The 144,179-nt window shown below is 35.2% G+C and overlaps 4 protein-coding genes and 1 long non-coding RNA gene across 6 annotated transcripts; 3 read left to right on the top strand and 2 right to left on the bottom strand.

Moving 5' to 3' along the window:
• The first annotated feature begins 20,745 nt into the window (after positions 1-20,745).
• LOC129256591 (uncharacterized) lies at positions 20,746-24,038 on the top strand. Its single transcript, XM_064096162.1, has 3 exons — positions 20,746-20,933; positions 21,758-21,862; positions 23,342-24,038. The coding sequence occupies exons 1-3, from the start codon at positions 20,778-20,780 to the stop codon at positions 23,861-23,863; spliced, it is 783 nt and encodes a 260-aa protein (XP_063952232.1). The 5' UTR covers positions 20,746-20,777; the 3' UTR covers positions 23,864-24,038.
• Positions 24,039-35,097: 11,059 nt separating this feature from the next.
• LOC129257962 (COMM domain-containing protein 7-like) lies at positions 35,098-54,547 on the bottom strand. The gene is made up of 8 exons (XM_054896411.2): positions 54,124-54,547; positions 50,339-50,392; positions 48,620-48,722; positions 47,593-47,649; positions 46,750-46,787; positions 45,008-45,098; positions 41,414-41,512; positions 35,098-39,124 (listed from the first exon to the last, which is right to left on the bottom strand). Exons 1-8 carry the CDS (start codon positions 54,208-54,210, stop codon positions 39,048-39,050), a joined length of 606 nt encoding a protein of 201 aa, XP_054752386.2. The 5' UTR covers positions 54,211-54,547; the 3' UTR covers positions 35,098-39,047.
• Positions 54,548-64,047: 9,500 nt separating this feature from the next.
• On the top strand, positions 64,048-92,173 carry LOC129257963 (sortilin-like). 2 transcript variants are annotated; one of them, XM_054896413.2, is made up of 21 exons: positions 64,048-64,455; positions 65,642-65,701; positions 69,138-69,202; positions 71,918-72,020; positions 74,347-74,520; positions 75,822-75,948; positions 76,722-76,772; positions 77,803-77,873; positions 78,360-78,455; positions 78,779-78,839; positions 79,288-79,361; positions 80,641-80,814; positions 81,110-81,215; positions 82,379-82,547; positions 83,153-83,337; positions 83,872-84,052; positions 84,647-84,763; positions 85,277-85,379; positions 85,938-86,044; positions 87,155-87,260; positions 87,693-92,173. In XM_054896413.2, exons 1-21 carry the CDS (start codon positions 64,135-64,137, stop codon positions 87,705-87,707), a joined length of 2,466 nt encoding a protein of 821 aa, XP_054752388.2. In that variant the 5' UTR covers positions 64,048-64,134; the 3' UTR covers positions 87,708-92,173. The 2 variants fall into 2 exon arrangements, with proteins under 2 accessions (XP_054752388.2, XP_063952231.1); XM_064096161.1 differs by having other exon boundaries at positions 64,059-64,455; positions 80,659-80,814.
• A 774-nt stretch (positions 92,174-92,947) lies between these two features.
• LOC129257964 (uncharacterized) lies at positions 92,948-110,839 on the bottom strand. Its single transcript, XR_008584212.2, has 4 exons — positions 110,691-110,839; positions 100,813-100,868; positions 98,603-98,690; positions 92,948-96,314 (listed from the first exon to the last, which is right to left on the bottom strand). It is a non-coding gene; the product is annotated as an uncharacterized LOC129257964 (long non-coding RNA).
• An 11,550-nt stretch (positions 110,840-122,389) lies between these two features.
• Positions 122,390-139,397, top strand: LOC129256023 (sarcoplasmic reticulum histidine-rich calcium-binding protein-like). Its single transcript, XM_064097826.1, has 12 exons — positions 122,390-123,340; positions 124,299-124,414; positions 128,976-129,074; positions 129,678-129,740; positions 130,285-130,362; positions 131,410-131,491; positions 133,062-133,277; positions 134,586-134,748; positions 136,012-136,268; positions 136,688-136,822; positions 138,665-138,863; positions 139,253-139,397. Exons 1-12 carry the CDS (start codon positions 123,163-123,165, stop codon positions 139,377-139,379), a joined length of 1,713 nt encoding a protein of 570 aa, XP_063953896.1. The 5' UTR covers positions 122,390-123,162; the 3' UTR covers positions 139,380-139,397.
• The last annotated feature ends 4,782 nt before the right edge of the window (positions 139,398-144,179 follow it).

The following is a 144,179-nucleotide window of genomic DNA, read 5'->3' as shown; positions in this document are numbered from 1 at the left end:
TCCCTTTAATTGCAGTAAAAATCACAGAGTGATCACTAAGTCCAGCTGACTGCACTCCTGACTTAATAATATTGTCAACAAGTGCATCAGAAATACATACCAAATCGATTACTGACTGGCTATGTGGTGAAATTCTAGTGGGTTCAGATATAACCTGTGTCATTTGCATTGTAGTAAGGAGACTGGAAACTTTTCTAGAAAGATTATTTATGGTTTGCATATTACAGTTAAAATCACCAAGAAGGATGACGTTGTTTGTAACTGTATACAATTTCTCAAGATTGCTTTCAAGACTGTCAAAAAAATCTAAATGATTATCCGGTTTTCTATACAATATACCAATAAATAATGAGCTACTATTGCTACGTTGCAACTCATACCAAATTATTTCTAAGGCAACAGATTCAAGATCCAATCTCCTTATATACGATAAATTTTCTGATATAAAACATCCCACTCCACCTCCATGAGTACATCTATCCTTCGTCTCAAACTTATAACCTTTAACAGAAATCAAGCTATCAGAATGTTCTTTTGTTAACCATGTTTATGACACTCCTTGTAGATCATAAGGGTTATTATTCAGCCAACATTGTAAATCAGCAACTTTATTAACAATACTTCTGACATTAAGATGAGCTAATTTTATACCTTTAATATCTTTTAGAGCAAAATCATTAGTTTCGGTTGACCTATCATCATGTGCGTCGACAGAAATATTATTACAGTTATACACGACTTCAGTAGATAGATCAGGATCATTCCAAAAAGGTAATACACTTTGGAGAATACATTTCGGGCACTGCCAATTTTCAAACAGTTCATCTGAATCATAGGTCTCTCTTGAGACCCCGCCACAAACTATATGCACCCACTGTGAACATACAGTGCATAACAAAGCCTTTTGATTTATTTTAACAGATTTATTACAAATTGAACATGGGTATTTAATCATTAAATCTTATGTTGAAATTAGGTTGAGATTTTACTTCCTCCACTCTAAGCAATTTATATACATTAATCATTTTAATTATCAAATATATATACATGAAAAACCCGAATATGTGCAAAATAGCAACAGCAACAATAACAATAAAATGTAAATTGTCACACTTCAAAACAAGTGAAAAGTATTACGTGTAAGTAATGAATGTAATTTTATTTTATACAAATATTCAATAAAATAAGAACCAAGTTCTAGTGATTAACGTTATTAAAAACAAATCGTATATTTAATAGTGCAATTTAAAGCAAATAGTAAACAGGAATTCGCCTGTGTGCTCAAGCAGACCAAGTATTACAGTTCAGTGAATTTGATTGATATTGTTGTCTCATTCCTTCAATTGATCAAGTTTTCCGAGGTCCTTTACACTTGAAAGAGCAACTCTTTTCCCACTCTTATTCATCGCTGTTACTCTTCCGTCTTGAGTCCAGACTTTGTGGACTTGCGGGAGGTTTCCCTATACAAAGTCACAGTCAAAGTCACAGTCTGTAATATTCAATACTTGCTACCATGCCAACGAGTTACCCGTAAGAATAGACAGTAATTATGCCGGGAGGGGGGGGGGGGCACTAACATTGACGAGTGGATACCATGCGCGACCCCAAAAACACAAAAAAAGGATGTCTTTTTCAAGATAGGGCACGTTACGTACGTAACGTGATAAGGGTGTCAAAAACACAAAAATAATGAAAAAAGGGTATCTATTTCGCGAGGAAAGCTACGTGTTTAGGGTCAAATTTGCGGGGATGATCAAACAAAATTAAAATGTTTTATAAAGGGTTTCCTTTTTGCCCCAACACTACGTGTTTAGAGTCCGATTTGCAAGAGGTTTGGAAGGTGGGGGCGTACTAAACCGGTGTGTAAAGGTAAAACCGACGACCGACGGAACCGTGACATAACAATAAAATATCGTTTGTTAACAAATTTTCGGCAGTACTCCTATTTGCTTAAGATCAGTATGATCGATCTGTAATGAAAATCATAAGATCAGTATGCTCGATCTGTAATGAAAATCATAAGATCATAAGTCAGAAAAAATTGGAACCAGTGGGATTCGAACCTGCCATCTACTGCTTTCCGGGCAGCGACTCAACCACCAGGCTATTCTGGTTCACGGCTAAGCCACGATGAACTAGAATTCAAATACCCTCGATCCTCTTCTTTCTGACTCATTAATATTCAAATGCCGTCCGCCGTGGACAATAGATAGTAAATTAAGAGGCTTTTTTATAGGAGGAAATTATAATTTGTTAACAAATTTTCGGCAGTACTCCTATTTGCTTAAGATCAGTATGATCGATCTGAAATGAAAATCATAAGATCAGTATGCTCGATATGTAATGAAAATCATAAGATCATAAGTCAGAAAAAATTGGAACCAGTGGGATTCGAACCTGCCATCTACTGCTTTCCGGGCAGCGACTCAACCACCAGGCTATTCTGGTTCACGGCTAAGCCACGATGAACTAGAATTCAAATACCCTCGATCCTCTTCTTTCTGACTCATTAATATTCAAATGCCGTCCGCCGTGGACAATAGATAGTAAATTAAGAGGCTTTTTATAGGAGGAAATTATAATTTGTTAACAAATTTTCGGCAGTACTCCTATTTGCTTAAGATCAGTATGATCGATCTGTAATGAAAATCATAAGATCAGTATGCTCGATCTGTAATGAAAATCATAAGATCATAAGTCAGAAAAAATTGGAACCAGTGGGATTCGAACCTGCCATCTACTGCTTTCCGGGCAGCGACTCAACCACCAGGCTATTCTGGTTCACGGCTAAGCCACGATGAACTAGAATTCAAATACCCTCGATCCTCTTCTTTCTGACTCATTAATATTCAAATGCCGTCCGCCGTGGACAATAGATAGTAAATTAAGAGGCTTCTTTATAGGAGGAAATTATAATTTGTTAACAAATTTTCGGCAGTACTCCTATTTGCTTAAGATCAGTATGATCGATCTGTAATGAAAATCATAAGATCAGTATGCTCGATCTGTAATGAAAATCATAACAGATCGAATCCCACTGGTTCCAATTTTTTCTGACTTATGATCTTATGATTTTCATTACAGATCGAGCATACTGATCTTATGATTTTCATTACAGATCGAGCATACTGATCTTATGATTTTCATTACAGATCGATCATACTGATCTTAAGCAAATAGGAGTACTGCCGAAAATTTGTTAACAAATTATAATTTCCTCCTATAAAGAAGCCTCTTAATTTACTATCTATTGTCCACGGCGGACGGCATTTGAATATTAATGAGTCAGAAAGAAGAGGATCGAGGGTATTTGAATTCTAGTTCATCGTGGCTTAGCCGTGAACCAGAATAGCCTGGTGGTTGAGTCGCTGCCCGGAAAGCAGTAATATGTTAAACACATGTTAAAACTTTAACTAAAACATTCTATAATTAAATTTCTTTCCTGACAATATCCCAAATTGTAGATCAAAGCTTACGTTTCAGTACATATGACGTATATCTTAATTTACATATTATTGATAAAATTAAAATAAGGTTTGAACGAAATCCCCTAATTTAGATAACACTATAAGGTTGTGTTACTGAATATCGTGTTACTGAAAAAACATATCTAACATTCCATCTATACCTCTTGATGACAAAACACATTCATATATTGTCTGCCAGTGGTCTGACCTTGCGTATGCATCCAACGTTATTGTTGCTAGATGTATTGGGGTATTTCTTATGGATAGAAGTCTACTAGCATCCTCTCGATGGATGTTACATTACATCATATTTTACATTTTTATTTCTAATATGCACCATCTACTTTAATATTGATTATACACTATTTTCGGAACACGTCTTGTAAATGTTTTTTTTTATAAATAATTCATTGTACTAGTATTAAGTCACAGGGCTACACTGTAAAGTAGCCCTTGTGTTGTGTCTTTGATGTGATTTTGTTTAATATACATGTATAATAATTTCAACATAATCGTTTACAGACAGAAAGCTGACAGAGAATACAGAGAAGAAGGAGGTGTACAATAGAAAGGAATGCGATCGTAATCTCAGGCGTGATTTTAAGGCAAGTGCACTTCACTTTATCCTTTTTTTTCACTGGCGTACAGATGGGGATGGGGCTTGGGGGCCATGGATCCTCCAAACATTTTCATAGATGAGACCAAAAAGGAGGAAAAAGAGAACAAAAGGAGAGACAAAATGATGAAATATATTGATTTCTGAGTGTTATGACAAAATGTATCACAAAATTTGACTTTTCTACACTCATAACATGTTGGGCAACATACTGTCCACACAGCAATTGGTTACAAAAATTATCAAACTCTGGGTAGTTTTCAACTAATACTGTGTAGTTTACACCCAAAGCACACAATATTGGTTTAAAACTACCCAGAATTGGGTAAAGCTTTAACCAATTGTTGTGTGGACAGTATGTTGCCCAACATTGTTAAGAGTGAATAGGCAGGTCAAAGTCTTTATAAAAAAAAATGCCGGTTACGCCATGCATGTCCGCCCCCTCATACCTTTTGCCTCATTATGTCACTATATTATTCGAATTATTTCACGGAAAATGTATCTAATTGAAACGATCGCTCTTAAGTCATGTAAGTATAATGACATGCACCAATATGGAATGAATTGTTTCTTCAAGACTAAATCATAAATACTTGACAGCTTGACAATACATCTAAAACACGTTGATGTGTTTCAAGTTGGTCTCAAATATCGGAAATATTCAGGTTTTTCTGAAGTTAATACTCTTTTGTGGTCATATCTTTTTTTATGACCAAGCCCATTGCCGAGTCAACTTAAACAGGACTGTCTATAAAGAGCAGAGTTATCTTTAATAGCTAATTCACTCATATCGACAATAACTAATAGCCAATAGGGATTGGTAAAAAAAAAATAATTCGATTATGTTCTGTCAATTCGATGGCCAATCACTAACCAGTAGAAATGGGAAAGAAATATATTGGTAAAGCAAGCTAATAAATCATTAATTTTCTTAACCATTTTTCCAAGTCAGTTCTCCACAACGTTCAATACAGACCATATAGTACCATTTATACAATTAATTACATCGTACATGGCAGTAAGTAATGTAGGTATAAGATAAAGGACTGTTAAGGTTAGGACTACACAAGTAGGACTTTGCACATTTCTTGACCTCGGTCATTTTTAACATATCCTGGACAAAGTAAGCATAGATTCTCGGTCAGACATGTACATTTTTTAATATTTTATTTCAGTTTCATCTGATCCATATTGAAAAAAAAATCCCCTTCATTTTCAACAATGTATGTTTAACAGTTTATTTCCACTGAATGCCATGAAACGGGTTTGTTTAACACGCACTGTAGAATCAAACGAAGTCAAGAATGCGCATTGTTCAATCGATATCAATATATTGACACATCTCTACGTAGAATCTATATATTTAGATATCTCTGTGGTTAAATGGATGGTCCGGGCTGGAGTTATATATATCTTAATAAATAGAGTAAAATTCACAGAGAAAAATGCTGAAAATTTGATCAAAATCGGATAACAAATAACGAAGTAATCAAATTTTAAAGATTTACATTATTCAAGTGAAACAGATCTAGGCATGTCTTCATGTATATACATTAGGTGGGCTGATGATGTCATATCCCCACTTGTTTTTTTTTTTATTATCATATGAAATTAGGTTTATTCAAATTTTTTTTGTACCACTAACTAAAACAATTGGATTGACAACTGATTAAGTGCATTAGTTATTTATTGCCGCAACTTATTTCATCATAATGGAGACACATCATTTACACATGTATGAAAAACTGAAACAATTATGATTTCATGTAATGACATAAGAAAAAGGAAAGTGGGGATATGACATCATCAGCCCACCTAATGAAAATTTATGACGATTTTTTTTTCACAAAATATTGATAAAATTTGAAATTCAATAACTTTGTTATTTGTTATTCGATTTTGATGAAATTTTCAACACATTGCTCTTTGAGTTTTATTCTATTTATTTAGATATAAATATTTTCAGCCCGGACCATCCCTTTAATATGTCACCGTCGTTACTCGCAAGCGCGTAAATGCACAAGTTGTCTAAAAAATATCGATTACATTTCGATTGTTACAATGTATCCGCAATCATCGCACAAGGCAATAACTGTAACGTAAACGGGATTCTAAGCAAAAATTTCCGTAATTAGGTGGGAACGGAAATTTTTCTTTCAACTATGCCCGTTGCCCTTGGGTAACAACCTATGTTGGGGGTTTTGCAGGAATGGATATACATGATCCCATTTTGACCACTCAGAGGACAGGGTTATCCGTTATTTTTCAAGAGAGGTTTCTAAATCCTTTTATTTTGACTGGGTATAATAACCTAAAATCATAACGATCGTAGTTCATTGATGATTCGTTGCAGCAACATTCTAAGAAGTCCAGATTTAGAGCATCATTCGGGAGTAGGCCTACCATGAAAATTTAAGATCCACATAAGATATTATGGATTTACTTTCATTATTATCACACGACCCGCCCTGTTTGAAGCGTTTACAAAAGTGAAAGTTGAAATGCCAACTGCTCAAAGCCTCCATGAATGTGGAATATTTAAAGCGTTTTTTTATTTTGTAAATCGAATACAAAAATTCCTTAATCTACCAAGGAAGCCAAAAAGTTGACTAATTTTCTGAAACGTTTAACGTATATGACATGTGAGATTTAAAAAAAAAAATTGACATCTCACGAATCTCCATTTAAAGAATAAAAATATGTCATGAAACGCATAATCATTATATATGAATAGAAAAAGTATCTTCTTCCAAATAATTTGATATCATATTTATGTGGTATGTGTTAACGCTTGGATGATCAGGGGGTATTCTTTGCAGCGATGTAAATTTTGATTTGCGCCCAAGTAAGGCATGACTGCAATGAATGAACTCAGATGTCATAATCCTACCAGAGTTGCATTAAAATCCATTTAAAAACACCTTTTCAGTAGTTTACACTGTAATTGTTCAATAAACACTTTTTAGTATCAATTCTCAAGTTAATTTCATTGAAAAGGGATTTGCAAATATGTTTACTAACTCAAGTAGGATTATGGCATCATTCGCATCTGGGGTTCATTCAATTGCCAGTGGCGTAACAGGCGGGGGGCGGGGGGGCATGCTGCCCCCTGGCGGATTTCACCGGGAAAATAAAAAAAAACGGGAAAAGGAAAACAAGGCAAAATCAATTTTGTGTCTCGCCCACTTATGAAAATAACCAGAAATATTGTGATTTGCGAGGGCACGCAACATAATTGTATCGAAACTTCATTGTGAAATGACTGGGATGGAATAACACTTGTCATAAGAGCCTTGCACGTAAACTTAATTGTTAACCTGAAAATGACCTTTGACCTTACCATGTGACCTCCGACAGCAGCATTACATGCAGGTCCCCCAAGTCCATCTACCATCAAAGTTTGGTTGAAAAGTGACTTACTGTTGCGGAGTAAGGTGTCATAAGAGAGTCTTGCATGTAAACTTTAACGTTGACTTAAAAATGACCTTTGACCTTCCCATGTTACCTCCGACTGCAGCATTACATGCAGGTCCCCCAAGTCCATCTACCATCCAAATTTGGTTGAAAAGTGACTTACGAATGTGGAGTTATGTGTCATTAGGTTTGTGACGGACGGACGACGGACGAGGGACGGACGACATTTGGATCCCTAAGTCTCGCCTTCAACTCTGGTGGGCGAGACAAAAAGGGGGGAGAAAGAAAGGGAAAGGGGGAGGAAAGGGGAAAAGGAAAGGAGGAAAAGGAAAGGAAGGGGAAAAGTGAAAAGAAAACGAAGATTTTTTTTAATGGAAAAGGAAAAAAAGCGGGAAAGGGTACGAAAGAAGAACGTTTGACAAAGAACAAATCATTCCGAAATAGGCTTATGTAATGCAATAGCATGATGGGCAATAAATTAAAAGATGACAAAATGGCAAACACTAGCGGGAAACGGAGGTAGAATGGAATTAGTCAAAAGCTAAATTAGAAAACAAAGAAAAGGGACAAGAAAAACAATTATAATAACACGACCGGGCTGCCGAGGATTGAAAATAAAGAGCGGGAAGAAAGATGAACTGCAAACAATATAAGCTTGCTAAATTGTATGCAAATCATAAGCTACCGGGCTTTGCCCCAGACCCCACGCAGTATAGGGGCTCTTCAGCTATAACCATCAAATGGCTCTATAACGCCCCCCGTTCACTGGCGTACAGGCGCGGGGGGGGGGGGGGGGGTCTTGGTTCCACACCCAAGAGGAAATAAAAGAAATCATAGGAGACAACGTATAATGAAATGAATGGAAACAATGAAATGTGTTATTTGCTGAATATAATGGAAAAATCTATCACATAATTAGAATTTATTTTTAATAGGCAATTGTTTTTTCCAGCTCGCTTTGCACGCTGGCAACTTTTAACAAAATTCAATTCAGTTCAATTCAATTAAATTAAATTCACTTCATTGACATCCCTTAAAAAGGTACAATATACAATATTATATGAAAAATAAAAAAACAATACATAAACAAATCAAAATAATGACAAATAGAAAGAGTAGAACCAACATGCAGTGGATGTAGGATGTAAATTTTCCCACTTTGCTATGTTTTGCCCCCTCAAATATATTTGGTTCATTACGCAACTGGGTTGAATAAATGTGTTGTGTAAAAGCTATATTCTGTATATACCCGCGATTTGATTAAAATAGCGGCAATCGGCGAGGTTTAAATGGCTCTGATATCAAGAAGTTCCGCGGGCTCCGCCCCGGATCCCAACCGCACAGCACTGCCGTATATGAGTATGGAAGGGTTGGGCCATTGGCCCCCAAAAGTTCTACAAACAAGAACAACAACAAAAAAGGAGGAAAGAAAGGCAAAGGAAAAGTGTAGGATATCATTTTATTTACTGAATATGATTTTCAAAATATCTCAAAGTTAGATTCTCATGAAAAGGTGATTTCTTTTCTCGCTCGCTTCGCTCTCTCGGGACTTATATTAAGCATCTTTTTAGCACATGTGTCATACTACGCCCCTCGTTATTTTTACTCTTCACGCTACTGCCGCAAAGAAATCTGTTAAGGATATGGAAAGAGAGAAGAGTGAAATCTATTATTTTCTGGATATCATGTCAAAATCTATCACAAAATTGTATTTTTTTATTAAAAAGGTCAAAAATTTTGCTACTTTAAAAAAAAAGATAATTTCTGCCCGATACGCAATATCTGGCCCTCTCAAAATAGTCGCCTCATTACACCATTATACGCCTGTTCATACCATGATATGACCGGGAATTTTTTTTTGTTCTTGCCCCCCCCCCCCCCCCCCCCCCCTGGCCACCGACCCCTGTTACGCCGCTGTCAATTGCATTCATGCCTTTGGCGCAAATCAAAATTTACATCACTGCAACGAATACCTTCTGATCATCCAAACGTATTATTTTGGACAAAATACTCTTTCCAGTCATATATAATGATAATGCGTTCGTGACATATTTTTTCTTAAATTGGGGCTTTGGGAGGTGTCAATTTTTTTTTCACTCACACGGTAAATGAGCATTTCTTGTAGAATCGTTGTCTTTATTGATGGCGAACTATCTATTTACATGAACGTCGTTAACCTTGACAATAAATACAGTCCAGAATGAATCACGGCGGGTACCAATGAACATATGTTTTTGGTGTAATTAATAAGTAACCCATTGCTAGACAAAGTTTTATATCTTACAATTCATTATCTAGATCAGACTTCTGGAGAACACTGGAACATATATAAGAAAAATACATGCACGTGACGAATATATGACTTAGGCATATCGTTTTTATCATGTCAATATAATAAAGGTTATTAAGAATAAAACCTTTGGTCGGAATATGCATAAAACTTGCACACTATACAAGCACAATCCATGATCACGGGAGACATTGGCATACAGGTGGAGGGGGGCATAGGCCATGCCCTCCACCCAAAAAAGTGTCAAGAACCTCCCCCCCCCAAAAAAAAAAAAAAAGGAGAAAAAATCAAATTGTCAAAAGTTTTGTTCGCTCGCAGCTTTTAGAAAATTTGTTTCACACGCCACGTCTGGCTTCCTCCTTTTTTTCCGGGGGGGGGGGGGCGGGGGCTCATTATGCTACTGGCAGGGAACATGAAAATTTTTCAAGAAAAATCATAAAATTTATTTATTATCCTTTTTAAAATTTCATTTCTATCTGGTTCTTAAAAGTCTGCTCTGTTTTTTTTTTTTTTTTTTTTTTTTTTGGGGGGGGGGGGGGCAATGCGTTTCATTCAAGATACATGCGTGCATGGTCTAGCAGGGGTAATAGTCCATGGTGCCGATAGACCGAGATGTAATGCACGCAGCAGGAAATTTGACACACATTCACTCACATACATGACATACATGTCTCGCAAGCAAATCAATAAAAAATGGATGCTGGTCTCCCCCATGGCCCTGGGAAGCCGGGGTGCTGAAGAACCCTAATATTTTTTCTGGGGTTGTAACACAATAAGCAGTACCCCCTGGAAATATATGCTAAAATGTAGAGATTTGACCCTAATTTCCTTCTCTTTGGGAGCGAACTCTCTGCTTTTTTGCTTATCAATTTTTATTTTCTGACCGAAGAAAGTTAGCTAGACATCGGTAGAAATATGTTTACTTTTCCCAATTTATCTCATTTCACCTCATTTTACACAAAGATATAATGGTATTATACCATTTTCTATATACACAAGGAAGAAAATCTCGGCGTAAGAGCAATGCATATTTCATTAACGATTGATTGGATACCCGTAGGTATTTGTCAGTTTGAGTATGGATTTCAGATGAATATCTATTGTTCAAAGCATGAGATCATGTACGTACCAGTACATTTTAGACTTTAGACCATCAACTCCAAATATATACTACAGCTATTTCCTCCTTTTTTTTAGTTTCAACTTCACATTGTGATTTGGTTTAGTTTGATATTTCCTGGTTTTGTTGCATGAGCAGATACGGGAAGGAAAAAGCAAAAACAAGAAGGAGGAGAAGAAGAAGAAGAGGAGAAGGAGGAGGAAGAAGAAAAAGGTGAATAGGAGGAAGAAGAAGGAGAAGGAAAAGAAGAAGAAGAAAAAGAAGAAGGAAAAGAAGAAGAAGAATAAGAAGGAGGAGGAGGAAGAGGAGGAGGAGGAGGAGAATAAAAAGTAGGAGAAGGAAAAGGAGGAGGAGAAGAAAAGGGCTAAGAAAGAGCTATTAAATGGTTTATTAAAACATGCCTGATCGCAGTCGAACGGCTGGATAAAAATACATGTATTCTTCACAATAATGAAGTGATACAAGTACAAACGTGAAACCACATAAGCGAAAGATTATTACTTCGTATATAATACAAGGAAGTTGTTGAAAATAAAAATCATACATTTTACAGAACAATATAAGTATGAAGTACGGAAATTATGATCGCTTCATTAAGGCACATTGTACATTGTTAAGGCACATTTTTTAAAGGAAAGTATTAGAATAGAGGAGACGAGGAAGGATAGAGTCAGAGATGGGCATAGGGTGACAGAATGGTAGAAAAAGGGTAAGTAAAGGATTTAGATAGAATCATGATTGTTGGACCAGAAAGCTAAAGAAAGACGTGACCAAATAAGAGTAAACAAGTGGAAAGCCTCTGGCAGTCTCGCTTGATTTACACAATTCGATATAGCAGCAGTGCTGTCTTTGAAAACAGCTATTGAATGATTATTCACCAAACAAAACATTCATATGATAATAATATGCTATGTCCATTGACCCAAAATGACATTTGACCATGATCATGTGACCTAAGATCAGTGTACAAAACAATCATCCCCTTCTCTCTCCATCTCCCTGTTGCTCCTTTCCCACTCTCTATTATGATCGCCATTATGTCATTTTATTTTATTTTTTTTTACACATAATTCTTATATTTGTAATCTGCAATTTATTGTTTACTTGTGGGTCTTTTTTTCCCTCTTTCTTTCCTTTTTTCCATCTTTCCTTTCCTTTATTTTTGCTACATCCCCCTCTCTATTCTCACCTTTTCACATGCTTACTCTTGCCATTCTTGCTCACCTTTCTTGCTCCTCACCGGCTCTTTTTTTAATATAAATTAAATCTGTCTTATTACATATACATCTGCTCATTCTATTTCTTTTATACTATTATTGCATTTTAAACATAATGTATTTCTTTCTTTTTTAATGGTCACTTGCATGTTATGTATTTATTTATTTCTCTGTTATGTATTTAAAAAAAATGTAAACTCACATTGTTAGTCTTCGGACTTTTTGATGAGTATTGTTTAATAAAACCGAATTGAATTTGAATTTGAAAAAATCTATACTTGATTACCCTTATATCTATATTTCATGAACTAGATCCATAAACTTTCTAAGTTATGATGCCAATACAACAAACACGGCCAGAGTTCATTGACCTAAATGACCTTTGATCTTGGTCATGTTCCTGAAACGCACACATGATATTTAGGGATACAAGGTTGCTCTTATGTCCAAATTTCATGAACTAGATCCATAAACTTTTAAAGTTATAATGACAATTCCACAAATACCCACAACATTACCAAAGTTCGTTGACCTTAAATGACCTTTGACCTTGATTATGTGACCTGAAACTCGCATAGGATATTCAATGGATACGTGGTTGCTCTTATGTCCAAGTTTCACGAACTAGATCCATAAACTTGTGAAGTTATGATGACAATTTCACAAATACCCCCAACATGGTCAAAGTTCGTTGAACCTAATTGACCTTTGACCTTGGTCATGTGACCTGATACTCAAGCATGTTCTTGAGTTATACACCATTACCCCTATGTCTAAGTTTCATGAACTAGGTCCATATATTTTCTAAGTTATGATTACATTTCAAAAACTTAACCTTTGTTAAGATTTCGAGATTGATTCCCCAACATGGTCTAAGTTCATTGACCCTAAATGACATTTGACCTTAATCATGTGATCTAGAACTCAGGCAGGATGTTTAGTAATACTTGAATGCCCCTATGTTTAAGTTTCATGAACTAGGTCAACATACTTTTTAAGTTATGATGACATTTCAAAAACTTAACTTTGCCTTAAGATTTCAATGTTGTCGCCGTCGCCTTTAGTCTCGCTATGCTATGCAGGCGAGACAGAAACAAAGAAAGCATTCATGTCTGACAATAAATTAAGTCGAGAGTAGACTGATTGGGGCTAGATGATATAAGATAAGATCCTCTGTCTCATTACACTTTTTAAAGAGATGTATGTATATCATATTCATTAAATTACATGACGCTTAATATGTCAATACACACAGAAATATTAGTTTGATAAAGCATCCTGTTGATATTTAAAAAAAAGTGCTTAAAATATCCTATTTCATGTCAGGATTATCAAGAAAACGTCATCATTTGTTTAGTAAAATAGTTAAATAGATGAAATTTGAAAGAAGAATTCTGATTTGTTCCTCGTCCATCTACTGAGCAAAATGCGCATCCGACGATGATCTTGATAGGTAAATTCATTTACCGATAAACCGCTAACCTTTGTGTTACGGGCCCAGGGGAGCTTTTCATCAATATTTTCATCCGACAAGTTGTCAGATCTGACATCTTTTCATGATTTTGATTGGCTGAGAGGCACTGTTCCTATGGTAACTGTCGGATAAAATGGGACTTGTCGGATAAAACGTCTGACAAGTCCTTTCATGAAACGCCCCCCTGGAGTCATTTTTGTCGGTGCATACGAGCAGCCACAGTGCATATCTGTATGACGATGGAAATACCATCTCATGTTACTTTTGTTATTGAAGACAATCAAGCATTAACATATCGAGTGAAAGATAACACAAAGCTCTTGAAAAAAAAGAACAAAAAAGAAACAGAACTGAAATAGATATAGGCCTACTTCAAAGGTTGAAAATTTCTAGACGTGAATTGTTCACAAAAGACTTACCTAAAAAGCATTTCTAAAGAATATTCAAAGAAGTAAAACTAAATAGATACGCAAAAAAGTAGTCCCCACCCTCCCAAAAAGGGTAAAATTTAGTGATAACAAGATTTTTAATAAACAATGGTAATTTGCTAAGCATTTCTATTATCAAAGAGCATGATAACTGCGAATTATCATTTTTTAATTATAATGAAATAAGATCTCATACGAAAACAAGAATTTGAATGAAATAGGCGTGCAAATTGTAAAAACAAAAGAAAATTGGAGCGGCTTTGACAGTCTCACCTGCATTACGCGGTTCAATATAGCAGCAGTGCTGACTTTGAAAAGTATTATAAAATAATTATTCACAAAAACATCATTCATATAATGATACAATACTACGTTCATTGACAATAAATGACATTTGACCATGATCATGCGACCTAAGACTTGTCAGTGATACTTGATTATCCCCTACATCCACATCTTATAAACTATATCTATAAACTTTGAAAGTTATGACAGCAATCTAATCATTTCTTCCAAAATGGCCAAAGTTCAATGACCTTAAATGACCATTGACTTTGGTCATGTGACCTGAAACTCGCATGAGATGTTCAGTGATACTTGATTACTCTTATGTCCAAGTTTTATGAACTAGACCAATATACTTACAGAGTTATGATGATTTCAACATATACCCCCAACATGGCCAAAGTTCATTGACCTTACATGACCTTTGACCTTGATCATGTGTCCTGAAACTCGCACAGGATGTTCAGTGATATTTGATTAGTCTTATGTCCAAGTTTCATGAATCAGATTCATAAACTTTTAAAGTTATGATGGTAATTCAACAGATACCCCCAATTTGGCCAAAGTTCATTGACCCTTAACGACCTTTGACCTTTGTCATGTGACCTGAAACTCCGGCAAGATGTTCAGTAATACTTGATTAATCTTATGTCCAGGTTTCATGAACTAGGATTATATATTTTTTAAGTTATGATGACATTTCAAAAACTTAACCTTAGGTTAAGATTTTGATGTTGATTCCCCCAACATGGTCAAGTTCATTGACCCTAAATGACTTTTGACCTCAATCATGTGACCTGAAACTCAGGCAGGATGTTTAGTAATACTTGATTAACATTATGCATAAGTTTCATGAACTAGGTCCATATACTTTTTAAGTTATGATGTCATTTAAAAAACTTAACCTTCGGTTAAGATTTGGTGTTGACGCCGCCACCGCCGCCGCCGTCGGAAAAGCGGCGCTTATAGTCTCACTCTGCTATGCAGGTGAGACAAAAATTATCGGCAACTTTCAGTAAAGTTATTATTTCATCATTAATTTTGACTCATGCCACATTTGATTATTTTTTAAATATTGATTTAATAATGATCGCTGCTAATTTAACAAGCAAAAGAGGATTAATTTGGTTGGTGCATGCATTTCTTATGGGCCACTTAGTCTATTGCAATAGTCTATTGTTTGGAGTACCAGACACTCAACTCAAACTCAGCTGCTAGGGTTGTTACCAGAACAAAATGATATGAATCTGTATCATTTGTATTAAGATCCTTTCATTGGTTGCCGGTCAGTTCACGTATTAAGTTCAAGATCTTACTACTCTCATTTCAGTGTTTTCGACAAATTGCTCCATCTTATCTGTCCGAGTTACTTGTAAATTAAAATATGAACCTGTTCGAAATCTTAGATCACTTCATAAGGATTTTTAAAATGTACCTGTTTTTAAGACAAATTTTAATGGCGAACGGAGGTTTGCGCACGCAGCGCTGGAACACTGGAATAGTATCCCTCACAATTTAAGGCAAGTTGATACCATTGCATTGAAAACATATTTATTTTGCTGTTTGATATCATCATTGCATTACCAGTAGATTTCCCTCATCTTTTCTTCTTTCTTTTTCCTAACGTGCAATGAGACATTTGTAAGGTGTAATGCGCTATACAAAAAAGTTATAATTTTATTATCATTACTATTATTTATTATCATTATTATTATTATTATCATTATTATTATTATTATTGTTGTTATTATTATTATTATTATTAATTTGGGACCTTATGAAAGCTGGGTATCTCTGTGGGATAATGCGAAATATAGATTTTTTCCTTCAAGAACATTTTCAATTGAATTTTGCATTTTATGTCCATCAATGTTTTTTGGAGTTAGTTTCTTTTCTTTAAAAATCATAAAGGAGTTACTAGATGTGAATCTCTTTTTTTCTTAAGCACTTTTCAAGAGAGGCCTACATTTTTGGTTGATGAAAAGGGTCTATGTTGTGACAATGGCCCGTATTCTGAAGTCGGGTTTAACTCAAACTCAGGTTTAAAGTTGTGGTTTAAATATGGATAGCCAATTGCTACAGAAATCACTAACGGTTGAGATATCTTATTTCAGCCCGTTTGGCTCTCAAATCATTCATAATTGTATAGGAAGTATAAATAGATGATTGTCCTCACCATCGATGAATCGGGAAAGAACACAGTAAACATAAGAAACATCCAACATAATAAAAAAAAAATTTACGTTTGGCTTCCCATACTTAAACCACAATTTAAACCCGACTTCAGAATACGGGCCAATGTGTGTATAAACTTGTGTACATAATGCAAGAGGGTTTAACTTTCGCATGAGATTTGGGCAGCAGGCTAGTAGCACGTGACCCTGTCCCAGGTCCCTGGTCAATCCGAGGTTATCAAACTGTACTGTCACAATCATATTATTTCATGTTATTTTCTGACCAGTTTCTGCATGACCACGGCTACTACACGTTACACAAATCATGTTCCCATCTTATCCATTTAATCATGTTGTTTAAGGGAAGAAAGTCCTGTCAGCAACCTTGGTACGGGATGCTTGAAACTTTCTGAGATGTAAATATTTGATTTGTCAATAAGGGAGAGGGCTTTTACCTTATAATGTTATGTTTTATATCATTTTGTTGCAAGCAGTGGCAAGAGGTTCATTTGCATAAATCTAGGTATATTAATAGCGCATTTTCGCAATCCCTATACGCAGACGCTTTCTACAACGCACCGAATTCTTTAAAAATGCAAGTCAAACCACTGTATGGAGAGTTGAGAGATTTTTATCGAAAGTTGGTGGACCGGGATAGCAGATCGTCCGAAGAGTCGAACTGGACAAGAAATTGATAATATGTCATTTGTCCAGGACAACACTGCTGTTTTGCGAGCGAGTGAAGCGAGCGAGCAAAAATTTTGACATTTTTATTTGATTTTGACATGATATCCAGAGAATGATATATTTTACCCTTCTCTCTTTCCGTTCCTTTTTTTTAAATATATATTTGATAATCAAGTTCTACTGTTAATAATAGTGGATTCACCGATTTCGACAAAGGTTGTTTTGTCATTGAAGTGCTGTTGACAAAAGATTCTCTGCGTTATTATAGACAGCATCTGTGTATTGATTGCGAAAACATAATCTTCAATATATAATAATAATAATATTATTATTATGTCTTCAATCAACTATCAACAGACCGCCGTCCTAACGGGGCTTTCACGATTGCTCGTGCGATCGTTTGCGATCATTTTGTCACAATATCATAATGTTGCACAGAATCGCAACGGTTGTAAGCAGTCGCACCACATTATTGTGAAAGGGGCTTATAACTCATCGAGTGTACATATGCTCACTCTCTTAGCATTGTAACTTGTAACTTTGTGAAGTGTTGAAGAACCTGAATAAATACTCAGTTGTACGTAGTAATGAGTTATTGTTGTGTTCGGGATCTTGAATTTTAGTTTGGAAGCTTATACCTCAGTCACATTTGCTCTACGGCGAGTCGAAAACAGCCGTTTTAACATTTTTTGTAATAGCTACTGGTTTGAATAAAAATGAATGAAACATCCGTTTAATCGACTCGTCGTACGGCCCCCGCAGAGAAAATGTGACAGGTATTAAATAAAGAACTCTTGAAAAACTTAATTGTTTGCAGTTCAAGTCATAAAAGTTCGAGCACAGTTGGGTAGATAGGAATGAAGCATTAACAAGCGATGGAAACAAAATTCAGAAGTATAATAGTTGATGTCTAAACCTATAAAGTCAGTAGATGTCTGTCTCTGGGTCTAAAGTCTGTGTATATGTCTAATCTATCTGTATGTCTGTCTCTCTCTAATTACCAGTAAAATGCTATTAACTACAGTGGCGTATCTGTGGAGGGGGGGGGGTGGGTTAGGGGGTTTAACCCCCTTGGGCTGCAAAGAAAAAATAATATGCATTAAAAATCGCTATATTCCTATAGAATGAACTGCCTTTTATGGTCTCCGTCCATTGCGTTAGTAGATGCCAGGAAAACATCACAAGGGGTTTTTAAAAAATCGGCTCGCCGTTTTGCGGGTGATGGACCTTCTGGTCAACCCCCCCCCCCCATCCCCAGGAAAAAAAGCTAGATCTTGCCCTTGACTGCATAATCAGACCACTTTCCTCAAACAATAACATGTATGTCATCATGGGAAACGTTCTTTCATATTTTCGAGTTTTGTTCAAGGTCCCTTTCTTCTTCTCCCTTGAATGCCTTTTCACTTCTGATAAACAATATAATCACCCATTATTTTGAAATAATTATGACCCTGCTCCTGTTTTCATCTTTATGTTCCTAGGGCCTTTTCACACGTGAATCTTAAATTATCATTGTAATGATGATTGCTATTGTTATCGTGACTGTGATTAGCGTTCGTGATTCTAATCACATTTATTTTGGTTTCACACGTGCTAAATATTCGTCATCAGCCGTATTTTTCACTGGAATCATCATTCAAATTACGATTTTGTTTTACCGTGTGAAAGGGCGATATGTAATATATCAAATATCTATTCAGCTTTAGTGTTCTTCGTGTTTAAAACGAAAGTCATATTTCGTTTGATTGTCCATTTGCGTTATGTACACAACTGTTGTAAAGCCATGATTCTTCAGAAATATTCCATTCAGTTGATGATTAGTTTCTGATATCATTTCACTTAGCTCTCACCTCCTCACTGACATTAAGTAATTTCTGTGTGTTAAATAAAATATGATTTTGTTTCTCGACCTAATGATTTCTATCACTATTTATCATGTTTATTATGAAGCTGGCAGAGAATTCTAACTAGATGCAGAAGGATCTCAAGGGGCTTAAGTGTGTAGGCCCTATCTATATTTCGTTTGTTGTTTTCAAATAAGTTTTTGTTCTCACCAATATCGATTTAATCGTACTCACAGTTTTACATATCATTTTATTTCATGCATTTTCTTTTTGATTTTGAGAGTAAGTCCACGCATCCCATTCTACATCGACACAATATCAGTGTAATTTTCTTCAATTTGCTTTGCAGTGCTGTCATATATATGTTTTATATAAAAACACTCTATTGCCTATATTCATTTTTAATAGGAAATTAATCCATCATGTCTATACCATGAGTGACCAAATATTATTCTTGGTAATTATGAACAAATAAATACAAATGAGAAGAGCTGCCCTCTGGCAGTTTCGCCTTATATGCAATCCAATATAGCAGTACAGCTCCGACTTTGAAAACAACTACACGTAGATTTTTTTTTTGAAAATGAAACAAGAAAATCCTAGTTCGTTGACCTTGCTTGAGAAACTTGTATTTCATTTCATATCATTTGTGATGTCCAATTATAAACATTATGTTTCATTTGATCTGAAATGACCTTTGTAACCATTTACAGGAATATTTTTTCGATATCTGTTAACCAAATTATGTTCAATAAAATTCACTGATAACCTGAATATTTTCTTCAAAAATTCAAAATCATAAAATTTGTTTAATTTGATCAAAGTTCATATAATAAATCTATTGATCTTTGAATAACATTTATTATTCGCCTAGTGACCTGGAATTGCATTCATCCATTTTTTGATAACTATGGAAATTTCATGAAACATGGATTACTTTGTCAAATTCATATTACAAACATCAAAATCTTAACCTTGGTTATGTTTTTTTTTTCTTATATTGATAGCACAACATGGTCAAAGTTAATTGATCTTCAATGAACTTTTACCTTAATCATGTGATCTGCACCCTCATATAAGATTATCAGTGATACTTGATCACCTTTATGTCCAAGTTAAAAAAAAATAGGTTCTTATACAAAGTTTTGAAGACATTTTGGAAAACTTAACATTGGTTAAGGAACATGAGCAAAGTTCATTGACCCTAATCGAGTTTTATGAACTAGGTATCCATTGTTAACATTCACTCATTCCAGTCTTTGACTGCTTGTGGTTGTATTTTGATAGTTTTTATTGCAATAAAATCCAATATATATATTATACTTAAACGTGACATTCCAAAAACTTAGCCTTGGTTAAGATTGCAATCTTGTTACTCCAACATGATCAAAGTTCATTGATCCGAAATGACCTTTAACCTTGATAATGTGACCTGAAACGAATGCAAGATGATTGGTGATACTAGAATATCACCATGAGTTACATGAACTAGGTCCATATACTTTCCAAGTTATGATGACATTTAACAAAATTAACCTTGGTTAAGATTTCAATGTTGACGGCGCCATCGCCGTCGCTGCTGTCGGAAAAGCGGCGCCAATAATGTAGTTTAGCTCTGTGATGCAGGCGAGACAAAAATGAATTGAATTTTGTGTAATAAATTGACATGACTGGGCTTCGTATAATATCCTCTGTTTTTGCTTTTTTTTTGTTCTACATGTACAGAATAAAGAAATTGATATTGATAAAAGGATACCTCCTATGGATGAATTGTACGAGAGGTTTAAGGTTGTGACGGCCATCTCTGAGAACCATTTTGAAGAGGTTAAACCATGGATAGGTAGTATTCAAGAGTTCATGCCAGGTCAAGAAATCATCCTTTATAACTTGGGACTAAGTAAGACATCTTTAGAGAAGGTAAGAGTACATTGAATTCTTGCTTAGAGGTATAAATTAGCATTAGAAGGTGCAAGGACACAATGCTCATCCACGGATTTTAAAATGGACCCAAAATGGACACAATCCTTCAATCTCACAGTCTTGCTCAGTTGGGCTCAGAGTATGGTACCCCCAAAACAAGTATTTTCACGTTTTCCCTACCCTAAATAATGCCTCAAATATCATATTTGCATGACTCTGAAAAAAAATACTAGTCCAAAATTTGTAATCAGATTCAAAGCCTCAATCGTCATTCCCACTGCCCCCTCGCGTCAGGTGCACAAGTACTGATGAAGAAAAAAAAACCGCTGCCCTGCCGTGAAAAACAGTGAACGCTTTCTACGTGGTTATAATTGATGAGTATGGTGCATTTCTTGTAATGGCAATGTGCATTACATGGGGAGGATGGATTAAGAAGCAAATCTTGTTACTGATTATATAAACGACTGATAGATATATTGTGCATGTATATAGTCCTAGTTCAACTGAATTATGATGACATTGAACGTGTACAAGGTGAAGAAAAAATGATTCTACGGACAGGCAATCCTATATGAATGAGAAAATAGTGTTCACATAGCGGTGGTTATTCCATTCTCAAACGTTCAAATCTGTTTTGCTAGTTTCGCCTCATTTTATTACATATAAATCCCATTTCACTATTAATTCACTTTTCAATTTCATTTACATTTTGAAACAATGTGCCAAATAACACGTAAATCTATAGAATACCCTTATTCTCGTTCAATTATAGTTGAAAAGATAGTTAATTATTATATAAATTATATTCATCCTTTATACAGGTCAACACTTTTTGTGATGTGCAGGTGCGAGAATTTCCTTTCAGCTCTTATCCTAATCATGTGAGAGATCTACATACGTACGCGTGGAAACCAATTATTATTGATGTAAGTGCACAATTTTCAACCAACACACTAATAAATAAGGGTTCAAATTTGAACCATCGGGGTCGGTACAATGAGTGCAATTTTGCTCATTTGTGCACCTTTAAGGGTACAATTTAGCTATATTAAACACATGAACCGTATAATAAGGGTTCAAATTTGAACCCTTTTTAATATCAAGTAACATACACATTAAAAGGTTCAATTTTGCACCTTTTAGGGTGCAAACGAGCATTTCTTGGTGCAAGATTACACCCCTAAAGGTTGGTACAAGCGTTTCATTTAGGCCTTAGGGTTCAAAAATTAGTGTGAATGCTGGATAACAAACTGTCCTCCCAACGTTGGTTAAAACTTTCCCAATTTCTGTTGGGTAGTCAGCTTGCTATGTAAGCTAGCAAATGTAAATGCCTATCAGATTTTACCCCAAAATCTACATTATTGCCCAAAAGTTGTTATATTTCAATCAATTGTTCCAGTACCCCTGAAGAAGACGTGGTGTTACGTCGAAAATTTGGAAGTCATTGGAATAAACATTTTGTTGGTTATCAATGCAATGCATTACCAAAAGGCATAATAAAGGCGCAGGCTGTCAATAAACGTAATTACAGCCTTTATTATGTTATATACTGTATATATATAATTTATATGTAAATACATTCAATTCAATTCAATTAAACATTTATTTTCCTAAGATTTCATCCATAGAATATACAAATCAATAATATCATGAATATAGTACAAAAAATGGATGCAAAATACAGTATGTAAATTATGTATCACGGAAGGTGTAAAAACACAGAAAGCAGGTGCTGTGTCGGAATACGCCTGTAAAACTAATATAACTAAACAACATAATACATACACACATACATTAACATGTTTAAGAAACCAGGGTAGACTAAGGGAGCGTTGTGGCCCAGTGGATTAGTCTTCGGACTTTGAAACAGAGGATCGTGGGTTCGAATCCCAGCCATGGCCTAATTTCCTTCGGCAAAAAACTGATCCACAATGTGCTGCACTCAACCCAGGTGAGGTAAATGGGTACCGGTAGGAAGTAATTCCTTAAAAAGCTGTGTGCGCTATGACCGCCTAGCTTAGCCGGGTAATATATGAGCGCCTTGAGCACCTAACAAGGTGGATATGTGCGCAATATAAATACCCTATATCATTATTATTATTATTAAATGCATGTATCTCCAAATACTAAATTTTAGTGCTCAAACGTCTTCTTCGTGTAACCCAAAATATGCTTTCATGTCGAAAATTTAATATTTATAGGAATGATGCTGGTGATAAATATGTATTACTTTCTCTATTTTTTTCCTGTATATATTGTTATATATAATAAGGGGTAAATAATAAACCCTTGCCGGGTTACTCCAAATCTAATTTTCCAACATGCACAATGAGAAAGTGGTAGGAATAGGCTCTGTATTTTGATATCGACCCTATTGCTATCTATCGTGATTCCTCTCGTCGCAGATTACTCTACGGGAGTTTGGCGCCATTTTCTGGGGAGATGCGTCTATCCGCCTGAAAGGCTCCTTGCGGAAACTTCTACCAGTCTCGATGAAACACCATGGGTTCATGAGTCACCTGCATGCGTTTGATCCTAAGAAGCAGGAAGAGATTAAACACCAGTACTTCTTCACGCATCCTCAACTGTACCAGAATCTGGGTGTGAATAGAACCGAGTACTACAATTCAGGCGGCATGGCGCCACACGCTTCTGCGAACCGTCAACTGTACGTTAACGGCTCGTACATCCAAAATGCTATCGTCCAACCGATGGTGAAATGTGCCCTCGAATTTCGCTGCATCTCGCCGGTGGGAGCGAAGGTGCCCGGCCACCGTTTTGACGCGTCCATCCTCGCTGTTTTGATCTATAAGAATATGAAAGGAGAATGGAATAGGACGTATAATGACAATCTTGCCTTTGATGACGTGGTGTATCTTAGAAAGAATACGATGGGAAAAGAGAAAGCTAAAACGTGCTTATGGTGAGACATAAAAGATGTTTATGTTGCCTTCATAAATCCAGAATTGGAAAACTGGGTCGGCCGATCAGTCGATTTAATATCATCATCATCCAGGGGCGGATACAGGATTTTCCAATTGGGGGTGGGGGCACATTTTTCCTAGGAAAAATTTGGCAAGCATAAAAAAAAGGTTTTCAACCAAAAATTATGGATATTTCGTCATCAACATCATTATCATCATCATTATTATTATTTATATTATTATTATTATCATCATTATTATTATTATCATCACCATCATCATCATCATCATCATCATCACCATCATCATCATCATTATCATCAGCAATATCATCATCATCACCATCATCATCATTATCATCATCATCATCATCATCATCACTATCATCATCATCATCACTATCATCATCATCATCATCATCACCATCATTATCATCATCACCATCATTATCATCAGCATCATTATTATTATCATCATCATTATTACTATTATAATCATCATCATCGTTATCATTATTATATTTTATGCCTTCGTTACTGCGCTGAACAAAGAAAACAACGTACGGGAAGATTTATTTATGCAGTCAAAAAGCATTTGAAATTCCACAATGCCATTATCTCATCCTATTCAGCTCAAATGCGCAAAACTCGAACGCAACAAAGTGTGCAATAAGCAATACAACAAGCAATGGCATTATAATGTACTTCGCATGTAATCCAATGATTAACATTATTTTTGTTTCTCTTTCTTTCTTTTCTTCTTCTTTATTCTTTCTTTTTTCTCTTCTTCTTTTTGAATACATTTATATTGACATGGAAAGTCCAGAGCAAGAAAACATGGATTATTTAACAATGCTCTTTTGTCAGAAAACATGAAGTCATTTACACACTAGCGGATCCAGGGGGGGGGGGGGCAGCCGGCCCGTGCCCCCTCCCCCTTTGAGAAGCTAAATTAAAATTTGTAATGTAAAAATGCCATTAAAACAGAAGTGTGCCCCTCCTTTTGAAAGTGAAGACCCTTTTTTTTGTTGCTTGGCAAATTTTTCGGGGACGAAATATCATTAAGTGTTGGTTAAAACCCTTTTCTTTTTTTCCTTTTGTAAATTCCTGGATCCGCCTCTGATTTACACACCATCGTTTGGTATTGATATTATCTATTACACATGTATTCACAGAGAAAATTATGATACAATCAGACAATGGAACAGATATATATGAAACTTTTTTTTTATGAACACATGAAGTTTAGCTGGGATGTGGAATTATTAAATGCACAAGCATAAAAAATACAGTAGTTGGCTAAATATATACAGTGCGTCCCAGAAAAAACCTACCAATGTAAGGCTTAGAATCTCCTCTTTCATCTGATATTACTTAGATTATTCCCCATTCACGCATGAGTGAGCAAATACAATTTGAAGAAAGAATACCAACAACTCATTTGGCGGGGGGTATCTGAATTTCAAAAAGAAAATCACATGCCTAAAAAGTTCTATATCTGCTCCTTTATTTGATACCTTAATCACAAAAAATGGTCAAGAAGTAAAAAAGTTATGTTCCATCGAAACAATGCTTGTATTTCCATAATTTAATTAAATAAACGTGTTTTCACCGGTTTCCCACAGAAGCTGTCGCATGGTTAACAAAAGACTTAATGCATTGCTGATCGTCAACAAAACGGAGTGTCAAGTGAGCCTGAACGCTGGCCTGTAGAACCCCTTCATTTTATGAAATTATTGAAATTCAAGCCTTATTTCAAATAACCAGAACTCTGTTATTTCTTGACCATTTTCTGTAATTGAGGTATCAAATGAAAGAGCAGATAATGAACTTTTTGAAAATGTGCTTTTCTTTCTGAAACCCAGATACAACCCGCAAACTGACTTTTTGGTATCTCCTCTTCAAAATGTTTTTGCTCACTCATGTGTGAATGAGAAATAATCTAAGTAATTTCAGATGAAAGAGGAGACTCTAAGCTTTACAATGGTAGGTAATTTGTATATTGTATTTGTGATTAAGTTATGATAAATCGTCGATAAATCTTGGTTTCGTTTTTTGTGGGACGCACTGTATGTATATTTTCTTCATCTAGTATATCAGGTATGTGTTTGTAAATGTTAGGTCTTGAAGTACATGAATATACAAGTTTATGTTGCCTATCATGTAATACATTATCTTTATCTAGGAAGATGTTTTTATTGTTGAAATAGGTTTGAATTTTGAAGAACAATTTATGTTTTTTATATCATAATAGTGACAATTTGCTATGTATTCAAGCATTAAGTGTGCTTTTTTGTGTGTAGTGTGTGGTTGTGCATCACTGGAATATAAAATACTTCTTATTCTTTGTACCCTCTTTCTAAATCTTACAATTTTTACTGAGGAGAGTTATAGAAAGTTCCAATCATATATGGTAAAATTATCTGATATGTGTTTTGTTTCGTAGAAAGATTTTCACTAATTTGTGGTTTGACATGATTACAAGTATGAAGGGACATGCAATAGTGTTTTTATAATGCGTTTTGTAAGGTTTGTGCCATACAAGTGTACTTGCATACTGAAATAAACTTCACAGGTTTCCTCTGAAACTATCAATTTGCTTGAAATTTTATAACGGATGTCAGTGATCCAAAGTAGATGAGGCGAGTTCCCTAATGGTCCTATACCACATCTGACAGAGTTGGTAGGCACAGGGTGACCAGATTTGCACAGTCAAATACAGTTCGAGGTCAGATCAGTGGCGTAATGAGCCAAACATTTTCAGGGGGCTAAACATGGCATAAGGGGCAAAAATTCTAAACATCTGTGAGCGAGCAAAGGGAGCAAGTAACAATTTTGACCTTTTTAATACAAAGATTTTGTGATAGATTTTGACACGATACTCAGATACTCGATATCAAGGAGCTGACCCTTGTACCTTTTTAATGGATGTGAATAAAGTGAATTGAAATCTGGGATTTCCGGTCACCCTGGCACTAGGTACATGTTCTCTCACACACAGACAGGACTATCCTCTTTTTACATTAAAAAATTGACCTTGTAAACTTGAAATAATATCAGGGGAACATTTCCTGAAGCAAATGAACACTTGGTGTCAGAAACTGAAAGGGGCACAGCACTAGCATACCTACGGGGGGGGGGGGCAGCACTCTGCCCCCCCCTGACGAGTCACAACCCATGCAAAAACGTATATTTGACCCTCCCTGACGGGCTTAAAAAACCTTTTCCCCCCCCCTGACGAGCTTTAAGACCTTTAATGCCCCCCTGACGAGCTTGAAGACCTTTTTTTTTTTTTTTTTTTTTTTTTTTTTTGCTTGTCAATTTTTTTTTGGTACGAAATCCTTTATTTGTGATCGAAGACCTTTTTTTTTTTTTTTTTTTTTTTTTTGCTTGTCAAATTTTTTGGCGGACGGTTTTGCCCCCCCTGTTGAGAATCCTAGGTACGCCACTGGGGCACAGCATTGGCTCTTTTAACCCAGATTGGCACTGCTTCCTTTATTGGACAGTTTGTCGTGTCAAGGATCATTCATTTCCAGAGCTCCAATCTATGAAAAAATAATGTCGCTTCTTAGAGAACATAATACTAAGTATATCAATAGTCTCTATATGTGTGGAAGATTTGTATTAATTTTGTATAGGGCTAATATAGTAGACCGGCCAAAACGATTTTTTATACTTTGGACGGCAAAATTTGTTAATGCTTGCTAATGCTTGGCATCCCAGCTAATAGTCTTGCAAAAATACCCAGGAATAGCGTATGGCCGGATGCCAAGCGCAATTTTGCGTGAAAGTGTCATTTTTAGCGTAAAATCTGAAAGAATGTCGAAAATCACGCATTTTGATATTTTGACGGATTATTTTAATATTTTTGATTATCTTTGATATGAAATTATTTTTATTCAGAGTTTCAAATTATAAGTCTCATAAATATCGTTTCAAATTTGAATATTACACACACACATATGGCACAGGGAAACATAAAACCGCGATTTCCTCAAAATAAAAGTTTGTGAAAACTATCAATAGTTAAAAGTTTTTTACGCAACTTAAATTCTTCGATTTAAATGCGTTTCTTAATCAAATGTATAGTAAATGACCTAATGTCACAAATATTAAAAGAATTTTCAAGTAAGATGGAAGATATCTCATTTTATGTTATCCGAAAGGAGACAATGTGCATTTTACCAGGTGCGCATTTTGAAAGAAAAATTGAAAATACCGTACATTATGTACATAATTACATGTATAAGTACTAGTAGACCGGCCAAATGTCAAAAAGTGCTCTAGATAAGGATTCGACGGCAAAATTTGTTAATGCTCGGCATCCAATCTAAAAGTCTTGCAAAAATACCCAGGAATAGCGTACGGCCGGATGCCAAGCGCAATTTTGCGTGAAAGTGTCATTTTTAGCGTAAAATCTGAAAGAATGTCGAAAATCACGCAGTTTGATATTTTGACGGATTATCATCATATTTGTGATTATCTTTGATATGGAATTACTTTTATTCAGAGTTTCAAATTATAAATCTCATAAATATGCATTTCAAATTTGAATATTACACACACACATATAGCACAGTGAAACATAAAACCGCGATTTTCTCAAAATAAAAGTTTGTGAAAATTATCAATAGTTTGAAGTTTTTTACGCAACTTAAATTTTTTTTATTTCAATTCGTTTATCCATCGAATGTAAAGTAAATGTCCTAATGCCACAAATATTAAAAGAATTTTCAAGTAAGATAGAAGATATCTCATTTTATGTTATCCGAAAGGAGACAATGTGCATTTTACCAGGTGCGCATTTTGAAAGAAAAATTGAAAATGCCGTACATTATGTACATAATTACATGTATAAGTACATACTAAAGCGAGTTTTTAATTACATGTATAAGTACGCACTAAAGCGAGTTTTTAATTGGATAGCACATTTTGTCAATTCTTTGCATCCCAGCTATAATCTTGAGGAAATACTGAGGAATAACGTATGGGCGGATGCCAAGTACACTTTTGCGTGAAAGTATCATTTTTAGCGTAAATTCTGAAAGACTTTCGAAAATCACGCATTTTGATATTTTGACGGGACTTGTAACATAATTTGATTTCCTTTGATATGCGATTATATATATTTGGAGTTTCAAATCATAAGTCTACTAAATATGCATTTCAATTTGGAATATAACACACACATATATGGCACTATGAGATATAAAATCGTGATTTACTCAAAATAAAAGTTTGTGAACACTATCAATAGTTCTAAGTTTTTTTACAACTTAAATTCTTCGATTTAAATGGGTTCATCTATATTGAATATCGATCGTTTCTAATGTCTCAAATATTAAAAGAATTTTCAAGTAAGATGGAAGATATATTTTCCGAAAGGGGACATTCAAAATTTATCGGGGAGGGAGGGGGCCATTTAGAATGTAAAATTGAAGATACCGTACATTATAAACATAATTACATGAATAAGTACATACTTAAAACGAGTTACAAAATTTCTGGCCACAACTGCCCCCGCAACTGCCCCCCCCCTGCCTAAAGTCATGTGTAGTCTCCGAAAAGGATTACATGGAGCTGAAAGTATCCCATTTTCAAGATAATATACCCAAAGTATTCTGCTCGCGATTCGAGCGTATATTTTATTGTGGTTTAGCGAGATAGGCACCCTACACGGGATTACAAAAAGATGGCAAATAAATTTTCGACTCAAGCTTCGCGCTGGCATTAATATATGAGATAAACAACTTGCTATCTGTTTTTAAAAAAAACTTGCTTGAAGTGTCAACTTTTCAGAATCCAGTCGCATCCAGTCCATTATTAAATAAATGTGAATACTGTATGTCCAATCTTTAGCTCTTAGTCTCTCCCAATTTTAGCTCGCGCTTTTGCGCTAGCGTTTTTGTTAAGTAAGATATTCATCTTTTTCTACATTAAAAACATGTTTAAAATCCTTGGTTTAATTCGACATTTTCAGTTCACGCTTCGCGCTTGCATCAAATGCTATAATTAAATACTGATCATTGTTCATGATTTGACGATTTTTTTTACCTCATTTGCTAAGAAAGTGTGAATGCTTCTAAGCAAGCAACCAGATGACCGATGGCTTAAGGTACTCTCCGAGGGACCTATAGGATTAAAATGCCTTACTACCATTTAAATGCCTTACTTGGTACTAGCGCGCCAAGTGGAAATCGAACCCAGGCCACCGGAATCCGAAACCCCCTCACTACCGATTGAGCTATCGCGCCTTAGAATGTTTCGTTTCTAATTATAAAAAAAAAAGCCAGCTCAGCTTGTGCTGGATTTTTTAAAAAACAGATACATAACATTCTTTATTTCAAAACGTCATCAAAATGTCCAGTTTACGGATTGGAATATAAAAATCAGATTGCGTTTCGCGCTCGCATCAATAGCCTATATATCATTTTTAAAAATATGTATTAAATGCTCCGTTTTCACGTCAGAATATTTAAAATTTCTGAAATTTTTAACATTACATTACATGTTCATGAATACACTTACGAATTGTGTAACTTTCTAACTTTCAGCTCTAAATTTCATGGCATATTATAAAAATGCTTGCGCTTCGCGCTCGCATTATTCAAATGGGCCTTGTCAGATACTTAATCGTGCTTGTGAGAATAAAGCTAATATGTACTTAATAATAAATACTTGATGAATCAATCTATTTTGGTACCCCCTGCAAAATACCAAGCCCCGCCCCCGTGCTCCTCTGCTGACAAAATCCTAGCTACGCTGCTGGTGAGTGAGCTGACTGACCAAGTCTTTTAAGCAAAAGCCTTAATTTAGGGAAGAATTTGTGTTTATTAATTTAAAAAAATTGTTAAAATTACAATATTTACATTCCATTGAGGTTATAATAAATTAATAAATATGTATAAATATATAAATAAAAGAATAAATAAATAAATAAATAAATAAATAAATAACCCCCTCCCCAACAACCTTTCTATTATTTTGCTTCTGTTGTTTTATGCCTTTTCTTGATTTTTTTTTTTTTTTGGGGGGGGGGGCAAGTTTCCCCTCCCCCTCACTTCCATGCATCTTCTATCAAAAGGCTTATGTCAGTGTCCGTAGCTCATTATCCCAATTTTAGAATGTAGAAGGCGTTGTTTCATGCAACTGCGGTCTCTTTGATCAGTTAATTGAACAGTTCATTAGACCAGAAATTAAAATAGATCGGTCAATAACCATTTGCATGAGCTAAAAAATTTTATCTGTGGAGAATGATGTTTGAAATACTAAAAGAGTAGGTTCTTTAAGTTCACATTTTAATTCTTAAAGTTCATTTCATCACATGTATTGCCATGTTGGGAAATGCAGTCGCACGACCATTATGACAAACAAATCTAAAGGCTAATGACCAGCGTCCAGCGCAGATATTGTAATATATAGATTGCATTTCCCAAATTGGCATTGGCAATACATACATGTATGTCCAGGGCTGCCCAAGGTCGGGCTGTCCGGCCCCCGTCTTAGACTACGATATATAACAGCATGGACCTATGATAAAAGCAAACGCGAAAACTGTAATGAAGCAAAATGAATTAAATGAAAATTATAACTTGCAATGCAAAAGACCAAATAACATTTATTATTCATATTTTCACATAATAACTATAGCAGCAGAACATTAGAAACAACTGAAACTAATAATTATTCACAAAAGCGCCATTCATGTGATAAAAAATAAAATAATAAGCTCATCGAACCTAAATGACGTATATAACCTTGATCATGTGAACTGAAATTTGTGCAAAATGATCCATGATACTTTAATACCCTTATATTCAAGTTTAATCATGAACTGGATCAATAAAATTCAAAAGTTATGATGACATTAAGAAAAAATACCCCCATATGGCCAAAGTTCAGTGACTCTAAATGACCTTTGACCTTAATCATGTGATCTAAAACTTGTGCAAGACGATCAGTAATACCTGAATACTGTTATAAGTGTCATACTTTTTTTCTATACGTTCAAAATTATAACGAAATTTCGAAAACGTAACCTTGGTTAAGATTTCAAGGTTGATATGACGCTGTTATATCAAAACTACCGTCGCCTCCGCCGGAAAAGTGGCTCCTTTAGTCCTGCTCTGCTATGCATGCAGGCGAGACAAAAATAGGTATTGAAATAGCAAGAAGATCGAACTCTACAAAGGTAAACATAATCCTATATAATATCATGATGAGTATCGCACTGATTAATATCAGTATGTGCAATATAGATGTAATATTGTGCGCTGTTTGTATTTTATCAGAAATGCGCATCCGATAAATGTGCATTGTTATCTTTCGCATATATAACATGAAATGATATATCTTGCATCTTATTTCAACATTTGTTTTCACTATATGTGCCATGACAACAATTATTATGTATTTATTCGGTTAGCGCTAAAATTGACGAAATTGAGATGCGGAACACAAACATTATACTATTGATAGTTTTCACAAACTATTATTTTTAGTAAATCACGATTTTATATTTCATATTGCCATATATGTGTGTGTAATATTCCAAATTGAAATGCATATTTATGAGACTTATAATTTAAAACTCTGAATAAAAATAATTCCATATCAAAGATAACCAAAAATATGATGATAATCCGTCAAAATATCAAAATGCGTGATTTTCAACAGTCTTTCAAATTTTACGCAAAAAATGATACTTTCACGCAAAAGTGCACTTGGCATCCGCCCGTACGTTATTCCTCAGGATTTCCGCAAGACTTTTAGCTGGGATGCAAAGAATTGACAAAGTGTGCTATCCAATTAAAAACTCGCTTTAGAATGCACTTAACATGTAATTAAAAACTCGCTTTAGTATGTACTTATACATGTAATTATGTACATAATGTACGGTATTTTCAATTTTTCTTTCAAAATGCGCACCTGGTAAAATGCACATTGTCTCCTTTCGGATAACATAAAGTGAGATATCTTCCATCTTACTTGAAAATTATTTTAATATTTGTGACATTAGGACATTTACTTTACATTTGATGGATAAACGCAGTTAAATCGAAGAATTTAAGCTGCGTAAAAAAACTTCAAACTATTGATAGTTTTCACAAACTTTTATTTTGAGGAAATCGCGGTTTTATGTTTCCCTGTGCCATATGTGTGTGTGTAATATTCAAATTTGAAATGCATATTTATGAGACTTATAATTTGAAACTCTGAATAAAAATAATTTCATATCAAAGATAATCAAAAATATGATGATAATCCGTCAAAATATCAAAATGCGTGATTTTTTACATTCTTTCAGTTTTTACGCTAAAAATGATACTTTCACGCAAAATTGCGCTTGGCATCCGGCCGTACGCTATTCCTGGGTATTTTTGCAAGACTTTTAGCTGGGATGCCAAGCATTAACAAATTTTGCCGTCGAATCCTTATCTAGAGCACTTTTTGACTTTTGGCCGGTCTACTAATACAAGTGTTTCTTTAAAAGGTATTTTTAACACATATTTGAACCTGTTGATTACGAGGCAGGTTGTTCTACAATTTTGGTGCCATTTTCCCCAATCTTTGTCAACAAAAGTCTTGGACTTAAAGGAGAATGAAACCCTTGAAACCAGCTGAAACCATATCAAAGAGAAAAATCAAAGAAACATATTGTTGAAAGTTTGAGGAAGATTGAATGAATAATAAGAAAGTTATGCGCATTTGAATATTGAGATCACTAATACCATGTAAATCCTCCCATTGGCAATGCGACCAAGATCTGTGATGTCACACACGTACAACTCCCTCATTACTTTAGTACTTATTTCACTTATATTCTCACTTTTATAGAGTCTATCACAAGGTGGGGTGTTCTCTTTATGAGAGGACAAGTAAAGAGGTTTCACAACATTATATCATTGATGAATCGTTTGTCATATGATTAGAATGAGCAAAAAGAAATATTTTGGGGTATATTTTCAGTGTCCAAAAGGGGAGAGTTGTTCATCTGTGACATCATTGATCTTGGTCGCATTGCCAATAGGAGGATCTCCATAGCATTAGTGATCTCGACATTCAAATGCTCATAACTCTTCTATTGCTAGTCCTATTTTACTCAAACTTTTGTTGATCTTATTCTTTGATTTTTCTGCTTTCACAAAAGCTAACTTGCTCCAAGTGTTTCATTCTCCTTTAACTCGTATTTCAGAGAGAAGATCCTTTGATTGTGAATGAAAATTTTGCGGACTGGGTTAACATTTTGACTAGATCACTGAGGTAGCAGGGGCATTCCCACTTATACACACGAGTGAGGACTACTGCTAAAGCTTCCTGTCCAATGTCCACTGACCTGGGGAGTGTTTCATCAACATTTTTGTCTGACAACAACTTTCCTCGATTTTGATTGGCTGAGGAGCGATGTTACTATAGAAACTGTCCGATAAAATGGGACTTGTCGGATAAAACGTCCGACAAGTCCTTTCATGAAACGCTCCCCTGTTCCAGAAAGAAGTTGCATTTGAATGCAACTCCAAAACACATGATTTTGATTGGTAGATAACCAATTGGCGTTTGGTTTTTTGGAGTTGAGTTTGAGTGCAACTCTTTCCACAATGGGTCCAAGCTCTCACAGTCATACAAGTGGGAATATCATAGGGGTGTGTTTCACAAAGATTTAAATTCATGCTTTATACCTTGGTCACATTTGCTCTACGGCGGCCCTACGGCGGCCCTACGGCGAGTCGAAAACAGCCGTTTTAATTTTTTTTGTACCAGCTGCATAAAGGTGGTTTGAATTAAAATTAAAAAAACCGGCTGTTTTCGACTCGCCGTACGGCCGCTGTAGAGCAAATGTGACCAAGGTAGAAGTGATATAAAATGTGTAATCTATTTGATTACTGTACAATGGGGTAGAGCATGTCCTTTGAGAATTCTCTGACCAATGAGAGTTGTGATTGATCCAATCAATCGTAACTCTATGGAAATCCATCAGTGTCATAAATTTTTCTACAGGAAATTTGCAAAATGTCCTTTGTAAACAAAGGAGAACACACCAAAATTTCAAGAAATCAATGAATTTATAGATATACATTCATATCTAGAATTGTTTTGAACAAACATGTATATTATATATTGACCCAAGGAGTGGCGAGTCCAGCTTAAATCTTTAAGAAACACCACCCAGGACACGGATTTTGCAATACCAATGTACAAAAATCAAAGAAAATCTTGAAAACTACCATATACATGATATTGTGTATATAAAATTTATTTGTATATGTACATAAAAATATTCTCAGAATCAGATACACGGACAATGCTCTTTATATAACAGTAAGCAAGCCAATGATCTTTAGAAAATTTATGGAATTTTAAAATATTAGACATGAAGGAAAAACCTACCAACAAGCCAAGTTGTTCTGAAAAAGGATGACTATTCAGAGGAGAATGGGTAAAATACAATGAGTAAAAAAATTCAGACAAACTTTTTCAAATAGCTATGGAATTTTTAAGGTACTAATCATATTTTTTGTACTTTCTTATATGAAATTACAAATTACATTCATTTTTCAATTTTGTCAACCCAAGAATGAAAAATAAATGGGTTGACAAGTGTGTAAGATAATTGTTGCTGCAACATATTTTGTTACAGACAATTCATAAGAAAATACCAAATAATAGTGACTTCATGAAACAACATGAGAAAAAGTGGGGACATGACCTCATCAGCCCACCTTGTGTATATTCAGGACGGTGTGAATATAAATATTTTCCCAAAATATGGCTAAATTTTAAAACTCAATGGCCCATATTCTCAAGTCAGGTTTAACTCTGTGCTAAAATTATAGGGAGCCCAAAAAAAAATCGAAATTATGTTTATATTGTATATTTCTCATGTTCACGATTTTGTTTCCTTTTGCTTTCATAATGAAGAAAAATACTTCAGTTATCATTCCCAGACAATTATGAACAATTTGAGTTAAACCACAACTTTAAACCAGGGTTTAATTTAAACCGAGTTCAGAATACTGGCCAATAACTTTATTTGTTATCACATTTTGATGACACTCTCAGTGTTTTGTTCTGTGAATTTTATTCAGGTGATATTTCAAATCAGAGTACACCTTAATATGTCCTTAATTAGCATTGTATGATGACAAATTGACACATTGCAGATTTATTTACATTACAATTGTTGTTTATTCATATCATGATATACAATGCTTTGGAATGCTCAATGCTCACAATTTAAATGCATTGGTGAAGAAATTAGGTAGTCTGCAATAGTGTGGTCTGAATGAAAACAGGTAAAATTTTGCATTTAAAGGACTCCAAATTAAGAGAATTAAAATATAACACAGAATGAGCGAATGTTTGGTTACCAAAGAAACCCCCAGTTGTGAAATCTGAAACTACACTGCATTTACTTAAACAAAATTACATTTATAATTGTTCTGATCTAATAGAGTACTGTGCCAATGGATTTAGTATCTCCATGGACTGATAAAAATGTTACTTTAAATCATCAGTTAAACATCAAATGTCTGGAAGAGAAGAGTCTAACGGCTGAAACCAAGGCAAAGACAATACTAAAACAACTATAATAATTATGTGTAATGTAGTTACCAGGTGTCAATGTTAATGTATTCACCAATATTCACAGAATGGATTTAGCTTGAAATAAATTGCAGCTCAATTGCATCTATGTGAATCATGGGATGCAAATTGGCAACTCTGGCATAAGAGATAAACATGGTTTATCTTAATCCATTAGGGGCAATGAATTATTTGAAGCCTTGCTCGATCTGTTCTTAACATTCAAATTGACAACTAAGTACTTTTTCTTTTATTGCTAGATTTTCCCCTTTGTACGTATGAGCAATATACAAGGTTAAGATTGATGAAGAATGTCTTTCAATAAAGTCTTAAATTTGTGAATGTGAAAAGGTAAACTAATTTTTCATTTATTTATTGCATTGCCAATTTAAGGAATTTAGTTAGTACTTTTCTATTTAACATTGATGCAATATACACAAGACAAATGGGCTCAATATAATTATGTCCCCCTACTTTCTTTTGACAACTTACCATTTGGAAGCAGGCAAGAGACAATGTGTGTGGAAAATGTAAGAAAGGACCAAGAGAGATGGAGGAACATTTTGGAAAGTTTTGAAAAAAAAGGCGAAAGAGTTCTCATAAGGGGGAGGGGTGGACAGGGTGTGTGTGAGTGGAGGGTGCAGGGAAGCTGTGAAAGCAAGGGCAAAATTAAGATGGGTGACGTTTAGGAAATGCAGAGAGTTGTTATATGGGGAAAAGGATTCCTCTGAGGATGAAAGTAATAGTTCTAGGAGTTGCATGAGATGGGCGATATTGTATGGGACGAAAAGTGGTGTTTTAGCGGAAATGAGATGGGGATTTTGAGAAGGACCGAGAGAGCAATGGTGTGGTGTGAAACTGACGGAAAGGAAGAAGAATGAGGTTTGGATGCAGATGTTGAGTTTGGAAGCGACGTTGGAGCAGATGGGGTGTATGTTGGTATGGGCATGTGTTGAGGAGGGAAACTGATCATGTTTTGAGAAGGGTGCCAGAGTTTCAGGTGGCTGATCAGAGGGAAACGGGCAACTGAAGAGAACATGGAAGAAGAAAGTAGTGAAGGAGAGTACAAGGGTTGGGTTGAGGGAAGAGGAGTAAAGTAGATGGAGGGGGTGACGGTGAGCTCTGTGACTGGAGGGGTGAGGGTGATCTCTGTGACTGCCTAGTCAATCTGGCCACCCTGGAGAATAAACCGATCTAAATCCTGGATGACTAAACAAAATGAGACTTCCAGTTGAGACTTTTGGAAAGCATTTCATCAACATTTTTCATCCAACAAGTTGTCAGAACTGACAACATGATTTTGATTGGCTGAGAAGCACTGTTACAATGGTCACTGATGGATAAAGCAGATTTTTTTTCAGATAAACATCCAAGAAGTCCATTCATGAAATGATCCCCAGATGTACTTAGTAGTACTCTGCACTAAAAGTTGTCGGGAAGACTCCCAAAATACCATATTTTGTATGGGATTACTTGTTATATAGACCATTGAGATTCATCACAGACTACTTACTTCCTGCATCATTTATGATTCATCCCTCAAATAATTATATAATATGGACTGGCCTTTAGGGGAGCATGAGATATATTGCATGCGAAACAATCATATTGGCCAGAGTCTTTAGACAAAAGCAATATGATTTTTTAAGGGCAATGTATTTTAATATTCCCAAAAGAAGAGCCAATCAATATTTTTATAAGTATCCAAATCAGAAATCTTGAGCAAAATAATGAAAATTGATATATTTTACCATTTAAAAATGGTATTCTATTTTGTCATGATAAGCAGGGTCTCTGAGTTTTACCACTGTGACGTAGAGGCCGTTCTCATTATGCTTTCTAAAACTAGTTTACTGGAAACCGATTCAGGAAACCAGTTTGGAAGATCGCTTTGCTAGCGTTCCCACTTGATCACACGACAGTGGTTTTCAAAATCACTTCATGTAAAGCAATGTTGTTGCTTTGGAAACGCTCTCAATGAGGAGACACGTTTCGCGCAAAATTTGAAACGGCAGCATAGGCATTCTACACCTGTCATGTGGAGTAACGCGCTCAAAATGAGCGAAGATTGCTTCCCGAAGAACGGTTGTGTCCTCACTTACGCTAAAACCAGCTTAACGAGGCAAAGCAATCTTGAAAACTACATCATAAGGTGGTTTTCTGAACCGGTTTGGAAGATCGCTTCGACCGTTCTCACTACACGTTAAACCAGTTTCCAGTAAACTAGTTTTAGCAAGCTAGTGAGAACGGTGTCGTAATAGAATGTCACCTCCCTGGCCTGGGTATCCAGCAGTGTCTCATCTTGATTAACATTGTGACATAACGGTATTTGTTTCTACATGGATCAATACGATGCATATCTCTTGCTATGCATCCTCAGATCCCGGATGTGAGACCGTGGAAAATATAAAGATATAGTTTGTGTCGTCTCTCCATGCAAAATCATTACGCGGAGAGAGACCTAGCAAAACACAAATCGCTTCAAGATAATCTAGGGCAATACAGTTTCGTAAATTACCAGCTCAGACTTCTGATAGAGGAAAATAATCAACCCTATCTTACACAAGATTTTTAAAATTACTTTGAGCTATGGATGATCTATCCTGCTAACTGAAGTACTCCAAGCTTGCTTTGGCTTTCTCCATTTCATGTAAGAATGAGTAGAACTCTGGCACTGATAGCTCTGTATGAAATAACAAGAAAATAAAAAAAAACATAATAAGTGGAAATGTCATGTCAAGCCAAAGAGAAAGTTAGTGCTGTAGGAAGAGCAAGTGCAACTAATTTTTTGTTATCAATATCCATTAAAGGTATTGTTTAACTTTGTGAGCAGCCGATTTAAAAAATTCTCAAACCAAGATGAAACATGTGTACAAGTGCATTTATTAGAACTAATAAACCCTGAAAACAACCATTATTGAGAATGAAAAGCTAAAACTACAAGGCAAACCCCGTTTTTGTAAATAGGCGTCTTATAGACGCCTAAATAGTACACATAAGTGTATGGGATGAAATTAAGATGGTGTTTTCGGTCACTTTATATTTCAATTTTTGAAGCACTAAATAATTATTTTCGAACGCATTTTTTTCTGGGCTTTATTTTTGTAACATACCACAGACACAGGTGACAAGTGTGACCTTCTAGCTCAGATTTTTTAAAAGTCAAACCAATGTTAACCAATCACTTTAATGTTTTTGAGGACCAGAGAGTAAAAACTGTGTATTCTTCTCCCAGTCAAGTGGTAGAAATCTGCCTCTTTTTTAGGAGCAGGGGCAATGCCTGGAGAGTTTTATAGGACAGGGAAGGGGAGGGGATGACTTAACATTTTTTTTCTCAGTTAAATAACAGGGGTTATATATAGTTACACAACCAAGAACTTTCTGATATTCGTATTTCTTCTTTCTTCTTATTCCATCTCCTTTTCTCTTAGTAATGGATTCTTATAAATCATCAGAAGATTTGCTGGTTGAAAACAAAGGTGTTGCAAACAAAGTCTGACAATGATTTTTTTTGTGAATTTGAATTGCACACAATTTGCAGCTCTGGTAAAGCAAGTAACATTCTGGAGGGGTTTGCTATCAAGTTTGTATGTTTTGAGTACAATAATAACTGCAACTAACTATTCTATTTGGCAACCTAAAAAATTATATATACAATGTAAATTTTCTTTCCACTACTTGACTTGTTTGGTCACATTTCCTGGTTGATCAAGGTTTGGAAATAATGTGAAGAAATTGATATATACATGTAGGAAAGGAAATACAGGCCTAAACATGGTTGATTATTTGTAGTATTTGGTGACACTGAATGTCATATGTATTTTATTTTATTTTAGCAGTGCACTGGTGTACCGCCCAATTAAACCCAGGCTTATTTCCTAGCACTCCTGCTTTTCAATAAAGATCAAAAGACCACCTTATTCTACACTGAAATTCACACTGTATTTTCATCTGATTGATGAAAGTAGTGACCCGCTGTCCCAAAACTAACAAATGTCTCTGGATTGATTGATTGATAAAAAATTAACGACACTATCAACACATGCGTGTCATATAAGTGTCGGACAGTTAATCTGGAAAGGTTACTATAATATAGTACAAATTACCCTAATGCAACTTTACAAAGGAACAGGATTATAAATTAGTAATTATCAGTAATAAATTAATTGGAATTTAGGTTTCACTGAGTAAAAAAGGGGAAATTATCTTATATCTCTTCTTCTCCATACTGTACAAAATTAAGATGCAATGTTAAATAAAAGACGAGATACAAGAGTTTCTTTGACCACATGTTTCCAGACTTCTTAGAATTTTCACTGAGATTGCATAGTGTGCACACCTTATGCTTGAGTGAGCGAATCCTAAACTTGTTTTCTCCTTATTCTCAAGTCAATTCGATTCCCTGAAGCTCTTACTAAATTTCTCCTACATACAGTCAATTACTTGTGTGGGTTATTGTTGATCGGTACTGACAAGTTATCAATCATTTTAAAGCTCAGAATGTGCCTTTTCAAGCCCAATCAAAATATTGGAATTCATTTTGGGAGAGTTAATGTTGGGTTTTGGGGGTGAAAGGTCACATATCATATGGATCAAGAGAACCCTATGTATATGGGTCTCTGATAGTAGACTGCTAGTTTCGTTAAGTTTAGTTCCCCTTCAAGGCCTGGTCCCACTGGCCGACGGACACAAAACATATTTATAACGGATACAGCAGACAAGCAACATTTTGGGGTGGCTCTATCCATTTTCATCCGTTCCAGACAATGGACAAAATGGGCGAACAATGAAATCACAGTGGACGGATGCTCGATGGAAATAGAGCGTATGAAACACATATACAAAGAGTACAAAACGGATATATAACATTTTCCAACGGATGGCAAGATTTTTTTCCGTTTTACATCCTCTCTGCATCCCTAAGTGCAATGGGACCAAGCCTGAATATCACACTCAATAACTTCTTCCTTACCCATGTAGACATTCTCCGTCTTGTTACCCTTGTTGACAACCAACTTCATCTGAATAAACGTGCTTCCAACTTGTTGAAGTTCACTGCTTGCTGCTGTCACTGTATGGGAACAAAATTCCAAGACATATGAAGAAGTAGTAAATATTGCCTTACAAGTAGGAGAAGATGTGAGTGAACATATACAATGTTTTACCGTTATCATTATCTAGTAAATATGAAGCCATAAGTCATGCTAGTACATATTCGCCTCTGTATAATGGCATAATTTGTACCATGATCAAACTCATTTGGTCATAGCAGCATTGCATAAATCATGATATATCAGGTTTATTGCCTGTCTAAAGGATTTCTATGGGCAAAGCCCGGGGAGGGCAACATGGCAAATGTTTACCTCGTTGGTCTCGGATTGAAAGTAGCGAGCGATATATGACTTTTATTTATCACCTAAAATGCCTTGTATAGGTAATAATGTGAATTATTATCCATATCAGACATTTGAGCTGGTAATTTACAAAACCTATTCACCTAGATTTTCTGAATATCGGGAAGGGATAGGTATATTGTTTGTATTTTGCTCGTCCTCTATGCACATGTTGACTTTGCATGCAGAGACGATGTAAAATATACCTTTGTATTTTCCCTCGTCTCACATCCGGGCATTTGAGGATGCTTAGAAGAGATACACTTCATAATGATTTGGGCAGCAACAATATACGTCATAATAAAGACAGCACTGGATCCGGGCACTACGGATATGCGTCCCCATATGCGCTCTTATAATTACAAGTATGTCATAATGGTAAAGTGCAGAGCCTGTCCCCTGATATAAACATGACACAGTAGAAACATATTCTTGAAAGAAATATCTCAATTTTCATGATTTTTGCTCTAGATGTCTGATTTGGATGATAATAAAAATATTGACTGGCCTTTCTTTTGGGGAACATATATATTGCCCTTGTCTAAAGACTTAGGCCAATATGAGTCTTTTGTGGGCAATGTATTTGATATTCCCTCAAGGCCAGTCAATATTATATAATCATACTCAATTATACAATGCCTACTTAGAAGACCAATGCTGATGCACGCATTTGTCACTTTGCGCTAAGTTGATGCTTATTGCCATGGTTGAGCACACAATTTTATTCATGAGTCCACTTTTCAAAATAGCGGACTCATAAAAATAGCATTCTCAACCATGGCAACAAGCGCAATGTAAAAAATGGGAGCATCGGCAATGGACATTTTTTAATTATGTGGTAATTTCAGTGTAGGGAAATCTGCATACACCAGTTACACCATGCATTCAGTGGAGCGTTGTGGCCCAGTGGATTAGTCTCCGGACTCTGAAACAGAGGGTCGTGGGTTCGAATCCCAGCCATGGCGTAATTTCCTTCAGCAAGAAACTGATCCACAATGTGCTGCACTCAACCCAGGTGAGGTAAATGGGTACCGGTAGGAAGTAATTCCTTTAAAAGCTGTGTGCGCTATGAACGCCTAGCTTAGCCGGGTAATATAGGAGCGCCTTGAGCACCTAACAAGGTGGATATGTGCGCAATATAAATACCCTATATTATTATATTATTCAACTGACGGTTTTAAAAATAATAATACTAACAATAAGCAGTTCTTATAGACGCATAATACCATATAAATAGTCTCTATGCATGTAGAAAAATTATTGTTTTCTATAGGGCTTATACATGAGTTTCTTAAAAAGATATGTTTTTAACACCGCCTTTGTGAATTCGGGCCTTTACGTTTAAATTTGATTCCCTACCAACACTCAGTCATGAATATGTTCATTATTCATTTGCTTCAAAAAGGCACTGAAAGGCATGGAACTATTAAGAATCAGAAAGGAATGGAACTATTAAGAATCAGAATAAACTCTTAAGATTGCATACATGCATTACTATGTTCTACTGGCTTATATCCACTTGGTATTACTAATGGATGGTCTATTTCTCAGATTGTCTAACGCCATCACAGCTACACCGAATGGGTCTACTAACAATTTGGTCTGATTACCAATTGGTCCAAACATAACTTGGTTTAACTGCCATTTAGTCTAATGCCCAGTTGGTCATATTTCCACCTCATCTAACTATTATCTTTCATTTTGTGAAATGAAAATTTGTTTCATGAACAACTCCCCTAACAACAGACAAACTGGATATTAGATAAAAGGTGTATAGCCTATAAACTGGAAATGAGAATAAAAAGGGCTGAATAGAAATTAGACAAGAATGGTATGATGGGGTGTCTAAACTTCGCGGACTTTTCAAAAATATTCATCAGGCTTAAATTTGTTCACAAAATATTCATAATTTATACAAAACCAATTCAAGAAATAGTTACCACATTGACGGCAAGATCGTAAACTAAAAAATCATGGACGAAAATGTAAAGTAGGTCAAAGGGTTTCGCCGATATCGCGATCTCAATCTTCTATTCCGATCGGCGAATGCGTGCTGTGCTGAAAAACCGTTCTGAAAGAGTGTGACCTAACTTCGCGGACCCAAGTTTTTGTGGAGATTATAACAAAAACTGAAGCTCAAAAAGTGAAATATTTATATCAGATTGACGGCAAAATGCTATAGAATCGGTTAGTACCACATAAACTCACGTTTTTGATGATTTCTGCTTGCAAAATGGTGATATCGTGATGCTTGTTGAGAATATCAGATTTCTTCAAAACGGGCGCTAATGGTGACAAATTTGCCGATCTTTTTGTAAATATTTTCATGAATACTGAACTCATCCTAAAGAAACTTACACCAAGAAGTAATTTTAGTTCGCTTTTCACGTTGATGTCAGATTTTAAGGATATTGGCTTGTTTTTTAGATGACCATCCGCGAAGTATGGACAAGCGCGAAGTTTGGACTCACTGCCATACATAGACAAACTGGCTGTAGACATTTCCAATTAGGCCCTGTGGGTTAAGAAGTGAGTCAGTGTAGAACAAGTGGCAACTTAAAGGACAAGTCCACCCCAACAAAAAGTTGATTTGAATAAAAAGAGAAAAATCCAACAAGCATAACACTGAAAATTTCATCAAAATCGGATGTAAAATAAGAAAGTTATTACATTTTAAACTTTTGCTTAATTTCACAAAACAGTTCTATGCTCATCATGGTCGGTATGCAAATGAACAGACTGATGATGTCATCCACTCACCATTTATTTTTTATTTTATTATATGAAATATTCAAATTTACTCCTCATTGTCAAGTGAAACAACGTTTAATTCCTCCCTGAACATGTGGAATTAGCATTGTTTAATACTATATAGCTCAGTCAAGTTGGTCCTTATAGTCAAATCTGCAAAAAATGAAATATTGTATAATTCAAACAATAAAAACAAAAGAAATAGTGAGTGAGGGGCATCACCGACTGTCACATTTGCATGTCACTTAGTTGTGCATATCACTGTTCTGTGAAAAATAGGAGAAAATTTAAAATGTCATAACTTTCTTATTTTGCATCCGATTTTGATGAAATTTTCAGCATTATGCTAGTTTGATTTTTCTCTATTGATACAAATCAAGATTTTTCTGGGGCGGACTTGACCTTTAACGTTCTATTCCTACCTCCAAACTTCCATTCCATGTCTACCAGCTGATTCACCATCAGAGTTTGACCAACTGCACTTCTTGATAATCCAACCAGGTTACGCTTCCACTGTTTGAAATGAAGAGATACCAATCAGTTCAAAGTATCGAGGAGGGACGGCCTAGGTTATGATCCCTTGGGGCCACGGAATTCTGTTCAATTTGGGGCAAAATATTTGACGCAGGAGAGGAAAATAAAATATGCTCTGCATAAACAGGGCCCAGTTTCATGAAGAGTCACAACTACAGGTGTATATGATCTTTGCCATTATGGTAACTACCATGGTAGCATAGCTAACAATTAAGTGTCTCATTATATGTCTCTTTATGAAACAGTGCCGGTATTCAATAAGCCAGAATTTATACTCAGTATTTGTCTTTACGTATTTGGTATTCATTTGCATTTTTGGCTAAGTATTTTGCTTGAATCCAAGTCATCCACCTAGCTGGCTTAAGTCTGGCTTGCATGCAATTTAAAAAAACATGATATGCGTAGCAGATGGATACATACACTGCGCATTATTTGTCTCAAACTTTATGACATCACAATGGTGACTTGGCTTGATAAAGTAAAATACTTAGATGTAATTTTTCTTTGTCTTCTTTATTTTTCTTACTCTAAATTTTTAAAGGAGAGTGGATGCAGATTAACAAATGAGACTGCACAAATCGTCTCTGACAGGCCTAAGTATTTATTGTTTGTAATCTGCCACACATGAACGATTCACTTTTTCTTACATGTACATCAAAGAGGATATATCGCTTTTCATAATTAAATACAAAATGTATACTTGATAATGGTTATATTTATCTCTAAAAATAGGTTTCCATTTTGGGGGATGCACTGTATAGTACTGTGCACCTTTTTTTTCAAATCTATAGACCATATTTTGAACTCTGGTTTGATCTTTAGCCACTGTCCCAAGTCTTTGCTAAAATTATTGGTGGCCAAAATTCTGTTTACGTATTTCTTTACCGGGCCATTTGTTATGCTCTTTGTGGCAAAAACTATTTTTCCTACAATCTGTGCCTAATGCGCTGGAAATCTACTGAACCATGGATTTTGGGGGCAAATTTGCACTTGCATGTAGTTAAAGGGGAATTCCAGGCTCAAAATAACATGATTTGTACATATATAGTAAAATCACACAAACAAAACACAAAAAATTTGGAAAATTGGACAAGGGATAACAAAGATATGTTGTTTAAAAAGTTTTGCATTATTTTGGTTTAATAAACAGTTATAAGCATGTCTTCATGAATATGAAAAGAGCAACTGATGATGTGATAGTTCCACTCATTATATTGTTTTTTTATGATATGAAATCTCATATATTCAAATTATGTCCTTGGGAATTAAAATGAAATTGGAATGACTACTGATTAAATGTGTAAGATAGTCATTGCTGCAACTTATTTTGTTACAAAAGAGACATAAAAAAATGTGAGTTAATTATCATTTCATGTAATGATGTAAGAAAAATGAAAGTGGGGACATTTGGATGTTCATAACAGCATGTATGCAACTGTTTTCACAGAATATTGCTGAACTTTAAAATTCAATACATTTTTTTAAATGTTGAATAGATGAAATTTTACTCTATTTAGATATGACTACTTTAAGCCTGGAGTACCCCTTTAAATCAGAGTGCAGAATATGGGCCAATGAGAATGACATGCTAAATATACAAATTATGAAAATATCTAAGTGCAACCCTCACCTCATTTGATACATAGCCCGCTTTTTCTTTGGACAGACCTAAAAAGAATGGTAAAAAAATTACAATTGAAACCTATAATGCACTGATGAACTGATTGCAATAAATATTACTGCCAAGACTAAACACTTATGAAATGATTAATGACCTATATTATATCTACACTTTTCCAATCCAATACTAAGATTTGTTATAAAATGATCCAGATTAAGGCTAATTACATACACAAAATTTGCGCTGAAATCCTTACTTATGTAGTAAAACATATTCAATAAATACTGCTGTCCTTTTGAAAATGTGACCACCCACTAAAACGCATAAGTCAGCCAAAGTGAATTTTGTATTCTATACAGCCCAAAAAGCAGATCCAAAGCTTCAAAATGAAAACTTGCTGAAGTTGAACAGCTATATATTATAACCCATATAACTATTTGATTCAATGTATAAAAAATTCAGGAAGAGATTTGCTGAATAAAACAGAAGGTAGGATATGGAGTCTGATATTCACTCAAGCATGGTTACTGTCAAAGACCTATTGGATCTTCCATCAGTGGCCCAAAATTGCCTGACAACCAAATTTTGTTTGTATCTTGACTTTGGTTTTTGTAGAGAATTGTTTTTTTTAATTATTACATGTATTTATTTTTTTTAAAGCTAAAATGTATATTTTGTCTCCCTACAGAGAACTTTCCTTGGCAACTTATTGTGAGTTTTTGAGCTGGGTAATCAAACGATTCTTGGGATTCTGAAAGGAAAATGTCCTGTAAGACATGCCTTGATGGACAGTGAAATCCAAACCATAGTGTAAACATAGAGATTTAGTTCATCAATCATAAAATTACTCACCAAGATTAACAAAGTCTTCTTTCAAGTCACTAGGGCTTAAGTTTTTTCTCACTGCACCTGTCAATAAAATTTGAAATGAAATGAAATCAAAGGGTACACATTGATGATGGATGGATTAAAGTGTGCATTATTAAAGGATAATTTGTAAGAGTAAAAACAACACATGAAATAGTGGCCAGCAATTATAGTAGAAAGTGTGATTTTTTTCAGATTTAAAAACTAATATAAACCTATAGTATACTATAAGTTTTATTGTGCATTGACTAAAAATGCAATCATTCCACATAATCGAGGGCTGATAAGAAGTGTCACTTTTAAAATTTACATTCCAAACTTATGTGCTTCATTGTTGAAAAACCCTTATTTTCTAAACAATTTCATTTCCTCTTTTTCTTCAAATGATTTCACTGATATCAATTATATCATTATCATTATTTTTTATGAAATGTCATCATACATACTATCATAAATTCTATAATTATCACCTTTGTGAATTTCATTATAATTACCATCATTACCAACATTAATTTTTTATTATTTTATAATAATTATCTTTTATAATTACAATTAACAATATCCTTATTGTTAATAGTATTACTATCATCATCATCACCATTACTATCATTATCATCATCATCATTATCCTTATAGCTGTTGCTATTATAATTATTACTATCATTATCATTATTTTCATCACCATCATCATCATCATCAATCATCATCATCACCATCAACAGCAGCAGTAATAATAATTATCATCACCTACATTATCATCATCATCATAATCATCACCATCACCACCATCATCATCAGCATCATCAGCATCATCATCAGCATCATCAGCATCATCATAACCATAACCATCACCATCACCACCATCATCATCATCTTCATCACCACCACCACCACCACCACCACCATCATCTTCATCATTATCATCATCATCATCGTCACTACAACAACCATCTTTACTTTCATTGTCATCTTCTACTGCAAGGAAATTGACATTTGTTGTGCGCTCACTTACTGTATGGTACAGCTAGAAGGCTTTTAACCACATTTCGAAGAGCTGGTCTGCTGACTCCTTGTTCATCTGAAAATTCATCCAGTTGACCTAATAATTTGCTGGACTACACAGAGCATCATGGGGGGGATTAGAAATTGAATATGTATCAATTTCACCATTTCTGAATTTTCACATATCGTTAAAATAACCAAACTTTCACTACTCCCCCTCCCCTTTTTTGTTTCTTTTTAAATCATAATCTTTTGGTATCATTACGCTGTAATTAAATGAAGATGAAAAAAATATTGATTTTATGTGTACTGAGCTTAGTCACTATATAAATACTCATCACTTTAACAAAAATAATAATATTGAAAATTGATAACATGCAATGATATAAAATAATTAGAAAATTCTACAATCAAAATTTTAAAAGGACACTACGTTAATAACAGAAATTACATTAAAAATAGAATAGCAAAGCATCTACTAAGTATACTATACAGTGCATATTAAAAAAATGGGACAGTCTATTAAAATTTTGTTTCAAATTATGATGTCTATATTTTGATGTTAATAGATGCTCTGATGTCTTATCTTTCTAATGCTTTAAAACAAAAATTAGTTTCGTTCATGCTTGAGTGAACACAAGACGTTTTTGTGAGGGGTTCAAAAAAAGGCTTGCGCCAAATGCCAGAAAATTAGAAAATATTGATCATCAGACCTCTTGCTAGATTTTATTCAATTTGCTCTCATTTCTTTATTTCTGCATCAATTATGTTCATACTTGGCACATATGATTCTTGGGTAATACTACATGAGTATCCATGAGGATGATGGGGTCAAAGGTCGTCTAGGGGTCAAAAGATTATATTGCATATTTTAATTATCGCGAAATCAGGCGACGGAGACTTATCGTTCGCAAACCACCTTGTTTCATTTAAATATGTTATCTTTTAGCATTGAATATTCTTTCATATTTAAGAAAAAAAACATGTCAACTTAAGCAAGGAGATATCCATTATTAATGGAAGAGCTTGTAATTTATTCATATCCATTTATTATGTGCAACAAAGGTTTTGAAAGACATGAATCCTATTGTCAAGGGGACATTCATTCTTTGAACAAATCAAATTGTGTGCTTGACAGTTGACAGGACAATATTAATTCTAACAGAAGGATTCATGTCTTTCAAAGGTACCAAAAATTTGCAGCCCACAATAAAAGGATTTGATCAAATTACAAGCTATCCCATTAACAATACGAGTCCCCTTTTTTGGGTTGACAATGTTTTCATTTGTTTGTACTTATAAAAAAACATTCAATGCTAAAAGATACCATATTTGAAAAACACCAACAAAACAATTTAAGTAAATGAATAGATTTGTAATTGGATTTTGACAGCATAAATCGAAAATTACGGCAGAGATAATGAAAAGATTAAAAGGAAATTCGCTGATTAGCAAGAAGTCTGATGATCAGTATTTTACAATTTTCTGCTGTTTGGTGCAAGCCTTTTTTTGAACCCCTCACAATAGTGTTCCGTGTTTGCTCAAGAATGAACGAAACTGATATTTTTTAATGGCATTTGAAAGATAAGACTTTAGATCATCTATGAACAACAAAATATAGACATCATAATTTGAAACAAAACTTTGATAGACTTTTCAAAACTGTCCCGGTTGTTTTAACACTGTATAAACTGACGGTTTAGTTATACTTTCGAACTAAGATTCATACCTTATTTGGCTCAAGAAGAAAGCTGATGACAACTGCAACAAGCTGTGTAAATTGCTAAAATAAAGAATAAAAAAAATTCCAAATCAAAATAATTGATCACATATATGTTCATAATATGACAAAATAGTACTAGTCTCAATTGTATGATGAATGATCAAATCCTCAGAGAAATAAGAAAGTATCTTGAAGAGAAATTTGTAATCATATTTTTCTTCTTCATATCCTGAGAACTAGCAGTCAGGTTAATGATATCAATTTCTTTACCAGAGGCTGAGATTTCTAGACAAGTGCTGTCATTGTAGCCATTATTCACAGCAGAACGTTGAGCTTTACTTTTGATATTTGGAGACTATCACATGCATGTAGGTAGCCAAGTATATTTCTAACCTTAATAGTGTGAGTGGTGGCATAGCCCCTTTGCTAATGCTCATCATAAATTATTTAATATCTACAATATCAGGATCAGGTAACTAGTGTGGTACAAACACAGTTTGGTCAGAGTTCTGATGCAAATGCGAAACGATCTCAATAGTCCATCTCGTGAATATTTATGAATTGACCTGCGATTTCCGCACTTGCGCAATTTGCAGTTGTGGTGTTTTGGATTTGGAATCAGCAGTGAATCAATATGTGTGAGGAACCCGATACTGGCTCTAAATCGCCAATTTTGAGACTAACTGGAGGATGGATATGGAGTGAAATTAGAATGAAAAGTAAGGAGATAAGTTTTATATTCATTTTAAGGTCGTTTTGGTGCATGATTTTCATATTCCCCCCCAATAAAATCCCACCTTGTCACACAGAGTATCAGAGCGAATTTTTATACCTTGATATTCGGGTAGGTGTAGCGTAGTATAGCAGTAGTGAAGTGGAGTCGAGCCTACACGAACATCACTTAGGTACTACTGTATTAGACCAAAAGCTTTGGTCTCTGTAGGTTGTTCCGTTGGCTCCACTCACCAATTACAGAGACCAAAGTTCTAACTTGATCTGTACAGGGACCCAATGACCATATGATTGTGTATTAAGTTCGGATAAACTAGGGAAGTGGGAGTTGCGCGACAGCCGAAGTAAGTCACTGGTTTTTTTTTACCTTTTAAGTTTATTTTTTCCTGTTTTGGTGCATTTCAGGACAAAATGGAATAATAATCTTTATTTTGGTCCAGTTCTTTTTATATATTTTTATGAAATAAAGACAAAAATCAATGAGCCCCGTCGTGGGGATTTTGCATTGTTAACCCCCTAATGACGGCTGCACAATCGGAAGCCGTCTGTGTACAGGAGAAATTTAAAAAAAAATTGAATGTTCAAAAACTCCTCAAAACATACGGCTGCCAGCTGTCTAGTACTGTACGTGCATCATTTGAGAGGATTTCTCCAAATCCAATATCTGTGTCTATAAAATCAGAGTCATATCTCCATTTGAGTTAGATCCTTCAGTTTCTTTTTGCATCAGATTCCTCTATATATTTCTCTATCTCTGCATCAGATTCTCTGCATCAGATTTGTCCATTTCAGCATCAGGTTTAAATAAAGACTTTATTTCTTCCTCCATTTCTGCATCAATTTTGTCAATTATTTTCTCTATTTCTGCATCAAATTTGACTAGATCTTTCTCAATTTCTGTGTGAGACTCCTCTATTTCTTTCTCAATTTCTATATCGGTTTCTATGTTTTTTTCTTTCTCCACTTATGCATCAGACTTCTTGATTTTTTTTTCTCAATATCTGCATCAGATTCCTCTATTTCTCCCTCAATTTCTGCTTCAGATTGCTTTATAATTTTATTTCTTTTAATGTTGTAACCCGCAAGTGAAAATCCGAACCGTACTGTCCCGTATAATCCAATAATTTGCAAGCGGGACCCGCTGACCCGTCGGGTTTTAACCCGCAAGTCAATTCATCTTTGAAAAATGAAAAATATTATTTCTGCAATCCCCACACTATACAGGCTCAAATCAGGAAAATATATGCCAACCTAGCCTAGAGTGAATTTACTTACAATTTGCAAATTCGCCTTGTTGTTTTTCAGTCGGTCGACACGGCGACTTACAACAATCATAATTACAATATTCAATTCTATGGGACCTCGTCTATAAAGTAATCAAAATTAAAATACATACCAGGATAATGATACAGTCAATTTTTTCTTCTTGTATATCTCCATATTATTTCCTTCTGTTTTTGTATTTCTTCCAATTCTTTGTAAACTAACACAAACGTGCACGAGGGCGCCCATGAACTTACGTAAACAGCTCGTGTTACTAGTGCTTAGCTAGGCTTTTATTTATTTTTTATCTCTCTCGAATCGGTCAAGAGAGAGGTATTTGCAAGAAACTTGCAATCCATTGCAATCCAATTTTACATCTTCAGAAATCTTAATTAAGACTTTCAATCAATTGTACATCAGAAAAATTAAGAGATCTGGGCATTCAGGGTGCGGGGGCTTCAGTTTTCATCAGAAAATGTATGAAACAATGAAAAGGACCAGCTTAGCATGTCTTCAAAAAAGGGCAGCTAACACTCTGACCTGACGGCACGCTCTATCAGGTCATGACCTAATTTGGTAATATAATCCAATAAGCAAACAACTGTCTCACTGCCGTGCACGTGCACCGCAAATCCCTCGAGCTCAAACAGCGAGCGTTGCCGTGGAAACAGGCTCGACTCGCCCCACTCCAAGTCATAAAACATTTCTTTCTCTGCCACGTGGCCTATCACTCGCTCCTTGACAGACATGATTACGCAATGTATTCTGGCTTCTGTTTACATTCTCCAAACACATCCCCTCTCTCTCTCTCTCTCCCCCTCTCCCAGTCGTAAAACATTCTTTCTCTAACTGCGCTGCACTGGCGCTCCTTTGAAAGAGCAACTCGATGTATTATGTCGAACTGTCTCAGTCCTGTTCATTGTTCACAAGACAAAAATACGCCAGCATATTTTTAAAGGAAATATCTACGTCTCTAAAAGAATCCGCCACGTGAGAAGCACATGATCCTAAATCAATTTTCATTGTTAATGTTTTTATTATGCGTTGTTACTTCTCCCTTTTTTTTGTATGACGGTCTGCGGGTTTGAGAATGAACTCGGCCCGGCCCGCAACCCGCGATCGGGGGCATACCGGCAGGTTAACCCATACCACAACGGGTGCGGGTTACAACATTAATTTCTTTCTCCCTTTAATGGCCTTGGATTTGTCAATTTCATTCTCAAATTCTGCGTTGGAATTGTCTATTTCTTTCTCTATTTCCATATCAGATTCACTCTTACTTTAGATCTATTTCTTCCTCCATTTCTGCATCAGAAGTTTAACTAGTCTAAGAAGAGTCTTAAAGTAAACGTTATTCTTTCTCCATTTTGGCATTGCCATTGGTTTTGTCTAGTCTTGAGGACTCCATGATGATGTCTTTTAAAACAAATTTGTTTTAAAAGACATCATCATGGAGTCCTCAAGACTAGGTTTTGTCCATTTCACTCTCAAATTTTGCACTGGACTTGTTCCTCTACAAGTTCTTACAAAGTTACAGGTGCGAAAGTGCACAAGTGCCGACATTTAACGTGTAATTAAAAAGTTATTATTACAAAAACGGCTTGAATGAGTGAGGGAGGCAAGGCAATGCAAAAAAAGAGGTGGACCGTGAGCCCGGAAGTGATTTGACCAGCATATTTTATGGTAGATGGGACTGTAATGCGACAAAAGTTGCTCTGCAACAATCATGACAATGATAGAAAATAAATATAAATTATAAATTAACCATTAAATTATAATAATAATACAATACTCACTTCTTCATTGAATGTATTAAGTGACTGAATGTCATTGAACATTGAATCTGGAGGAACTTCTGTGGAAAAATGAAAAGTCGAAGCCATTCTGCCACAGTGCCAGCAGCTAGCAGCGGACGAAGGCGAAGGAAATAATGTGATGAGAACGAGCAGCGCAGAATTACGAATATTGTTATTGTTTGTGGATATAGCCCGCCCCCGGGAATCAAATACTTTTTTTTATTGTAAAATTTGGGATTGACATTATTGACTCTTCCTTCTATGTCATTCTAGTAGGCCTATATGATTATTTGCAAAAATGAATAGGGCCCTATATGTGAAAAGGTGGCAAGATCTACACCGTGGCGTCTCGCTCAAGCTTCGTCGTCTAGCTCCGTATCAGCATCATCGCCGCCATCGAAAAATTATTATCCGGGATTATTATAACACATGGAATGGTTTTATTCATTTATCTATTTATTTATTTATTCATCTATTTGTTTATTTATTCATTTATTTATTTATTTATTCATTTATTCATTTATTTACCGCTCGTGGGATGGAACACCTTATAAGCAAAATACTGTTTTTCGTAGGGGTCCCATATACACACAAAAAGAAAAGTAGGGCCTACAATATACAATCAAAACATTAATGACAAAAGAACAATATAATAATAATCCGTTTTTTATATAGCGCTTAATACATCGGAACGACGTGTCATATCATATGACATATATCATAAAAACATAAAATATTGGTAAAAGAAACAAAATACAATATGATAATAAAAACAAAATATAATAAAAAAAACAATATGGGGACTAAAAGAAAACTGAGAAAAAATTAACAATAAGAAGTTAAAGAGAACCTAAACACAATGCAAGCAGGGGGTAAGGGACTTGGTGAGAATTGTAATGCAGGCGTTGTTAACAACAATAATCAGGATGAGGGCTGGGGGTTAGTGTGTGTTTAAGATGTGTTTTAAAAGGAATATAAGTGATACAAGGGGGAATTTTCTTTTCAATATAGAGTTCCATATTTGGGCACCTCGGTAAACCAAGCATCTATTACCGTATAGTTTGTCTTTGGATGCGTGAACCTTATACGTCACTTATAGTTCTCCCTTATAATTAAACTTGTGTTATAATCTATTTCATGAATTGTTTTGGCAATCACATTTTGAAAGTATGCTTCAGCATTCAATTTGTTATCTTTAACTTAATTTGGCGATTTACAATATTCTGATTAAACTAAGGCACTACTCCGAATAATTCAAGGGACTGATGATCTTGAGAATTTTTCAAACTCGATGAATATTTGAGAACCAGAGACATAAATGTTTAAATAAGATAGAAAACCCCAGAGCAATTACTAAAAGAAGGCAGAATCCATTCTCACATGGAGTAGTATCTGAGTGGAATAACTTGCCAAATCAAGTAGTGAAGAGCACTTAATTAATCCATAAACTCTTTCAAGTCAAATATTGCTTTTGCAAAAGAAGGCATTAATTGCGTGTTATTTTCAACATGTCGGAGATCCCACACAGATCAATTGTTTTTTAACAATAACATTCTAAAAATAAAAACACTGTACCAATATAACTTAGGTCAATTCATGTATCAGTTAAACAATAATATGTTACCACCCATATTTAATTCTTCTTTTAACAACAACAAAACTCTTCACAAATATCCCACACGCCAATCAGATGAATTCCATTTACCACTATATACCCCGGACTATCCTTGCAAAATCAAATTACTTTTGAAGGCCCTAGACTCTGGGGAACTATTGATAAATGACATCAAAGAATCACCAAGCCTTAATTGCTTCAAATATAAGTTCGAAAAATTTCTCCAAAATAACCATCGAATTCAACTCTTCATCACTCAAACTCTTGTATTTTTTAATCAAACATAATTATCATGTGACGTACACTTTTCCTGTTGCGAGGTCCGTTTGTGAGTGCTTGGGCTGGATTCTGGAGACCTTTAATCTCTCTTTTCTTATTTCCTTTTCTTTTTAATTTCCCCTATTCCTTTTTAATTTAACTGGTTTATGCTCAAGTTGTTATTTTGATTTTCATATGCTATGTAACTACAAGAATATTTATTAGGAGGCTGCACTCTACAAGCTCCGCTTTTTAGCAGCCTCCTCCATTTCCAACCTGATAAGTAATAATCTATGATAAGTTTTGTACAGGGATACTTAAAATATGTTTTGTTATTTATACGTCAAAATGTACAAAACAAACTGTAATTGTTGAAAATGGAAATAAATGAAATTAAATGAAACCTAGAGAAAACTTGGGAACTCAAAAAGGAAAAGTTTAACCCTGATCATTAATACCCATATCTGCTGAAACCACACATCGCCAGTCGGCCTACCAGTTTATCTTCCACTGTATTGATTTGAAGAAATAGGAAGGAAGAGAGGGGCAAACATTTTTTTTCTTGGGGTAAAACAAAGTCATGTGTCAGGGGATGGCCTTGAGTGGGATGCGTAGAAATGTTGTACAAGCTGAAGAACAATATTGGATGAGTCGGAGACAAATCCAATATTGTTTAGTCTTCAGCGAGTAACAACTTTTCTACGCATCCCGCGAAAATTGGTCATCCAATATTATACTATTATTATTTAGATACCCCCACAAAGCTTATCACAAATCAATAAAGCAAAACAAAAAAATGTTTTTACTCAGCATTTTACATGTTTTATGTCAATCCTGCCATCATAAGCATGGCGACTGGGTATTGTTTTTTTAAAAGAAATCTCTGTAAAGATGCACTAGTGTATAATGCATGCGCATTTGAATTCAATAAATTGACGCAATCTCGCTCCTTTGTCACACCTCTAGCTGGCAATAATTGATATAAAACGCAATACAATTTTACAGACCAATGGAAGGATAGGCAAAGGCCAAAGTTCGTTTGGAGGTCAATAAACTGATATCAAATAGTATAGGGTCCATAAGACGTAACAATATATATATCATACAATAATTATACAATATACAATTATTTATTAACCAATGATAATCTTGAAGGCGGGGCAAAATATTCATTTCATCCGATATGGAAAATATTGGATGGTTTTCATAGGCATACACGTTAAAAATAAGTTTTAATATTTTTTCCCTGTGAAACAACCTCGCAAGACAAAGACGTCGCAAGACGTCAAAAACTATCTGCGCCTCTAAACATCTAAACACAAAGCATCACAAAGCATCACAAAATATAGCTACGCAGAACCAACGTAATATGACCATCATATCAGTTCTGTGTTCAGCATGCGCATCAGCCCCCCCCCCCCCTCCACTTTCGAAACCGCTGTACGGCTCCTGATAAAGGTGTTTTTTTTTTGTTTTTTTCGTTGCATTGTTGAGATTACATCCATATTCTTCTTTTCAAGGCCATATCTTGATTTTTTTCCGGGGGGGGGGGGGAAGAAACTCAGAGGCGAGGGATAAACACGACCGAGCTTGCCTTCGCATTTAATAAATTGAAATTGAAGGATTTTGCGCACACCGTAAATTTGGCGAAAATTGGGAAAAGTACAAGGAAAAAAATGAGTTTTCAAAAATTATCGCTTCCGCTGTGTATTCAGCCATGATATTCTTTCCTTATTTCTCTTCTTTCGTTTCGTTTCTTTCTTTCTTTCTTTCTTTTTCTTTCTTTCTTCTTTCTTTCTTTCTTTCTTTTTTTCTTTCTTTCTTTCTTTCTTTCTTTCTTTCTTTCTTTCTTTCTTTCTTTCTTTCTTTCTTTCTTTCTTTCTTTCTTTCTTTCTTTCTTTCTTTCTTTCTTTCTCTCTCCCTCTCTTTCTTTCTTTCTTTCTTTCTTTCTTTCTTTCTTTCTTTCTTTCTTTCTCTCTCTCTCTCTTTCTTTCTTTCTCTCTTTTTTTCTTTCTGGCCTTTTTTCTTTCTTTCATCTATCTACGCCTTATTTTGGTTTTTCTCAAGTGCAAGTTCATCCCAACAAGAAGTTGATTTAAACAAAAAGGGAAAAAAATCCAACAAGCATAGGCCTAACACTGAACATTTCATGAAAATCGGATGTAAAGTAAGAAAGTTATGACATTTTAAACTTCGCTTAATGTTCACGAACATCCTGGTCGGTATGCAAATCAGGGGACTGATGACACCACCCACTCACTATTTCTTTTGTATTTCATTATTATGAAAAATGAAATATTTTAATTTTCTCATGAAACGGGTTTTATTCCTCCGGTAAACTGCTGTTTTAACATGTTGTGGTTCAGTGAAGTTGGTCATACATAATATGCGATTTGTATAGCGCACTTTCCATCTTGATTAGATGCTCAAGGCGCTTCAGAGCAGAACAACAAAAACTATTTACATAATACATGTCTGAGCAATAATATAAAAAAGCACTCTTATAAAGGTATGTTTTCAGGTTGCCCTTGAAGGTGGTCACTGAAGTCTGGGTTTTCAAACCAATGTTGAGGTCTTTTAAAACTGGTACCTCGCCGGGTAAGTTCGCAAAAAAATGTTCCATTGCAAATGCACGAGCGCGCACTTCCATCAGTGCTTCAATGCTTTCAGAGTATAAACATATTTAAGGTGAAATTTATCTTGAAACCAAACAAATATTTTTAATGATTGCCATATATGTTGGAATCGGATTACGTTCGTTATTCCGAAGGTTTATTATTCCGAAAGTTCGAATTTCCGAAGGTTCGTTATTCAGAATGTTCGCAATTCCGAACGTTCCGAGTGCTTAAAATATCCAGTTTTCATGCATTGTATCAACAATTTCGCGCTCTCATTATGTAATGAGTTGATACACCTTTCAAGAATTCCTAATCTTTGAATTGCCCCCTTTTCAGATCGTAATATCAACAATTTTCAGCTCGCAAGCATATGAGATACTCATCCTTATAATGTGATGTTTAATGTGCTTTGAATGTCCCGATCCTATATAGGTCAAAATGATAATAATAAGAAGAAATCAGAAATCAGAATTTTTTAGTTAAATACACATCTTTTTTCATGAATCCAAAAACTGCTCGGAATGTTAAGTTTCATTTTTTTATTGATATGTCCACAAATTTGAGCTTATGCGATTCGCGCTCGCAACATCTCGCAAGGATGCCCTTTTGACAATTATTAGCGCGCTTGACCAAACAAGCGAGTTTTACAACTTCAGATTTGAATTTTTCCAAACCGCTCGCTCGCTACGCTCTCTGCGAGAAAAAAAAACCTATAGAACCTATGAGGCCATAATGTGCCACTAGGCATCTGGAGGATAGGTAACTACATAATTATATATCTTATCATAATCAGAGATCACTTCAAGAAGGCCTTTGCTCAACTTAAAGGTCAAGTCCACCTCAGAAAATTGTTGACTGGAATCGATAGAGAAAAATCAAACAAACACAACACTGCAAATTTAATTGAAATCGGATGTAAAATAAGAAAGTTGTGACATTTTTAAGTTTCGCTTATTTTTCACAAAAAAGTTAAATGCACAACTCAGTGATATGCAAATGAGAGAGTCGATGATGTCCTTCACTCCTTAATTCTTTTGTTTTTTATTGTTTGAATTATACAATATTTCATTTTTTACAGACTTAACCATAAGGACCAACTTGATTTAACCATATGAAATAATGGTAATTCCACATGCTCAGGGAGGAAAAAAATTGTTTCACGTGACAATGAGGAGAAAATTAAATTTTTCATATTTCATATAATAAAATACAAAAGAAATAGTGAGTGGGTGACGTCATCATTCTGCCAATTTGCAAACCGACCAGGATGTACTGTTTTGTGAAATTAAGCGAAACTTTAAAATGTCATAACTTTCTTATTTTACATCCGATTTTGATGAAATTTTCAGTGTTGTGCTTGTTGGATTTTTCTCCTTTTATTCAAATTAACTTTTTGTTGGGGTAGACTTGTCCTTTAATTAGTACAAACACAAGTCACGACTTCACGCAGATGATAATCTCCACGGCCCTGGGAAGCGGGGGTGCTGTGTGTATTATTTTTTCATAGGCAGCACCCCCAGGAATTCTGGAAGATGTGACAAAGTGGAGAAATGTCGGTAGCAAAAATGACATACATTTCGTAAAGAAACCCCCTTTTTATTATTTTTTTGGCTTGTCAAATTTCTACCCCTTTTTCTGCATGTGAAATTTACATCAGCACCCCCAGTCAAAAAATCTTTCCCGGGGGCCCTGATAATCTCATGGTCATGGTGAAAATATCCGTTTGCACCATGCATAATGCCAATTTTGACAGAAAGGAGCCCTAATTTTTGGCTTTGCCCCCCCCCCCCCCCCCCTCTACCACGCTTGCCCTTCCGGTTTTCCCGGCTTCGTTACAGATTATTTCATTTTCGGATTAACGAACCTTCGGAATAACGAACCTTATTTCGATTTCAGACTAAAAAACCTTGGGAATAACGAACCTTTTTATTTCGTTTCCGGCTAACGAACGTTCGGTTTAACCAGGGACTGGTTTAACGAACCTTATATCGGTTTCGGACTATAACGAACCTTTGGAACAATGAACCCTATTTTGTTTTGGGGTTAATGAACCTTCGGAATAACGCCACAAATGTTCGAAAACGACCTTTTTTTTTTCGGAATTACGGACTGTAACCGATGAAATACATTGGACCAACTTTGTAAACATAGTTAGAACGACGATTAATGCGTGTGCACTTCCATTGATGCTCCACGTTGCCCACTAAAGTTGAAGTAAAGTCGTAACTGACGAATCGGCCAACATTAGACCAACGTTGCCAGACAACGTTGTTGCTGGACAACGTTGGGCCGACTTTAAGATTGTTGGTCTGACAATGTATGTGCGCGTGCACTTCTATCGATGATATAACGTAGCCTGTCAACGTTGAGGCAACGTTGAAAAAAAAATCCCAACGCTATATTGTTATCTGGGAAATGGATTTAGCGTCAGATCTACGTAGCTCTATCCCTTGAATCGTTCAACGCCAAACAGGGCAGCAGCAACTCGATACCATATTTTAACCTCTTTTGGTCTGACGAGGGTTTGAATTCCCGACCTCTACTCACGCCGAGACGGACGCTCTAGCTACAAAGTGAGCCAACAAACCGGTTCAACATTGTTTTACCTCTTTCTTGTATTTGATTTGCTTTGAATAAACTATACTTATGTTGTTCTATACTACAATAATAAAAATACACTTAACTACAATATAACAAAATAAAAACACATTTAATCCAATACGCACGCATAATGCGTATTCTTTTGCCGTATATTCAGGGTAACTGCACATTGCATGATGCTTACGACGGGCCAGCACGTATTTTGAATAATGAAAAGTTCTGAAAAGAAAAGAGAGAGAGAAACTCGCGAGGGAGCAAAGTGACCGAGTTTGCCAAGTGGGCGCTTTTGTATTTTTTTATGTGAAATTGAAGGATTTTGTGCACTTATGGTGAATTTTGTGAAAATTGTCAGTATGTCCAGGGGGGGGGGGGTGGTATGTCCCCTCCCTCCCCGCTGGGGCCATGCCCAGTCCTCATGTGCCCCTTTACACAATGAGATTGTGAGAAGATGACTCTTTAAAAACATCATACTTTCAGACATAAGATTCCCGTCCGAGAGTTCTTTAACATTACATTTTTGAAGTCCAACTTCTCACGATAAATCCGGAGTGTTTTGGGCCAAACTGGTGTCGGTGATGAGGAGCCGGAGCGCCGGTTCATCTACGGTGATGCAGTTCGACATTATCCTCTCGATGGCATCATCAATTTCAAGGACAGGTGCGACAAGTACTTGTTGCAGTTCGTGCTGGAGCTGGCGTTTATCGATAGCATGGATCGTATCGTCATTGGAGAGTGACTTGTATTGTTTAAAAAAATACTTTATTTATTATCGTTATTATACACACATGTTATTTATTTCATTTATAATTATTCTTTTATTCTTATTTTATTTTTCACTTATTTATCATTTATCTATTTTATTTTTTTCATTTATTTATTTATTGATTTTATTTTTTTATTTTCATTTTGTTTTTGTTTTTTGCACATCTAGCTCTCCCTAAACTCCTCCCAACATTCCCATTTTCTTAAGTGAAGGGGGTATTTATTTCTATTTAATGCCAATTTTCTTTCTTTAAATTTACGTTAATCTTATTCAAAACTATTTCTGAGTTGTTTTCTCTACCGCTGAAAACCAAATACTTCACAAGGATTATAAAGTGATTAACCAATTTTTCTTTTCCTTGATCTGCTAATTTTATCCCCCAAAATATGTCTTCCCAAGTAAGATTCGTGAAAGAAACAAAGTCCAAAATATTCTCGCAGTCTCTCCATATTAATTTTGCTTTTTCGCATTGAAAAAATAAATGACGATAAGTCTCTTCTTCTTTTTTACAGTAGCTACACAGATTAGAATCAACTTTCCCAAATACATGTAAATGCAAATGCTGAATTGCATAAATGATTCCGTGTATTAATTTAAATTGGAACTCTCTAAGTCGGCTATTTAATGTACATTGCCTTGGTCTTTTAAAAATGTTTTCTATGTCTTTATCTGAAAGACGGTAGTTACACTTCAGTCTTGTGAATACTCCAGTGTTATTGCTTTCTGGTAAAGAAATGTTGTATAAAGTTTTTTGATGCAATATCATTTATTGCTACAACATTTTTACCTAATAAAAAAACTGCGTCAGGATCATCAGGAATTGTGTCTCTATCTGTTCTCATATTTCTCTTCCAGCTGACCGGAAGTGTATCATAGAGCTTGCCAATCAATTTAACGTCATTGGATTCTAATCCTCGTTTTTGAAAGTATCCATGGGATCTTCAATTTCCGTCACTGTGGTTCAATCTATATTTTTTTTTCAAAAAGCTTTCTGTCAAATATACACTTTCCGTTAATTCGTATGAATTTATTATTAAACATTACTTAATTTCCTTTGTAAGGTTCATAGTGCTGGAAATTCCTCGTTTCTATCCACACTTCCAGAAGATCTGTATAGAATTTTCGCAATGTTAACTTCAAAAGGCCAAGTAAATAGTCACAAGAAAAAATGAAACCTCCGCCTACATGTCGTGTAGCGTGATTAAAATATAACTTCCATTTCATTTCGTTATTTTCCATAAGTTTTTTGATCCACATAACTCTCTGTGCTTTTATTAACAGTTCAAAATTCATCATTTTCAGACCTCCCAAATGGTAATCCAGATACTTCGTATTTTTATGAATTTATTTCCTCCACCCCACAGGAACTCAAAAGTTATCTTTTCTAACTCCTCATAAACCCATTTTGGAACTGGCATGAGGCCATGAGGGATGCTGTGTATATGAATTTTGAATATATAAATAACTTTAGTAACTGTATTTTACCCATCAATAACGTTGTTGATCGATGATCTATGAAAATGATATAAAAAAGAAGAATATTCTAACAAAAGGGAATAACGTTTCAACAAGTTTTATGTACTTTCATTCTCAGTGTACCAAGCATCACTTATCTATTAATACTGTGATACACACACGGTTGTTTTTTTTAAATGTTTTTTTATAGATAAGTTACAATTCCATAATCTCAGGAGGCCTATATTTTCTGGGGTAATATATGACCCATAAAGTAAAAACAGAGAGAGGGTTTATTGTCATCAAGAAGTAGTAAAAGGCAAAAAAAAAATGATTTGCATCGACTGAAAGAGAAACAGACAAAAGAGTTTAATTTTTCTCTTTTGCAATGATTCAAATCAATATTTTCCCCTGCCGGTATATATTTTCCCCACTTTTTCTCAGGTGGATTTGACGTTTAATACCAACTTTTTTTCTTTCTTATTACCTTAAAGACAAAGGAAATATAAAAGGGAATGAAAAATATGGACTGTATTTCACGATTTTATGACTATAAAAATAAGAATAGATATACGGTCTGCACAAGATTGTGTTGAAAAAAGTATCTTGCAGATACCGTACCGGTACACAGCTGCCATTCGCGGAGTGAACTGTATAGTGAAAGGAATACCAGAAAGTTCTTGCAAAAATATTCTTGGAAAATGTCCTCTTGTCACTTTTTAGTCTTCCTTTTATTAAGTGTTGCTTTACAAAGTGGAATGTGTGAAACATTAACCGAAGGACGAAATGATGGTGTGTATGAATTTACTCGGGAACCTTTAACAAGATCATCGCGGAAACTTGACCAAGTTAATGAAGCTGACGTGGCCGGTTGGTCCGGGGACGAAGTGCATGGGCGTTCGGCTAGGAGGAAGGTGTCTATCACTAGCCGCGACAACCACAGAAGAAATATTCGTTCTTCATCCACTATTGCTAATTGTGGAGTTACTGGCGACCAAATTGATAAAATATCAAATAATCAGGTGAATATGCCGATTAATATTTCATCCCATAGACAGTTAGGCCTGGCCCTAAAGTAGAATACCGTATTTAGAATCCAGGCATGAATCATGACAGACATCACTCATTCAATGAACAAGATCTGTAATTTTTGAGTGTAAAGGATCTTGGTGTCCTTGTTGATAATAATCTGTCCTTCCATAACATCGCAGCAATGGTTCAGGCTAACCAGATGCTTGGTAATGTATTAAACATGCCTTAAGTTTGTCAAACTAATATAGCAACCAGGATATCTTCATAAACTGTATAAAAATTCCCGAATATTGTACTGTGTCTTGGAATCCACGCTTTGTAACTGATGACCGTTAAATTGACCTCTCTACACATCTTTAAACAAGAGGTACAAAAGACCCAGCTCCGTTAATAACGGTGGTTGTTTTTACTTGCACGCTGTAAGCAATTTTTTATCGAATAATGTACATACACTTGCACGCTGCACTTCACCAGTACGACAATACACCAGACGGTGGACTGTACTGTTTCCAGAAGAAGAAGAAATTGAGGCGATGCAGGGGAGAGCTAAAAAAATGGTTCCTGGACTATCCTACACTAAAAGGTTGGAAAAGCTTCAACTCTTCTCTCTTCACTACCATCGTGAGAGGGCTGATTTGATTCAGGTTTACAAGATATGACAAATTAATGGCGTAGACAGACTTACTCCAGAATACTATTTCAAAAGGTCCCATTATAATACAACCTGTGGTCAATCAATCACTGAAACTTTTCAGCACTCATTGGAAACTCACCCGGCCACTTCCATTGATGAGTGGATGCCATGCGTGACCATAGGGTTTAGAAAAGAGTTGCAAGTCAAATATTAAAGGCATATAGACTTCTCTATTTTTATGTATTCTTCAAATTTGTAATTGCAGTTTATAATAACATCATATTTTACCCAGGGTAGCTACTTCAGTTCCGAAAACTGTTCTCCCAGCAGGCCCTGCTTAACATGATTATGTTATGTTATACATGTATATATGTAAGCACTATTATAAAAAGCAAAACACACCAGAAATTCAATTTATAACAATTGCAATACAACAAGAATGACAAAGATCAAGGTGCACATATTGTAGTACTACTTTCAGAAATTCAAATTGTTCAAATTCATTTCTTCAATTTTCTTTGTCTTTTTAATTTAATTTTCAGTTCCACCTTAATGACAGCAACTTCAATCTGGCTTTATTATGGACAGGCAAGGACAGCAAGGTCAGTATGAAGAATATACACTTTAGTTTTTAGGGACAGTGATTTTAAAAGAAATGGTCTTTTCCGTATTTAATTTCTGAAATTTTCTTTTTTTTATTCTTGATCTAAAATGGTTATTCTCAATCTGTTTAGTCATGGAAAAATGAAAAAAAAAACATTTCTGTTTTGCAAAGGTAAATTTAATGAATTTTCACATTTTCCCTCATTTGTAATTTACCCTTTCTTGTACTTATCTAAGTTCTCTTTACTTTTATGTTTTCCTCTCTTCTAAGCACCTTGAGCATTTTAAATGGAAAATACGCTATAATAGTGCATCTGGCCAGTGGCCATGCATTTTTAATATGCCCCCTTTTGTGTTTACATCTCCCCAAGTGTGCAAGATGTCCATTTAACAGGATAAAGTGGTCATGTAGTAACTTAAACAAATATTTACCTTGAAATTTTCTTTTTTCATTTTGCAAATATGACAATTGTTTAGTGATACTAATTATGTGACTATATAGTACTTCTCTGTTAAGCAAAGATAATGTAACTTTTTAACCCTGGAATCAAATTGGATAAGTGTAACAAAACCACCTTTTCACAGTGGAAATTTTAAAAGCATGTGGCCATCTACAATATGTCCCAGTCTCTCAATGGAATGTACATTTTAAAGTAATTAGCTTTAATTATTCAAGGGAAATACTGTATAATGCTGGGCTGGGAATACACCAATGACAAAATATCTTCAGAGAGTTTTTCACCTTTACTTGTGTATGCTTATATATATGCACACAACCACAACATTTGTATATTTTGGAAGGAAGACTGACTATAATATTGATTTGTATATATGACTATATACCTTACCTTACCGCAAATACTGGAAGAATGCTGAATTAGCAGTCGAGCTTCCAGGTCTATCTTCTAATTTTGTCAGCTTCCTTCATGCTTCAATAAGTTTCAATAAGTTTAAGGAGGCAGTGGGGCAAGTTGGTGAAAATTGACTTCTCATATCCAGTTAAGAGTAGTGGGAATCATAATGCTTATCTTTCCAGTGTCGGTCTAGCCTGATTTTGAAGGTGTCTACTGTGGGAGCTTCAACTACCTCAGCTGGGAGAGAGTTCCAATCATTGACTACTCGTTGACTAAAAGCTTGCTTTCTCACATTTGTTCTGCATCTTGGCTTTACAAGTTTGAACCTATGACCTCTTGTAGTACTGTCAGCTAGCTGAAAAAAGTGGTCTGGGTTAAGCCTGTCGACTTCATGAGTGATCTTATACACTTGAATCATGTCACCTCTCTTTCTTCTGTACTCCAAGGATGGTAAGTTCAGGTGTTTAAGCCTTTCCTTGTATGGAAGATGTTTGATCCTGGAGATTACTTTCGTTGCTCTCTTCTGAACTCTCTCGACAGCCTTAGCATCAGCAATGTACTGTGGTGACCAGATGACATTTCCATATTCCAGGAGTGGCCGCACTAACCCTTTAAATAGTTTGGGGATAGTGGTCGAATCAAGACACTGGAAAGTACGTCTGATGCTGATTAGTACCCTGTTTGCCTTATTGACAGCATTTGACACTTGCTTGTGGAATTTTAGATCGTCGTCAATGATGATCCCTAAATCCTTTTCTTCTCTAACTGCATTCAGTGCTGTACTCCCGATGTTGTAGTGCTCTCTTTGGTCACCTGATCCAAGATGCAAAACACTGCACTTGTCAGTGTTGAATTGAAGTTGCCACTTTGAGGACCAGTCCATCAGTGAGTGCAAACTTGCTTGAAAAACTTCACATTGATTTGGAGAGGAGACAGAAGAGAAGGCCTTAGTGTCGTCTGCATAGATCCTTACAGTGGATTCCATAACATCAGAAAGATCATTGATGTACAACACAAACAATGTCGGGCCGAGCACGCTACCCTGGGGCACCCCGCTCTTTACCGTGCACCACTGAGATCTGGCATTGTTAACAACTACCCTCTGGGTTCGGCCACTGAGAAAATCAGCAATCCAAGTTTTGAAGCTCCCTTGAATGTTGTATGCATCTAGTTTTGCCACAAGACGTTGATGGGGTACACTGTCAAAGGCCTTTCTAAAATCTAGGTAGACAACATCAACCTTTTCACCTTTATCCAGTAAGGACGTCCAGTCCTCTAGTGTCTGGAGCAGCTGTGTAACAGTTGATCTACCTGGGACAAATCCATGTTGGGAATCGCTGATTAGTTCATTCTCCATCAGATGATCAACGATCTTGTCTCTGATCAGCGACTCCATGATCTTACAGGGTACTGAAGTCAAACTTATTGGTCGATAATTAGTGGCTTCAGACTTGTTTCCCTTCTTGTAAACTGGAACAACGTGACTTGCTTTCCATTCTAAAGGAAGCTTGCCTTCTTTGAACGACTTAGTGTAGATGATGGCCAATGGTGAACACACTGAAGGTGCCGTTTCCCGTAAAATGCAAGGATGGATACCATCCGGTCCAGCACTCTTAAATTTGGAAAGCAGATCAAGTTTGCGATGTACATCCTCTGGGGTTATGTCTAGAGCAGATAAGCATCCAGCTGACTGTCTGCGTTCAAGCTGTGGGATGGAAGAAGTGTCCTCTTCAGTAAATGTTGTCTCAAAGAAAGCATTCAAGATTTCGGCTTTCTCTTCATCTGTTGAAGTGTAGGTACCATCCGTCTTTTTGAGATCAGGAAGCCCCTTTCTGGTCTTTAGATTATCAGATGCATATCTCCAGAATGCTTTGGATCCGTCTTCACATTCTTCGCAAGGTCCTTTTCGAAGTTACTTCGCAGATCTCTTGTGAGGCATTGAAGAGCCTTTGCTAGTCTCCTAGCTCTAGCAATGTCAGTTGGGTGTTTAGTGACTTGGGCTTGTTGCCATGCACGATGCTTTTGTCCATGCAGTCTGAGTGCTTGATTGTTCATCCATCTATGCTTTTTCTTACGTCGCCGTGATGAAGAACACGGTATGTGTTTCTTCATAATGTCTGTCAAGATTGTATGGAAGAATGACCAGGACTGTTCAGTATCCATGTCCTTTATTGACTGTTCCCACTCAACTTTATCAAGCTCCTCACATATGTCATGGTATTGTCCAATATGTTTGTGACTTTCATGAGACTCTCTGTCCTGTTATTCCTTTAACATATTGATTTCCTTGATAAAAAAAAAAAACACAGTTGATCTGATGTAGTTACAAACAACAGTTTAAGAAGGTTATTGTTATCATATTCTATAATAAATATACTATGTGGGCAGTGAGAGTGCTTTTGAGAATTGAGATCTTATGCGTAGTATTAGTAGAAAGCATACACTTTAAAAGTCTAGGATGTAATCGTTTTGCTGTCAGGCAGCATTCTTATTCCATTTCCCCATATTTTTTATTTATAGATTCACCCAAGTTGAGTTTGCCATACATGTTTCATATTTCATTGTGCTTTGCCTTATACAGGAATTGTTGGCACTCACTACAATGGAGTATGGTTTCTTGGCAGGCCAGTCTCACTTGTGGTTAAGGTATGTTTAAGAGAACTTTACAAATGAATTTTATTAACTTGACCATGAGTGTTTTTATATTGCTGACTCAACACCATTTGAAAAGTTTGCTGCTTTTTATCTTGCTTTTGAAATGTATATATTTAATTTTTATAGCCCTGTCCACTTTCCACTTTCTTATTAGCTTGTCATATGTGATCAATTAATTTACTACTAGTTACATGTACATGTACTTATATGTAAACAGAGCAATAGTAAATCTATCAAAAGAAGGGTATTTATATAATTTTGTAGTTTAGTACTAAAAATAAGTTAATGTAGCATTTATTATTGTGAATATCATCACTTTAGTGATTTTAAAGTTCATTTTTGTCATACACAAGTGTGGCAAATATGAAGATCTTCCGTGGTTTCACATTTATATCTGTTCCTTAATAATTAAAAGCCAGTTTTATGAACATTATTGTATGTTTGTACATGAAGTTACCACACTTACCTGTAGTTTGATTGCCATTGCAAGTACACGTATGTTTCGAGGTGTAATGTTTGGTTCTACTAATTTACATAAATATTTGACCTAAGTCTTAATCTAAATCCGGAGATGTTTCTATGCTTTTTGTTTTTAAAATTAAATTTTAAACTCTCCTTATCTTATTAATTTCATTTTTTTTATAGGGGGGGGGGGCTATATTCAATTGGTCTAAAAGCAGTGGGTCAACTTCGGAGATAGTCTAATACCTCATGGGCCAAATTATGAACGCATTTGGACTACTATCAATTCGGTTTAATTGAAAATATAGTTTATGGTAACTCCCGTATGAACTCGGCATGACAGCATTTTGCTGGTAAACGCCAAGCTTGTGTATACCAATTACCTAGGAAACATTTTACGTCTAGGTCATAATGGCTGACTTAAGTTATAGACAACAGATATTACTCTTGGGCCTTTTTATGAAAGTGGAGACAATGGCTGAGTCGGGATTTGAACTCAAAACTTTGGGATTATAAGTCCAATGCTCTAACCACTGGACCACATGACCCTTGTTAAATATTAGCTGTCAAAACAAAAAGCAAATGCCCAGTCTTATTATCTTTTAATTTCATGCCTAGTTAAGACTTGGTCTGTAGACTTATTATTAATTTACTTTGTCAAATGAAAATATAAACAGATTTGTTCTCTTTCATTTATACTCTCTTTTATACTCTCTTTTCGCCTTAGCGCCCTGAGCATTTAGATTGGCACCTTTTATCTATTATATCATAGACAAAGTGGTGTTAGATGAAGTAGATATTAGACAAAATGGGTATTACAGCCTAACAGGAAATTAGAAAAGTGGTAAATAGCTATACAAGTACATTATGTAGGATTATATTGTGTGGAATGAGACCAAACATAAAAATGTAGACAAAGCAGGTGTAGGGTTACAAGTTGCAATTTTCTTTATCTGATAAAAATTGAATGCTTTGAACAGAATACCCAACATATGATGTATTTTTCTATGTAAACATTTACTGTTCATAAAGTAAATGGTTTGCTAGATGCAGTCTATTAGTATGTATACACAACATAGAAAGGAAAAATATATTCTAGATATAAACCTAACATTCACAGTGTCGTCTACACAAAATGTACAATAAATTACATATCTTGCAGTGAATGTTCTGCCTTTGAAGGTGTACATGTATAACATACATTGTCTTTTAATATGTGCCTCCAAAAGACTGGATATCATTACTGTGACTTAAGCCCTGCAAGCCTTTATAAATACAGCACATATGCATTTTAGGGAATTAATTAATTAGTTCCTGCCAGGTACCCATAATAATGATTATAATACAGTCTACATGTAGGCTTCCATATAATCCACAAATCAAGTTTGTAAAGTGAATTGTGTATAAAGTACTATAGTTGCTTTACTTCTTGTACAATGTGTACTAAATAAGGAAGTGATATTTACATGTATAATGTATTTCATTTGTGAATCCCTTATTAAACTACATGTAGGTGGCAGTGTGAATCACTCATTGATTTGCCATTCTTGTATGTGATAATGTGTAGATTTCACCAAATGTAAATAATATGCAAAAGTGCATGGCATGAAAATGAGTGTCTGTTTACATGTATTTCATGGCGATTGAGCACAGTTGACCTTACAAGTACAGAACTGTTCATGATGCACAGATGTTCAAGTATACACAGTACAATGCAACTTTACATGTACCGGTACATGGAATGACACTTTGTCCTGTAATGAGAAGGACATGCATGAAAATATATTCATCAAAATCTGAAATGATGACTTCAGTTTTCAGAGTTGTTTCAACTTTCATAGCAGTTCATAAAACAAGCCTTTCTCATGTTACTTTAATTTTTTTGTTTGGGTTACTCATAATGAGGTACATGTATACATGTACATATTTCCATATAGTATAGTAGAAATTCTATTTTATAAATATGCTCCCTAAAAGTTCACCTTAAACTAAAAGCATAACCTTGTTGTGCACTTGGTGCATGTACAGTGTATGATTCCAAACTAATATCATATTCATGATATTAATTGTACATTAAAGAGATATGTATTGTGATAGCCTAAAACTAACCAGGAAAAGAAAAGAAAAAAAAAATGTATATTTTGTTGATAGACATTGAAATTAAAAAGTAAAGTATTTCTCAAGCAGATTCTCAGTCATGTTTTTATTTTATCTTTGTGAACTCATTTTAATTTTTTTTTCCAGCTTAGACTATGGGAAGTCTTTCTCTAATATTGATGATAGAATTGAAGGAGCAATCATAAGGAAAAGCAATGGTATCTTCAAGAGTCCTCTTGACTCACAAAGGGTGAGTTGAAATTTATTGATCAGTTTCTATTTCCTTAATTTTGTTTAAAGGCACCTTCAAATCAACCATTGAAAAGTTGGTTTTGATAAAGAATTAAATCAAACAAGGAGAACAGTGAAAATTTTGTTGAAATCAGATTTAAAATAATTAAAGACGGTTAAACTTTTGGTGTATTTTTTGCAGAAATCAGTGGCATTTGATAGGTTTCTAATATATGCACGGACTAAAGATAAATGAATATACATTATAAAATCTTGAATTTTACATGTAGATTGTCTTCACTGGCGTAAATCCTGGGGGGGGGGATATATCCCCCCACTTTTCGAGGAGGGGGGGGGGGGTGGCCTGTACAAACATCCCCCCACTTTTTACGAAAGAAATGAAAAAAAAAACATCACAAGAGATAATTGTTAAATTATTGGTGAAAATTCTTCCTGAAATACCGCTTAACAAATAAAACAATATTATTGAATCATAACATGCAAATAAAGAGCCAGTTCACCATTTCCAAACAAAATACTTCTGTCCTTATCATAACATTGAAGAGAAACTCCCGTTTCTTCCAATTCATCAATGTTGGTGTCTTTGGGAAGGGATTAAGATGGAATGTCAATTCTTTTTTAATGTAATCTCTAATAAAACCATTAAACCATCATGGGGTAAAAAAGATGATAATATTGGAGGGGTATTTGCCATATGGACATACAGTGGCGTAACTACGGGGGGGGGGGGGGGGGGGGGGAGGGGGGGGGGGCATAGGGGGCACGTGCCCTCCCAATCGGCTGACCAAAAAAAAAAAACAGGGAAAAGGGGAAAAGGAGAAAAGAGGGAGAAAGAAAGAGAAGCGTATAGTGGGAAAGAAGAAAATATTATTCATTATAATGTTATATTATAATTATGTTATGTTGCATTACATAAGAAATTTTTTTATCATAACTTCATGAAACATAATTTGCCCAGGGCCTACGTCTTCATTGTTACTGGTGCTTGTATTGTCTGCTAACACAATATATAATCCTGTTGTACTGAAACATCCCGTTTTCAAGTCAATATAAACAAAATATATTTCCTAGCACTTGAGTTATCATTGTTTTATGTAGTGACATATGCTTCTTTTTCATGACTCAAAAATTGATTGCCCCATGTTAAGGTCTTCTTATATATGAAACATTTCCTGTCCGTGATTACGTTCGCATTAGTGGATTGGTGAAATATGTCTACTCTTCATGAATTCCTAAAATCAGTCCTTAAAATGTCCCTTCTGATCTGAATATCAAAAATTTTCAGCTCGCGCTTCGTGCTCGCATCATTTGGATATTGAATTACGGATGGTCCTAGTTAATTCCTACAAAGGAACCTTAGAATGCCCCACTTCAAGTCTAAATTATCTAAATTTTCAGCTCGCGCTTCGCGCTCGCAATATTTGATTAGTGAGATGCGTATGATAATCATGATTGCAATGACTACAAAAAGTGTTTCATGTGTTCAGATGTAATTCTTATAAACCAGCAAGCGCTTGGCACTCGCATTAGACGACTATGGTGAGATATGCATACTCTTAATGGATTCCTAAAATATATTCCTCAAAATCTCGCTGTTTGGGGTAAAAATATACGAAAACTTCAGCTCGCGCTTTGCGCTTGTATTGTTTAGTGAGACAGGTACCTACATGTATCATGATTACACAAATTTGATTATAATGTCTCTTTTTAGGTGTAAATATAAAAAAAATTCAGCTCGCGCTTCGCGCTCGCATTATTTGATCAGTGAGATGCATATCCGTTTAATGACATTGTCCAGAAAATGTCTCTATTACATGTAGGTCAGTATAACTGGCAACTGAGCGCGCTCACTCAGTGATTCAAACATTTTGCTGGTGCCCCCTCCCCAATGCCGTGACCCACGGTACACCACTGTGGACATATCAATGACAATTCCTTGCATATCTAAAAACATGACTGCAAAAAAAAAAGCCAAAATATTTCAGTCATCTCCCCCACCCATCAACACGGATTTACGCCAGTGATTGTCTTCTTACATGTATATCGAAATATGTTGTAGGAAAGTATTTTATGCAGAAATATGTACTACTGTACTCTTAATACATGAAGAAGCAATCAGCATCTATACTTTCCACAGTAGAAAATCATGTTATTAGAACTCTTGAGAGAGAGAGAGAGAGAGAAAGAAAGAGAGAGAGGGGGGGGGGGGTAATACATGTAGTTGCATTTATATTTCTACTTGGAGGGGGGCAATTATACATGTATTAATATTTTCATTCATGTTTCCTCTTTACATCATTTATTTCCCAATTTCTTTTTGATAGATCATCCTCATTTCTTACAAGTCCGATATGGATGTGTTTACATCCAAATTCTACATCTCCAAAGACGGTGCCCGTACTTTCTCTGCTGTCTCACTCCCATTCTATCCTGAAGGGCGGATTAACTTTCATACCACACATCAAGATCTGCTCTTTGTCCAAACACCCAACGAGGAAGTAAGTCAATAAGGAATTATTTCTGTATATTGCTGCTATTTAATAATTAACGGTGAACATTTATTGATGATGATGGTGATATCATGTAATAATGTTAATGATGATAATAATAATAATGATAATAAAGATAATAATAATAATAAAAATGTAATGTTAGGCCTTAAAATCTTGCATTTTTAGGGCAGGATCATTTTTCTTTATGGCTAATTTCTTCATTACAGCACAGGTAGGAAATTGACAAAAAAAGCACTTGGCACAAAACATGGCACAAAAAAGGCACAAAGATATCCAACGCCAATGAGAGGGGCATTGAGGCTAATCAATAGGCCATTCAGGGCCATCAGTAGTCATGGTTGATTTTGATAAATCAAGACCTAGTTGTGATGTACAGTAATGTTGTACAATAATGATGATGAGTGATTGTAGCAAAAAGCAGCAGCAGTAAACGGAGGAACAAGGACATGTGCTCATTCCAATGGTACAAACACATTTGCATTCCTGTACTGCAGGTATATACAAACCCACAACTTGAAACACAGCACGATACACTGTGAGAGATTTATATTATTGATTTTTGTGAAATGCTACTCAACTGCAGTGTATCATGGATTATCAAAGCTCCTTTGTTTACAATGTCACAGCTGTTGCCTGATTGATAAGTCTAAAATTAGATTTGAAATTCCAAAACAAGGCTCTTTCTCTGCGATACTGTACATATTTTGGAGACTTGAGCTTTGAAATTGCTCAGATACATTGTATATACAAAAATTGTATATACATATATTAATACAGCATATTATGCTCCAAGACTGAATTTGTTGTATCTTTCTCCAGAAATATGAAACTGATCAATCAACTAAAATTTGAAGTGTACTTCAAATGTTGTGATGGGATAACCTCAAATTCTATTTTGTTGACAAATGAATGTTTTTTTGAATGGGCTGGGTTTGATAAGTTATGGAATAAAAGGAATCATGAATTGTATTATGAAACATTTTTCAGGTCAAATATTATATGAGAGACAAAAGGATGCATTTACAGTACATTGAAATTTTGGAAATCCCACTGCATCTTTAATTACAGTATTGAAATTGTTTTGGCAGGTCTGAATCTGAATGCAGTGTCAATGTATTTACCATATTGACTGCAACGCAAAACAGAAATCAGCGCCATATAGAATATACAGTCAATTGTGCAATTAATATATTAAAGTCTATAGCAAACCAAGAAAGTTGTGATTCTAGCAACCCTACTGGACCTGATGTGTATAAAAGAATAATGCATTTCCAATCCTGTTGTAGAATAAAGTATGGTTGTCGAGAGACTTTGGCGCCACGTGGACCACCCTCCAATCCGACATCCAACAGGCATCTTGGGCAACATCAGAAATGAATGCACCGGATGATCTCTTCATGCTCAAAGAAGAAGGTAGGTGAATCAAATTCATTGGCAGGGTGTTTCGTGAAGCATCTGATTTGAGTTTGATATTGGCTAATTTAGATGCAGAGGGTTTGAGTAGCTTAGAACAGTTGCCAGTTAAAATCAGTGACATACAATCCCTTTGTCAAATGCTCATCTGAATCAACCACTATTGTATATAAGATGTCCTTATCTGAAACTGTGGCTGAGACTGGGGCTGAGACTGATACTGTTACTGTGACTGAGACTGTACTTTATTAAAGAAATACATAATTTCCCAAGAGAAGAAATATGAGACAGAAATCCGAAGTTCAGAATTGATCTGTTGGGGGGGGGGGGGGGGGGAGGATGCGAAAAGTGTTGCATTAGTGTGCATTAGATACATTTATTCATACATTTCTTCAAATGTTTTGCACAACTCGAGCTTTGACATGGAGATTAGTCAATACATGTACATATTCCAGATTAAAATGAATACTGGGTGATTTCATGTTTGGTGTTTGGGGTCATTGTCAGACATTCCTTGCTCTGAAGATGAAAACAGTGTTGCTGTTATTAGAGTACATGTATGCCTTTTAATGAACTGATAATGATATGATAACCAATGATACCTTTATGACTTTTAAGGCAAACTTGGTCTGGACATCTGTATCATGACAATTATTTTATACTTTATAAGTAAAAAGTTAGCACAACAAATGTTCTGCTTGCCTATTGATAATAGGTGCTGTAATTTACATCTTTTTTCATTGTTCTTTCTCTTCATTTATGTGCACATGCAGATGGCCAGCTAAATTTGTTAAAAACACCAAATCTCGGAAATTCATATCAAAGTAAGTCCTTTATGATTAACTTGTCTGTAACTAACCTATTTCATTTTAATGATTATGTATCCCAGTTTGGGTTTTGCCAGTTAGAGATGGTCTTTACACTAAGCTATTTTTGTGCATATTAGAATCATATTTCGTATTTGTTGTAAAATAAAAAGAAGAAGAGAAAAGAAAACAGGATGATAGTATGTTTATCCCCTTAGATGATTATTATCTTTTTATTAAAGACAAGAGGTCCATGCATCAAGTAGCACTAAATATCCACCTTATACTGTTATCTATGAACTATTTCATTCATATTAGAGAGTTTGATACATCTACCCTATTTTGACATCCAGCTGTCTAGGTAGACCAAATTTGTATAAGACCTGAATTTTGAATATTCTCACCAACATTTAAGCATGTACTGTAGAACATTTTCCTTAACCCTTAACTGGGCTATTTTTGGACCAGTATATACTGGGGGGGGGGGGGGGGGGGGTCAATAAATCCATTTAACAAAACTATAAATAATCATACATTTATGATTTTAGGTTGAAAAACACAATTTGCATTGACTTTTTACACGGAATCACGTTTTTTAACAATTTCTGGTCTGACATGCACCTACAAAATGTTGCGTAATTTTGGAACCTCGTACCCGGGCGTCGCAAATTTGGTCTCAAAAGATGCGCAAGACTTGAAAGTAAAAAGTCAGTGAGCGGCGCAGTCAAAAAATTTAGTGCAACGGTGTAGTGACAAAATTTGTTAAGGGGGGGGGGGTCAAATTGACCCCCCCCCCCAGTTTAATAAGGGATGCCTTTTTTTTAGATTTGAATCAGTGATAGGTCAAAACTCCATCACGTGACTAGGTATACTTAAGTTGGGGGATCAGTTTAGAATAATTATTTATAGGTAGGGATACAGTGTTACACTACATAGTTATTAACTCTGAAAGAATTATTTGAAATGGATCAAACAGTCTTTTTCCTGTTTTCTTTATGATGTCACACCATCAAATCAATTATTGTTTACTTCTTCCTATGACACTCAGCTCTTCAAAAGCATGTCCAGAATTTTGGGCTTCAAGGAAAATTCATCTATGCTGCCATTACTTCCAGTGAGGTAAGTGGTACAGTGTGAAGCTTACTATGAAGGTCTCCAGTAATAATAATAATGATAATAATAACAATATTATTATTATGCAACATTTATATAGCACTTAATACAATGTCTCTAATTGCTGCATACTATTACCCCGGCTTAAGCATGGCTACTCTGATCGGGCGTTGAGCATTCAAAGAATCGCTTTAATCCTGGGGACCAAATCAAATATTGTCGCTGATATTTTGCAAAAGAAAACAGTGCAGTAATTGGATGTGAAGTATGAAATTTTAAAGGATGTGGTGTGACAAGTCCTTGTACCATAATGATCCCCTGGATTTATATAAAGCATGGTAGGTGGAATAGCTGAAGTTGATAATCAGCTATTGCATGAACATAACTAGTGGGGGGGGGGAGGGGGGCTGAAATGTGAAATACATCCTTTGTTTTGTATTGACGCCAATGTAAACAAAAGTGTTACTAAGATGTATCCTTTCTGCACACCAGGAAACATCAGGCGAGGCACAGCATGTCTTACATGTTTCTACTGACAGAGGGCATTCATGGCAGCCTACTCAACTACCTGTTATCACAAGTGATAGAGTAAGTGCTTTTTTTTCTCAATTTCTTGATCAACAGTAATTAACCAATATCAATTGGATGATTTGTAGAGATAAGTGCTTTTTTTTCTTCAATTTCTTGATCAACAGTAATTAACCAATATCAATTGGATGATTTGTAGAGATAATTAGATTCAAGATAGGAGAGAGAGATTGAGATTTCTAGTGACAATTAATGTTTTTAAATTATTGCTAGCTAGCAGTAACATTTGAAAGAGTTCTTACATTACCTATGTGAAGGAGAAGTACTCATTTTGTTGGACTGACAATTTTTGATGATCATGTTATCATCTGACTTTCTTGCAGTTTTTCTCTGTCCTCGACATGAGTGAAGGTCTCATCTTTATGCATGTAGATGATCCAGAAAGTAAGTCTATAATCTTTTTTCTACATCTTATCGTTTCATTTTATGATAAATTGAACTTTAGTATTTATAGGCATGGGATTGAATTAAATAGTTGAATATATTACAAATGGCTAAGATTTTGAATCAGCGATAGGTCAAAAATTCCATCACGTGACTAGAGCTACAATGTCTGATCACAGTTATATTCTAGGTTTTGATTTCATCTTGGCCAATGCGACACTGTTATATCCACTGTATTGACGTAACTCACTGCTTACAAACTGCATAATCACATAGTGTGTTTGATGCACATCTTGCACAACTTGCTGTAACCTCATATGAAAGAGTTTTGTAGATTTTAGAATAACTCACGTCTTTCTTTCAAGATATAGTTTATTAATGAGCTTATTATTTTAAATGGGCTTGTACTGTGTGATTGATGAATCAATTTGGTGATTTTTCTTTTCAGATACGGGAACGGGAACAATCTACACGTCTGCTTCCGATGGTATCGTCTTTTCAGAGTCATTATTACGCCATCTTGTAAGTTAAACATGCCCAGTTCATTTTCTAAAGAAAATTGTCATAATTCTGGAAAATCCTGACTGAATCATGTTTCTATTCACAGGTTCATACCCATTAAAGATAGACAATGTACACACTACTTCTGCACTCAGTGGTCAGCAACTTCCCAATTTGTATATAAAAGAAGATTACAAATAATTACAGGATTCTAACAAGCTTGTTTGTGTATTTAACCTAAAAAAGGTTTAGTCATTCAACTCTCTATATGTTTTGTATATAGAATTGCATATTTTCCCAATATCTCTAGCTTGTTTCTTTACCTCAAGTAATATGGGAAAATGTATTTGACATAACAAATATACAAAAATCATCTTTAAAAGATATAATATGAAAATTTTGTGTATAATTTAACTTATCTTGCATTTTATTTAAAGATCACCATAGAAAGCAGATGGAGACTTTTGAAGCTTCCACAACTTTGTGATTGTGTTTAAAACAGATTTTGAAGGAACTTTAGATAATTGCTTTTCTCTATCTTTTTTTCCCCAATAACATGGAAATTTCTCCAGGGTCTATTCTCCTTTAATGTTGATCCATTGACTGTACTTGTCATTAAAGGGGAATCCAACCCAAATAATAACTTGTTTTTATAAGAAAAAGAAAAATCAGACAAGTTGATAGGTGAAAGTTTGAACAATATTGGACAAACAACAAGAAAGTTATGATTTTTTAAAAGTTGTAAATATTGGTAATCACTATACCCATGGAGTCTTCAAATTGGCCGCATATGGGATGTCATAGTGATGTAAGGCAAGGACTACTCTTCCATGTACTCCAATATATATTGTGGCTAAAATGTCATGTTCCCAAAAAAGTTTTATTTCAAATTATATTTTTCTTTCATCATGAGGACATAAAACTATATACCTGGATTGTATTTAGATTACTGCCCCAGGGGAATGGGTACTTAGGAGAAAACCACAAATCCCTGATAATAAAGTACATGGCCTATGGGAAAGTTGTCCTTGCCCCTTGTCATAATTTACTCACCTAGTTGCCAATTTGAAATCTACATACTATTAGTGATCTCAATTTAAAAGCAGCTATAACTTTCTTATCCCTTGTCCGATTTCTTTCAAACTTTCGCCATTCTGTTTAATGTATTTTTCTCCTTCCCAACACAACATTTTATGGCAAAGGCTGGATTCCCCTTTAATTGAGCAAGACCTAGAAGAGACTTTATATTCAGTTCAAAACCAATCCAAAGTTGTTTTTTATTTTAATTATTTTATTCCAGTTTCCAAATGGCAACCAGGTGACTGATTTCTACAAGGTGGAGTCGATGCGCGGAGTGTACCTGGCCAGTCAGATACATGAAGACTCTACCATCCACACAGTGATTACCTATGATAGAGGAGGGATCTGGTCTCCGGTCAGGAGGCCTGTTGAGGTCCCATGTACAGATACAGGGGTAGGAAAATTCATTTAATGAATTGGTCTTATTAAGTCTTATTTCATAATTACATATTTTCTGATGAATATTCTTGTGAATAAAATAAGAAGATGTTCTGTAGAACATGGGCATGTTTGACCAAGAGTTACAACTATGATAGCGTTATGGCAACTACAATGGAACCTCGATTGTGACTGACCGGTGAGCCATGTTAGTTGCAATAATGTCAAAGTTACCATGATAGTTGCAATTCTGTATGAAATGGGCCCCCAGATTTATCTGCAGTTTTATGTGTCTGATTTGTTTCATACAGGAATGTCATCTACAGATTCACAATCAGTACAGCAGACTGAAGGGCATACGCTTCCCATCCGGGCCGGTCAGTGACAGTACAGCTACTGGACTCCTCTTAGCCCATGGTAATATATCAGTATTCAAATAATGACCGGTCATGAGTGCAGTTGTTAAAATCATGCCATGTAGGCTTGTAATATTCTTTAAATAATGTGCAGGTGCGAGTACATTGGTTTGAATTACATCATGTAAGCCTGAAATACTAAATATTTACATAATGTCCAGTCATGGGTGCAGTGGTTTAAATTATGTCAGGGAAATTTGTATGTAATTTTGGTATTCAAATAATGTGCCTTTGTTAGTGCGGTAGTTGAAATGGTATCATGTAAACTTGTAATATTTCTTTAATATTGACTGGCCTTGAGGGGAACATCAAATATGTCGCCCGCAACAGAATCATATTGGCCCAAGTCTTTAGACGAGGGCAATATGGTTCTTTTAAGGGCGGCATATTTGATGTTTCTCGAAAGAAGAGCCAGTCAATATTATTATTACATAAGGCTGTACAATGTGTAATTCAAGCTACTATTTGGAACAAATTATATGCCTGTTTGCTCATCACTATTTCTGATTTCAGGTTATTCACGACCTTAGCGAAGTAACCCTTATAACTGTGACTGCAGTCGCGCATCATGCATGGCGCGCACATACACTCAACGCGTAGAAATCTTGCGCTTGGGTTACGTTTGTGTATGCACTGGCCGCGCCGCGCATTATCTACAATGCGTTTGTTCATAAACTAGTTCCAGCCAGATTTCTCAAATACTGAAACTAGCGATCAAACTCAGCTCCCACTGCGCAAGCGCACTAACCGAAATATGATACAGGATTCCTATGGGCAAAGCCCGGGGAGGGCAACATGGCAAATGTTCACCTCGTCGGTCTCGGATTGAAAGTAGCAAGCGAAATATGACTTTTATTTATCTGCTAAAATACCTTGTATAGGTAATAACGGTTTTTATATTATGAGCATCACAAGTCAATTGATGTTGAAAGATATCATGTAACCTCGTTACATGTATATCAGTATTAAAAAAATGTGCAGTCACAAGTGCAATAGTTCAAATTATATCACGTCATGATTCTTAAGTTATTAAATATGCTAGTTTGGAGCTAAAACACTGAATATGCTGCTACTGTTACCACTCCCAGCCTACTCATTTGTAGATCTTGCATGCCATGTTATATACATAATGTATTTTCCCCCTTTTTATTTGTCCTTTTGCAGCTACCGTTGCCAGCTCACTAGAGCTACGACCCCCTGATGTATATGTTTCCAGTGACGGAGGTTACAACTGGAGATTGGCCCTGCAAGGTCCTCATCACCTAGCTATAGCAAACAGTGGTGGTCTCCTTGTAGCCATTCCGACCATAGAGGATGCTACTGATACGATCAAGTGAGTCCAAAGGAGTTACAGTTTCACAAGAAAAGGAATATTTCTTTGTATTTGACAATATAGATAGCAAGCTGCTGTATACTGCTGTCTCATAAAGAGTTACAACTGGTAACTTTGCCTTTAGGGCAACTACCGTGGTAACAAGGCTCTGCAGCCTACCCCAATCAAGGTTTCCATGGTAGTTACAATAAAGGCAAAGCTAGAGTACCATAGTTGTAGATCTTTGTGAAATGAGACCCAGTCAGTTCCACAGATTGACCCTATTGACTATTCTATGTCAAGTCTACTACATTAGGCCTATTATCCAAAATTGCAGGGATTTTAATACAAGAAATAGTGATTTCCATCAAAATTGATATTTAAGGTCTTGGTTTACACTAAAGACATCTTTATTAAAAAAAAAAATATCACTCTTATTCTCTCACTGTCCTATATTGTATGCCATTATTCACAAAAAATATGGCCTTCTTTCTTTTGGGCAATCATTAATATAAGCACATGCGATTCTTTTGAAAGTATAGTGAAGAATATTTAGATGGCATTTGTAGAGACATTGTTTGGTGATATAATCTTGACATATTCCCTCAAAAACTGTGTTACGATAGATTTTCCTATGACGAGGGTCAGTGCTGGAATTCGTACAAGTTCACCGAGGAGAAGATTACAGTGACAGGACTCCTGCCAGAACCAAGTAAAAAGTCTCTCAACGTCAGTATCTGGGGATATGGTGCAGATGATAGCCAGTGGAGATCCTTCATGATCAACTTTGGTTCTATCCTTACAAGGCGATGTGAGTATTCAAAAGTCATGAATAATAATAATATTTCATCTTTATATAGCACTTATCACATTGGAATGATGTCTCTAAAGCGCTTTACAAATACATGTATACTATTTCACTGGTTATTGGATTTTTTACTTGCGTGAATACGTTGTAGGCATTTTATTATTGCATTGGGCAATACCCCATGAGGTATGTAATTCTGTTGCCAACATAAAGTGATGGATTTTGCCATTATATATTATTTTGATTTATGTCATATCCATATATACTTTTTCTCATGTTATGTCATTGGGGAAAAAAGGAATGGTTGCCAATTTGATGAGTATGAGTAAAAGCATATAGGTACCAAGGCCCTTGGAACAATTTTTTAAGTGGCGTTGCTGATTTTGAGAAAAAGAGGTAAGCAAAAAAAAAAAAAGGTTTTCGCTCAAAAATGAAGGTGATTTGGGTGGAATTTCTACTTTTTAGCCCAGGCTCATGATGGGTGTAGACTTTTGGAATAGTTGTGTACATCTCTGCTTGGTCACTTGTATAAAACAGGTGGGGATAGTGACTTTATGGACTGGCAGCCTCATGAAAACAATGGCAGGGCTGGGTGTTTGCTGGGACGAAAAGAAGTCTTCAGTCGAGTCCGACTCGATTCTCTCTGTCGGGTCAGCTTCATGTTTGAGCAGCATCCAACCTCAATGACATGCAGTTGTGATAAATCCGACTATGAATGGTGAGTGAAACGAAAATGTATCAAGGGAAATTCAATTTTCAGAAAAGGATCAAGGCCCTGCTGGATAAAAATTCTATTATGGTAACTTTGCCATCCAATGTTGACTTGCATGGAATTCTTGATTTTGATTGGCTGTTGGACATTGTTACCATGGTGATTGTAATCGGCCATTATATAATGCTTTCAAAAGACCAATCTTAATACATCTCCTAAAATTTTACCAAATATTTATGCCAGATTTGTGTGAAACAGGCCTTCATTTCAACAATTTTTCAACATTGCCACTTTCCAGGAAGGCACAAAAATATCCAAGACCAGTGAGAGGGCAATAAGGCCAATCAATATCCTTCCAAATCCATTCATGTTCTTGGATGGCCTTAGATGAATTTGAGCCATTTCTATATAATTGTTCCTGTGTGCAATGCCTCTGCTTTATTCTGGAAAGTGAGTGAAGTTTTTATCAATACAGTAAATCTCCAGTTATATTTCAGTGCTTATTCAACTCACATATATGATGGGAAAGAATTCAATAGAAATTTGTCATGACTAACTTTTTTTTACATTTTTGTGACCCTTCATATTGATCTTGTGCAGTGACTATGGATTCTATAGAAAAACAAATTCTACAGATTGTATCCTGAGTCCAGAGTTTCAACATGAAGACCTTGAGTACTGTGAATACGGCCATGAAGAAGAATTAAATTCCTGGGGGTAAGTTACATACTCTTATGATAGGTAATTCCTCTACTTCCTCTACTTACAAGTAATTTAGATGGAATAATGTTTTTATGGTAGATATTTCATGCATGGTAGTGGGATGCAGCCACATGATTGCCAAAAGAGTGTATCCAGATTAAATAATTTATAAAATGTGTTTGTATTACCACCAGTGTTTTTTTTAAACATCATTGTTATCACCATCTGCTTCTTCATCATCAACACCACCACCTTCAGCACCATTACCAGTATCATCAGCATTCAATGAAGAAACATTTTGTTATGTATTTTGCAATCAATAAGATTAAAAAAAAAAACACTAGGGTGCTTAAGTAAATTGGGGAGGGGGAAGGGAAGGACAAGGGCTTTTATTTCACAATTATAAACTCTGGGATTTCCATTATTTGAATTTATTTCTCAATTCATCAGTTCATTCCCCTTAACAGTGACTTTGTTTCAGTTTTAGTAGAGTTTACTACTACTGTATATTTTTCTTTCCTTACGCAGGTATAGGAAGATTCCTGGGGATAGCTGTGTGGACGGTTATCAGCCCCAAAGGGATGTAGAGAAATTAAAAGCAAGGTGCGGAACATCGTCACAAACAAAAAAGGTATGAAAGTTTTGTTGACAGAAGTGGTTTTTGTGCCATTCATTACTCCTAGCTTCTGTTGTCTTGTTGATTTTTGCTGTACCATTTATTATTTCAAGTATCAAATTAGAAAAATATAAGAATAAAAGTCTAAGTCATAATTTTCTTTAATTTTGCTTTGAGAAGGTATATACCCAGAAAACATTGTATTTCAATAAGTAATATAAGAACAAGATAGTATAGTAAGTGATGATTTGAGAATATTGTGATTAGAAAATATCAAATTAAATATCAAGTATAAATATCAAGTATCAATATTTTGAATTAGCCATATTGGCAACTAGGAGACTTTAAAATTGACAAATCAAAATGCTTTTTTTTTCATGTTTCCTTGGTAAAATTAAATAGATTGTTTTCATATTACTATAGAATAGACACAAAATATTCTTCATCTGTAATAAAAAAAAATTAAAAACAAACTTTGATTGCATTGGGTTATAGAAATCTAACATTTATCATCAGTTTATTGGGCATTTCTCATCTCTTTTATTTTTTTCTGCTTTTTTTATTACTTTTCAGTCACATTCAGCTGCTGTGGGGATTCTAGTCACATTGGTTGTTGTTTTAGTTTTAGCACTGGTCTTCATTTTGTACAAGAAAGGCAAATTTATGTTCATACAAACTGGGTGAGTAATTCCTCTGATTTACATGTGATTTTCATGTGCAAAATTATATACATATACAGTATATATTTTCAACACATTCAATATATTGGAATATTACATAGGTTATGTAGATTTGAATCAGTGATAGGTCAATACGCCATCACGTGACCATTGCTGCGAGGATCACATTTGTTATATTCTAGGTTTTTGACGTTGTATTGTCAATTGCAGCGTTATATTCACTAAGGTGACGTCACTCGCGCTTACAAGTTGCGTAATCAGGTACTTTATTTGATGTATGCGCTAGTGTTAACGCGTCGATTGCATGAATAACGCGATTGATGTATTTTCCAAAAAATTATATTATGACGTAGATGGATCAGAGCTGTAGGAAGAATTTGGGTTGGAGCCAGACAATGAATCCATTCTCTGATGGCGAATTCACATAGACTATATAATATAACAGATATTGCCTGGTCTATCTTTTTAATGAATAATATTTCAACTTCCCTCTGAAGCTATATGAGGGAAAAATATAACTCCGTCAGGGAGAGGAAATGTTATATTCAAACTCTAGGTAGGCGATATCTGTATAATTTTGGGCCAAATGCAAAGAAACTGCAATTGGTTTTGAGATTTTGCTTTAGGTACAAGCAATATTTTATGCCTTACTAGACATGATTACATTGCAGTACGCTTGGAAATCCATCATTTGTTTGAAAAGGTATCCATGTAGGTTACATTTGCTTGTGATTTTTCTAGTTATGTCATGCAAGCTTTGGCATTTTACCTTGAATATACACTGCAACATATAGGAGTTGCTTGGATAATGGAAAAATAAATCAATTATTATTGTGGCATATCCATGGGTGAAGCCATTAAGAACCCCCGTAAAATGTATTGACAGAGATCTTGTGTCGGGTAAGCCAACAGTAGGCCTTGACAATAGGCCTACATTATTGGCTTGTGAAGGTAGGAGAAAAGAATGCTACATATTTACATACAAGTTTACATGAATACTGCGAATTTTCCTCCTAATCTATCCAACCTGTTTGTTTTTCATGCGATTCATTTATTAATGTCCTTCTGATAAAAATGAAATGTTGATGTTTTGTATTTTTTGTCATGCAGCCTCGGGACATACAGATACAGTAAATTAAGTCAAGGAGATTCCTGTGAAAATAATCCCCTTGATTTGTCTGAGCCAGTGCAAGGGTACCATGACGACTCAGATGAGGTAAGCATTTGGGTTATTCCTTTTCCCTAAATTCTTGCTGTATATGTTCATTTTAAAGGAAGATGGTTTACTTTACCTCTAAATTTAGATGTAGTGAAATTGAAATATTGCTTATTTTGAGGATTGTTTTCGTTATCACCACCATCATAATTATTATCATCATCATCATCATCTAAATTATGTATAAAAGTAATGGAGTGGTACAAGTGTGACACCACACATCTCAGTTGCATTGCCAGTGGGAAGGTTCCATAACATTGGTGATGTCAACATTCAATTGCTCATATTAAATGTCTTATTGTTTTGTCTAAATGTTCTCAAATGTTATTCTCTTGATTTTTCTATTTAAGTAACATTCAGAACAACTGTGATGTTCTGGGTAATTAAAGAAGTCTTTCACTAGGTCTTTTTTTTTCTTCTTTCTTTCTGCAGGATATGCTAGAATGAACACAGCTATCAGGAGGTCTGTTTGTGTTTGTGGGATACTGCTACACATCTACACAGCTGTACTTCAAAAGGAAGCCAAAAGTATTGAATTAAATAAGTGCCTTTTAATGACATATAAGAATAACATAATTTAATGATTTTGTACTTTTTCCTTTCAATGGCATATCTTCTGATATGGCATGACTACCTTTTGCAACATCTGTGTTTAAGCAAGTGGGATATGATTTGTCTTTATCTGGCTACTAAAAACTGTGGACTAATCAAATTCTTAGAAAGGTAGTTTTGTCCAAAGTTGCATAAAAGAGCTCATGAGATTGTGATCATATCAGTTCATGGCACTGTAATAATTGTGCTCTAATGACTTTGTCTGCTGTTAGATATTTATTTGAGGGTCGATGCATATAAAGCATGGTTTGTGGTTTACCGCGACGGAACACTATAAGATGTTGATGTCATGGTAACTCTTGAGTATAGCTTTAGATGTTGCTTGGAGTCATTCTTTGTATTGTATTGTAGAGGCCCCTAATTAAGGTCACAAAACAACCACCTTTCTGTAGTAAACGTGTCTTATTCAAATACAACGTGGACAAATACGTGGTGCATAGAGGAACTAACTAACTTGGATTTGTTTGCTTGTTTTGATACTGTTGTATTATTTTATTATACAAGTAAATGTAGTGCTGAGTTATAATTGAAAAAAGAAGAGTTCAGACATTTTGGTTTTTCTATGATCATTTCTTTCAAATGAAAGTTTATAAAAATGTCTATAGTATGATATACAATGCATATATCAACTCAGATTGAATTATCTTCCTGATGCATTCTTGATGCTTACATCATCATCTTATTTCATGCAGAGTATTCATTTCCTATTAGGTTTCAGATAATGTTTACACTTTTGTTTTTTGGTTCAGGTCATTTACTTTAGATGTTTTTTGACAGTGCAATTTTGTTTATGACCCAGGAAGGCATACCTTGCAATCTTCTACAAAGAAAGATGAATATATGTATATATTGTTTTATTTATATATCGGCAAAGAAATTCACTGCAATCTGTCGTGTGAAGAAATATATATTGATTGAACGAGGTCATGCAATATTACCCTGCACCTTGGATATCAATTCCAGACTTTTTTTAAACCATAGAAGTAACCAGCTTTATGTTATCCCAATTCAAGTTAAATCTTGAAAGATTGTTTTGGGACACTCATGCTACATGTATTCCAGTAGAAAATTACCCCCATGTTAAACCTCTCAGTACCAGGCCATGAAAAGCCCACTGAGTTATTCCACACTGATGAGCCAACAGTACTGAGAGGGTTAATACTCATAGGCAGAGCTTTTCCGTAACATCATATCAATGTTGGGAGTGAACACTAGGGTACTTATGTGCAGGCGCATTTTCTCCTTAAATGTTGAGAGTGAACATTTTGGCATTGTCATTGATTTTGTTTTAATCGGGTTACTAGTATTTAAATATGATATGATATGAATGTAAGTACCTCTTTTCAAATACACTTGATGCATGCTATCATTTTTCATCCTTTTTTTAAGCTTGCAAAGGAAGCACATAAAGTGCAAATGGAAGGTCTTATCACTTCAGGTTTTTCTTAAAGGATTTACATATTATATTTTGTTATTGTATTGTGCATATAACATAATTATCTACTGCAAAAAATTTGTATCTATTAAAAGACAAGTCCACCCCTACAAAAAGTTGATTTGAATAAAAAGAGAAAAATCCAACGAGCACAACACTGAAAATTTCATCAAAATTTGTCCTGTGAAACAAAGTTTTATTCCTCCCTGAACATGTGGCATTACCAATTGTTATAACATTTTATGGTTCAGTTAAGTTGGTCCTTCATGTCAAATTGGTAAAAATGGAAATATTGTATAATTCAAACAATAAAAAACAAAAGAAATAGTGAGTGATGGACATCATCGACTCATTTGCATGTCACTGAGTTGTGCATATACATATTTTGTGAAAAATAAGCGAAACTCTAAAATGTCATAACTTTCTTATTTTACATCCGATTTTGATCAAATTTTCTGCATTATGCTCGTTTGATTTTTCTTTGTTTATTCAAATCAACATTTTTCTGGGATGGACTTGACCTTTAAAAAAGATTTCTCCTGGGGATTCTTAATTACGTATGAAATTGTCCTGCATCCTTTAAACATACTGGGTATTACTGGTCATGAAGATAGAAGTCTGTGCATATGGAATCTTCTTTTTTCCTTTTTAATTTTTCATGAAACGTCTTTTTTTCAACCTGTAGTTTGACATTGAGTCAGTGTCATTATTATAAGTGAAGAAATATGAACACTTCATTCCTTTCTTTTTTATATTTTGTTATTGAAGTTTATTTTTGTCATTTTCAAGATATTGATAAAAAAAATGAAAATGTTTAATTTTCAATTATTAATGCATATTCTGATAGTGATAGTGTCGTGGGATTTATATTTGAAAGAAATAATTTACAGTTTCACCTTTTATATGAATGCTTAATTACTGGTGTATTGAGTTTAAGAAGGAAAAATTATTCTTCATTCTTTTCTTTTGTGTATAATTTGATTGTGAGGATATTCATTGTACAACCCATTTCTCTAACATGTAGCAAAAGCCTTGATTTAACCATTGTATTACAGAGTTGAAATTGGTGTATGTATTCTTGTAAGCTCATAAATTGCTAATTTCCATATTTCCTTTTTCTCCATTCATTTTTAACAAAAGAAAGTGGTGTAGATATTTGTGTACAGACTAAACTGTTTAAAATGTATGTATAAAATAACATAGTCTTCCAGGATGCATGTCTAGATATAATAGTAACTGTAAGTGAAGTTGCCATTCGCAACCTACAGAGATTGGACTGTATTCTGAACTCTGGGTAAAGTAAACCCTGGTCTAAAGTTGTAGTGTATCTATGGATAGCCAATTGTGACACAATTCTCTCATAAGAGGTTCAATTTATCAGCTCATTGACATTTATAAACAATTCAAATTGTCTAAAAATAGAAACTTACTTTTTTCCCACCATTAAAAAGAATAATAAATAGAAAAAACATAATTTAAACAAAATGTTTAATTTTTGGCTTCCCATCAATTTTTTTAGACCATGGTCTAAGTTAAACTAGACTTCAGAATACAAGTCAAAGAATTTACTTCTCAAGGGGAATACAGTTTTATGAAGTTGTTGGCTACAGAAAGGCTACAAGAGAAGATAAAAGCTTGAAGAATCTTGTGAAGAATTATTACATGAGCAATTAGAAATCTATTTACCTTTTGGGAAATGGTTATTTAATTTACACTATAAGTGCATAACGAAATTCGTCTTTATCTTATTTTTTTATTTATTATTATATTTTTTTTTTTGGGGGGGGGTGGTGGGTAGTCCTGATCGGGTTTCACAAAACTTTCATTAATAGTACAGGGCCAAATGGCAACCATTGTAAAGCATAAGTTTAATACATGGACCACATCCACAGTGGGTTGTTAAATGTATGTGTAAACATGATGGTGTTCAGAAACATTGCCAAGGGTAAGAAAAGAATGTTTGTGTTATGAAATTGTCACTAGATCTTGATTCATCTCTTCAAACTTGTTTCACTTTATGTCAATGTAAATACTCGAAAAGTTATATACGTTTTGTTAAGGTCACCATTCAAAACACATTCCACTTAAACATTGCCTCAAAATTTTCTATAGAAAGGTGCAATGGGAATTTCTAAGAAATTTATACATAAATGTCGAATAGTATTGCCTCAGATCATTTGTTCAAATTGCACCAAAAACAGATTATTTGTAATGATTATGGTCTACTTTTCAATAAATATCTATTTATTCAAACTACAGATATTAAAGTCATGTTTCTCACATTAGATATTAACAGTATGGTTGCAATTTGCAAATGATAAAGTGCATCATAATTTTCCATAATTGAAAATACAATGTCACCTCTTATGACTCTTTGCCCACTCTGTTAATAGACTAGAGTAACATATGATACCGTGGACTGCCAACTTTGACTCGAGTCACATCTCATTCACAGTACACACAGAGTACTCAGTCTATTGTACATGTATATACAATGCTTGGTTATTGTGAGCTGATTAGCATAGTCCAAGCAGCAAAACCCTTAAGGTTGCACCCTAAACTTGATAGCCACAGGAGGGATTACATGTACATGTATGTCGGTGGCGGGCAAAGAGTTGATACAACTCATTTCATAAATTACATGTGTGGTGGGTAATATCATGTGCAAGTGTTTCAATGTAAAATGTTCCTAATTTGATATCACTGTTATCTAAAGAGGGTGAATTCAGTTTATCCATTTATTCAAGAAGTCTTGAATGGAAATCCAGGTGGCCACTATTCAATTTCTGATCTACAGCAATATGATTTATTATTATTATTTTTAATAAAAGGTCCGTTGGGCTATATATTACCGTTTTCATGAAAACAGTGTCCAGAGTTGCTTTGATTTTGTGCTTAAAGTGATCATTTCACTTTGTTCTGATTTAAAAAATTCTCATTTTGGTTCTTGAAAATGGGCTAAACATTAGGCTTCTGGTGTAAAAATACCATCTTAAAAGTTTCAAAGTATCATATCTACAGCAACAATTTTAAAACCTTGGAGATGTAAACCAAAGTTTGAAAATAATTGAGGGTTGGTTTCAATGACTATGTGTATACAGCGAATCTGTACAACACAAAAACTGCGTGTGTATATGAGACACAAACAGCAGAAGGCAGTCAACAAAGCCAACAGATTTTTTGAATTGGAGAAAACTGGTCATAAGCTGAACCTGTCTACTACATGGTTCTCAAAATCAGGCTAATAACTTGCCACTTATACCTAAATTAGAGTTTTTCATCCTATATTTTGGTCTGTTTCAGGGTTTTTAAGGACAAATACAGGCACTCATACACATGTTTCATCTCATTTTGAGAATTTTTTAAATCAGCTGCTCACAAAGTGAAACGATCCCTTTAAATACATGTATTACTCTTCATGTCATTAATAGTGGAACCAATATTTTAGCCCCCTTCATGATTATGCAATGGATATTCAGGTTTGACACGTTAAGAATGATAATATAACTAATCCTTTGCCATCAACATGTGTTCATATCATGACAAACCTGCTCAACTCCACACTTTAAAACCTACATTTGATACAAAGTCACTCTAAATATTCACATTACACTACTCTGAAAATATGAAGGTTTCAGCCATTTCTTCTTTACAAAACAAATCAAAGAATTCAGTTTTATTTTCAAAGATATCTTACACTTCCCATCCCAAAAGACAACCTCCCTCTGACATAGTCTCATTCACAATGACAAGTCTGCTACATTATTTCTCAACTGTGGTATCCTGATCATATACGCTAACAATTTTATAGATGTACTCATTTTGACAGCGTATATGAACAGGATCAGTGAACTTGCAGGTATTTTACTTCCTCCCTTGTAAACACTTATTTTGCAAATAGCAACAGAGACAAAATACCACATTTCTATTACATTGCAGTAAGCAAACTCGTACCCTGGTCATATGTGCCATGTCACAAAACTGGGAAAATGGAAATCATGAAAACCAATTATAATAGCAGAGTATGATCACAGAGCATGAGAGTTGCGAGACACGACAAACTGGAAAGTTGCCATGGCCAAGAGATAAATGCAATTCCATGACTTTTCACAAATTTTCCAAATTCCCCGACTTTTCCCTGACTTTCCATGACCACAATTTTTTCATGGATTTTCCATGACTGGGAACCCTGTTACAGATTTTTTTTGTGTGAATTGTTATACAGTCATTTCTTTTGAGATGGTGAGCAGTGACTGTGTGCATTAAAGCATTCTGACCGACCCTTGTTCATGTAAACCTTGGTCAAAATATTGCGACAACATTGCAGTTTTCTGAAGCATACATTGTAAATGAATTGGGATTTTGGAAAATACTTTGATTGAATACTTTGCATTGGTAATATCACTGTAATATTGTGGTATTGGCCTACATGCACATGAGCAGGGTACGAGTTAGAATGTGCCATTGTTCACACACACCAGCAATAGCGTATTTTAACATCCACTTCACAGTAGCTTTCTGCAACGTTCAGAATCAATTGAAAATGCCCAATGGACAGAATAGAGGTCATTGTCGGGAGCTGGTGGACCGGGACAGCACATCGTCTCAAGATTTGGACAGGACAAAAAATTGCATTTATATCGTTTGTCCCCTGGGCCGTTTCATAAAGCAGTTCGTAAGTTAGGAGTGACTTTAGGAATGACTGGTTGTCCTTTCTTGTGGTAAATGGTATATACCAAAATGTTCATTGGCAATGGTTAAGTGCATAAGGATCACCAGTCGTTCGTAAAGTCGCTTTTAACTTACTAATAACTTTATGAAACACCAACCAGGACGACATTGCTGTTTTGATTCACTGATTTTTGACGAAGGCTGCTTTGGTATGAAGGGCTTTTGACAAAAGATTTTCTGCATTACAGAAAGTGTCGGCGAAGTGATTGCTAAAATGCCCTACTAATCTGTCTTCATGTACTGTAACAGTCAGAGATATGTGACATACATAATATAAAATGCATTTGAATATTTTTCTTGATTTAGTCTGAATGGACACTTACACCAGTCAAATTTCATACACATACGGTTGTATACCCTCCTTATTGAAAGATCATATACACAAACAGGTAGCAATATAAAGACAACATTGTTGATGTCTGTGTAAAGGAAATAGAATATGCTCAAAAGAGGGTAGCATGAAGGACCTATCCAATTTTTTTTTTGTTTTTAGAAAAGGAGAAGTGTGGGCGGGGGGGCACCATTGCTCTGGGACTGCGTAAAGTTGCACCTCACTTCATCGTTGCATGTAGGAGAGATCACTTCATCACACAGGTAAACTCATGTTCAAAATACTGCATATTGAGAGATGATGGACAGGATGCTTGGGGGGGATTTTGAAATTTTGATACCAAAATAATCAATAACGCATCCAATACTGGAAGCAAATTATAAACACTTCATGATCAAAGCTCATTTAGATCTGGGACCGTCCTCCAACGTTACCATCCGAAAGACGTGACCAGGGCTACAACCTTGAACCTCTGCATCAATTTGTGACTCCCCCAATTTAGCTTGGATAATAAGCACATGCCAGAACACCCATATTGGGGGCTATCTGTATGAATTAGACATACGTAATAATATTCCCTGAAATTCCTGTACTTCTTTCAAAATCCTGATCTCAAGTAACAGTGATTTCAGCACCTATTCCTATTGCAACTATATTGATAACATATGATTATGTACATGCACAATGTCAGAAATAAAAATGAAGAGAAAACCAGGAAGACGATCACTTAAATTATGAACATGATCATAATTCCTTATTGACGTGGTACAACCGCCTCCACATTGACCGTTTCATAAAACCAAACGGCTAGAATTGATTCTATGACGAACTTGCTCTTAATCAAATTCGAACCTTTTCAATATTGTGAGCTTGCCATTGATAACACAGGGCCTTGTTCTTGTAATGCACTTCTGAAAATGTCGACAGAGAATCAACAGCTATCTTAACCTTTCAATCAAAGCTACGGATATGAAGTTGGGCATGGATTTCTGGACAGGTTGTGTGTCTTGATAAGATGGCAATTTCAAGACTTTGGAAAGCATGGTGATGTATGTAGCGTTTGTTTTTGACAACCCGGTGCATGTGCAGGAGATGATCAGTCACTTATAACTTATTTTGTTATTTGTGACATTTCAATCTCTTGCAAATACTGCAATTCATTATCGTTATTCATTCCATCATAATTCCTATATCTGTTGCATTTAATACCAGTGACGGATATAAACACAATATACACGGTTTTCAGAGGTTTTGATGAAACTATGGTCCCCTCAGTGATGCCTGCAACCATTTCCTGTAGGAATATAGTTTCGTTTGCATCACCTTGCATCTCCTTTCGTGGCTGTACATATTTGTTCACTACCTATTCCCCCCAGTATTTACAAGTGATCATGAACATCTGTACACAAATATTGAACATTGACACAAAGATGTAAATATTTGGAAGGTTATTAAATTAAGATTAATTTTTATTCTGTTATCTCAGCTTATGGGCATCCAAGGGAAAAGGTCAACAGAGAATTTTCTTCTCCAGGTATATTTCTTTGTCTGATATTAATAAATCAGATTGTTGCTTTGGCATCAAATGGCATACAGCCAAAGGGGCAATGTTATACTATTTGAACCAACTATGTCATATTACCCTCCAAGGCAGTCAACAGCATTCAAATATTACATTTCTAACTTTTTCTCTCAAAAATAAGTTGCTTCAGCTGTAACGAGGAGCGTGAAGTTCAACGCAATGCAGTATATGTCACCTAATCTCCATAGAATAAAAGAATGATAGTATAATGATAGTAAGACTAAAGTTTGTTGAGGCGATGTGTCCCATTCCCGCTGTTCCGGTGCTTGCTTTCATCAATCAGCAGGAGTCAAATTAGTAAAAAATTTCGTCATTTTTTCTTTCCTCCTCCTCCTCCTCCTGATTTCTTGATACCACTACCACCTGAAAAAAGAAAGAAAAAATGAGACAGTTAGAACTGTGAAAGCAGTACCAGTGAATAGTGCAATGAACTTGAAAGGGGGAAGTCACTGGGGTTCTGTCTATAGAAAGCAAATACTTATTTCAAGTACTTTAACCCTAAACTGGCCGGGGGGGGGGGGGGGTTGAATCAACCCCCCCCTCAACATTTTCTGCGATCATTCCGCCGCGCAAATTTTTTTGACCGTGCCACTCGCAGAGTTTATACTTTTAAGTCTTGCGCATCTTTTGAGACCAAATTTACGACGCCCGGGTACGCGGTCCTGAAATTACGCAACATTTTGTAAGTGCATGTCAGACCAAAAATTGTTCCAAAACGTGATTTTGTGTACAAAGTTAATGCAAAATGAGTTTTCTCATCTTATTCATAAAGATATGATTATTTTTACTTTAAACAGCTAAAATCAATTGATTTTAGCATAATTATGCTTCAAAAAGGTTGTGCAATAAATCTGGTGAAAAAACAAAGAAAAACAAAAGGTTGAAAAACAAAGAAATACATAAGAAATTCATAAAACAATAAAATACATAAGAAATTGATTTCCAAACCGAAGTTTTTTTCAATTGCGATTGTTAAGAATGCTACAAAGATTATTTTTACCAAAAATTAGCATTCTAGGAGCTTTATTTAGTGAATTAGAGCAAAAAGTATGATTTATGCATAAATTAGCATAATTAATTCATATAAAATAAAATCTCATTATTTTGGAAAACTTGACCATACAGCCTTGTAGATTACATCGCACATTACAAGCGTGCAAATTTTTGCGGCGCTCGCGCGGTCGGCGGCCGAGATCTCAGGGGGGGGTTGAATCAACCCCCCCCCCCCCCCCCCGGCCACAGAACAGCCTAAAAAGCCCGGCCTAGTTAGGGTTAAGCCTAATTCTGTATACGAAATCATGTTAGGATATCTTAATAATTAACTATTATAAAAAAACAAGAAAAGAACATATAATGAAAATAATGAAACATTTTTGTATAGCGCAAATTACATAATACAAAAATACAAATTAATTTATCAAGAAATAAAAGAAATCCATATCGCATTTAAAGTAGTATGGAGATGGATGAAGCACTCAGGAAAAACTCCATATATGAAAAGAACAGAACTTTGATAAAATAATAACAAATCATATGTCAAAACAAGATTTCCATGGTTCTACAAAAAATAAAAACAACAATAAGTAAAAAGACATACCATCTTTGTTCCTTTTTCTCTCTTTTATATAGAGAGAAATGATTAAAGTGATGAAGTATTCTGAAGTCTGTTTTAACTTAGTCCACAGTCTAACTCTGTGCTAAAATTATGGGTAGCCAAAAATTATGTTTATATCATATATTTCTTACGTTTACTATTTTGATTCTTTTTGCTTTCATAATGAAGAGAGATACTTCAATTATAATTCCCAGACATTTATGAACAATTTGGGTGTCATATGAGTTAATAAATTGAATGTGTACTGTAACAGAATTTTAGCTCCAATCGGCTCTCCATAGTTAAACCACAACTTTAAACCAGGGTTTAATTCAAACCGGAGTTAAGAATATGGGCCTTTTAAATATGTAGACGTTGGGTTTGAAAGAAGCAGCAGTTGACCAGTTTGCAATGTTTGTATTTTTAATGATCATGTGCTGAGGAGGGATGATTTGAATGTTTTAAGAAGGGCTTTGGGTTTGAGGTGTGTGGGACGGCCAAAGTAGAAAAAAAAGCAGAGGAAGACAGTATTCAGGGTTTCGTTGAGGATGATGCACTGCATTGTGCAACGTAAATAGGATTGCTTCAAGAGTGAGGTGTATGAGGTCACCTCCTTCAAGAGGGGTTAGAGGGGCATAACTGGATTTAAAACGCTGGTGTATTGTATTGACCAGATGGCTTAAAGAATTTCAAGGATAAATTATTTTGGACATTCAACATTCCACATGGATATTAGGTTTGAGTTAATTACTCATGAATTATTCACTCACATAGTTTTGCCAGAAGCATTACCATGTCACTGTTGTTTGAAGATAAATGTCAGTTGGGTGTTAATGATTTCAAAATGAGTTTGTATGAAATAAATGGCCACCAAAGTGTCTGTAAAAATAAATTTAATATCTGTGCCAAAAGATTCTGGAAGAAATTGTTTAATTCCTGAATTAGCAAAATAAGCATTGCATTCCAGCCAGATGTTATTCAAGATCAAAATACCCGTTTACATCTCCTGTATAGAGTAGATAAAAATGTGGTCATCTAAATTAATAGACATTCTTACCCATAGGGCCCTTCTTTCCCGCCATAGCTTGAGCTTCCTTTAATTTCTTCTGTTCTTCTTTCATTTTCTGCTTATGAGCCATATCGTCCTGCAGATATAAAACATAAGAGGGGCGTGTTTCATGTGGCATCTAGTCAGTGATTTTCACCGACAAATTTGCTCTCAGCCAATCAGACGCAAAGATTTCAGTAGCTTATCACACTTGTCATTGACTATTTGTTTCATGATATGCTCTCCAGATGGAAGTGCCTTTTAATGGATCACATGAGAGCAGGGAACTTTTCAAATCATGAATATACTTAGGATATTGAGAGCAAATATCAACATGTAGAATTAGTCTTTACTAACATCAATCTTGTTCATATATTTTTGTTGTAAATGCATACATGTCCCATCCTCATTTGGTAAGATCTCTATTACATCGTAGTACAAAAAGGGGAAATAAAGAAAACAAGGGAAGATAAATAAAGATGAGCAAGAGGAAAAACAAGTGGAGCGCCTGTGGAAGTCTCACCTGCAATACGCGATTCAATTCAATATACAGTGTAGCAGCAGTGCTGACTTTGAAAACTACTATAAAATAATTATTATAAAAAAAAAAAACACCATTCATATAATGATACAATACTAAATGTACGTTCATTGACCATAAATGACATTAGACCTTGATCATGTGACCTAAGATTTGCCAATGATACTTGATTACCCATATGTCCACAATTCATAAACTATATCCATAAACTTTGAAATTTATGACACCAATTTAATAATTACCTCCAACATGGCCAAAGTTCATTGACCTTAATGACCTTTGACCTTGGTCATGCAACCTGAAACTCGCAAAGGATGATACTTGATTACTCTTACATGTAAGTCCAAGTTTTATGAACTAGACCAATACAATTTCAGAGTTATGATGGTAATTCAACAAATATTCCCAAAATGGCCAAAGTTCATTGACCTTAATGACCTGAAACTTTCACAGGATGTTCAGTTATAATTGATTACCCTTATGGCCAAGTTTCATACACTATGTCCATATACCGGTACTTTCTAAGTTATCATGATATTTCAAAAACTTAACCTTAGGTTAAGATTTCGATATTGACTCCCCCAACATGGTTTAAGTTCATTGACCCTAAATGACCTTTGACCTTGGTCATGTGACCTGAAACTCGCACAGGATGTTCAGAGATACTTGATTACTCTAATGTCCAGGTTTTATGAATCATATCCATAAACTTTTCAAGTTATAATGGTAATTCAACAAATACCCCCAACTTGGCCAAAGTTCATTCACCCTAAATGACATTTAACCTTCGTCATGTGACTTGAAACTCAGGTAGGATGCTCAGTAATATTTGATTACCCTTATGGCCAAGTTTCATAAACTAGGTCCATATACTTTTTAAGTTATGATGAAATTTCAAAAACTTAACCTTAGGTTAAGATTTCGATATTGACTCCCCAACATGGTCTAAGTTCATTGACCCAAAATGACCTTTGACCTTAGTCATGTGACCCGGAACTCGAGCAGGATGTTCAGTAATACTTGATTAACCTTATGATCAAGTTTCATGAACTAGGTCCACATACTTTCTAAGTTATGCTGCCATTTCAGAAACTTAACCTTCGGTTAAGATTTGATGTTGACGCCGCCGCCGTCGGAAAAGCGGCGCCTATAGTGCAGGTGAGACAAAAAAGGAGGAAGGGTAAAGATGATCATCGGCGTCAATATGCAAACAACTCCACATACAGAGAAACTTAAAATTCTCTTCATTTGTTCAAAACAAAGACAAAAAAATGTGTATTTTTAATGCACAGATGAACACAATTATTTCCCAAGAAAATGAGAAAAGCAAATTCAAACAAAAGAAATGGAAAAAATGTAATTTGAAAATTTGTCATACTTTTCAGGGGGGGGGGGGCACAAGAGGTTAAATAATATTGAACAAGGTATCTCTCTTTGTATATAAATCTGGAATAATTTTTTTGTCACATTTCCTCTCCGGAGGGGGGGGGGGCACAGGGGGTTGACAAAATATTCCACAAGGCATTATTATCTGTATTTGGATTAATTCTTTTTAATACGGTCGGGGGAGGGGAGAAGGTGCATTCCATTGTGCACTATAACACCCCCACCCCGATCTGTGCATGAAACAGATTATAAGACTACAAACTCAAGCTCAAGCTGGAATAAAAGAACTCACTTCATCTAATTCACCGCCCTTTTTCTTGGGCTGCTTCAGGGGCTTCTTTTTTCCACCTGCAGAAAAAAAAAAAAATGCAAAAACTATAAAACCAAAGTGTTGATTGAGAGTGAAAAACATTTCCATTGGAACATAATCTGAAAAGGTGACTGGTATAAGCCCAGGCAGTCAGGCACCAGAGTATAGTTCCAACCAATGTCACGAAATTGGCAAAATTGGCATCTGACATCACAAACCGGTAATAGTGCCCCTCAGCCATAAAAAAAAAATTAAAAAACTGTCTGGGGCCTACGTCTTGATGGGCAGGGCTTAAAGGGGAATCCAGCCTTGGCTATAAAAGTTGTGTTGGGAAGGAGAAAAATAAATTAAACAGAATGGTGAAGTTTGAAAGAAATCGGACAAGCAATAAGGAAGTTATAGCTGCTTTAAAAATTGAGATCACTAATACTATGTAGATTTCAAATTGGCAACTGAGTAAGTAAATCATGACAAGAAGCAAGGACAACTTTCCATAGGCCATGTACTTTATTAGCAGGGATTTGTGGTTTTCTCCTAAGTACCCATTCCCCTTGGGCAGTAATCTAAATATAACACAGGTAGTATATTGTTTTATGTCCTCATGAAAGAAAAATATAATTTGAAATAAAACTTTTTAGAAAAATTACATTATAGCCATAATATGTATTGGGAGTACATTGAAGAGTAGTCCTTGCCTTACATCACTATCACATCCCATATGCGGCCAATTTGAAGTCTCCATGGGTATAGTGATTACCAATATTTACAACTTTTAAAAATTCATAACTTTCTTGTTGTTTGTCCAATATTGTTCAAACTTTCACCTATCAACTTGTCTGATTTTTCTTTTCCTTATAAAAACAAGTTTTTATTTGGGTTGGATTCCCCTTTAATTTAATCACCTGGTCTTGGAGATAGGGGTCTAGAACTAGAGTCTAGACCCAATATCTTTGAATTTACAGTAATGTAACTAACACTCTAACACTAACAGTGAGCATACACGCAATGAATCACCTCTGAAATATTATTGATAATTTCTCACTCAACACAAGTCATTCAATTTCTTTTCAATTAAAGAGGGCCTAAAGTCACCTCAAGATACAGACTTCCCCTGGCACTAGATGGTGCTGTCATGCATGTGCACAAAAAGTCAATACATGAGTTGGCCCAACCTGTTCTTCTATATTTTGAGCGAACCATTCAGTTACGTTTAGCGACATCTTCACATTTCCTGGCAGCCGAGTTGATTATCTGTCAATGTGACATGTTTCTATGGCTGCTCTGGGAGTAGAACAGTCCTAGGTCAGCATCAACATAGCCTAGTGCCTATTTTTAGCCACTAGCCTACACATTATAGTGTCCAGTATGCATACATATACATGCATTTCCAGCACATTTTATGGAGTAGATCTATTAGGCCAAGTAAAAAAATTAAGTAGTTGATCATCCAGGACTCCGGTTTTTCGAGAGCAGTGATGAGGGAGGTCCTTACTTTTTGCTGTCTTACTACATTAAAAAAAAAAATTATTTAACAAATAATATAATATACAAGTGGAACGCCTCTGGCAGTCTCGCCTGCATTACGCAATTTAATATAGCAGCAGTGCTAACTTTGAAAACTACTACAAAATAATCATTCACAAAAACACCATTCATATAATGACATAACACCACGTTCATTGACCATAAATGACATTTGAACGGAGACTTAAGACTGTCAACTACACCCATGTCCACATTTCATTCACTCTATCCATAAACTTTCAAAGTTATGATGGCAATTCAACAATTACCCCAACATGGCCTAAGTTTATTGATCTTAACTGACCTTTGACTTGGTTTTGTGACCTGAAACTCACAGGGGATGTTCAGTGATGCTTTATTACTCTTATATCCCAAGTTTTATGAACTAGATCCATAAACTTTCAGAGTTAGGATGGTAATTTAACAAATACCCCCAACAAGGCCAAAGTTCATTGACCTTAAATGACCATTGACCATGGTCATGTGACCTGAAACTCGCACAGGATATTCAGTGGTACTTGATTAACCCAACGTCCAAGTTTCATGGACTAGATCCATAAATTTTCAAACTTATGATAGTAATTCAACAAATACCCCCAACTTGACCAAAGTTCATTGACCCTAAATGACCTTTGATCTTGGTCACGTGACCTGAAACTCAAGCAGGATGTTCACTAATACTTGATTAACCTTATGCCCAAGTTTCATGAACTAGGTCCATATACTTTCTAAGTAATGATGTCATTTCAAAAACTTAACCTGCGGTTAAGATTTTGAAAATAATTTTCCCAACATGGTCTAAGTTCATTGACCCTAAATGACCTTTGACCTTGGTCATGTGACCTGAAACTCAGGCAGGATGTTCAGTAATACTTGATTAATCTTATGTCCAAGTTTCATGAACTAGGTCCATATACTTTCTAAGTTATGATGTCATTTCAAAAACTTAACCTCGGGTTAAGATTTGATGTTGACGCCGCCGCCGCCGTCGGAAAAGCGGTGCCTATAGTCTCGCTCTGCTATGCAGGCAAGACAAAAACTTAATTATAAATAATCATTATTGTAATAATAATTATTTATAAAATTTATAATCAAGTTTCAAATTTCATTATTTGTTAAATAATGATTTTTATCTATAAATTGTTCTTCAAAACGGCAATTTGTAACATCGCTATCGAACCTACTTACATGTACGTCATAACGAAGCGGTTCTAGGATCAAGCCTATTGTATGTGCGGTGTATAATGGATGGATAATGAATGGATCGAGGGATCTACACGAGATCGGTCTGGTAACAAACCTCGAATTTTTCACCTATTTATTAACAGATTTTTTGCACCTTCATACGCATTGATTAGGCTTACATGTATGAAGGTGTATAGATAAATTAAATCAAACAAATTTATGTGATTTCTATCTTCAAAGATGGATTTCCTCTCTTTCATGCCTATGGCAGGGGTTTCAAGGCTTCGTTATAAAGAAGTACATGTCAAAATTAGGCCTGGGACTTTCGGGTATTTTTGTCTTCGGGTACCCTTGGTAATTTTCGGGCGGGTACCTGAAAATCATGTCGCATGAAATATGACTGGTGGAAAAACCCCATAGGTGACGTCATCAAGCCACTACTCCGCAAGCAAACTTATGAATGAAAATATAGTAAGCATGCGCAGTGCAAACCTCCCGTGCCCCACGCAGTATTCCATCAAAACAAGTCCGCAATACTCTGTCACCTCGTACAAAATCAACCTATAAAGGGGGCCGTTAGCTCGCTCTGCGCACGTGCAGAGCAAGCTAACGGGCACCCTTTTCGTTCCCATGATACATTGCGCGATTCTGATTAGCGATATAAACTTATAATATGATGAACTGAAAATGGTAACACGAACGCGGTTGGCTAGCGCTTCGTATGCTCAAACTGCAAAAGAAACATGGCGACGATCGAACGATCTCAGTCACATCATGACTTGAAAAACTTGTAAATTTATGGATATTTCGAGGGTAATTGGTGAGATTCAAAATGAGACTTGTTTACTTTTGTGATGAGTTACGATCATGTCTTACACTACGCAATACAAATCAAATACATAGATCTATACGTTATACCGGTAAGCAATTTTCGGGTATCGGGTATTGATTTTTCTACCCGGGTACCCGAGGCTTCCGGGCGGGACCCGGGTTTTAGTCCCAGCCCTAGTCAAAATATGAAAAATTATTATTTAGATGTAGTGTTTTAGAGGTGCAGATATTTTTTGACGTCTTGAGAGGTTGTTTCGAGGAGACAAATATTGAAATTGATTTTTAACGTGTATGCCTACATGTATGCAAACCGTCCAAAATTGAAAATATTGGACGAAAATGAATATTTTGCCCGGCCCACAAGATTATCATTGGTTAATAAATGATTGTGCGCATGAAGCTATTGTAACGTCACAACAAAATTGCATTGCGTATAGTAGCGCTTTTCATAATTATGCAGACGATGTGGCGCATGCTACAGCTACATGTAAAAAAAAAAAATTGTAATTTATGTGAGAATTTTACGTACAATGCAATAAATACAATGCAATAAATACCGTGCATTTGGCCATAGTCACGGGACTAGGGTAATTTATGGTAAAAATATCTATCAAACTGAATTGTGAAAACAGAAATTATGCACTCACCACGATTATATGGATGAAGGTCTAACGTATGGCAGTATCCTGACATCAAGGCACAGACAGACTGGAACCTCAAAAAACGAAGTTCTGTCGCGGTAGCTCTCCTTCTTTCAGAATTCATAGCAAAATGGCCGTTCAGTACCGATGGTGTAGGGCGCATGCGCAAATTTGACAAAGTCTATATGCGCTAGTGCTATAGCCTCGGTCTCGATCGGCCATTTTGTTTAGAATTCTGAAAGAGGAGAGCTACCGCGACAGAACTTTTCGTTTTTTGAGGTTCCAACTTCCAGTCTGTGCCTCGATGTCAGGATACTGACTAGCCTGGAGGCGTCTGGGGAGTGAAAATCATAGTACTAACGTACGCTCACTCCCCACTGACGCCTGGCTTCCTTGAGCATTGGTCTACACACACACTAGATTTTCCCACGGTGAGAGTGGACCCAAATTATAAGTTAGGGTTAGGATTTTTACCCCAAACTACTGTACATGGGCCAAAACTAAGTTTTCCCCCCAAATTTAATATATTTGTATATATATTCCTTCATAGATATTATAAATATGAAAAATAATTAAGAGCACGAGCGTTGACTTACCAAGTCTGTTTTGGTCGCCATCTTGATCTCTTTGTTATCGATACCTAGATACCACACATGTGTATAGCTGCCAATTTAAATTTTTAAAATACTTGCATCGGCCGATAAATATTTTTGATCGTAAAATACTTGTCTCGATTGATAAATATTCTAAAATTGCTTCATGATATTTATCAAGCGATGCAAGTATTTTGCGATCAAAATATTTATCGGCCGATGCAAGTATTTTTAAAATTTAAATTGGCAGCTATACACACGTGTGGTATCTAGGTATCCATAACAAAGAGATCAAGATGGCGACCAAAACACACTTGGTAAGTCAACGCTCGTGCTCTTAATTATTTTTCATATTTATAATATCTATGAAGGAATATATATACAAATATATTAAATTTGGGGGGAAAACTTAGTTTTGGCCCATGTACAGTAGTTTGGGGTAAAAATCCTATCCCTAACTTATAATTTAGGTCCACTCTCACCGTGGGAAAATCTAGTGTTTGTGTAAACCAATGCTCAAGGAAGCCAGGCGTCAGTGGGGAGCGTACGTTAGTACTATGATTTTCATTCCCCAGACGCCTCCAGGCAAATAGTAATACTGACTGGAGCCTTCTTTGTGACGATGGAAACTTCTTTCCCTTCATCCTTTTTTTAATTTAGGGCCTAGCCTAGGCCCTACTTTCTTTTTTTTCGTTCCTTCACATTTTTTTTTTCTGTTTTCTCTTATTTTCTTATGCTTTTTCTTGTCTTTATGTAACACTTGTATTAGCCTTACTTAACTTGTTCGGCCCTATTTCTTAAAATTGGGCAAACTTTCCAAACGCGTCTCGACTCTTGTCCCACCCACTCATTCAATGAACAAGGTTACATGTATGAAAACCTCGTTCTCACTTATATCTCCACGTGTGGCAAAATAAGAGTGGCAATGTTTGGCTTATTTTCTCTTTTTATTTGGGACGAATGCTTGATTTTTTTACACTAACAGTTTCCATAACACTTATTCATCATACAACTTGGCCCTTAAGTAAATTTGTTTCTTTAAATTATTTTTTTCTTAATTAAAAATAGAGATAAAAAAATGAAAATTTTCTTGCCATATTACTTTCCACCATTAGAGGGCGTACACAAAATATGCCAAAAATTTAAGTTTTTGAGCGCTCTAGTGAATACAAAAATTATTCCCAAGTAATACTAATGAAAAATAAATTGCTACTGTATGGAAATTAGTAATTTTGGTCACAAAAGTGATATTTTAATGATTTTTTGGCATTATCTTGATCCAAGTCCCCGGTGACTCGGATCCACGGACAATTTTTCACAACGTAAAACATGTCCTACCTGTCTCTACCAACCTCGTAGTTGTGTGTTACTTGTCTCTTTTCAGTCTCCACTTTATTTTATTGGCGTAATAAATCAGAATTTGCATCATTCTCTATTGCTTTAGTTCGTAAACTATTACTTTTCATATAAATAAATTAGGATTATATTCATCTTTTTAAGTTTCTTACAATATCAAATTTGCTTTATTTCGTCTACGTTTTTACTAAATAAATCAATAAGCCCTGTATCCTCTTCAGTCTCAATTGCTTTATTTCGTTGATTCCTTATTTACTAAATAAATCAGAATTGCATCTACTTCTTTTCAATCTATATTGCTTTATTCCGTAAACTAGTACTTTTCATATAAATAAATCAGGATTATATTCATCGTTTTTATGTTTCTCACAATATAAAATTTGCTTTATTTCGTCTACGTTTTTACTAAATAAATCAATAGGCCCTAGATCCCTCTTCAGTCTTCATTGCTTTATTTCGTTGATTCCTAATTTACTAAATAAATCAGGATTGCATCTACTTTTTTTCAGTACTTATAGCTTTATTTCGTCGTACTTTTTATGATAAATAAATCCCTTTTCATATATATGTTTCTTAAGATTTTGCTTTATTTCGTCTATCACGTTTTTACTAAATAAATCAAATTGCATCTCGATCCCTCTTAACAGTCTCCATTGCTTTATTTCGTTAGGTAAAAGGAATGTCTGCATAATTACTCCTCGTGATCCAAGTCCCCCCTCTAAAATAAAAAGGCAATTAACCCCGTTGATATTCATCTACCCCTCATTTCCCTCCTCTTCAAAACCACTCTGCCACTTTTAGACAGTTTCCTAGAGATGATAAATGAATATTTTCGATAATAAGAATCATTAAAATCAATGAAAATCACATTAAAAACACTATTTAACTGTCTTATTACTCCTCATGATCCGAGTCCCCTTCCCGTGTTAAGACTGTCCAATTTCTCATAGGAGGGGACTTGGATAACGAGGAGTACTATTACTCGTGATCCAGGTCCCCTCTCCTAAAAATACAAAACGGCAATTAACCCGTTGATATTCATCTACCCCTCATTTCCCTCCTCTTCAAAACCACTCTGCCACTTTTAGACAGTTTCCTAGAGATGATAAATGAATATTTTCGATAATAAGAATCATTAAAATCAATGAAAATCACATTAAAAACACTATTTAACTGTCTAATTACTCCTCGTGATCCGAGTCCCCTTCCCGTGTTAAGACTGTCCAATTTCTCATAGGAGGGGACTTGGATAAGGAGGAGTACTATTACTCGTTATCCGAGTCCCCTCCTATGGGAAATTGGCAGTCTCAACATGGGAAGGGGACTCGGATCACGAGGAGTAATTAGACAGTTAAATAGTGTTTTTAATGTGATTAATTTTGTTTTATTTAGTGTTTTTGATCATTGTTTCATCAACTTGGAAGAATATACAGCCACAGGAGAGAAAAGAAAAAGACTATTATTGTCGTTTGAAAAAGTGTCCGAGTCATTTGTTATTGTGTCAATGGGAAAACGTGTGGTGGAAGGAAGTCCCCGTTCAGTGAGAAGCTTCGCACCGTTTCGCACCGCGAACAATAGATTTCTTTTGAAAATCTTCCAACCGTGGATTCCATTGAAAGTTTGCTGATATTTGAGGTGTGTCTCAAGTTTGTCCCCAGTGACTTGGATGACGATAAGGCCGATTTTTTAAAGTGTGTGCTCTGTACAGCATGGCCTAGACCAAAAGCTTCAGTCTCTGTATTTTGGTTGTTCCGCTGAACTACGTTGGCTCCACTCACCATACATAGACTGAAGGGGATGGGGCCCCGTACCTACAGCCAACGTATAGTGAACTAGCGTTTTATACTATAGATCGCGATTTAAAACTGTTTTTTAAGCAAAATTGAAAGTTTCATGGTTTCCATTATCAGGGAAATATAAATAACTTAAGTAATTGCATACCTTGGGCCGGAGTTATTGAAAAAAATCCTCTGGATGATTGAGAAATCTGTCATCTAAGACATTTTCACCTGACCTGACGGTTTTTCTTGCAAGTTGCCATCTTGAATGACGTCATTATCGTTATTAACTTAATGTCTCGAATCGATATATCGCGATTATAACTAGTACAAGTACTAGTATAACTAGTATCGTTTATCTTCGGTTTCGTTCGCATATGGAGCAGATCGTATAATATCGAAAGCAATATCGATATCACATTCATGATTGTTGACGTTCGTTTGTAAATATTTTATAGTTTGGCTGCCATTTTGCCCATTTTTATCGTGTTCAACCCAATTAAACATCGGTAAAGTATATTTTTCATGCCTTTTTCATCTATATTGTTTAAAGTATTTAAACATTGGAATATCAAGTTTTAAAAGTTTGTTGTTTATACATCCTTAGATTGTAAATTGGATGTGTAAAATTACATCAAACTTTGGAATTGGACTGTGAATTGACAAAAGGGAGGGAATGAGAACACATGCGAGCCCACACGTACACCCCACTCTAGGCGACACCCCAATACTTACCCGTGCTAATAAACTGGGACTCCACTCACGCGCGTTTGGGCCTCCCTAGCTTAGAACTAAGCACTAATTTCACCTTAAAAACTAAATCTACAAGGTATGTATAATCTATTTATAACTTTAATAATGTTTAATCGGTACTCACCGGTTCTTTTGTTGCATTTTCAGACCATTTCTCACAATTCTTCGTAAATATTTGCGGCAAATTTTGTCGCCATAGACAGCTTAGCGTCCATCTTTATTGATAAATGGAGCGCCCTTTACGATAGTTGTTAATGCCGCGGATAAATCGTTAGGCATTTTGGCCTGTGTTCAAGGCGTTCTTTCTGTTTTATTTTTTATATTGAAGATTGTGCATTTGTTGAATAGCGCCGTCTACGTCAGGTATGAGATCGAGTGTATAAATACACTCTTCCAAAATAATTATGATTCCGACCTGGCGCTGTTTAACTTCAATCTCTTTCACCTAAATTAGCGATGAATGCTAGCATTATAAAATATATATTATTAACGTCTGACGAAAAGAATAACCAACCGATCAGCTGACGAGAACGCGAATCACGTGATCTTCATATCAGCTTCGATCGCGAGTCAGAAGAGAAGAGCAGCTGCCCAGAAAATCAGGAAAAAGCCGTGAAAATGTAAGTTCCCCTTCATTTCTTTCATTTTTTGTTGTTGCTAATGATGCATTTACACTATAAAATTATAATTTAAATAAGAGAAAGGAATAGAGCTTGTACTTGTGATATAATTGCCTAAATATCCTGTTCTCAGAGATTTCTAACCAAAAATACTACTGATGTCGCCTATGTATGAGGTCCATACATGTAATGTTGGACCTCATTGGTACTAGGAGTGCGTACACCCTACCGTCGGTAAATGGGGATTACAGTAAAATGTCAGAAATTGTTGAATAAATCCCCAGAAACGACGGTTATTCCTGTCTAAGCATGGCCATACTACTACTACTACTAATAGTCCTACCTGTAGTGTAGTGTAGATTCCCCACAGGCAGGATGGTTGCAGTGAACAAGTGGTCCCACCTACTTAAAAGCGTGTACGGTACCATTATTCTGTATCGATCTACGTCAAATTTCAAATTCAAGTGTTATATTTATATCAGAAGTTACTGCGTTAATTATGACAGCTATATTCGATACAATCATTAGCAGTGCAATTCCTTTATTTAACCTCTTATTTATTTGACGATATAACCTTACCTTCCCTGCCGGACATGCTGAAATTTTCGAGTTTCTTTCTTTCTCGTACTATACACGTGAATGCGGAATTTTGCGCGCGCCGGTACAAATATAGTCTTAGTTTCAGATTCCCCAGCAACATTTTGTGTACGGAGAACAATTTCGGCAGCAATTACATATAGGCGGATCCAGGGGGGGGGGGGGGCCGCGGGGCCCGGGCCCCCCCCCCCCTATTGGCGGAGCAAAAAAAGAAAAAAAAAGGAAAGAGAGAAAAAGAGGGAAAAGGAGGGAAAAGAGAGGAGAAAAAAGAAGAGGAGGAAGATGAGTGAATAAAATAAGATGAGGGGAAGACTTGGAAAATAAATTAAAGAATCTTTCATATTGTCAGCTGTATAAAATTTTCGCTCGCGCTTCGCGCTCGCATTGCCTGTTAGGTGATTTTTATATGTTGTTCAATATGGAGTTTAAATATCAAGTTTGGAAGTCAATATACAAAACATATTTCACCTCGAAAATCGAACTTTCATTATTTTGTGTGATTTACAAATTGTTTTTAAAAAGTGCTTTGGTCTAAATATTAACGTTTTCTGCTCGTGCTGTGCGCTCGCAAATTTTGATTTATAAGGTAGGGGAGACCGGGGTTAGTTGGAACATTTTTGACAAAAATGGCTGTAAAATCCAAATAGATTTTATTCGAGAAACAATCAATATATCAGCTTGAAGCATATATCTCAGGGCTTCAAATGTACCCCATAAAATTTTTAACTCTATTATGGTTACTGAAAAAAATCCACCTTGAACAAGACTATCGCAAACGTTCCAACTTACCCCCATATCGGGGTAAGTTGGAACATGGTATGGGGTAAGTTGGAACACTGCATGGTCAATTAAGAATTATACTAAAACTACTTAAAACTGTAATATTACATTGCTTTAGCCTATTTGCTTTATCTTATTCAAGTTCAAAATATTAAAGTGTGGATTCGTTGAACTTTATGTAAGAATTATACTAAAACTACTTAAAACTGTAATATTACATGGTTTTAGCCTATTTGCTTTATCTTATTCAAGTTCAAAATATCAAAGTGTGGATTCGTTGAACTTTATGTTTTCTATTATACATGCAGCCACTCACGCAAGCAGACTGTGTACTGTAGTAGAATTCCACATATTTGGGTGCGTTTGAGTTTACATGCAATTAAGTGTACTATCAGCAATTTCATGTACTTCTGCATCAAATTTATAAGACAAACATTGATTGTTTTTATTTTTTTCATAATTAATTATGCAAATAAGCATATAAAATTTTCCAGAAATTTGTTTTTTTTTGTATGTTATTGCCTTTAACTCTATTTATTAAGCTAGTAGAATTTTTGGTGAGAGTATCAATTTTCACATTTATAACAAATATCCACAAAAAAATGCAAAAAATACAATTTCTTATGTATTTTTTGTTTTTTCAAACTTTGTTTTTTCCGATGGACTTTTTCAGGAGTCTTTTGCGATCATAATAGCATAAAATGAATCTATTTGAACCAGCAAAAGTAAAAAAATAATCATACATTTATGACTTTTGGTTGAAAAACACAATTTGCATTGACCTTGTACATGGAATCACCTTTTTGAACAATTTTGGGTCCGAACATGCACATACAATTTGTTGCGTAATTTTGAAACCGCGCACACAGGCATCACAAATTTGGTCTCAAATGATGCGCAAGACTTGAAAGTAAAAAGTCAGCTAGCAGTGTAATAAAAAGAATTCGTGCGACGGCGTAGTGACAAAATTTCTTGAGGGGGGCTCAAATTGACCCCCCCCCCCTTTGATAAGGGTTAACATTGCATTATGTGCCTACAATAGGCCTTAAATGCACACTCAGACCTAACTGATAAACAAAACAAGCATGGTATACAATACATGTTCAGAAGAAAGTGAAATACTTTGTTTTTTTTCCTCATATCCAATATTTTCATTCATAATTATTTTTGGGGTAAGTTGGAACATGTTTCAACTAGCCCCTTCAATTTTGTTCCAACTAACCCCGGAGGCTCATTTGACGTTTATAAGCTTACAGCACAAAAAAGGGACTTCACCATGGCATATTAATAACCTGATTTTGTAGCTTGGTATAAGTGTCTATTATACCCCTAAACTGGCCAACTTGATCTGTAAACTTCTCTAAGATAATCAAACATTTCTGAACGAGAAAAAATTTACTCAGAAGGTCAAAAAACAAAAATTTGTTTCTAACTTCACCAGGCTTGTTGCACATGTGTTGTCTGTAATATGGTGGATGGCCGTTGATAATGACAATAACTTGAGGGCAGTATTGCAGAAATTTATTTAAAGACGTTAAAGAAAATTACAATGTTTCAACTTACCCCATGTTCCAACTAACCCCGGTCTCCCCTACCTATTATTTTTGTGTATTCCATTAAGTTTTCAAAATATCTTTTTCAGGTCTAAAAGTCAAAACGTATCAGCTAGCGCTGCACGCTCGCATTTAGATTGGCGAGTTATGTATGTCTCAATATTGATTATACAACAAACTACTTAAATCCCCTTTTCATGACAGTTCATCAAAAATTTTGGCTAGCGATTTGCGCTCGCATTAATTGTTAAAATATATTAACTTGATGCATCCTATTTATAATTACACAAGTGCTTGGAGTGTCCAGTTTTCAGTCCATAATATCATCAGATTTTGCGCCCTCAGGCATTAATTTAATGATTAAATTAATTGTCCATTTTGTTTCATCTCGCACTTAGCAAAAGGAATAGGAAGACAGTCATCATTTTCATATGCATGTCCTAAGGATGTCCCGGTCCTATGTTAAAACTCAAAGTAATAATAATTAAAAATATCAGCTCTTTATTAAGTGCGATCCATATCCACCTCAAAATTTTCCTACAAAGTGCTTGAAATATAGAGCTAAAATTGACTGTTTTTTCAGATCGGAATATCGAATAGTTTAAACTCGCGCTTCGCGCTCGCTGTCTAAATCTCGATTTTTTTTCCGCTCCCACTTCGCGCTCGCATCAATTGTTTAGTTATATACCTATCCTGTTCACGATTACAAAAATTGATTAAAATTTTACATTCTTCATGTAGAAAAGTCAAAAATTTTCGGCTCGCTCTTCGCGCTTGCATTATTTGATTGTTGAAATATCTAACGTCTTCATGGCTAAGTGCAAGCAGTCCTTAACAGGTACATTTTCGATCAGTTCAAAACGTATATAAAAAAATTCTGCTCGCGCTCTGCGCTCGCATTATTAATGTAAGGAAGATCCCCACTTACTCATCCTTTTCATGATTTACAAAACCTGAATAGAGTATCTCGTTCAGTAGGTTTAAATCTCGAATTTTCCGCTCGCGCTTCGCGCTCGCATCATTATTGTTTAGTTATATACCTATTCTGTTTAAGTTACAAAAAGTGCTTAGAATTTCAATTCCTTAGGTAAACTTGTCAAAAAATTCCAGCTCGCGCTTCACGTTCGTAGTAATTTTTCATTTGCATACACATCTTTTTCAGGATAACAAACATTGCCCAGAATGTTCAAGATTTTAGAAAAAAACACATAATATTTCCCAAAAAAATTTAGCTCGCGCTTCGCGCTCGCATTGTATAAATAAGGATTATGGTAATTATATATTTATGTTTATTCATAAGAATAAACCTAAGAAGTAACTATTAGGACTACCCCTTCAAAGAAACCAAAAATCATCTTCGAGCGGCCGATCGGAGAAAATATTGCTGAAAAAAAATTCCGGGCCCCCCTATTGGCGAAGGCTAGATCCGCCCCTGAATTATGATTTCATTTTCGAGTGACAATGGCAATATGCAGATTAATTGACAAAGAAAGTAATGTAGAATCCATAAAAAATGAAAATATCTCGTCATTCAATTCTAGGTTCCGTTCTAAATTTGATCACTGCATTATATCTGCAGGCTACTGTGTAATAAAATAAAAAAGAAAGGTAGTAATTAAGTGGTGAACAGAAATATGTGATGTGGTGGAGATGGAGGTCGATGCCCGGTAATGATGATGATGATGAGGAGGAGGAGGAGGAGGAGGAGGATGGTGGTGATGATGATGATGATGATGGTGATGATGATTTTTTTTTTTTTTTAAGGATGTTTTATTATATTCTCTCAAATCAAAATAAACATTCACATTCCATAAGCAAGTTGTACAAACTATTTGAAACATGATTATAAATTATACAATAAATCCATAACAAATATAATTATACAAACTATACATCAAACTTCAAAGATACTAGAAATTAATACTAATGCGTTTCAGCAATTACAAAATGAAATATTAACAAGATGTATGAATGATAAGAGAGAAAAAAAAGATAAAAAGTGTTGTTCTACCTCCCAACCCCCCCCCCCGTCCCTAGGTTAGGAGCACCCTCCCCTTTTTATGCCTATACTCTACATGGAAGGGACTACAATTCTCCGTATTTATTTATTTTTGTATTTTTTGTGTGGTTTTGTCTCTCGTTGTATATATAATTTTGCCTCACTCTCCCTATATATTCTTTTAATTCAGATTTTCCCATTTCCTTAAATGTAGAGACATCTTACCTCTACCTAGCGCCAGCCTTCTTTCTTCCCATTCTTCTTCTTTAAATTTCCTTTTAATTTCATCCATGGTTATAAGTGCACCCTTTTCCCTCCCTTTGAAGATTAAAAATTTAACAAAGATTAGAAAATGATTGACTAAACGTTCCTTTCCTTCGTCCTTTAATTCTACACCTACAAGAATTTCCTCCCAGCTTAAATTGCCCGTCGAAATAAAACCAAACATCTTCTTACAATTATCCCAAACCAGACAAGCATATTCACATTCCAAAAATAGATGGCGATATGTTTCTTCCTCTTTTTTACAATAACAACAAAGATTATTCTGTGAGATTTTAAAACGGAACAAGTGATGATTTGTATAAGCAATGCCGTGTAACATTTTAAACTGAAACTCTCTTAATCTACTGTTCAGAGTACATTGTCTTGGTCTCATAAAAATCTTTTCAATCTTTTCATAAGAAAAACTATATTTGTTTTTTAACCTTTCGAAAACATCAGGTATTGTGAAGTTACATTTCATAAAATTTGCATAAACGTTTTTAGATACTAACTCCTCTATTGACAAAATTCTTTTTCCAGATATAAATGATATTTCTTCCCTAAGAGAAGCATCTTTGCTATCTATTTTCATATTTCGTTTCCAGCTGACTGGAAAAGTTTTATAAATTGACTGTATCAAATGAAAATCATTTATGTTTAAACCCTGTCTTTGGAAGTACGAAAATGACCTTAAGTTTCCATCACAATCCATAATATGTTTCAGTCTGTAAATATTTTTTTCATATACTTTTTGGTTAAATATGCATTTCCCTTCAATTCGTACAAATTTATTGTTAAAAAATATCTCATTTCCTTTATATGTTTCAGATTTTAATCGAAAATCCTTCGTCTCTATCCATACTTCTAGCAAATCTATATAAAATTGCGGCAATGCTATCTCCAACACTCCAAGCAAATAATCGCATGAAAATATAAAATTTCCTCCTAGATGTTTTGTGGCATAATTGAAATATTTTTTCCATTTCATTGCATTATTTTCTTTTAGTCGTTTAATCCACATAACTCTCTGTGCCTTTATTAACCATTGAAAATTCATCATTTTCAAGCCGCCTTGATGGTAATCTAAATACATCGTTCTTTTGTTGATCTTATTTCTGCCAACCCACAAAAAAGTAAAAGCCAACTGATCAAGTTCAACATAAACCCATCCTGGGATTGGTGTGAGAGATGCCACATATATGAATTTTGAAAAGATAAATTGCTTTAATAATTGTATTTTGCCCATCAAAGTTAAATCTCTTTGCTTCCACCAGTTTAACAACTTCTTTATTTTACTTAATATTTCTTTATAATTCAATCTTTCTTTTACTTCTACATCTAAAGAAAAAAATACACCAAGAATCTTTATAAAATCCACCTTTTGGCCAAAAGATAAATCATATGATTTTCCTTGAGAGGAACCTAGTAATAAAACCTTCGTCTTATCGCTATTAACTCTAAGTCCTGATACTTTTCTGAATTTTTCTAAAATTTCTATTACTTTTTTGACTGAATCTAGATCTCGGACAAAAATAGACATATCATCTGCATACAAAACCTGTTTTACTTCTTCCTTTCCAAAGGAAATTCCTTTAACATCATTATTATATCTTATATTATGCGCTAATACTTCTATGCATAAAATGAAAAGATATGGTGAAAGCGGATCTCCCTGCCTTACCCCTCTTTCCACATGAAAATAGCTTGTAGAATCTCCTCCATTAAAAATACAACTTTGGCTATTTGTATACAATATTTTGACCCATTTGCGAAATTGCTGGCCAAAACCGAATGAACCTAATGTGTGATGTAAAAATTTGTGGGATATCGAATCAAAGGCTTTTTCTAAATCAATTGCTATCATATACCCAGGGATATTATTATATAACGTATGAAAAAGCATATCATCAATTAATCTGATAGCTTCTCCTATATTCCTGTTTTTAATAAATCCTATTTGATCTGCTAATACAACGCTTTCCAAAACCTCTTTAATTCGTTTTGCTAAAACTTTGGATATGATCTTATAATCTGTATTCAATAACGAAATGGGTCTATAATTCTTTACGTAATGTGGGTCTTTCCCTTCTTTAGCTAATAAATAATAATTGCTTGTTTTTGTGATGCAGAAAGTTCTCCAAGAGCAAAAGCTTCATTGAATGCCCCAATCAATACATCCTTTATTTCAGCCCAAAATGTACAATAAAATTCAACTGTTAACCCATCGTTTCCAGGGGATTTATTTTGCTTCATTTCTTTCAGTACCGAAATACACTCCTCTTCTAATATATCCCCTTCACAGCTTTCAGAATCTTCAGATGTTAACGTTGGTACATTTTTAAAGAAATCCCTAAAATCTTCCGTGTATTCCCTAGCATAAAGATGGGTATAAAATGATTTAATTTCATTTAAAACTTCTTTCTCATTTTCAGTAATTTCTTCGTTAACCTTAACTAATTTTGTAATAGTACTTTTCTTCTTGTTAGATTGTAATAGTTGACTAAAGTACCTTGTATCCCTTTCTCCACTTTCGTACCATGTTGCACGAGACCGAATTTTAATACCTTCATTAATATACTCGTAACTATCTGCAAGTTCTTTCCTTTTCTTTTCTATCTTTTTAATCAATTCTTCATCTACTGAATTTACGCAACTACCTTCTAAACATTCCAATTCCTTTTCGAGAGATTCTTTTTTAAATTTTTTTGATGGTGATGATCGATGATGATGATGGTGATGATGATGATGCTGCATTGTGATGATGATGATGCTGCATGGTGATGATGATGATGGTGATGATGATGATGATGGTGATGATGATCGATGATGATGGTGATGATGATGATGGTGATGATGATGATGCTGCATGGTGATGATGATGATGGTGATGATGATGGTATCGATGATGATGATGGTGATGATGAGATGATGATGATGATGGTATCGATGATGATGATGGTGATGATCGATGATGATGGTATCGATGATGATGATGGTAATGTTGATGATGATGGTGATGAAGGTGATGAAGATGGTGACTATGATGATGATGGTGGTGGTGATGATGATCTTCGATGATGATGATGATGGTTATAATGATGGTCTTTGAAGATGATGATGATGATGGTGGTGGTGGTGGTGATGATGATCTTTGATGCTGATGATGATGATGATGATGATGATGATGAATATTCATGATGACGTGCATATAACTATTTCACAAAATATAGCAAAATGTTATTATTCAATAACTTTGTTACTTTTTTTCCGATTTTGATGAAATTTTCAGCATTTTGCTCTGTCAATTTTACTCTATTCAATATTTATATATAAATATTTCCAGCCCGGAGTACCCCTTTCATGAAGTCTTACTCATCAAAATCCCCAAATATCGTACATACTTATCAGTGCAAAGTGAATGCGTGTGGAGACATAGGGCGCCATTCTGGGGTTCAATGTGAGAATGACTCATTGATGGTTTTCCCCTAGAAAATTATATATTTCTTTCAACTATTTACGATATTTTCAGCATTTATTTTTATAAGAAAAATAAAGGTTAGATAAATCAATGAACATTATTTGATTTGATTTTGATTTATTTACTTTTCTTCTACATAACAATATAATATGACATAAATATAACAAATATATTTTGACAATAAATCAGGCATATATAATTGAACATAAATTAGTAGCTGAGAAAATGGATTGCTATTGTAAGCAAAAAAATGATGACAAACCAAAACATATATTAATTATATAATCATATTATGAGCAGAATGGATGAATACGAATAATTATCAATTAAATATATATAAAAAAGAAAATCAAACAAGCCAACACTTGCTAGAAAAACAATGATGATGGTGAAAAATGAAGATGATGATGATCTTTGATGATGAGGATGATGGTGGTGGTGGTGGAGATGATGATGATGATGATGATGATGGTGATAATAATAATGATGATGATGGTGATAATGATGATGATTTTTGATGATGGTGATGATGATGATGATGATGATGATAAAGATGATGATGATGATATTTGATTATGATGATGACTCGATATCAAACATGGTGACCTTAGACATTGCCCGAAATGTGCTTATCCTCGGAGGTATAGCTGGCAATGTCACTTATCAGGGGGGGGGGGGTGGCTGCATTGTAGTTGCCTGGGGATCTTTGTCGTACGGGGGAAATCGTCTTGGAGGATGTTTGATTTGGGGATAACTGTCCGGGAAACTTGTCCTGTGGCAGAGTAACTTCTAAAGGTTTCCATGGCGAAGAAGAATAGTGTAGTAGGTTTCACGGTACACCATGTACACCGCGTTTTGACAAATGTGTTATTGTCGTCTTCAGAAGAATGATTGCTCATTCTCCTGAAGACGACAAGAACAAGATTTGGGTGGTCCTTTTCAGGACCACTTACACTTGCCCAAGAAAGAGTGTACCATAGCTATTACACTATAGTCCTAATTCAAAGGCGCTGCACGACTGTCCTATTGTTGGCCTATTTTATGGTAATGAGCTGGGATCCGCATCCTCAATGGAATGGAACAAACTCCCTCGCACATTAAGATTGCCAACAATTGAATCGTTCAGTCCCTATTTTGTTTTGTTTTAGGCAACTTTCTTCATTTCATATGTTTAATTGTTATTCCCTATTTGTGTTTTGTATGTATTAGGTAAACTGAAATTGTGTCCGCTTTCGACAATCCGGGAAAAGTGCATTATAAATATTGGGTATAATAATAATAATAATAATATCACTATTATTATTATTATTATCATCATCATCATGGGGTAATTTTTTTAATCTGGTTACCATAACAAGTTGAGCGCCTCTGGCAGTCTCGCCTGCATTACGTCATTCCATAGAGCAGAAGTGCTGACTTTGAAAAACAACCATTAATAGTTATTAAAAAAAAAACACAATTCATATGATAAAATACTACGTTCATTGACCCTAGATGACCTTTGGCATTGGTCATGTTTCATGAACTAGATCTATATACTTTGAAAGTTACATGTATGATGGCAGTTCAGCATGGCATGCCTGGCCAAAGTTTGTTAACCGTAAATGACCTTTGACCTTGGTCATGTGACCTGAAACTTGCACAGGATGTTTGCTGATACTTGATTGCTCTTATATCCAAGTTTCATTAACTAGATCTATAAACTTTCAAAGTTATGATGGTAATTCAACAAATACCCCCAACATACTCTAAGTTCACTGACCCTAAATGACCTTTGACCTTGGTCATGTAACCTGAAACTCACGAAGGATGTTCAGTGATACTTGATTACTCTTTTGTCCAAGTTTCATGAACCAGATCCATATTTAGAGTGGTAGGTCCTATATTAATCTGAATCAAATTATAACAAGTCGATTTTAGGCAAATTTTCAACAAATTTTGAAAACAGAGTACTCGTAAAAAAAATATTGTTTTACAGTCCCTTAACTTAATGTATACAACGTTGCTCCTATAAAAAAAAAGTTTGGCAATTGATCGCGAGACTGATATTTATTATATTACTCACTAATGATAGGAAAGGGGATCGTGGCCGAGGGGGAGGGACGCAGGTTAAGTAGGACATCTATACAGATGAGCTGGTGTTAATCCTGCAATATAATTTTTCTATATCTAAATAAAAAAATCACAAATAAAACTGCATTCAGCTCTTTTTTCATTTTTTGGCTTCATTTGAACAAAAAATATATAGTGGACGACTCCCCCCCCCCCCCACTTCCTGTGGCGCAATCATTGATTAGATCAAGAGTCAATTCACAGCTAGTTTGGAAACATACTGAACATGATGAAGGTCTGATTGGCAGACTATTAGGTTACGTTCCCCTCATCGCCGTATGGGGGTGATCTTTGCCCTCCCCTGATCGCACACATTTTTTATGCCCTTTCAAAAAATATCGGGATCAATGTGAAGTTGTAAACACGTTTTGTTTTGTTCGATGTTTTTGAATTTGCGCACGTTGAACCGGTACGAAATATCATTCATGTCGTGAAAACATCTATTGTAACTATTCCTGAATATTTTAGTTGTGAATGGTTTTTTACTTTGATTAGGCCTACCCGATGTAATATTGATCACACATTGAAATTACATGTATGTCATTTGAAAGGACACTAAATAATCGTACTAATTCATAATGTATCTCTGGTCCCGCGGACCCTCAGAGATACATAAGCATGATAATTGCCTTACCCGTGTAGTGGCCCCTCAACAAAAAGGTCTCCACTAATTCCCAACTCTTTCCTTGTTTAATTCTTTATCTTCTTCTGTCTCTCTTTTCAGTATCTGGAGGAGAGGGGGGGGGGTGGTGATGTTGTGTTGATTGAAATCTTCAAACTAATGAATTTATTTCTGTCTTTAATCAGAGTGATCGATGGCCGATTCTACAGCTTTTGTCAGATAACGTTAAATATTTTTCAATTAGTAATTTGATCAACCTTTTCTCTTGATTCGAAAATTCCGTCTCACATATATATTGGTCAAATGAATAATAATTCATAATATTGGAAAGAAAAGAAATGGCGGTTCAAGGATTCTAATAAAAATCAAAAGGGAACAAATTCGTGGGTCGTAATCATGTGCATGGTGCGCTTAAATATTCACTATCAGTAAATTAAATTGGCGTTGACATTGACCAGAGTGATGTTGAAAAGGCACTGGCAAGGTTTTTTTTTTTTGGGGGGGGGGGTGGTGGTAGCGCCCCATATATACATGTACACCTATATAGTGATCATTATTCATTATTTAGTCATTAGAGCAAACATGACTTCATACACCTGTTCTTTCAAGTCATCCTTGCAAAAAGATATGAAATATGAGGTTTGATGCATTATCAAAACATCAAGAGCGAGGGAAAAATAGGTAGGGGAATGAAGGCCGAGGTGAAGGCTTGAAAGGGGAGGGGTATAGCGTTTACCATGACAACAGGAAGAAAGAACGTAACGCGCGACAGGGGAGAAGGGTAATGCCGCACCGGGATGGTTTTTGAAACCAGGGGTAATATTATCGATCTTTGTCTGGGGGTGTAAACTTTACCCCCCCCTTCTCCCTCCCATGGTAGTTGGTATCGACTTTCATTGACTAGCTCGGTGCGCCAAGTCTTTATACAATTTGTGACTCCATTAACCCCGGCCGTTGCTATTGTGAGCAGACTCGGAAACGTGTCATGTGCGGTGTACCCATAACACGACCACATCAAACTGGTAATCAAATATCGAAGGACAATATTTGAGGGAACTGGTTTCCAGAATCTTATATACCACCCGCAATGTTATGTTGCCAAATATCATTACTCTAAAATCGTATAGAGGAATATGTTGCAAAGGAGTAAATGAATTAATTTCTTATTTTGTAACGAGATTGGAAGAGAAATTCAGAGCCTTTGGAGGAGATTTCATAAAATTCATGAATATATAATTTCTTCATGGGAAATATTGGAAATATTTAATATATACGTTTCATGCACCTCATCGCTTTGGGACTGTTTCTTCGTGGAATTCTGCGAATTGATCGGTTACTTTTAAGAGGAGAAGAGATTGCAAGCAGACTCTTGTCATGTTTATTGATTTATGCCAGGAAAGTTGCGATTCTGACTCTTAAATTGACTCCATCAAATGATATTTCTAAATATTGGATCTTTCATACATTATCCTAGCCGACATAGAGTTAATATTTATTGGTGTCAGAATATCCATGCGAGATACCAATTTTCAGGGATGATGTCAAAGTATAGATTCTTCCATGCTGCGAACATACTGCACAAACCCCTGACGATGAGCTCAACATTTTCCTAGCCCGCGGATCGAGTGATTAATTTTTGAGTTAGGATGGGGGATCATCCGGGTCTACCCCCGTTGAATCTCCGGCCAAGCTCCGGGGGAGGGTCGATGATGTTTAGCAGGTATCAATCCTCGATGTTCGGAGGGGCAGAGCACCATCATGGTGATGCCTTCTCAATCATTGGACAGGAGTTATTCTCTGCTCCAGAACTGCCTGAAATAATTGGTAAGATATCATGTCATAAAATGAAAAAGAAAATGAATAAAATAAAGAAGATTCAAACAGAATACTGAAAAAAATCTTCTAATAATCAGTTAAACAAATATATATGAGCCTAAGTATTACTTCTTCGTAGCTATATTAGGCCTACTTATGAACTAGATAATGATATTCTTTTAAAAGAAATGCACAATCATGACAATGATGATACAGCATTACTGTTTAATGATATTTTTAACGGTTTTCCCATCGTTCATTTGATTGATTGTGTTTAGAATAATACTTCTCCCGTTCATATTTATTTACAAATATATATTCAACAGCTGATTTTGGGGTGATTTTTCCAAACTTTAATTCCACCTCCCCAAGATTTTTTTAACTGGGGGTGCTGGTGTAAATTTAGTTTAAATAAAAAGGTTTTTACTACAAAATATTAGTCATTTTGCTTACATTTCTCCATTTTTTAACACCTACCAGAATTCATGGGGTGCTAAAAATGGAAAGTAATACATGCAGCAACCCCAGGTAAAATCTTGGAGGTGCTTCAGCACCCCCATCACCCCTGCTTCCCAGGGCCATGCCCCCATACCTCTTTAGTTCCACCTCTCCAGGATGTGCACCTAATCATGCTCAAACCCAAACCAGCATACGCCCTTGTAATGTACAGCAATTTTCTAACATAGCACAAATATATTCATACAAACAACTTAAGCATCGTTCTGGGATTATAATTTGCAAGGATAATTTACGTTCGAAACCTCTTCATTTTGTCATCGAACTAAATATTTTTTTCAAACTAGAATATAATCATTTTCTTTATTTTTTTTAAATATTGCTATGAATAACTAGAATCGAATAAAATTTTATACTGGATAAGTTATTTTAGAAGCAATTAGCTTCATGAGTTATGTTTTATAAAGTGATTTACTATGTTAATGTATCACCCTGTTTTCATACCCTGTAGATCTTTTTACCCGTGGTATCCCAAGCCGTGTGACCCTGGCTGATATGATCGGCTCATGCTGCCGAACCACAGTCAATGACATAGAAAGACTACCTGCAATACATCCATCTGTAATGGTAAGATCTATCAAATTATTTACAGATATTTAGGAATTGGCATAAATACAGGCCTAATGTCGACGGTTATTCAAGGAAAAAAATGAGTACAATTTACTTAAGAAAAAAAATGTATGGATATAATTTATGGTTCCCTTTTTTTATTTTAAGATCCTCTTTTCCGGTTTTGTCATTTTGTTATCGAAAATCTGAAACGAAATGATCTTATATTTCATTCAATCAAGCAATCAATCATAAGTTTTTTCACATGTTGACAAGTAATTCTGATAAACAGAAAGCCATTGATATAAATTTAACTTGATGAAAAGGCAATATAATTCATGTTTTATATCAAACTAAAAACTTTTCTTCGTGATGAACCTTTTAATGTATGTTTGTTAACCTCAACACTCTTTTCATAAGTTTAAATAAAATAGTACGTGGGAATGAATAAAATAATTTTATTTAGAAATATAAGCCAGATAATATCACGACTATTTCGCAGTTTATGTTTCTCATTTGCAATCTAATCGATTTCACTTATATCTTTGTTTTTAATTTATAATAATCTTTTACACACTTAAAATGTTGGTCAACATACTGTCCACTGTGTTGGGTAATGTATGTTGGTAAAAAATATATTCTGGGCAATTATTATCAATTTGAGCAAATTTATTACCCAATTATTAGTTTTATTACCCAGTTTAGACAGATTTTAACCAATAGTTGTGTGGACAGTATGTTGCCCAGTGATGGTTTAAAATTGAGCCCTTTTTGTCCAACCTTTTTAAGAGTTTACCTTCATAAAAACTCTATACAAATGATATAACAAGAAAGTAAAAATAGGAAATTTATTAAATTTAGTATTATTAAACGTTGATATTGACATTTATATATATCCAGATTTCACAATGATTTCCCGCTGGTAATACAAACACGACAAAATAATGAAAACAAAAAGGTTTGACAATGACAAACTCGTGAAGAGGCAAATTGTTAAGTGACAGAAAAGAAACATGAGTGAGAGGATAAGTGGCAGGATTCCTAAAACGTCTTACCAACCTAATTAAATCCAAGGATAAAACAGGAGATATTCAATTTAGTATGATGTTTGAGGGTAATAATAAATATTTAATATCAAGTTTATAAATCACTAGTATTTGAAATACCATTTCCATCCTTAAAATATCCGGATCAAAAACGGCGCACATTTTCAATTTCACAGAAAGTTATAACTTTACACCCATGGGGATGCAAACTTGAGGTCATTATACACTGTTAGAAAATTTCATCCTTAAAATAAAAGAAGTTCTTGCAGCAGAGTCTCGAGAACACCTGTAATCTTACCAGATTGCGTAATCTTACATTATATCATGTAAAATTACATAAAATTGGTATTTGGTGTATGGAACCTTACAAATTTCCTTAAATAATACACAGTTTTCCCCTTTTTAAATAGACCTGTTCTGTTAAATTGTAGAAAAAAATCCTGTTTTATGAATTTACAGAATGATTCTGTTATTGTCTGCAAATCTTGTTTTTTTTCTGTAAAATCAGGGTTTTTTTAACAGTGTAATCATGGGGCAAATAGTTATGCACCAAAAGAAGTTTAAACTTCTTTTGGTGCATAACTATTGCACCTAAACTGGAGCTCTTGGTGTTTTGAAAGGCGCAAATTCGGGGAGAGGGGGGGGGGGGGGGGCATCGCGGTAAATGTTGATACAGGTGGTCTTGTTCATCCATGTCAATCACCATGCGGATTGGTACGGAGGGGGGGGGGGGTGGTGGGACCTTTCGAACATTAGCACAAAAGAGTTCAACCGAATGTGTTGGTGGATGATAGACCACATGACCTTGAGTTCGGATCAATCGATCGTCACTATCGATAAATGAATAACGGTCCATGGAGGCTGGTAGAAAATCGATCGTTATGTGCTTTAAGATTAAGATTTCTGTAAATCGGGATTTATGGGTTGTTTTCATAATTTCATTTCATAAAATCAATAAGATTTTTTACCTTTTATATGCATTTTCAGATTGGATATTACCACGTCTATATATTATATTTCTTATTACTGTATGTGGTATGTGTCTCTATATTTTTTTCGAACGCTGTTAAGAGAATCTCGGAAATAAACTGACTTCACGCCTTAAAGGGGTACTCCGGGCTGAAAATATTTGTATCTAAAAAAACAGAGTAGAATTCATAGAGAAAATGCTGAAAATTTCATCAAAATCGGATAACAAAGAACAAAGTTATTGAATTTTAAAGTTTAGCAATATTTTGTGAATATAGTTATATGCACGTCATCATGAATATTCATTCGGTTGGCTGATATTGTCACATCCCCATTATCATTTTTCTTATGTTATTACCTGAAATCATAATTGTTTCATTTTTTCATAATGTGTGAATAATGTGTCTCCTTTATAATAAAATAAGTTGCAGCAGTGAATATGTAATGCACTTAATCGGTTGTTATTCCAATATTTTTATTCTTAAAGGAAAAAAAATGAATGAACCTACTTTCATATAATAAAATACAAAAGAACAAGTGGGGATATGACATCATCAGTTTGCTCATTGAATATTCATGAAGACATGCCTAGAACTATTTAATTGGAAAATGCAAATTTTAAAATACCATAACTTTGCCATTCCTTGTCCGATTTTGATCAAATTTTCAGTATTTTGTTTTTCTTATTTTTTTAATATGTTTAAATCATATTATCTTTAGCCCTGAGCATCCCTTTAAGACAACATGGGATTATCAAGAAGGCTCTAAAATACACCGATTTCTGCTCAGTTTTAATAGTATTTTAGATTATCATTTGACTTCACATCCTAGATAATAGTCCCTCAAACATGAATTCGATTAATAGGAAAATTCTGTGAACACAATAAAAAAAAAATCATCATTTTCACCCTAAACCCATTGAAACCCACGTATATATAGTCAACAGAGATACTACAAGTCAATACTCATTTCTTGGGTCTAAGCCTGGTCTCTATGTCAGATAATCCCTCTCATTATTTATTATCAATTGTCGCTTATTTCGATTTTTTGTTCTGTGGCTCGTCCCACACAGCAATTGCGTGGCTAAGGTACTCCCAACTTCACTTTAATATTGATTTGGTTTAACAAGGGGGACGAATATTCCCATACAAATCTAATGCATGGGTTGGGAGGGGATCGAAGACGGGTTTACACATTAAGAAACACGTCTCCAGTCCTATAACATGTAAATTGGACGGGTTTTTTTTCTCCATATTATTCGCCACCAAAGAAACTTGTTTACCAACAACACATGAAAACGACATTAAAGCAACAAAGATGATAATACTCTCATAATCAATCGTCATGTTATTGTGAATATGTGGTCAAAGGAGAGGGAAGAACCACTGTATAATGAAATGAATGCCAATGACTGGCTTTTCTTCAGTTTAAGTGGCTCTCAAGTACAAACATGGATTCTTAACAACGCGAGAGGGTAGCTCGCAAACAATATTATTTTTCCATGTCTGAGGTGCAGGGATCCCTGGATGATATTGATTTTAAGGAGTATGCTGAGGAAGTTTAGGTAGGATGGGTCTACACTAAAATTGATAATAAAGAATGTATCATATATTTATAAAAAATAATAATAAAAACTTTAACAGAGTTCAAAGAATTTTCCCTAGTTTGATTTTTTTTTCACTGAAAGATTGGCATTCTAGCATTGTCATGTGTGATGTGCGCTTACGTTTGTAAGCCATTGTCTACTTTCAAACATTTTTTTTCTTTCGAAACTCCTTTGCAATATTATATTTCATAACATCTTTCTCTATAATGATGCTGGCTTAATATTTGTTTTAATCTGTCACCTTTTTTTAAGTGAATTGAATTGAATTTATTGAACCTCATTGGCACCTGCCAATATTGTGCCCTCCCCCCAAAATACAAAACGATGTAAAACATTAAAAGCATATCTGTTTGGCTACGTTTAGTTCATTTGGACAAATTCTCGATTTGATCCAACTATTGGTGAAAGTGATCATCTATTGGTGTTTTGATCAACATTTATTCAACATTAATTATTTGTCACATTTTTCTTTTTTAAAACGAACTATTTCATATGTTCAAGAGAAGAGGGCCTACCAATGAAAAAAAAAACGACAACAACAATCATCATTTCGCAATTTGTCCGTGGGAAATTTTTCCATATACAATGAAACATTCATATTTTTTTTATTAGTTCGTTTCAATTTGAGCAATTTCTGAGACATATCCATTTATTGCGTGTATAAAGACGATAACGAGTCAAAAACCTTTATCATGCATTTTTTTTCATTCCGTAATCTTTATTTCCATTTCCAACGATTACAATACAATATTATCTTATACATCTTGATATAATATAAGAAAAACAAACAAAGAAAATTGTTTACAATTACAATCAAGATTATCATACAACCGGGCTTGGAAAGGAGGAGGCTGCTAAAAAAAATCGGAGCTTGTAGAGTGCTGCCGCTCATTAAAAAAAGTTCTTATAAGTATCATAAATATTTTTTAAGTAATTGTTAAAATTCATATATTTTCAGAGCTCAAGAGGGGAACAGCACACCCGGTACATGACCTTCGTATCAACCCCACCCATAGAAAGGAGACCGCCAAGAGGAAGGCCAAAATTTCCACGCAAGGTGTGTGAGGGTGTGTGTGTGTGTGTGTGTGTGTGTGTGAGTGTATCATAATGGTGATTTTGTGTATGAGGCGTCCGCGGTTTACGATAAATGCAAGTATGTGTGGTGCGTTATTTTTTGTGCGTGTGAATTGTATAACACAGTGTGGAGCTGTGTCAGTCTCACACTGTGGATGAGCAAATATCAGTAGGGAGTTGATATAGCCCCTACTTAATTATATGAGAGAACTCTGTATAGTACAAATATATCATATAATACATAATCATTTTGGGAAAGTGTTAATTATGCCTTATGAAATATTATTATGTGAGAGGACGCCATGGACACACAGTGTAGGCCTACTGTTAATCACCACTGTAAGTGTTCATTACATACATGTGCTCACAGTGATATAATAGGAGATTGCTGAATGGAAAAACACTGTGCGAATGCCTAGTGATCAGTGTGTGTGGTGGGGGGGGGGGGGTTTGCGGTGTGATTATAGTTGATAGGATGAGGCTTGTGTAGTAGATGTACCTGCTGATATTTCGTTATTCAACTAATTGTGTTCCACAATGTGACAGTTCCTTTTTTGTATTTATAATATTTTTGTTTCATTTACAGCCTTTAGGTCCACAAGAATGCTTTAAATGCCAACTCAAAACTGACCACGCAAGTTGTGAAAAGGTATATTCTTACATATAAATAGATTTTCACTATGTTGTTGATTTTAAGTGTGGATTTTCTTTTTAGAATAGTGACGAAGAGTTTGTTATTCTTATGATTTATTCTGTCTGGATTTATAATGATTGATCCTTATACAGGTAGTTGATTTCTAAGGTGACTGGTTTGAATCTTTGCTATGTCAAGTAATAATAATAATAATACATATGATTTGTATAGTGTCTTTTCCATTTTGATTAAATGCTCAAGGCGCTTAGAAGAGAGCAAGACATAAAAGTAAAGAGAACTAAGAGAAATACAAAAAAGGGTAAATTACAAATGAGGAAAAATGTTTGTCTTCAAACCTAGTACCTGCTGGTGAACAAATAAAAGCACAATCGCTTCATTCAAAATGCGTGAAAGCTATTAAAACATAAAACAATGTTAAATGAATGGCGAAATGATGACGGTAAGATTTGTTGTTTCATCGTCATAATTTTATTGATGATTTAAACTAATTAAAATTGAAACTCAGTGATGTTTTCTCACTTCCTTTTCTTTTTTACAGCACAAGTATTTAAGAATTGGAGGAGGATATCGCCATAGCTACGCATACATCAGCCAAATCATGGAAGTGATTGAAAAGGTAAGGTTAAAGCTATTATTATAAACTATAGAATCAGCAAGTTTCATTGGAAGAGAGCAAATTTGTCATAGAAATCCAGCGTTTATCATTGATTACAAGGTGTATAAAACATGGTCTGAATTGGAACTGTTATGTAAAGGTCAACTCATGATCAAGTCTGTGTATGTCTCTTATTTTTCGGACGATAATGGTGTTAAGAAACTGATCGTAAAGTTATGAATGAAATTGCAAAACTACTGAAATATTGCCCCCCCCCCCCAAAAAAAAAAAAAGACACGGGTTAATCAACGATATGAGATTAAGTTTAAACATATATTTTGATGAACACATTACTAATGTTACATTGGAGACTTCATTAGTGGAACGTATCCCTGCAAAGAACATAAACTGTTAGAAGTTTCTACTTAAAAAACAAAAACAAATAACAAAAACCGATAAGCTCTTGCAGCAGAGTCTCGGCAAAACCTGCAATCCCATATTGTGTAAAATTACAGAAAATTAGTACATGGGATATGAAACCTTACAAATTGCCTGCAATTTTTTTATTTATTTATTTCCTTTGTTAGAATAGAGCTGTTTTGTTAAATTGCTGAAAATTTACTGTCCTGATATAAACAAATTTACAGAATGATACTGTATTTTTTTCCTGTAAAATCTTCTGTATTCTTAAACAGTGCAATGTCCCACATTATGTTCCACAATTTGTTCACAGTTTGGCAGCGCAATGTGAAATCATCTTCACACTCTTACATATTAGCATGGACTGTGAATCACAGCTTTAATACATAGTCCAATATGGGAACACAATTCAGTATAGGGACATTTTTGCCATTATGAGAATGAAACTGTTTTGATACTTTGTTAAGATTTAAGAAAAACTTTGGACTTAGTTTAGTAATTATAAATATCAGAGAAATATCCGAGTTTCTTCATACATAATATTCAAATTGTTTTCCATATTAAAAGAAGGATATCATTTGCCTGTATGCTCAAATAAATAGTTACGTGCCAATGAAAGGGATTTGTTTCACTTTGTCCCCTTTACAGGAACACTTTGCAGTTGCTCGGGAGGAATTCTTGAAAAATGAAAAGATAAAAGAAGAGGCAAGAAAACTAGAAGAAAGCCGAAGTAAGTAAAAAGTTGTTCATCAAACAACTTTGTTTCATCATTTCTCTGATTTACATAAATTCTAGGAGAAAGGAACAGGTATAGCCTACGAGGATCTAGATTACTCTTTAAAATTTCAAGTTTAAATTTCCATATATTTCCGATATCATTTTCATTTATGTAGATTGAATTGAAATATAAATATATATATATGATAGTATAAACATTATCAGTAATAAAAGTATTGGGAGTCAAAAATAATAAAGACAAATAAAAGATCAGAGGAATGACTTATAACTCAAAGGGTCTACATAAATTCTGTACATCGATGCACTATTTTCCAATTTCACCTTGTTTTATTTCAATCAAATAGAATTTAAGTTTGAATATCATTTTTATTTTCTTTATCAACTATATTTACAATTATTTGAAATGATTGATAGACTATAAGAAAATCGATACGAAATAGCGATCTAATCCAGATAATGAAAATCAATATCAACACGTTACAGCAAAATAAAAAAATAAAAAATAATGGACAATATACAAGTATCTGGGTTGGAAAAAAAATAAACGTGCAATCACTCAGTGGCATAATGAGCCAAACGATTTGAGGGGGACGGCATGGCGTCTGTATCGAGAAAACGAAGCAAGCGAGCTAAGAATTCCCTTTTTTAAGAGCATCTAACTTTGTATAGATTTTAACATATTATTCTGAAAATAATATTATATCTTAGGCTTTTAATTTCCCCGTTCTATCTTGTTTTCTTTGTCATTTTTTTGCGGGGGGGGGGGGGGTGGGGGGGGGGGGGGCGGAGGGGTTAGCACAGCCCCAAAGCCCCTCCCCATCCATAGCCAGTGCAACCATTTATAAGATGATTTCGAGAGAGTGAAAACATTAATAATAGAGTGAAAATCAATCTATTCTATTGAGAGTGTTTGTTGACACAAAAATAGTCATAGGCATATACCCAAATAGCTGAAAAGTTGAGTGTCAATGCCAAAAAAAACCCCACAATGTCCCAGAATTTAAACACACTGGCCCGTATTCTGAAGTCGGGTTTAACTTAGACCATGGTCTAACTCTGTGCTAAAATTATTGGAAGCCAAAAATGTCAAAATTTGTATCAAGTTGTATGTTTCTTATATTTACTGTGCTCTTTCCTGATTCTTCAATGGTGAAGACAATCATATATTTATACTTCCTAAACATATGAATGATTTGAGAGCCAAATGAGCTGAAATATGATATCCCTACTGTTAGTGACTTATGTAACAATTGGCTATCCATACTTAAACCACATCTTTAAACCTGAGTTTAAGTTAAACCCGACTTCAGAATACGGGCCACTGTGACTACAGTGTGACACTGTGCTCACATTGAAAAATATGAAAATACTGCTTTTCAAATTTAACATTGCAAATTGCAGTTGTAAAGTCACACTGCAATCACATTGTTTTTACTCTGTTGCTACAATATATCACACTTGATCGGCACTGTTTTTTATTTGGTAGGGGTTAGGGTTTACTCTCTGGTTTTGCTTTGGTTAAATAAAATAACGATCTCTTCAATCCTCCCTCACTGATTCAGATACTGTAAAGCGTCGAGTGAAGCTATATCTCCGAACCAAGAGCGGTAATGTCATTACCCGGTATCAGTTCGTGAACGACGACGACTACCGCGAGATGAAAGAGAATAAGTCGGCAGCGAAGAAGATGCTGGGATTAAACGACGACGAGTCCCTCGAAGAGTTTGTGACATCGAAACACGGCTATGTGCAAGACAAACACGGTGACATGGTCAAATGTGAGATGAACAAAGTGAACAAGATCAACAACAACAACAACAATATCATTAACAAAAACACAAATAGCAAATACCATCATTCCACCTCTCTATATTTCTTGATTGTCTTCCGAAACCTTCGTTCTTTTTCATCGGGATAATGATTTTTCGCATGGTTGTAGGTTGAATAGACAAATATACGAATTTTGGGAGCTTTGAAATCATTAATTTACTTTATCATCTTCATTCATTGTCTTACATGGTGCCGGTGTATGTATGATATCAAGAAATGTAGTCATGGAAGTTTCAGAGCAATAGCATCAGTTATGAAGTGCATTACACAAGCATGACAAGTGACCGAAGATACCAACCCGTTTTCCTGTTTTAGTGCAATTAGTCATTATTAAAGGACAAGTCCACCCCAATAAAAAGTTGGTTTGAATAAAAGGAGAAAAATCCAACAAACACAACACTGAAAATTTCATCAAAAAAGTTAAGACATTTTAAAGTTTTGCTTAATTTCACAAAACAGTTATATGCACATCCTGGTCGGTATGCAAATGAGCAGACAGATGACGCCACCCACTCACTATATCTTTTGTATTTAATTATATGAAATATGAAAAATTCGAATTTTATCCTCATTGTCATGTGGAACAAACTTTTATTCCTCCCTGAACATGTGTAATTACCATTATTTTAACAGTTTGTGGTTGAATCAAGTTGGTCCCAATTGTCAAATCTGTAAAAATTGAAATATTGTAAAATTTAAACAATAAAAAACAAAAGAAATAGTGAGTGAGTGACATCATCGACTCTCTCATTTGCATATCAATGAGTTGTGCATATAACTGTTTTGTGAAAAATAAGCAAAACTTAAAAATGTCATAACTTTCTTATTTTACATCCGATTTTGATGAAATTTTCAGTGTTATGTTCGTTTAATTTTTCTCTATCCATTTAAATCAACAATTTTCTGGGGTGGACTTGACCTTTAATCGTAAGTGTCTTGATAATTGCATAATGTATCTTAATCCCGCTTGTGTTTCTGAAGACCAGTCAGTTCCTGACTGTTTATTTTTCCATTAGAACTTTAATGCACAATGTAAACAGAAGTGTAAAAAGCATCAAATTATCTAAGGAACATGCAGAATGTCTCCTTTTAATGTTTGAACGGAATTGACTGGCTGACGTGGATTTCACCCTCGATATAATCATGATATCATCAACACTTACATTTTCTGATACAAATGTTCTGATTATCTTCAATAATATTGGTAAGCAGGTCTTTATTAACTTTAAATTAAAAAAATATATATTTTCATGTAGCGAAAAAGAAGAAAAATAAGAAGAAAAGGAAACACAGAGATGGGGACGAAGAGGATAGCGAGGACGAGTCCGATGATGACGAGGAGAACGGCGGAGGTCGTCGTCGTCGTCGCCATGGTCACAAGAAGGGTCATCATTCAAAACGACATCAAAAGCACAAGGGGTAAGATAAGTTAAAATTTCTAAATGGTGGTGAATATTGACGTGCTTGACGTTCTCTCTTTTTTTTTTTTTTTTTACTTGCAACACCATTTATGTACCGTAGATTCTGTTGTATCAAACAGCATTTCACTTGTTTACGATAGTACGATATTGTACATGACTAATATTCAGTGTCAATCTGTAAAATTACTATAATATTTCATTATTTCACAATTTTTAAATAGTCCAGACAAGCTCCATCGTAAAAAATGTCCTTAATATAATGGTAACGAAGTAAATCAATAATAAGTAATTTATCTATAAAAGATGTATTGGGGCATCCCATTTGAAAATAATAATATGTTTAGGAATGATGTGCAATGATTGTGAATGTGAACGAAATAATTTCTGATGAATGATGATCGATTTGGGTGGTTCAAACATTTGATGCAAAGGAAGAGGATTTAAAGCATTTTCAAGATGCAGAAAATATACTTCCGCATACAAATTGAATTGAAAATTCCTAGATACATTTTGTGCATGGTTACCAAGTACGGATCGATTTTATCACATTGCTAGTCGAGAGTTCAAACGTCGAAATGTGTTTGCTTAGTCGTGAAAGCCGATATCAACCACCTTCTCAAGTTCGAAGTCTGCTTTCACGAATAACCTTTCATTCGTTTATCCTCTGTAGACTTCAAGATAGACCATCCATTGGTGTTGAAAATAAACATGTAAACCATGAATGAAATTTGAGGTAGAGATTAGAGGAAGAAGTAGAGATTTGAGGTAAAATTACGGTTCGTATTATTGTTTTTAGTATTTACAGTTATTCAGAAAGAAGAAATGGGGAAGGAAAAGAAAGGCAAAGGGCGCTGTTTGTCCTGATAATGATGATGGTGATGTTGGTGATGGTGATGATGATGATGATGATGGTGATAATGATGATGTTGATGCTGATGATGATGATGATGATGGTGATTATGATGATGGTGATGATGATGACGACGATGATGATTATTATAATGGTGATGATGATGATAATGATGATGATGATATTGATGATGATATTTAATATGACTACTTTAAAGAAAACCCTACAGCTTCGAATCGATATTAGGTAAGTGGAAAAAACAATAATCTTTTCAGTGGAAATGCATAAAACATTGTCATAATTGTAGAACGTAAATATAATAAATTTTTAGATACATTTCCTTACAGTAAAAAATGAAACGGAGATTCCTTGATCTTCCCAATTCTATTAAATACATTTTTTTTTCATCAGACGTAGGAGACGCGGGGATTACTACAGTGATGACGAGAGTATAGCTGAGAGCGGGGTCGGTGCCAGTTTACTCGATGGCGAGACGGGTGGAAAATCTACCCGACATCATCGCCGTCGTCATCGTTCGAGAGATGACGGTGATGAATACGATGACCAAGATGCGTCGCCAGCCGAATCGTACATCAGTGATAACGGAACGCTACATCACAGAGAGAAGAAGAAAAAGAGGAAACACAACAGACAAGATCGCGATGACGGTAAACGTCAATTATTTGAATTCATCTTTTAATTCGCCTCAAAATCTGGTAGAAATGTAGCGTCGAATTTGACAATCTCTCCCTTTCCATTAATCCATGCCTGCTTATTGGACATTTCTGCTGCAGTTCCTCTTTGATTGTTCAGTGTGCTACCCTTGACAGTAAAATATTATATATATATTGACATTACGAATGGCACTATATTCTATTCATTGTTTTGGAGTGGTTCTATGGTCTTTGCATGCCAATAGAATTGTTTGATATGCGATTCGGAAATTCGAATATTGATTACCTTAGTGACAGATCAATGCATCTTACTGTTACTGCGAGCCACTTTTATACACACAATAGCAACTTGGTGTCACCAAAGTTATTTGAAGATGTTGATGTATGGGCAAATCTTTATCTCTCTTTCCAAGATGGCGATCGACATCGAAGAAGACGGAGGTGTGATCGCGATGACGATTCTGTGGTCGATGGTGAAAGTGCGCAGTCTGATGAGATGAGTGATGAAGGCTCGGATGACAGCAGAAGACATCGTCGTCGTAGACGTGGTATGAAAAAAAAATACTCGATTTAAACTAAAGGGACATGATCACGAAATATAATAACATGGTTTGAAGGGGTCATTACATTACAAACAATAATTTTGTTGGACTTAGATCTAATTTTTATATCAAAAAGAATGAAATTCTCTTTGAGTGTATTTTAATTTCGAAGACAGCATAGTTATTTAAATATAATTTGGTCAATATAATCGGGCGAGTATTAAAGATCACTGGCGTAAATCCGTGTTGATGGGTGGGGGGGGGATGACTGAAATATTTTGGCATTTTTTTGCAATCATGTTTTTAGATATGCAAGGAATTGTCATTGATATGTCCACAGTGGCGACCGTGGGTCACGGCATTGGGGGGGGGGGCACCAGCATAATTTTTGAATGACTGAGTGAGTGACCTAATAGAGACATTTTAAGGACAATGTCATTAAACGGATATGTATCTCACTGATCAAATAATGCGAGCGCGAAGCGCGAGCTGAAATTTTTTTATATTCACACCTAAAAAGGGACTTTATAGTCAAATTTGTGTAATCATGATAGGTACCTGTCTCGCTTAACAATGCGAGCGCGAAGCGCGAGCTGAAAACTTAGATAATTCAGACCTGAAGTGGGGCATTCTAAGGTTTCTTTGTAGTAATTAACTAGGACCATACGTAATTCAATATCCAAATGATGCGAGCGCGAAGCGCGAGCTGAAAATTTTTGATATTCAGATCAGAAGAAGGGACATTTTAAGGACTGATTTTAGGAATTCATGAAGAGCAGACATATCTCACCAATCCACTAATGCGAACGTAATCACGGACATGAAATATTTCATATATACGAAGACCTTAACATGGGGCAATCACTTTTGAGTCATGAAAAAGAAGCATATGTCACTACATAAAACAATGATAACTCAAGTGCTAGGAAATATATTTGGTTTATATTGACTTGAAAACGGGATGTTTTAGTACAACAGGATTATATATCTCGTTAAACAGACAATGCGAGCACCAGGAACAATGAAGACGTAGGCCCTGGGCAAATTATGTTTCATAAAGTTATGATAAAAATGTTTCTTATGTAATGTAACTTAACATAGTTATAATATAATATAACATTCTAATGAATAATATTTTCTTCTTTCCCACTACGTTTCTCTTCCTTTCTCCCTCTTTTCCCCCTTTCCCCGTTTTTTGTTTTGGTCAGCCGATGGGGGGGGGGGGGATGTGCCCCCCATGTCCCCCGTAGTTTCGCCACTGTATGTCCATATGGCAAATACCCCTCCAATATTATTATCTTTTTTACCCCATGATGGTTTAATGGTTTTATTAGAGATTACATTCAACAAATTTTTGACATTCCATCTTAATCCCTTCCCAAAGACCCCAACATTGATGAATTGATGACCATGATGAAGAAACGGGGGTTTCTCTTCAATGTTATAATAAGGACATAAGTATTTCGTTTGGAAATGGTGAACTGGCTCTTTATTTGCATTTTATGATTCAATAATATTATTTTATTTGTTAAGCGGTATTTTTAGAGGAATTTTCACCAATAAAACAATTATCTCTTGTGATTTTTTTTCATTTATTTCGTAAAAAGTGGGGGGGGGGGGGGGTGTTTGTACAGGCCATCCCCCCCTCCTCGAAAAGTGGGGGGATATATCCCCCCCCATCCCCCCCCCCCCGGGATTTACGCCAGTGTTAAAGATAATTTGCATTTCCAGTTTGCTTTCTTTCATATATGAATTTATACATTCTTAATTTCCTATCCATCGTCGTCATTGATGTCCGAATATGGAAATCTGTTTGACTGTCAATCTTCTTCATTGAATATTAACCAGGTGATGGCAGACGGCATCGCCGGCGAAAAGGACGCCGAACCGCCAGCGATGGATCTGAGGGAGACGATGACGATGGGTCACGACATCGTCGGAAACGACGACATCGTGGAAGACGCGAGGATGATGGCGATGATGTTGACGATTATGACACGCACGGGAGAGGAGGTCGACGTAGGAAGGGAAGCCGAAGAAAGCATGGGTGAGGAATCTAACAGAAAAGGAAACGAAAATTAGATAGAGAATAGGAAGAAGAAGAAGAAGAAGAAGGAGAAGAAGAAGAAAAAGAAGAAGAAGAAGAAGAAGAAGAAGAAAGGAAGATGAAAAAAAAACGGGTTAGAAGAAAACAGATTAAAAAAAACAAGAAGAATAACAAGAGGAGGCAGAGGAGAAGTAGGGGAGAAGTGTATTTTTCCTAATATTCCCAATATCAACAAATCAGAATCACGTTGTCTCAATTTGCTTTGATTGCACAACTTTGTGTTACGGAGCCAAAGTCTGATCATATGAAGTACAATGTATATATAAACCTAACGCATTGTATTCATCAGTATCATTGATTTTATTTTTGCACTTTGACTTTATACCTAGATCGTCTGACGATTCCTCTGAGAGCGATGACGGATCTGATGACGATGACGGTGGACATCGACGAGGAAGAAGGCGCGGTCGAAGGAGAGATTCGGATGGTATGTTTGCCTTTCACTATCACTACTAGCGGAGGCGGCAACCGTGAAATGTTATGAACTGAAAAGAATTCTATTCTAGACATTAAGGCTCTAAAAAGAAAATCTTCATTCCTATATTTGGTTACTACTCACTGGCTATCATTATATCGTTATCATTTACACAATGCAAAATATTACCACAGTTTAAAGCTTGCCACTCCCCCAAAATATATACTACTACTACTACCTTTACTACTACTACTACTACTACTGCTGCTGCTGCTGCTACCACCACTACTGCTTCAACTATACTACTACTACTACTACTACTACTACTACTACTACTACTACTACTATTGTACTACTATTGGCTACTGCTTCTTCTATTAGTAATACTACTACTACTACTACTACTACTACTACTACTACTACTACTACTACTACTACTACTACTACTACTACTACTACTACTACTACTTCTACTACTAGTACTACTACTACTATTACTACCACCACTACTACTACTACTATTACTACTACTACTACTACTACTAATAATAATAATTATACTAATACTATTACCTCTGCTTCTGCTACTACTACTATACTACTACTACTACTACTACTGCTACTACTACTACTACTGATAATGATATTGCTTTCACTACTACTTCTACTACTACGACTTCCACTGTCACTACTATACTTTTACTTCGTCTACTATTTAGCTTTTTCTTTAGTTATTTTGTATAACAACTGAATTTAAGTCTTTGTTGTGTATGTTACTTAAATTTTAACATGTATTTAACCATGATTTAACACTCATATTGAACACGATATATCCGTATGTTTTTATCTAATATGATATACAAATCACCTTACTGCCCTCGTAATATTTTGTGCCAACAAAAGCAAGCCGTGGTGAAGATGATGCGTATCATGGTTCTAATAAACATCACCGTGGTCAACGTCGGCGTAGGTACCATAACGATGATGACAGCGATGACGAAAGCCGTGGAGATAATGATCATCGAACTCGTCGGCATGGTTATGCTGGGGATCACGGCTCAAAAGGGAAACATCGAAGGCGACATCGCAGAATATATTCCGAGAGCGATGGCGACGATGTTTACGATGATAGTATTAATTCATTACTAACACGACATCCAATTTCATGCTACTGCTCATATTATCCTAACTAATGTCATTAACTGTACCTAACTAACCACTTCAAATAACAACAAGTATAGTAGTCCGGCAGCCCAGGAGGTTTATTCAACCGAAAGCCGGACAAGCAAATTACCCCATAGCTGGATGGCATGGACCCTGAAGTTTACAAAAATGCATTGCTGCCGGGTTCTATCCGTGGTCTTCCTTCCGAAATGACGTAATATATGACGTCACTACAAAATTTTCACCATTTTTTTGACATTCTACACATAGCATGAAGTCAAGGGGAAATATCTCAGCCAAATCATGCTTGTTTTGTATGAAACTTTCAAAATATATTGTTCAGATAGTGCACAAGAGATATGCAAAATTTCACGAACAGAAATTATTGTTTACATATGCAAATTACGTAATGAAATTTGCATATCATTAGTGTGGGAGATTTCTTGCATAAAAAATTGTCGAAAATCGAATCAGAAATTCATTTTCTTTTTTAATGTACTTTATTTAATATATTTCCTCTCAAGCATAATATCATTCTCTTTATCTATATCTCTACTTTTAGAAAATATATGCCAGTAATTGGAAATGACATTATAGACTGTGATTTCAGCCCCCTTTTCAATATGATGCGCACATAGAAATCATGCGTTTTTGGCCTATTTTTATCATATAGCTGAGGTGTGCGAACGATATGCCTACTTTATTGATGTTTCCTGCATTTTGCATGATATTAAATCTTCCAAACAACATATTTTCATCTTAATTATGTCTCTGCTAATAAATAAATTACTTCAGCAAAGATTGATTGCCCACTGGGCAGTCTATAGGCTACGTTTTCAGCCTAGTTTTCAACAACGAACCTATACCATGTATGACTGCATCGTTGTAGTCAAGTCGGAAAAGGGGGTTCCTGTCTACCGTCAAAATATTTTTCACTCAACGTTTTTGTATTTGCCTGAAGTGTCTAGTTAATGAATCTTGATGTTCTCTTTGCAAAATCGTGTCCAACGGGGTTCAAAATTGATATCTTTTGCGGCCCTCTTGAACTTTTTTTAATGAAAATCAATTATTTGTCAGAGTCTGACAATGGGACAATCTTAAATAAATACGCATTTCAGTATGATTTGGATAGTAGAAATCGGTTGAAATTGTTTTCTGTAATAATATATTTTGAAGAAAAAAAACAAGAATGTATAAATATAATTGAACCAAGATAATCATGTGCATTGACATCTATCTGTTTTATCTTGCATCGCATTTGTTGATGTGCCTAACAAAGTCATGTAACGTGCTTAGCGATCGATATAAAGGTATGTATTACTTGTATCATGTGTATGAGGGTAAAAGGCATTTTCTACACAAAGCAACTTTTATAATAATGAAATCTCTTGAAAAAGATAGAGGATCGAGGCATTGCTCTGCGTTTTCATTTTGCATGCAATTACTTTCGGGCACCTTAAAGCATAGTCCCACAAGAGCCAGTAGAAGGTTACATACCACACCCTTATCCGTAGCTTGACTATTATGATATCGTGCTTTTTGGATATGTATGTATTTTTTTCTTTTAAATCACTTAGAGACAAAAGAGTAGGTTTTTCTCTATCAGCTACATATAAAGAAGTTAGGACATAGCAAAGCCTACCCCTCAGGGGGCTGCCAAAGTCACCCAATCCTTTTTTGTATTTTGCCAATTTCTCGGAAAATTCGTCATTTTGGAGAACCATTGAGGCAAGAGGTGTTTCTGCCTTGCAGTAAGCACATAAAGATGGCAAAGTATGATCTTCTTTATCAGTTACATATAAAGATGTGGTAGCACAATGAAGCCTTCCCCCTTCAGGGGCTGCCGAACTCTTCCAACTTTTACGTCTATTTTCCCTCTTTATTGGAAAAATTGCAGTGTTTGAGCCCCCATCCAGGCAAAAGGTCATTTCTGCTATATAGTTATGCTAGTTTTGATTTTGGAAACCACTTGGAAATAAAATAATAGGCTTTTTTTCTATCAGCTACATAAAAAAGAGTAAAAAGAGTGCTGGCATATCGACTTCTTCCTTCTTCAGAGGCTCCAAGATTGGCAGATTTTCCCATATATTGGAAAAAATATGGAAAAGGGGTGGGTGACTTTGGGAACCCACAGAGGGGATAGGCTTTGCTGTGCAACCACTTTTTAGCAGCAGGTAGAAGAAAGCCTACTCATTTAATTCCACGTAGTTTCAAAAGAATAAAACTGGCTTTATTATATAGCAGAAACATTTTTTGCCTCAATGGGGGCTCGAAAATAGCATTTTCCCATAAATAGGTAAAATATGGAAAAGGGGTGGGGGATTTCGGCGACCCCCTAAGGGCATATGCTCCAATATGCCAACACTTCTTTAGATGTAGCAGATAGAGGAAACTCTACTCTTTCGTCTCCATATAGTTTAAAAACAATAAAAATTTGCCTTACAACATAGCAGCAACACTTTTTGCCTCAATGGGGGCTCGAAAATAGCATTTTCCCATAAATAGGTAAAACATGGAAAAGGGGTAGGTGATTTCGACGCTCCCTTAAGGGGGTATGCTTCAATATGCTAGCACTTGTTTATATGTAGCAGATAGAGGAAACTCTACTCTTTTATCTCCATGGAGTTTCAAAAGAATGAAAGTGGCTTTATTCCATATCAGAAACGTTTTTGCCTCAATCGGGGCTCCAAAATAGCATATTTTCCCATTAATGGGCAAAATACGTAAAAGGGGCGGATAACTTCAGCAGTCCCAAGAGGGGGTAGGCTTTGATGTATCAGCACTCCTTTATATGTAGCAGATAGAGGAAACTCTAGCCTTTCGTCTCCATATAGTTTAAAAACAATAAAGGTGGCCTTACTACATGGCAGCAACACTTTTTGCCTCAATGGGGGCTCGAAAATAGCAAATTTCCCCATAAATAGGTAAAATATGAAAAAGGGGTGGGTGATTTCGACGCTACCTTAAGGGGGTATGCTTCAATATACTAGCACTTTTTTATATGTAGCAGATAGAGGAAACTCTACTCTTTTATCTCCATGGAGTTTCAAAAGAATTAAAGTGGCTTTATTCCATATCAGAAACGTTTTTGCCTAAATCGGGGCTCCAAAATAGCATATTTTCCCATTAATGGGCAAAATACGTAAAAGGGGCGGATAACTTCAGCAGTACCCAAAGGGGGTAGGCTTTGCTGTATCAGCACTCCTTTATATGTAGCAGATAGAGGAAACTCTACTCTTTCGTCTCCATATAGTTTAAAAATAATAAAGGTGGCCTTACTACATAGCAGCAACACTTTTTGGCTCAATGGGGGCTCGAAAATAGCACATTTTCCCATAAATAGGTGAAATATGAAAAAGGGGTGGGTGATTTCGACGCTCCCTTAAGGGGGTATGCTTCAATATGCTAGCACTTTTGTATATGTAGCAGATAGAGGAAACTCTACTCTTTTATCTCCATGGAGTTTCAAAAGAATGAAAGTGGCTTTATTCCATATCAAAAACGTTTCTCAATCGGGGCTCCAGATTAGCATATTTTCCCGTAAATGGATAAAATACGTAAAAAGGGTGGGTAACTTTGGCAGTCCCCAGAGGGGATAGGCTTTGCTGTACCAGCACTTCTTTATATGTAGCAGATAGAGAAAACTCTACTCTTTTATCCCTAAGTGGTTAAACAAC

This window comes from Lytechinus pictus, chromosome 3 (assembly GCF_037042905.1).
Source record: "Lytechinus pictus isolate F3 Inbred chromosome 3, Lp3.0, whole genome shotgun sequence".
In the NCBI taxonomy this organism is placed as follows: domain Eukaryota; kingdom Metazoa; phylum Echinodermata; class Echinoidea; order Temnopleuroida; family Toxopneustidae; genus Lytechinus; species Lytechinus pictus.
This window is presented reverse-complemented; position numbering and strand designations above follow the sequence as displayed.

Excerpts from the sequence above, each read along its gene's own strand:
- LOC129256591 (XM_064096162.1), top strand. The coding sequence starts at position 20,778 with ATGGATGAATTGTACGAGAGGTTTAAGGTTGTGACGGCCATCTCTGAG. Across the intron at positions 20,934-21,757 it reads GTAAGACATCTTTAGAGAAG|GTCAACACTTTTTGTGATGT; the intron begins GTAAGAGTACAT and ends TCCTTTATACAG. Across the intron at positions 21,863-23,341 it reads GGAAACCAATTATTATTGAT|ATTACTCTACGGGAGTTTGG; the intron begins GTAAGTGCACAA and ends CTCTCGTCGCAG.
- LOC129257962 (XM_054896411.2), bottom strand. The coding sequence starts at position 54,210 with ATGGCTTCGACTTTTCATTTTTCCACAGAAGTTCCTCCAGATTCAATG. Across the intron at positions 48,723-50,338 it reads TTCTTCTTGAGCCAAATAAG|TCCAGCAAATTATTAGGTCA; the intron begins GTATGAATCTTA and ends TGCTCTGTGTAG. Across the intron at positions 41,513-45,007 it reads CATGGAATGGAAGTTTGGAG|TGACAGCAGCAAGCAGTGAA; the intron begins GTAGGAATAGAA and ends GTTCCCATACAG.
- LOC129257963 (XM_054896413.2), top strand. The coding sequence starts at position 64,135 with ATGTCCTCTTGTCACTTTTTAGTCTTCCTTTTATTAAGTGTTGCTTTA. Across the intron at positions 80,815-81,109 it reads TCCCATGTACAGATACAGGG|GAATGTCATCTACAGATTCA; the intron begins GTAGGAAAATTC and ends TGTTTCATACAG. Across the intron at positions 82,548-83,152 it reads GATGCTACTGATACGATCAA|ATTTTCCTATGACGAGGGTC; the intron begins GTGAGTCCAAAG and ends GTGTTACGATAG.
- LOC129256023 (XM_064097826.1), top strand. The coding sequence starts at position 123,163 with ATGGGGGATCATCCGGGTCTACCCCCGTTGAATCTCCGGCCAAGCTCC. Across the intron at positions 124,415-128,975 it reads CAATACATCCATCTGTAATG|AGCTCAAGAGGGGAACAGCA; the intron begins GTAAGATCTATC and ends ATATATTTTCAG. Across the intron at positions 129,075-129,677 it reads GGCCAAAATTTCCACGCAAG|CCTTTAGGTCCACAAGAATG; the intron begins GTGTGTGAGGGT and ends TTTCATTTACAG.